This window comes from Chlorocebus sabaeus, chromosome 1 (assembly GCF_047675955.1).
Source record: "Chlorocebus sabaeus isolate Y175 chromosome 1, mChlSab1.0.hap1, whole genome shotgun sequence".
Lineage (NCBI taxonomy): Eukaryota > Metazoa > Chordata > Mammalia > Primates > Cercopithecidae > Chlorocebus > Chlorocebus sabaeus.
In genome coordinates this window covers 16,289,440-16,415,642 of record NC_132904.1, presented here as the reverse complement: position 1 = coordinate 16,415,642, position 126,203 = coordinate 16,289,440, and the positions used below count along the sequence as shown (strand labels likewise).

Here is a 126,203-nt window from a genome sequence, read left to right as displayed (position 1 = left end):
GGAAAGAGTTTTATCTATCATCTGTTTAATTTTATTTTTTACTTAATGAAGTCCATCTATATGTTAGCACTTCCTGTGTTACTGCTTCTATATAACCTCAAGATTTGTGGTGGTTCCAAGGTACATTTCATACCAAATGAGAGTGCCACATGAGAAAATAGATGTATGAGTAAGAATGTTAACTATGGTTGACATGTGCTATTAAGTAACACGGAATATTTAAGGTTAAGTAGATACATACACCACATTATGGTAGAAAAACAAAGTCAACAGCGAAGTTGCATATTAAACTGGAGTTTAAATTCCAAATTCAATAAACTTAAAAATCATGTAGAAATAAAATTACTTACAAAAATCTGTTACAGTGCTCAAAAAATACAGCATTTATGATTTTGCACCTATCTTACAACTCTCTACATTATTTTATAATTCCTCTAAGTTTTTAAAAGCTGTTTTTCTTCATAGCCTCCAATTCATTTGTCTGAGTTTTTTTTTTTTTTTTAAGGTAATCACCATCCCAAAGTCTCACCACCCGTTTAGTCATTTTCATATGTTTGTCTATTTTAGGGGAAATCTAAAATCAATTCCATGTTTCAAACAAAGAGTTCTTTAAAAAGCACTAGTGTTTCTTTCTTCACTTCATCTTCCTAAAGCAAGTTTTGCCTCAAACTTTACTGCACGTTGGAATCATCTAGAACTCTTTACATGCCAATGCCGGGGCATCCAATACCATTTATTCAGAACATCTTAGAGGCACCGAGGCCCAAGTGATTCTAATATACGGCCATGTCTGATAACCAATAATCTAAAGAACAAATTTGATTTTTGGAATGGCAACCAGAGTTCAGATACATTTTCAAAATTTTCAAAAATATTATCTAAAATATTTTTGGAAATATTTTCAAAATTTCTTTTTGGGATTTATTTGCCTAACCTGTGATTTAGTTTGAGTACACCACTCCACCATGCCAGTGAAATCCCAGCTGCACAAAAACAGTCTTAAAGTCAATCTTCTGTTCCTCTATTTGTGTATTTCCCTTTTTCTGAAAATGATTTGACTGAGAAACTACCTGTGCTCTTGGTTCCCTTTTGTCTTCTATTTTCAAAATCATTCCTTCTCCCATGTTATAATACAAGGCATACTTTTCATCCGTCTGGAATCTTATTATGATCTCTTGCCCCCAGGTGTAAAAAATACCCTGGATTCTAAGAGACTTGACAAGCATTTGGATAATCCTTTTTATCAAGACACCATTAATATGACCCCCATCTGATTAATAAGACAACTTTCAACTACAAGTTAAATTTTTATTTAATCATCACTCATCAAAATTAGAAAAATACAGGTTATGCTAATTATTTTATATTAAGATACATTTAATTTTAGGCATTCATTTAAATCTATATTTTAAATGCCAATATTTACAGCATTGAAAAATTATATCTTAGTACCTACTTAAACTATTGGTTGAAAATTTTAGATATTCACTTATCTATGCATGTTGAAAATAAAAACATTGCTTTTTCTAACTATTTTGGTGAGTACCAAAATTAGCAATTGTCTTTTTTAGGCCTTTCTGATAGTTGGCTATTTATTTAAAATTAAGCAGTTTTATTTATTTTGTTCTCTTCAAGTCTCCGTAGGCTGTATTTGCCCATTTAGATTCTCAAAACTCAGTTGCAAAATGAATTAAATCTCTCTCTGAAACACTAATTCTTGAAGGCCTTGCCTTCCTTCTTAAGAATCAGGGACATATATCTGAGGTTTTAAACACTTTGCACCTAATACAACAGCAATGCTTTGCACGGAAAAATATATTCAATAGCGTAAAAGCAAAAGCTTAATGGAGACCTCCTGTTGCCTTTCCACTGCCCTATCAATCAAGACATTTTCTGATGCACAGACTGCCTAGTGCTGTTCAGGTTCTACCTTGTTCTTTATCAGGGTGTTCAGGGATTTTTCAGGTCAAGCATTCTTCGTTCCAGGGCTGCAACAAGCTTGGTTTCTTCACCAGATCTTAGCAACAGGCTGCAGGGACACCCTCTGCGCCACCAGTGTGCTGTAGGTGTTCAGACCTGGGGACATCTTGAGCCATTGGGTGTTCCTTCTATGTAACTTAACGCATGCAAAAACGGCATGATATGGCATGGAAAAAGGTTGGGAAGCACTGGTTTGATATAGATTACATTGGAGCCCTGGTTAAAGCTGAATACTTCACCTGAGAAGAAATATTCGGTAAATGATACGCCAACAGGTTTCTACGTTGTTGTATTATAGGATTCAAAAATGTATAGTGAGTATTCATTCTTATTTAGGAGGGAAAAATTTACCTTATGTTCAGTGTTTGCCAAGGCTAAGGACGGATTATTAAAAAATCTCATTTCCAGAACTTAAGGAGGGCCATTCTTGGTAAATGAACTTCCTAAGAATTTTAGTCAGAAAATCACATCTGCACACATCTCTCTCCTCCATCGTCCATACAGTAACTCTTATTTTGTGGGAACTATTGCAGAAAGCATGGCAAATTCTAAGAGATTCTCTGCTCAACTTATTATGTCATCATTTAAGAAGAGAGAGAGAAGGGATGTGTAAGGAGGACAGAGACAGCACTGAGGATTAATGACGTGTTATTATTATTATTAATTTTTTTTTGAGACGGAGTTTCGCTCTTGTTGCCTATGCTGAAGTGTAATGGTGTGATCTCGGCTCACTGCAACCTCCACCTCCTAGGTTCAAGTGATTCTCCTGCCTCAGCAGGAGAATCCTGAGTAGCTGGGATTACAGGCGCCTGCCACCACACCCAGCTAATTTTTTGTATTTTTAGTAGAGACAGGGTTTCCCCATGTTGGCCAGGCTAGTCTTGAACTCCTGACCTCAGGTGATCCGCCCACCTTGGCCTCCCAAAGTGCTGGGATTACAGGCATGAGCCACCGCACCCGGCTAATGAAATATTATTTTAAATACAAATAGATATCCTTTAGACAGTTCTGGAAAAGCAGACAGCGTGAATGTATGAAACGCAGTTAGGATGCAGTCTGAATCCATTTAACATTAAAGCTCACCAAAGAGAGAGACTTTGGATGAGGATCTGGGGCATGGGTGGAGGGATGCCTGTTGGTTCCATATACAGACTTACCCACTTAGCAGTGATCTTGACTCCCAATGAGCTCATGTGGAAGTTATTCAGATGATTTATTAGTTCTTAGGTCCCATTGGATCAAACTTGAACCTCTAGAGGTATCTGAAAGCTTGATGTTTCCTCCTATGTTTCTCTCAATGTGAGATGAGCTGGAAAAATTACATTGAAAATTTTTTTTTAATCCTTCAAACTACCTGTATTCCTGAGACACTCATACTTCAAAAATACTAATCATATACGTATCCATGAGGGCAATTGTGTGATCTACTACTGGAAATGGTATAATAAGCCATAACACTTAGTTCATTTTTGTTAAGAATCAAATTTTGTGAAATAATAAGATGAGCACTTAAATCCTGAGCAACTTAGGAGATCTTGGGAAAAGGTCTGTGACTTTTTGAGTCTAAACCTCAATTTTAAAATGAGGTAAAATTATACCTTCTCTATAATGTCTTTGAGTGTATCTAATGAATTAATGTATGTGAACAGTTCAGTAAATTGTCAGGTAGGCAGTAAATGTTTGAAGATACTTGTTTTAATAAGTAGGACAGAATCAGAACCACAAATAAAACCAAGATACTCCAAAAGCACAAGAAAACCAAAACCATTACTACCAGTTTCAACCTCTATCTAGGTGAATCTGGAAAATTTATTAAATCTTTCTGGCGTACATTATGCTGTCTTTAATGAAAATGATTACATATTCCTCAAAATTCATTTCGTCATGTATCTCCCACCACCCATGTATATGCACACAGACACATATATGACTCATCATTCTACATTCTGCATCTCATTATCATGTTTTCTCACTGTTTATTCCTTTTTTTTTTTTTGCCACTGAATCTGTTTTCTGATTGATTTGTCTCTCTACGTCTTCTAAAAGCATATTTCAATATAAAGGATTACACCTTTATTTTTAAATTTTGTATCACTTTAGAACATTGGAAGACATTGATTTTGTAGTACATTAAGAGCTTCTGGCTAGGCGAGGTGTAATCCTAGCACTTTGGGAGGCAAGGCAGGCAGATCACAAGGTCAGGAGATCGAGACCATCCTGGCTAACACAGTGAAACCTCATCTCTACTAAAAAATACAAAAAATTAGCCAGGCTTGGTGGCGGGCGCCTGTAGTCCCAGCTTCTTGGGAGGCTGAGGCAGGAGAATGGCGTGAACCCAGGAGGTGGAGCTTGCAGTGAGCAGAGGTCGCGCTACTGCACTCCAGCCTGGGCGACAGAGCGAGACTCCGTCTGGGAGAAAAAAGAACTACTTGCTACCAAAAAGACACATGCACACATATGTTCATGAAACTCTATATACAATCGCAAAGACGTAGAATCAACCTAAGTGTCCATCAATGGTAGACTGAATAAAGGAAATGTGAGACATATGAAAGATAGATGGAGCTGGAGGCCATTATCCTTGGCAAACTAACACGGGGACAAAAAACCAAATACAACCTGTTCTCACTTATAAGTGGGAGCTAAATGGTGAGAACACAGGGACACATAGAGGGAAACAACAGACCCTGGGACCTTCTTAAAGGTGGAGTGTGGGAGGAGGGAGAGGATCAGAAAAATTATCTATTGGGTACTGGGCTTAGTACCTGGGTGACAAAATAATTTCTACAACGAATCACTGTGACACAAGTTTACCTATATAACAAGCCTGCACATATACCCATAAACCTAAAAATTAAATGAAAAAAAGAATGAAAAAAAAGTATACCTGAAAATAAGAAATCCTATTGACTCATTTCATGTTTTTTCTAAATCAATATTGAAAAATATATTATTTGTTATTAATGATGAAATTCAGTTTCTTCTCAAATTACAAACTGAGAAACTATTATATATGTATTAGGTATGTGTATGTAAAACACAACCTGTAGTGCTAGTCAGAATTCTCAAAGAAGTTGTTTATTGCTTCCAATTTTTCATAATCCTTTGCTCTTTCAAATCCAGCTTTCCACTGATCACTGAGGCCAATTCTTTCCCGGTTAACCACTGTCTCACTATTGATATATACAATGGAAAATTGTCCATTCTTAGCTGAATTTCTTCTGAAATTTGGAAATGTTGTACAGCGTCTCACTTCTTGTCTTGTGTGACGCCACCATATTTTCTTCGTTTTTCTCCTACCTCACTAATTGCAGATTTGGCATCCTCTGTTCAGCTGTTAGTTTTTCCCATTCCTTATTTTTGTAGACTGTGTTATCATACCCACAACTTCAATTATCAGTGATTTGTACATTTATTTCTCTCTCTTACCACTTCCTGTAGCTTCGGCGCTCTCTATCGAAATACCTAGTATTGAGTTTAAGTTACATGGCTCAAAAGCAACTAAAATTCTACATTTCCAAGGTCAAGTTCCCAATATCTTGACCTCAGATTTGGTCGTTGTCCTGTGTGCTTTATCCCTATTGTCTATCCTACTAGGCAAGGCATATACTAGTATTCATCCTTCTCTTCTTTGTCTTCCTTACTTCGCCAATTTTATATCTAATTTTTTACCTCTTAGATGTTCACCTTATTCATGCTTTTCCTTCCCTCTCCATTGCCATCCTCCAATCCCAAGTAATCTCATCTTTTCTAAAATGCCTAAAATATCATTCTAATTAGTCTCTAATAAATTTATTGAAACACAAACCGCATTGGATAATCATATTGATTTAAAAAATTTTAATGCCTTCCAAATATTGTTAGAATAAAGATGAAATTTTATGCAATTGTATTCAGGCTTCTGCATGAGCTAAGACTTTCCTCTCCAGCTCTACCTTGCTCTCCCTCAAATTCACTTTCATTCTAGTCACAGTAGCTTTTCTCATTTCTTCTGATGGTTGCAAGTTTCTTGCTGCTTTGAGATTCAGAATATTGTTTTCTTTCTCCTTAAATGTCCCTACTCCCACCCCTTTTGCCAATCCTTTGGTATTCAAATTAAGCATCATTTACCAGGGAAACTTTTGCTGAAAAGTGAACTATTTTGGGTTTCCCCTCCAGTTCGCTCAGAATCATGCATCTCTTCTTGGAAGGAATAATCACAGGTCATAATTATATGCTCCTTTGCGGCCATTTATTTTAAGTCTCTCTCAGTAAATTATAAGATCTGCGAGGTCAGGGACCATGTCCAATTTGCTCACCACTATATTCCTGCATCCTAGCATAGGTCTTACTATAAAAAATGAAAATAAATATTTTAAAATTGACTTACTCAATTTTAAAGGTAGTTTTTTCTGTACAGTATAATCACACACAAACACAACTGAAATCAGATGAGACAAAAAGTGTATTTTAAACCTTTTAATTTCTTAAGGTAGGTCTTACAACTAATTATTTGCATCATTCTCTATCTGGACTTCTAAGATCATCTAATTTAACATGGTCATTTAAACAGATGCGGAAACTCGAGCTCTCACAATTCTCTTAATGTCATCTATGAGTAAAGAATAGGACACCACAGTCTTTCATAGTAATATTCAATCTAATAATAGTATTCACTGTAAATAAGACTATAAACTCATTTATAGTCATTCATATTGCGCCAAGCACTATTCTAAGAGGTCCATATATTAGAATATTTAGTCCTGGCAACCCTATAAGTAGTATTACTATCCCTATTTACAGAGGTGGAAACTGAAGTCTAGGAAGGCCAGGCAGTTTGCTCAAGGCCACACAGCAGCGAACTGGGACTTTGACTAACTCCAGAAACATAACTACTAATTGACACTTTTCTTTCTTGCTCTTCTCTAAGCATGAAGATACTGATTCCCATGGACTACGTCTCTAAGGAATACTTGATGGCTGGATTCAATAGGTTGCAGCCAATTGGAACCTGTAACAGGAGATCAGATGGGATGAGGAGAGAGAGGCCAGGATACATTAGCCCTGCTCTCTCTCTGCTCTTGGACTATGGCTGTCACAGTTCTAAAGGGATGCCTGGCAGTAGAGGCATCCCTGTCCTCACTTCCTTTCAGGCAACCTCTCACTCACACCCTAGCTATCACTGAGCTCCAGATTCCCATTGAGTCCCTTCAGCCACTGAGGTGCTAATAAAATTTCATGGTTAGGTTGTAGGTACTCAGTATCCCATGTTTGTTTACATCTCTTTATTTTAATTACTGGAGGTTGTTTCTTCACAGGAATCTGATCAATAATTCTCTAATTTCCTTGTAATTTAACATTTTTCTTGATAATTAAATGCTTTGGGAATTTTGTTTAGAAATATCACCTCTATGTATTTAGGTGCAGGTGGGTGCATTCTAAGACCTTTGAGAAAAATGAAGCACTTAAGTCAAGACTTGATAAAAATGGACAGAATGGGTTTTCTTGGAAATGAAGTAATACTTCACAAAGTTCCTTGATCTCTACTATCTGCTTAAAATATTAACTCTTCATATTTTATTCACATAATCAAAAATACATATTTGAAGTGAAATATGCACGGGTGTATTGAAGAATAAAGCATCCTCTGACAACTGTCAGCTGGGTCTGATTTGACACCAAATAATTCCACGGAACATCAACATGAGAAAAATTTACTGGGTAACTGTGATTAAACAAGACAAAATCAGGATAACTCAGCAATAATGTTTGAAAATAGACTAACTCAGGAAAACTGTCCAAACCAACAATGGCCTAGCATCCTTCTCACCTGGCTAATATGAGGAACTGCTCCTTTGTTTTTTAACCAACTATAGCCTTAGCCCTTTTGCATTTAACATACACAACCATAGAATTGCTGCCACATTCCTTTTTTTTTTTTTTTGTAGATTTTTTTATTTTTTTAAATTATTATAATACTTTAAATTCTAGGGTACATGTGCATAACGTGTAGGTTTGTTACATATGTATACTTGTGCCATGTTGGTGTGCTGCACCCATCAACTCGTCAGCACCCATCAACTCGTCATTTACATCAGGTATAACTCCCAATGCAATCCCTCCCCCCTCCCCTCTCCCCATGATAGGCCCCGGTGTGTGATGTTCCCCTTCCCGAGTCCAAGTGATCTCATTGTTCAATTCCCACCTATGAGTGAGAACATGCAGTGTTTGGTTTTCTGTTCTTGGCGATAGTTTGCTGAGAATGATGGTTTCCAGCTGCATCCATGTCCCTACAAAGGACACAAACTTATCCTTTTTTATGGCTGCATAGTATTCCACGATGTATAGGTGCCACATTTGCTTAATCCAGTCTGTCACTGATGGACATTTGGGTTGGTTCCAAGTCTTTGCTATTGTGAATAGTGCTGCAATAAACATACGTGTGCATGTGTCTTTATAGCAGCATGATTTATAATCTTTTGGGTATATACCCAATAATGGGATGGCTGCGTCATGTGGTACTTCTAGTTCTAGATCCTTGAGGAATTGCCATACTGTTTTCCATAATGGTTGAACTAGTTTAAGCTGCTGCATTCTAACAACACTCAACACAGAGAGAAACCATGCTTTCTTGAACACTCCCCTAAATAACCCAATACAGGTCCAAATCCTATTGCAAGCTCTTCCATAAACCCTCTTTTGAGATGCTCCTGTTTTACATGGTATATTGTTTCCCTTTTTGAAACAAGCAAGAGTAACACAACTTTGACTACACGTTTGTTCCTGGTGGCCTTTGCCTGGAGAACACAAATATGCAAAATGTCGTAAAACCTGAGATTAATTTAAAAACAACATTGGAGGGTTAGCTGATGAGGTGAAGGGTATAGATGGAACACCTATGACTCTGAACCAAGACATTAAAATTGGGTAATTGTTACAGGGAGATTTCTATAAAAATTCTTCTATGTTTGTTTGAAAATGTACACAAAGAAGTTTTTAAAAGTTTTTTTATATAATAAGTAGTTTATATAACAAAAACATAAAAAGATTAAAATGTTTAAAATAGTTGTATTAGTTTGGGGTTTGGAACATTAGTACATCTCTGTTAAAAGTATTATAGAGGCTGACAAATCAACACGAAGGAAAAATAAGACAGATTTTTTTAAAGAAAAAATAAAAATATGTTTTACAAGTTATGTGATCAGTAAAATCTAAGGAAATCAAGAAATCAGAATGTTGAAATTTTAATAAAAATGAAACCCTTGTGTATTGCAAATAAAAATTGTAAAAATACAGTGGGAAAAAACACTTAGAGTGGGATCTATTAGGTAAAATGCCTGTTGAATTAAACATCAAAAGTATTCAAATAAAAAAGGCCCTAAAGAAATAAAATGCTTTGGCTTGAAAATTTAATTAAAATGATAATATTTTATTATTATAAAGGTTTTTTTTTTTGAATGCCTTTCAAACTGGTCCACTTTTTTCTTAAAGAAAAGAATAACAGAGTCACCATAATAGACACTGGAAGTAAAGAAAAAGATGACTCAGTCAGAATTCCTGTCTTTAGATGGCTCCTAGTATAATAAGGGAGACATATATGGAGAGAATTATAATACAATATGAAAATATAACAGTGATACAAGTCACCGATAAAATTTGTACACTGAGAAATGGTTACTTTTTTTTTCTATTGGAGATCAGGTAAGGAGAAGAGTCAGTGTATATGGTAAAAGATCTTCCAAGAAATTAACTTCTGAGCTTGTACTGGAAGGATGAGAAAACGTTGGGCTTTAAAACATATTTCAGTAACACAGCAAGTGCAAAGACAAGAAATGCAGCCATGGCCAATGAAGGAGAGGAAGTTTTGTGGCAGTCAAGGAGGAAAATGTCAGGGAAAGAAGTTGCAAAGAAAGGACTATGGAGACATAGAGCCTCACAAGTCATACTCCTGAGGGTAGTCTAAGTTCCATAGCAGAGAGAAGCTTATATAAATGCTATATATTAAGTTGGTGCAAACATAATTGTGGTCTTTGCATTGTTGAAATTTGATACTGGAATACATTCTTAAATATATGTGATTATGTTATACATCATTTTAATGTGCATTTCTTGCTTTTTTTGGGCTAATGACAATACTTGCTGTTTATTTTATATTTACTTTAAGCTATGGAAATGATGTTAGACAAAAAACAAATTCGAGTAATTTTCTTATTCAAGTCCAAAATGGGTCATAAAGCAGCAGAGACAACTCACAACATCAACAACACATTTGGCCCAGGAACTGCTAACGAATGTACAGTGCAGTAGTGGTTCAAAAACTTTTGCAAAGGAGAGAAGAGCCTTGAAGATGAGGAGTATAGTGGCCGGCCACTGGAAGTTGACAATGACCAGTTGAGACCAATCATGGATGCTTGTCCTCTTACAACCTCATGAGAAGTTGCCAAAGAACTCAGCGTCCACCATTCTACGGTCCTTCAGCATTTGAAGCAAATTGGAAGGTGAAAAAGCTCAATAAGTGAGTGCCTCATTAGCTGAGTGAAAATTTAAAAAAAAAAAAAATCATCATTTTGAAGTGTCATCTTCCCATTCCACACAACGAACCAATCGGATTGTGATGTGTGATTAAAAGTGGATTTTATATGACAACCGGTGACAACCAGCTCACTGGTTGGACCGAGAAGCTCTACAGCACTTCTCAAAGCCAAACTTGCACACACAAAAAAGTCATGGTCACTGTTCGGTGGTCTGCTGCCGGTCTGATCCACTGCAGCTTTCTGAATCCTGGCAAAACTAGAGATTGAGCTGAGAACTGTGTGCAGTGAATCAATGAGATGCACCGAAAACTACAACACCTGCAGCCGGCATTGGTCAACAGAAAGCGCCCAACTCTTGTCCATGACAATGCTTGACTGCACATCACATAACCAACGCTTCAAAAGTTGAACGAATTGGGTTATGAAACTTTGCCTCATCGGCAATATTCACCTGACCTCTCGCCAATCGAATACCACTTCAAGAATCTCGACAACTTTTTGCAGGGAAAACGCTTCCACAACCAGCAGGATGCAGAAAATACTTTCCCTCCCTCCCTCCCTCCCTTCCTTCCTTCCTCTCTCTCTCTTTCTTCTTTCTTTGAAACGGAGTCTCGCTCTGTTGCGCAGGCTGGAGTGCAGTGGCCCGAACTCGGCTCACTGCAAGCTCCAAGCTCCGCCTCCGGGATTTATGCCAGTCTCCTGTCTCAGCCTCCCTAGTAACTGGGACTACAGGCGCCTGCCACAATGCCCGGCTAATTTTTGTATTTTTGGTAGAGATGGGGTTTCACCGTGTTAGCCAGAATGGTCTCCATCTCCTGACCTCGTCGCCTCCACCTCCCAAAGTGCTGGGATTACAGGCGTGAGCCACCGCGCCGGCCACAGAAAATGCCTTCTAACAGTTCGTCAAATCCCAAAGCATGGATTTTTACATTACAGGAATAAGCAAATTTATGCCTCATTGGCAAAAATGTGTTGATTGTAATTGTTCCTATTTTGATTTTAAAAGATTTGAGTCCAGTTATGATTTAAAATCCACAATGCAAAACTGCAGTTACTTTTGCACCATCCAGATATATAAGACTGATATAATCAGAAGTAGAGTTTTCAAAAAGTCCTTCAGTGGAGTAGGGGGTTAACACAATGAAATACCATGTAGTAACTTTAAAAGAGGCTAATATATAGAAAAATTAAAAAACAGAATAAAATTCAAAATTAAAAAGCACACATTACAGGCTGTGCGTATGAAGCTTAAAAAAATGTGAAAATTTTGATATTTATGTATTTAGTTTACTATTCCCTGGACTGTGTTACTGGGATTCATAGTTAGAAGTCTGATAGTTTTGGCTGAGGAATTTAATAATATATGCATAAGTGTGTGCATGTATTAAAGAAAAAAACAATATCTAATGACACTTGTTAAAGAACAGTAAGAAGGAAATTATTCAGGACCCTGGCATAGATACAGGGATGACTGCAGCGGGGTCTTGCAGCAGGGGAGACAGAGTGAACTCAGCTCTGAATAGAACATGAGCAAGAAGAAATGTGTAGCCAGGGGGCAGAGTGGGGGTCAGTGAGTGGAAAATGACTAAGAGAAAACATAATTGTTAAAGAAGTTTCCGGCTAAACCAACCTTACAGGATTCTTGCAGAAGACAGGCTAGGGTGATCAGACGTCACATAAGGGTTGGTGGAAGATAACGAACCTGATCAGATAATTGAAAACGATCAGGTATCATGGGTGAGGGATTCTTGCTAAACTGACTTAGTGGGGTTATTTGCTAAAATTGAATTTTACAAGCAAGTGCATAAGTGGGCTTAGGAGCAGGCTTAGGAGCCACACAAAGGTTTGATCGTACAAAGAATTTTTGTCATGCGTGTAGGGAGGCATGTATCCATATATCTGTCTCTTATCTATATTTCTAATACAATGTTTATCCTATTATTACAAATAACAAGAGAATGGCAAATTTGTTACAGTTTACTGAGACACAATCATAATGCATGCTTGAGTATCTTAGAATAAATTTTGAAGACATAGAAAGGGAGAAAATAAGCACATAGTAGTCAAAAATATCTAATCTATATTCACATCTGGATTCTAGCTAACACATCAGCTGTAGCTTGAAGCAAAGTATTTAAATTATCTGAGCCTCTTATCCAAAATGTGGGCTCATTTTACCTGTATCTCAGTGTTTTTATGAAGATTGATACAATATATACAAATATTTTAGCACCTTGTGTAGGACACAATAAGCATTGACTAAGTGTTAAACACTGTCTTTATCATTGGTGTTACCATTTTATTCACAATCCATATAATATCATTAATTTCTAGTTTGTTAAATACTTTAATATTCACTACAAGTGTACATTTTAAAATACCCGTCTTCTGTAAGTAGTATTTTTATTTCTTAATTGAGGCTCTGAGTTTATATCATTCCCAAGAGCGCATGAGTAAATAGAAGAGCGTGGATGCAAACCTAGGTCTGGCTCCAAATTCTCTTTTCCAATACCCTGTCTCCCGAAGGAAAATGCTTCAAGGTAGAGGAAATGGCCATCCCTGAGGAAGCAGAAAATTGTCTCAACACTTTCAAACTAAACTACATATTCATTAATCTTAATGAAAAAGTTGAAACTTTGTGTTTATTGAGATTGGTTTCAGTTAATATTTCTCCGTGAAAAAGTTGAGAAACCAATCACTTTAATAAGGCCCTTGGAAACTGATTAGTAAGTAAATCAACTTTTTATAGCAATTATGGTAAGGAGTTGTGTTTGCAATGAAGAATTTTGTAATGAGACCCAGAGAGACAGTTTCATCATCAATGCTTAAGCGAACTCTGACTTCCTTTCTCTTTACCTAATGATCAGTAATTATTTAATGAAAATCAACAGAGGAAGAATGGCAGTTATATAAAATAGCATTTTTCTTAATTTTTCCAGATACTCTGAATTTTTGAAGCCTGGTTAGAAATAGAATTGCTAAACTAACTCCTTTCACACTGGTGCTCTTAAATTCTTTGATGAGATAGCGTATATTAATCTGTATAAAATAATTTGGGAATATAATCACCAATTAATATTTTTTACATTCAATGGCGAACTATAACTTTTATCACAATAAAAATTTGTGACATGTTCTGTGGTAAGAATGCCCTATTAGAATGCATTAAAGGAAACTAAAGGCAGTTTCATTCTTTCTTGAACAAAAAAATCAAAGATGGACAATCAGTTAAAGGCCTACTCACATGTAGATAGGATGTAAATATCAAATGTGGAGACATTCATGCTAATAATATAGAATATGCCACATCTGCACAGTGTGGATGGGGTTGATGGTTTATGAGCTTCATCAGTTGGGCAGATCATTGGTTACTGCATGTTTTGAGAGTATAGAGTAAAAACTGAACTAAGGTAAAATGCTTATGACTATGGTCTAATTATTTTCCAGAACTATACCAGGCCACAAATATCTTTTTGCATAACAAATATTGTATTAAAACATACCAAAATAAATCACTCTAGTTAAATCTACTAAAATAAACTTTCTTGAAGGAAAATCTTAATTTTACAGTTTGAAACATTAGGGCCATACTTGTTTCTGTGTGTGTTTGCTTACAAATGAAGGTATATGCAGAGCATTAGTCATGCACAGTGCTATACACTTTGTAATTAAATAAGAAAGACTCTAGGTACATTAGAAAATAAGTTCCAAAAATTGAGAAAAGAAAAAAAAAAGGCTCAGATAAGTTTCAAATTAGAAATAAAAGAAAACATTAATATGGAAACCTGTATAACAAATGATTAAAAGATTCCTGTGATTGATGTGGGGGAGGTGGTGAGAAAACTATATTCTCTGTTTCAAACTTACACAACTTGTGTGAGCACCTAGTCTTCCTTCTACTGACCTTAATTTATTCACATGTAAATAAGGAGCAGAAAAAATATATTATTAATATTAAAACCTGAAATCGAGGGTTATATAATTTGTGAAAAGTTATTAGAACAGTGCCAATATATTAGCCAAGAACACTGCCTATATATTAGCAATGGTCCACACTAGCAAACATGATTATATTTTCAATAATGCTTATGTATTAGCAGCAGAAAGGATATTGTCAGAGGGAAAAGATGGGCATTAACAATACCATTGACAGGATTTTTCTAGACCACTTTGACATCCAGGGACCTCCACAGCCAGCAATGCCCCCAAATGTGGGCCTGCTTCATCCCTTGGCCTGCTGCTGGAGGTACCCCACCAACTTGACCCACTTGTGCTATAGCGTGTACCTGTGTTCACTGGTTCCCAAGCTCTTGTCCCATGTCCAGGAAGAATGAGTATATGCTGGCAAGTGAAGAGTGAGGATGAGTGAAGAATTTTATTGAGCGGCAGAATGGCTCTCACCAGAGAGGGGACATGGGTGTCAGAGGGTGGTCCTCCACCCCTGAGTTGGGTGGTTTCTCTCAGTGTGGCTGGATCCAAGGCTTTTACGGGCTCAGAATAGGGGAGAGTGTGCTGATTGGTTTGTCAATATACAGCAAAGTTAAAACAAAGGCACAATTCAAAGTTGGGCATGACAGTGTAAGAAAACAATTAGGGAAGGGTAGGTGTATGTAAAATAGGTGATGAGTGGAGATGAATCAGAGAAAAGCATGCCAAATGGGAAGACAGGTTCTTAATCTGGTTCATGGATTTGACTTGTAGCTTGGCTTTCAGGCTTTAAACTGTCTTTGGCTTGGAGGTGGCCTTTCACTGAGAACCCTTCCCTGTCTGCTTAGGCGTTGGTCTGCCTCCTGCTGTTATCATTATCTGATAGAATTAAATGGTAAAAAAAAAAAAATTAACTTTTAAGACACTATATGTATATGCTTGGTATTTTTAAATGTAAAGATTGTTCTAATTACTAATGCGTTTTCATTGTTGAACTTAGTGGTGTGATTCAAAAAATTAATGAGATGAAAGAAATGCATTATTCTCCTAATACATTTTTTTAGAAAGTGTTTGATAAAAATCTCATCATAAATAAAGCTCAAAGGAGAACAGAAATAAGAAAAACATTAACAAAATAATAAAGATGATCTGTCACAAATTAATAGTCACTAACATATTTAATGCAGAAAAAGTAGAAACATCTTAATGAAAATCTCAGGAAATAGATTCCTTTTACTTCCATTAATTTTCTTTTAAAATTATAGCCTAAGAATTTTTGTGAGGGTGGTAGGCAGTAGGAAAAGGAGACGAGAAAGAAAGAAGCCACCCGCAATAAAGAAAGAAACCAAAAGCAATAAAGATAAGAAGACAAATAAAATAAATAATTGTTAGCAAAAAGGAGACAGGTATTCTATTATTCTGGATAATATACAAAAGCCAATACAATGTATATAAATTAACAAAGCTGTTTTAACGGGACCGGTTGCAAAAATATGTGTATATATACACATACATATGCACATATGTATACAAATATACATGTAACAGTTTAATCACGCATCACTGTCAATAAAAAAATAGTTCTGACTATATTAAGGAGAAAATGAGCAGAATATTGTTATAATAAAAAATGATACGACTAATACAAAGACACATTAAAAAGTTTACTGTGGGACAGATAATAAAGAAACATAGCACATTTCATGAAGGAACATACCTAATATCATAAATATTTCAATTCTACCTTCTAGTTAATTTATAAATATGATACTATTATAAAATATGGGTTTGCTTTTAGAAAATAACATTCTAAAATTGTGTGTGTATATACATATACAAATATACATATATGTGGGGGATGTATATACACATTTAGAAAAATATAATGGATATTGACTGTAATTTTTTGAAAAAAACAATATTAGGTGAGAAAATACAATGCCACTTAGTGTGTCATTTTCAATCTATAATAATCTTAAAACTGTGATAGAAGAGTAGGGAAAGAGCTCTGTTAATGGCACAATACAGAAATCAGAGAAGCAAACCAGGTTTGTAGGAGTATTTCAAGTAAGTTTACTATTGCTTTGTGAACTCCTACTCATAATCATACCGCAACAGAATGATACTGACCTCCATTTTAGACCAGACTCTTCTGTTACAAGTTCTCATAGTATAACAAATTTTTTTCATAATTGATTATAGTTTGGGAAAATTTATTTCACTGCGCGTTAATAACCCTTCCCCATCAAAATATGTGGCATGGGTTGTCTCTGTATTTACTTGCTGTTGTGTCTCAAGCATATAATATAGTGTTTGACACACAGTAGGTACTCGCTGTTTTAAATAAACAGGAAAAGATGTATTAAACCCCAAATGAGGCTGTGATCATCAACCAGTTTTGTGGAGAATAAATAGTTAAAATGTGGAATCCTTGATTTATTCCCCATAGTAAAATAAATTATTCATTAGTGAGTAATTTATAGTTATTATAAAAATAATTATGAACTAATTAAAGAGTTAATCAACTTTTAAAAGACATAAAATGCTCCAGATTAACACTGATACAATGTTAGGATGGAGAAACTCCAGCATAACTGAGAGAAAGAAAAAGAGGAAGGGAGGGAGGGAGGGAGGGAAGAGAGAAGAAAGGAAAGAAGGGAAAGAAAGAAGAGTTAAAAGAGGGGAGAGAACAAAGAGCTTAATAGGTATATTTGCATTCATTTAAGCTTCTCTATTTTGAAACTCAACAACAAAAAAATTATGCGCAGGTAACAGTGGGGAGAAGTCTTCAGTAAATGAAAATACATTCAGATATTTAAAAACAACATAGGATTATAAATCAGTGAGTAAATCTGAAAAACAATGTGAAAATACATAGAAGTCAAAATCTCAAATGGAAAAAAGTGAATAAATAACAAACATGAAAATATCAATTATATTAATGATCAAATATATACACATAAAAGAGAAAAGACCATTTTAAAGTAATCAGCTTGGGAAAGTGAGAAATTTATAATGCTTAATAATAGTGCAGGAAGAAAATGGGCATTCTTATAGCAGTTCTGTGAATGAAGTTGTCAAAAGCTTTTGAAGAGATTCCTTTATTTTATCAATTTTATAATGAGTCCATAGTTTGTATCAGGTGCTACGGAAAACATTGAAAAGGAGAACAAAATGCTTGCAGACACAGTAAATATCAAAATGAGGCCAGGTACGGTGGCACACGCCTATAATTCCAGCACTTTGGGAGGCCAAAGAGGGCAGATACCTGAAGTCAGGAGTTCGAGACCAGCCTGGCCAACATGGTGAACCCCTGTCTCTACTAAAAATACAAAAAATAGCTGAGTGTGGTGGTTCACACCTGTAAATCCAGCTACTCAGGAGGCTGAAGTAGGAGAATGACCTGAACCTGGGAGGCAGAGGTTGCAGTGAGCCAAGATCGCACCACTGCACTCCAGCCTGGGAGACAGACCGAGACTCCATCTAAAACAATAAAATAAAATAAAAATAAAAAAGACATCAAATAAGCTAACAATGTAAAAATATTACATAGAGATAAATGTTATGAGAAAAAAGGTATATGGGAAGGAATACAGTGGTAGTACTATCATAATGAATGCTTATAGATTCTAGATCTTCACATAGTTTAACCCAGTCCTCAAAACAGCACTTGAGGCATTGACTGTTACTGTTACTCTTTTAAAGATGATGAAAACAAGACACAGAGATGTTGTGTGACCAAGTTCTTATAGAAGGTAATGGCAGAGCCAGATAGAAGGTAATGGCAGAGCCAGATTTACAGCCAGATAGTCCACCTCCAGGGCTCTCATACTTTGCCACCATGGAAGTGTCAGGAAGTGAGAGAAAGCATAGCAGTATCTGAGAAAGACCTATTATTCCAGAGAGGGGAAGCAAGTACAAAATACTCAGGGCTGAAGAGTGGCCTCTGGAGTGTTTGAGGTCAGAGTGGATAGAAGAATGGTGATTTCAAGGTAGCACTAAGAGATCAAGAATCAGAAAGTTAACAGGGGCCAGATCATGCCAGACTTTACAGACTCTCATAAGGACTTTGAATTTTATGGGTGAAACAGGGCAACCACTGCAGAATTCTGTGCAGAGGCATGAGATCATCTAATTTACTGTTAAAAGGATTATTATGGCTACTGTGTTAAAAAAAATTCTACTGTAGGGGGAAAGGATAGAAACTACAAACCTACTTGGAAAAATATTTGTATTAGAAAAAATGGCAAACAAGAACACAGAACAGTGCAGTTGGTAAAATGTACTTGAATGCTGGAGGCAGAATTCCTACCAGAGTGAATGTGAGATATGAGCAAGAGGAGTCAAGACTTACTCCAAGGATTTTGCCTGATGCAACATGAAGTTTCCATGCACTGAGATAGGAAAAGTTAGAAAGAAGCAGATTTGAGGTGGATTACCAAGAATTCAGATAGGATGATAAATTTGAGATGCTTAGTATGCTTCCAAGTGAAAGTGTCAAATAGGATGTTGAATACAGGAGTGTAGAATTCAGAGGAGTGTGTTGAGGTGAGGAGATAATTCGGAAATTTTATACACACACACACACACAGTCCTCACTTAACTTCAATGATAGGTTCTTCGAAATTGTGACTTGAAGCAAAACAATGTATAATGAGGCCAATTTTACCGTATATTTATTAATTGATGTAAACAAGAGTTAAGCTCCTGTGTCATATTTCTGGTAACAAACATCACCAAATTTCTTTCTTCTTTTTCAAATTCATGTGAATTTGAGGATTGGCTTTTTCATTGCTGCAAAAAAATGAAAAGCAATGGATTTAGATAGAGATTGCATTGAATCTGTAGATCATTTTTTTGTTGCCATCTTAATAACACCGTCTTCCAATCCATGAACACGAGAGGACTTTCCATTTATTTAGGCCTTTATTATAATCTTTCAGCAACATTTTATAATTTTCGTTTCACAAATTTTTGATTTTCTTGGTTAAACATATTCGTAGGCATTTTATTCTTTTGGATACCATTATAAATTGATTTTTTTAACTTTCATTTTAGGTTCAGGTGTGCATGTGAAGGTTTGTTACATAGGTGAACTCATGTCACGGGGGTTTGTTGTACAGATTATTTTATCTGTACCAGATATTAAGTCCAGTATCCAGTAGTTAACTTTCCTGTTCCTCTCCTTCCTTCCACCCTCCATCCCCTAGTTGACCCCAGTGTCTGTTGTACCCTTCTTTGTGTTCATGAGTTCTCATCATTTAGCTTCCACTTACAAGTGAGAACATGCAGTATTTGGTTTTCGGATCCTGTGTTAGTTTGCTAAGGATAATAGCCTCCAGCTCCATCTATGGTCTCACAAAAGACATGATCTCATTCTTTTTTATGGCTACAGAGTATTCCATGGTGTATATGTACCACATTGTCTTATATTCAATCTGTCATTGATAGGCATTTAAGTTGATTCCGTATCTTTGCTATTGTGAATAGTGCTGCAATGAGCATTCACAGGCATATGTTTTTATGGCAGAATAATTTCTAAAATACCAAAACACTTCTAACTAAATATCAAAATAAATGTGAGATAGATAGATAGATAGATTTAAAAAAAATAATAATAACATCAAGTAAGATAATTATTTACCTACTTATTCCAGCTCAGGGTGACAGGTGGCCAGACCCTATCCAGCAGCTCAGAACACAAGACAGGCAGTGATCCTGGACAGGATGTCATTCCATGGCAGGGCGCACTCACACACCTATACTCAGTCTGATACCATGTAGATGTGCTAATTCGCCTAACATGCACATCTTTGGGATGTGGAAACACACAGACTACCCAGAGAAAACTCACATAGACATGAGGGGAGCATGCAAACTTCACACAGACAGTGGCTCTGGTCAGGGATTGATGTTTAATTTTTAGTCAGCTTTATAATAAAATGATGCTGAACAAAAGAATGTTATTCTAGGACCTGGGGTGTGTGTGTGTGTGTGTGTGTGTGTGTGTGTGTGGTGTATAAAGATTGAGTGAAATTAACAAGGAAATAAAGATGTGCAGCTATAAAAAGACAAAATGGCAGAGAAGTGATTGGATCTGTGTCTCTCCAACATTAACAAAAGAAGGCAATGAAGAAGAACCAGCAATAAAACCGAGAAGGAACATCTGGAGAAGGAGGAGAAAATCAGGAGAGCGTAGGGATCCACATGAGGAAAGATAATCGAAGAGTGAACAGCTCTGGCAAATACTGCTGACGGGATAAACAGTGTTTTGTGCAACATAGAGATTGTGATGACCTTGGTAAGATTTTCAGTTGAGTGGTGGAGGAGGGGGATGTAAAAGGCTATGGAAGTTATTTCAAAAAAAAATGAAAGGAGACAAACTGGAAGCAATGTGTAAAGACACAACATTTTAAAGACATTATCAGAAAAAGTTAATTTAGCAATAAGTAAAAAGTTTTACAGTAGCCATATTGTCTTAACGTATGTTTTTTAGTATTTTGTTCTAAAAATGTTGGATTATTTCTAAAAAGTTAAGAATGAAATATTTTATAATAGCATTATTATTTTACTAATTAGAGAAAAATCACAACATGTCAAAATATGTTGTTTATATATATGCATTACAAAATATTATTTGGAAGTCTATTCAATGGCATGTAAAATTCTGATAAATTGATAGTAGAAGATAAATTAGAAGCTGTAAATTGTCACATATTACACAATCTCAAATTAATGAGACATAAAGATCTGAGTAGGGTCTATTTTAGATACTCCATATAAGTGGAATAATGCTATATTTGTTATTCTGTGACTGGTTTATTTCACTGGACATAATATCCCCAAAGTCAATCCATGTTGTCTCATATGGCATAATTTTCTTTTTCTTTTCTTAAGGCTGAGTAATAATGTTCTCTTAAGCAATGTTAAGAAGATAGGTCTCCTGTTAAATGTTCTTAATACAGTTGAAAATTTAAATTAAAACAATATGGTAGGGAATGAAAAATTAATTGTTCCCAAATTTAAAGAGTAGTTACCACCAGTGTATGATTTAAGAATATGTTTTATATTTTTATCCATATAAAATTTTATAAATCAGCATACATATACTTTATGTTCTGAAAATAGATTTTTAACAAAAAGGAGACTATATAAAATGCACTGTACTTATCAAGGTTTCTATAATTCTAGTATTTTAATTATATATAGAATCTAGTTAATTTCATGAAATTGTTTTAATCAATAAAATTACATTTTTAAAAGACTTTGTTAATTATAAATTAAGGAGAAAGATTATTCAATCAGTAATATCAGGTCAACTGGTTAGCTATATGGAACAAATACCACTTAGATCCTAGTCTCAGGCCATACAACAAATAAATCCCATGTGAATTTTAAAAGTAATATGTTAAGAAAAATGAATTGTGCACTCTGTAGGATGTAGATAAAGAGAATTTTTTTTTTTACTATTTTCACTTTCACCATTAGAAAATAAAACAATAAATAAGTCTGCCTGCTTAAAACCTATAATTTCTAGGTATAAAACACACTCAAGAGATGGTTAAACAAATGATTAAGTCAGAATCCCTCTCAGTGAGATCAAGGGAAAGGAAGAATCAAAGGTAAACAAAAGAGGACATTATATTAGAAGGAGTTGTGAATTTTTAATTGTTTGCCATCGACTTTTGCTGTGCTTTGCGTTGGCTATACAAATTGGATTTCACATAAACACAACTGTGAGATAATTCTAATTCAAATATCATGTTGACTTTATCTTCAAACAGTGAATTTTTTTCTGGTTAGAACTTCCCAGTGACAGGTGGGCCCTAGAGGGTCAGTGACTCCAAGGGAATCATGTCTGGAGAATATTAGGAATTAAATCTGAAAGAATGAACAACTTTACTATATAAAAGCATATATGGCACATTCATATACTCTCAGTAACTGAGAGTCATGTGAAAGGAGATCCCTATGGAAACATTCAGGGGAAGATTTATTCCACAACCTGGTAGGATGACAGATTCTGATGAATATTTCTTGTAGGTTCCTCCCCAAGACTTCCACTACTTTCCCCATTAAAAAGGAAACAAATGACCCTGTCTAACTGTGCTTCAAGCGGATAAGGATATACCCTCCCAAAATACAATATCTGCCTCAACTGCTCCCTCAGCTTTTGGTCTCCTTTAGAAGAAGTAAACATTTGTTATCTTTTGATAAAAGCCCAAGAATCAATTTCTGTAAAATAAAGGACTTAATGAGAATGAGTATGGTCTTTCTTTTAGGTAAAAATGTTGATAGTTTTAAAGAAAATGTGTATTAAACCGACATTCATATGCAAGAGTGATACACAAATATGAGAACTTTTTTTAACATTAAGACAGACATTCATATGTGAGAGTAATAAACAAAATAAGGGTATTTTCTTAACATATTACTTTTAAAATTAACATGGGTCTTTTCAAAATGTGAAATTGATGAGGATGTATGGGTTTTCCACTTTTTTCTTTTATTGTGAATGTACAAGGAGAGAAAGCAAGCCTGATTCCAGTGTAGCTTTGAAGAAAAGTAACCCAATACTAAAGCTCCCACGAATTACTTCTTAGATTCCAATGATGTTTATCATGGAAGACTAAAAGTGGCACTAGAGTCAATATGTTCCCATGTCTAAAAGTAGGCAAATACTGGCCAAATCAACACTTTCTTATTTCTCCTTTTATTCTACACCCAAAATAGTTAGCTGTGGTATCACTAGCTGCGATAAGATGCTAGTTCAGGAAGACAAGTCAGTTCAACAGTTTTATCCTAATGCACATTTCTCACCAAATGGGCTCTCCACTGCATGGAATGGTCGAGGGAGAAAATTGATTTTATGCCAGGTTTTATGTATGTGTGCATGTATGTACACATATGTATGTGTGTATGTGTGTGTATATATGTATAGGTGCATAATATTTTTGCAAATATGCTTTATTTTTGGAGAAAACATTAGGTAGCAATTTAAGTATTAAGCTTGAGTCGAGGGGGGAGAAAAGAAAACAAAAAGAACAATTTTTCTGACCTCTCACAACAAACTAAGGAAAAATAAAAGTTTATCTCTGAGCAATTTGTTTGGGAAGAAAAGGGAATTATACTTTCTATTTTACACACTTTAATTTTTTTTTTTTTTTTTTTTTTTTTGGATTTTGATATGGCAAGAATTTTTTATCTTTTCCTTTTCTCCCAAATTTAAATTCAGATTCCTCAGACTCTGAGGTGGGTGGAAAGGGGCGTATAACCCCCAATGGTCACATCACACAGGTTGTGATAACCATGGGAGAATTATGTACAGAAAAGGAAAATAAATTAATTCTGATGCTGAAGAAAGGGAAGGAGGGCACCAAGGGCCAAGGATCTAAGGAGATGTCTTGAAAATGGTGACAGCTGGAGGAGGACATGAATTTGTATGTGCTATAAACACAGAATTCACATAAGGAGAAATGACTTGGTAACCTAAGAAAACTACCCATGCTCTAGCTGGGTCTGGTTTTTCTCTTTCCCCCTCCTAATAGACACCCAGGGGACCCTGCAACTCTATCCAAGTTGCAGACAGTGTGATGGCTTGGACCACAAGCATGGAGCAAGAAGCTAGACTGACTTATTCACAATTATAGATATAAAAGTCATTGCTTTCACAATGATAACTTCCCAAATCATGTAAGACAAGAGGATTTTTTTTGCTGAAAATAATTATTATTTTTCTTGTGAAGGAGATTATCACATTTTAAAAGCAGGAATGTATGCTATTGTTTTTCTAAAAATTAATCGAACATTGTTGAAAACATCTCTGATTTCAAATTTTGCAAAGAAATTAGAATACTACAGTTTACACTAGAGAACTATACTTTTAAAAAATATATATTCTAGCCTTACCTATATATATATTTATTATAATAATAATAATTATTATTATTATTATTATTATTTTGAGACAGAGTCTGACTCTGTCACCCAGGCTGGAGTTCAGTGGCGCAATCTTGGCTCACTGCAACCTTCGCCTCCCAGGTTCAAGCGATTCTCCTGCTTCAGCCTCCCGAGTAGCTGGGATTACAGGCACCTGCCTCTGCACCTGGCTAACTTTTGTATTTTTATTAGAAATGGAGTTTAACTATCTTGGCTAGGTTGGGCTTGATCTTCTGACCTCGTGATCCACCCTTCTCCTCCTCCCAAAATGTTGGGATTACAGGCGTGAGCCACTGTGCCCGACCTTGTTTTATTTTTAGAAAGGCAGTATTTGAAAATCAGTTGTGAATTCAAAATTTGCCTTATTCACAAGCAGAAATGTTAATGGTGTCTCTTTTTCTCCTCATTGAATATGCTGTTAACTTTTCATTTGGCATAATGCATATTTGTTAAAATAAAAAGATGTCTATTCAAAAATGTAACAAATTAGTATGTTAAAGTTTTGCTCCACAAAAAATAAAATAAGGCAACAGGAAACAAAACATTTGTTTTCTTCTCTTAGCCAATACAATTTAATATTACCTAAATCTAAAATACGGAATATCTTTATAAACATATAAGGATTTTTGTTTGCTTATTCTTACTACTCAGGCTTTAATTAATTTATTTTGTATTGTCCCTTAATTTTTGGCCTCATAAGATTACAAATAGCTAGAGAGGAAGAAAGAGAAAAAAGAAAGGACAAGAAAGAAAAGAAAACAGAAAAAACAAAGCTAGAAGTATTACATTACCTGACTTCAAACTATACTGTATAACTACAGTAACCAAAAGAGCATGACTGGTACAGAAACAGACATATACAACATTGAAAAAGAATAGGAAATTCAGAAATAAAGCTGTACACCTACAGCCATCTGACATTTCAGAAAGTCAAAAAAAAATGTGACCATCTGTTCATTAAATGTTGCTAGGATAGCTGGCTATTCATATGCAGAAAAATGAAACCTCACCCCTACTTTTCACCATATACAAAAATTAACTTAAGATAAATTAAAGTTTAAATGTAAGAGCTCAAAAAGTAAGAAGCCTAGAAGAAAACCTAAGAAACATCATTCTGGACATGGGCCTTGGGAAAGAATTTGTGACTAAATGCATCCAGCAATTTAGCAATTGCTAAATGAGCAACTGCAACAAAAACAAAAATTCACAAGTGGGACTTAATTAAATGAAGAGTTTCTGCACAGCCAAAGAAACTATCAACAGAAGAAACAGCCTACAGGATGAAAGAAAATATTCACAAACTATGACAAAGGTCTAATATCCAGAATTTATAAGAAACTTAAATGATTCAAGAAGCAAAACAATAAATAACTCCATTAAAAAGTGATCAAAAGATATGGACACTTTTCTATACAATACATGCAAGTGGCCAAAGAAACATATGAAAAAACACTCAACATCACTAATCATCATAGAAATGTAAATCAAAACCACAATAAGATGCCATCTCACACGAGTCAGAATGGCTATTGTTAAAAAGCAAAAAAAACAACAGATGCTGGCGAGGCTGCCAACAAAAGGTAACATTTATACAATGTTGGTGGGAATGTAAATCAGTTCAGTCACTGCAGAAAGCACTTTGGAGATTTCTCCAAGAACGTGAAACAGAACTACCATCCAACCCAGCAATCCCATTACTGTGTATATATCCAAAAGAAAACAAGTTGTTCTGTTGCGGCTTTCTTTACTCCTGTAGTTTGATGAGCAGGAGGGAGTGGTGCCTAGCAGCTTCTTCACTCCCATAGTTTGACGAGTGAGAGGAAGTGTTATAGCTCTTTCATTCCTGCAGTTCCGTGAGTTCCAAGTTCTTTTCTCAAGACCAGGAGGAATGAGGTACGTGGACACTGGAGAGTATGTAAGGCTCAGTAAAATTTATTGAGTGAAAGAAACACTCTCAACAGTGAGAGGAGACCCAAAAGTGGGTAGGTAGCCTTATGTGAGGCTGAGTCCAGGCTTTTTATGGGCTTAGAATGGGAAATGCATGCTGATTGTTATTGGTGAGCTTGGAAAAGACACTGTTCGATTGGTTAAAAGGCATCATTCAGAAAGAATCAATTGAGAGGGTGGTTAAGCTGGGGATGGGAGTTCTCCCTGTCAGTAGAGTCTATCTGGAACTAGTAGCTTGGTTTTTGGGTTTTAGACTGTCCTGGGCTTGAAGGTGGAGGTTCACCTGGACCCAACCCTGTCAGCCTAGGAATTTGTCTGTCTCCTATTGCTATCAGTTCTACCAAAAGGACACATGCATTTGTAAGTTGAATACAGAGCAATTAACAATAGCAAAGACATGGAATCAAACGAGGCGTCCATCAACAGTGGACTGGATGTGGCAAATATACACTATGTATCACCAAGAAAATGTGGCATATATACTCCATGGAATACTACACAGTCTTAAAAAGGAATGAAATCATATCCTTTGCAGTAACATGAATGCAGCTGAAGGATATAATCCTAGGTAAATTGCTGCTGGAACAAAAACCAAATATCATATATTTTCACTTATAAGTGGGAGCTAAAAATTGTGTACTTGTGGACATATAGATGGGAACAATAGACACTGGAGACTATTAGAGTGGGGAGTAAAGAGTGGGGCAAGGATTGGAAAATTAACTCTTTTGTACCATGCTCACTACCTGGGTGATGAGATCATTTGTATCCTAAGTCTCAGCATCACACAATATATCCATATTACAAACTTAGACATGAGGCCCTCAAATATGATAAAAACTGAAGTTAATTTTTTAAAAAGAAAACATCAGTCCTATAACTGCAAGGAACTAAATTCGAAAAACACATTGAATGAACTGGAAAGAGGACCCCCAGAGTCTCAGATGGAACCACAGACCTGACCAAGAAATTGATTTCTGCCTGGGAAGACCCTGAGCAGCAGGCCCATTTCATCTTTACCTGCACTCGTAACCCATGGCAATTCTGAAATCATACATTTTTGCTGTTTAAGTTGTTAAAAAAAAACACACACACACACACACAAAACCCACACAAATGGAGAATGAGGAAGAGCTCTGCCATAATGATCACACAAATATAAGGCCTTAGAATGTCAGGTTATGATACTGATCTCTGTAAAAGAAGTTGTTGCTTGCATAGCCCTGCATTTTGTGCTTCCTCGTGACTTTTTAGAAGCAAATTTGGGTGGTTTAGAAACATAAACATGGTGGTAACACAATTTTTAATACAAACCGATCATACTTCGCTCTCAGAATGTAAATTTATGAAACAGTATGTATCCCACCTACCTTTACTTAGATCTATTCTAAGTTACTAGGAAAGTGAACCATGGTAAATTGCATGAATAACAATGCTTTCTGTGCTTGAATTAGTCCATCTTCCTAGAAGCATTACCACAACTATATTTTACTTCTCAGAGTCAACTTGTACATACCAATTGAATTGCGCACCCTTCTGGTTAGATCATCACATCCCAAATAAACTCACTCATCAGCAATCACCTTTATCTCCCACTTGCCTTTATGCAATTATCTTAGCAAGAGTCATCAGGGGCAAACAAATTTCCATTGTTGTCTTTAGCAAGAATGTAATGTAGAACAAGTAAGCTATGGAAGCACTAATCTAGACAAACAGTGAGCTTTTAAAGATTTTTAACCAGGGCCAAATGGGATGCAATTTAGAACTCTGTTGATCACATTTGAATGCATGCCCAGTTCAATGGCATTTAGTTGAACAGTGCTTCTTATCTGGTTGATCAACTATAGACATTAAAAGCTTGATTTAAGTTGCTATATACAAAGTCAAAGAATTTAATGTTAGTGAAAAGGAGCTGGAAGCAAAGAAAAGTTTCAAATGAAATTATCAATCAATGGTTTAATGAGACAATATGGGATTGCCAAAGCTCAGACTTTGTGTCAGAAATGTATACTGGCTCATCTTTTCATTATGACAAGGGCAGGAAAATCTTTTGTCAGAGAGAGTTCACCCTACTAACATAAAAAATGTGTAAATGAATACCCATCAAGGAGTAGAGTTAGGGTAAGAAAACAGACCATGGAAACAAAACATTATTAACTATCAAATTATGCAAAATGATGACAAACGGGATTATATTAAGACACTAAAATTCTAAATATAATTGCATTTTCAAAATTTTAAACTCTCTTTCGGTAAACTGTTCATCAATATTCTATGGCCATGAAAAAGAAATGAAGTATTTACTTCTTTCTGAGAATTTACATATTTCACATGAAATCTAGTTTGAGGATTATGTATATGTGTAAAGTACTCTGCAAAATAACATCCAACACTAACTTCCAACTTAAAATATATGTATCTACACTCATTTGTGATTTCCTCCGGTGACTAAACTTAGCCCAATTTTAAGCACATTGTGAATGAACACTGTGTCATCTTTCACAATATGGGTGCATGTGGAGGAGAAAATATGCTTAGTAATTAGAGTCCGTACATGAGGTAAAGCATCACCCTGTTACATTGAACCTCTTAGTTTATGAAAGAGTTACCTTTAGATACTGTTCTCTGAGCTAGGACTTTTACGTGTGACCATTTATAATAGGACCCTATTTATAATAGGGACAACAATATCCACTGCAATTTTACTGCCTCACATATGTCTTGGTGATTGCTTTGTTGGCTGCTTCTTTCACATCCTTATTTCTCAGACTGTAGATCATTGGATTCAACATAGGAATTACTGTGGTGTAAAACACGGCCACCATTTTCCCCCGCTCTATGGATTCCTCAGTGGGTCTCCTGAGATACATGAAGATGAGGGTCCCATAAAACATAGAAACAGCCATCAAGTGGGACCCACAGGTGGAGAATGCCTTCCTCCTGCCATCGGCAGAGCGCATGCGTAGCACAGCTACTACAATGAGAGTATAGGAGATGAGGACCACTGACAGGGAATACGTGAAGTTAATTCCAGCAGTAACAATCATTGTGATTTCTTTGATGTGCACTCCCCCACAGGCAATCTTGATGAGAGGAGGATCTGCACAATAGAAGTGATTGACTTCAAAGTTTCCACAGAAGTACAAGCCATAAGTCCATAGTGTGCATATTAGGCTGACAGAGAATCCATAGACATAAGGCACAGAGATGAGCCGAACACACACAGTCCTGGACATTTTACTGCCATAAAGCAGAGGGTTGCAGATGGCCATGTACCTGTCAAAGGCCATCACAGCCAGGATATAGACCTCCACGTGGACAAGCGCAATGAAAAAGTAGCACTGAACTAAGCATCCCACATAGGAAATGCTTTTTGTCTCTGATAATAAGTTTTCCAGCATTTTGGGGGTAACATTGGAGGAGAAGCACACGTCCACAAAAGACAGATGACTCAGGAAAAAGTACATGGGGCTCTGAAGCTGAGGACTGATGCCAATCAAAATGATCATACCAGTATTTCCAAGCAGAGTGATCATGTAAACCGCTAGGAACACCACAAAAAGGAGAACCTGTAGCTCCTGACGACAGGTCAGCCCCAGGAGGGTAAATTCTGTCACATCCGTGAAATTAGGCATTGCCTTAGTATAGGCCAAGTCTGTGTTGCCTATTGAGAAATTTTTTTTAAAAGAAGGCAAATGGATTTGTTTTATTCTTGAAACTTTGAGTTGCCTTTGTCCTTATTTTAATTCAAATAATTTAAAAACAATGTACACTTTGCAAAATGTACAACACGGGGTTTAAATATACTATATGTAAAATGAACTGAATACATAACATAATAGGCACTTCAGTTTTAGTTCTGAGCTAAGTTCCCTTTGCTATAGATGTCCATGATTGTAGTTTCACTTTTTTGGCTCACCATAAATGTCAAACTAGGTAAAGAGCTGCAGATGCTGTGGTCAGAGATTTTCCTATGTAAAAATGTCTGATCTCTACTGATTTCCTGTCACTAATAGAATTGACTTGGGTTAATGTTACTACTGTATTAAGTATAAAATGTATGAAATAAAGCATCAAGGCATCTAAGAGACATAAACTAACACTACTTCATTTTTTTTCAGTCATTGTGTGATGTACTTTTCTTATTTTACACAAAATCATTAGCGCTTTAGCATTTAGCAAAAGTTATTGCGGGTTTTTCTGTTACTTTCAATGGCAAAAATGCAATTACTTTTGTACCAACCTGATATTAGTTTGTTTTGCTTACCTTAAAACTCCTTAAACTGTCTTGCTAAGTAGTTACATTTAATGGAAATTCAGAAATAGTTATACATGCGATTTCTACATGCCCTGATCTTTAGATTCACTAAACATAATACAATAATCCAGTATAATTAAAACTCTCTAAGAAATATTTTTCTAGAGGCAACAGTCTCAGTCTTGAAATATTTGTAAGAATAGCTATTACTGAATGTTCATAAAAACTCTTCCATGAAAACGTCCTATAAAACAGGTTTTATTTGCGTGCCCATTTTGCAAATGAGGAAACTAAACACTGAGAGATTAAGAAAGTCTCCCTTGGTCAGAGATCTACTAATTAGCAGAACTGGGATGCAAAAAAAATCACTTTTGTGTTGTGTCTTTGACAATATTCCGTTGCTGCATCTTTCATAGCCTCTTCTACCGTTACATTTATTTTCATTTAAAATTCAGTTTGCTCATCCTCCACAATAGGAGGAAGTTATGTCTTTCACAGTTCATCTTCAATGGACTTTTAAGAGCTTTGGTTACCCTAAAGCAGCCTAAACCACTGAGATAGTAAATCACTACAACTCTCTACTGCTCCAAGTTTATCATCCCAGGATCAGATGATAATGATTTCCAGGAGAAAATAAATTTAATACATAAATTTGTATCATCTATCAAAATAATCAAGAAAATTGAATTTGCAATTTACAAATAAAACCCAAAATTCATTTCTATTAACATTTCAGGAGTTTTTAATGAAGAAAAACAGTGAAGGTATAAATTACTGGAGCAATCATGCCCCTATATCCCCAACTCCATTCATACATATATTTAAACAATATTATGAAAGTTAATAGTTTTTGCCTGTAAAGGAGAATGAGAAGATAAAAAATGTGAAATGAAATGAAGAGTTTTGCAAATCTTCATTATAATAAGCTCATTCTTGCAAAGTTTTGAATAAACCAGGGATAGAAATACAAAAAGTTCCCAGTAATATAATTTCATACAAGAAGACACTCTGGTAACAAATAAGTCTGTGAATAAGGTATTAGTTTCCTCTTCAAGACAGAGAGTGAAATTAAAACGTTTGACTACATCAATCTCTGTTGTAATGAGTGAAGAACTTGCAGACCTACCTTCAGCATACAGAGTAGCAAATGATAACTTCTCACTATTTATAATAATGGCTTAAACATTAGGAACACTGGGATCATCTCCCTAAGGGACTATTCAGGTAATTACGAAAAAAATAAATAAATAAGTAAAATTCTAGACACAGCTCAGGTGTAGGAGCAGTTAAGGAGTGTGAATAAGAAGAATTTTTAAATAAAATAGATCAAAATTCTTCATCAACAATGTAATCTTATCTCTCACTTTCACGTGGGTTCCGTGTTCTTTTATTTACACATTGACGATGCATTTCAGCAAGATATTGGTTTGAATCATTTAAAATTCGGTGAGTCCCTTTCTGGCTGGACAACTGTTCTAAAAAGTGCCATCTGTCAGGACAGATGATCATCGGAATGCGTGTCCCATGCATCTCATGGTTATGTTCAGATGTCAGATGCCTCAAAGAATAAATCCTTGGTAAAATGAGTACATGTAGAAGTCATTACTGAAGTCGGTCAGGTCTGGGATTATACCTTTGGTATAACACTTTCACTGTGTTACCTTGGGCGAGCAATGCACTTCTGAGCCTCAGTGTACTCATCTGTAGAATAGGGAAACTATTATCTTACATTTGGTTGAGATGATCTTAGAATAATATAGGGATAACTCTCTTCCCAATGACTGCACACAAAAAGTGTTCATTATTTGTGCAGTTTTACCTCTAAACAGTTCACTAGTATTATCTTACCACTTCTTTAGGATTCTGACTAATATTATCCTTACCTTGAAGAATAACATTATTCCTATGTGAAATAAGTATGATGTGCCTGGCACAGTGGCTTCTGCCTGTAATCCAGCACTTTGGGAGGCCAAGGGGGCTGGATCACCTGGGGTCAGGAGTTCAAGACCAGCCCGGCCAACATGGTGACACCATGTCTCTACAAAAATACAAAAAGTAGCTGGTCATAATGTCAGGTGCTGGTAATCCCAGCTATTTGGGAGGCTGAGGCAGGAGAATTGCTTGAACCTGGGAGGCAGAGGTTGTAGTGGGTCGAGATAGCACCACTGCACTTCAGCCTGGGCGACAGAGCAAAACTCCCTCTCAAGAGAAAAAAAAAATGAGAGAGAGAGATAAGTAAGGTTTACAACCTTAAAAGTAAGTGGATGGGTGACAAAAAGTGACTTGTCCAAGGTCTTCCACAAATGCACTTGAAATTTGGAGACTCAAACCAGAAACATGGTTTGACCATGGACCTTGACTCATCATTCTTTATGTTATCTAAACTAACGCTCCAAAAGAATAAACAGAAATGCATTTTGCCTTTGAAAAAAAGAGGTAACAAAGACGGTTCAAATTTACCTGCCAACATGCTGAAAGTGATCAAATGCTTTCAATACACATTTTGAAATTTATTAATAACAAAAAACTAATTTGGCATATCAAGAGTTCCCCCAAAATGGCAAATAAATGTTTTTATTGCCAAGATAAATTACTTTTAACTTTGGAGTAATCCCAAAAGAATGAGTACCTCAGACATTAAAAGTCTCCAGAGGCTTGACATATTTCAACCAGAGGCACAGTAATACTATAATCAAATCTAAATTAGTAATTTGTTTATGTATGCAAAAGGTTTTAAAATGCTGCCCATTATTTATGTGTACGTATGTGGAAATGAGTTCATTGCACTTAATAGTTTCTCTTGATGTAAATAAAATTCAATCATGGACAAAGAAGAATGCTTTTTTCACACTTCCATCAATAGCAGATAAACGTTTGTTTTTCTTCACAACCTTATGAGCATCTAATTTTTTTGACTTTTTGATAATAGCCATTCTTACTGATGTGAGATGGTATCTCACTGTAGTTTTGATTTCCATTTTGTTAATCATCAGTGATGTTGAGCTTTTTCATGTGATTCTTGGCTTCATGTATCTTAGTTCAACCATTGTGGAAGACAGTGTGGTGATTCCTCAAACACCTCAAAACAGAAATATCTAGCAATTCCATGCCTGGGTATATGCCCAAATGAATATAAATTGTTCTACTATAAAGACACATGCACATGTATATTCATTGCAGCACTATCCACAATAGCAAACACAGGTAATCAACCTAAAAACCCATCAGTGATAGACTAGATAAAGAAAATATACATATACATCATGGAATACTAGGCAACCATAAGAAAAACAATGAGATCTTGTCCTTTGCGAGAACATAGATGGAGCTTGAGACCATTATCTTTAGCAAACTAATGCGGGAACAGGACACCAAATACCTCGTTTTCTCACTTAGAAGTGTGAGCTAAACGTTGAGAGTAAGTACATGGACACATAGAGGGGAGCAACGCACATTGAGGCCTATGAGAGGGTAGAGGTTGGAAGGAGGGGGAGGATCAGGATAAATAATTAATGGGTGCTAGGTTTAATACCTGGGTGATGAAATAATCTGTACCACAACCCTCTATGACACAAGTTTACCTATGGAACAAACCTGCGCACCTACCCTTGAACTTAAAATAAAAGTTAAATCAAAAGAATGCTTTTTTCTCAGATGACGCCAATCTTATTTTATATTCACATCTTTGCAGATAATTCTTAATTTTTAAATTTATAATTTAAAATGTATAAATTACATTTCTTTAGCTGTATATTGTTTGCATCAAAACAGGTGATTATTTATTTATTTGACCTGAGGATGTAGACTTGATGAAATAAGCTAAGTTGTAGCTTCATCCTTATGCTTCATGACATAAGGTTCAAGAGAGATGTCAAATTATGTTCCTATTACATCAGAAAATGTTATTGATAACAACAAATAGTGCATCCTAAATACTGAATTTATTTCAAATGTAAAAGTTAACTAGAATATGTAGGTGCCATGTGTTGGTCACAGGTATACCAAATATCCCACATGAGTGGAATGTAATTCATTCTGTGGAATTTGGAGAGCCATGGTTTTACAATGACAGCTTATTCCACTAATTATCCTCCTACTCTTCAGTCAGAGTGAAGATACTAGCAGGGGCAAACCAGAGTCTGGTGATGGGCAATCGTCGAGTTGAAACACAGCAGTTCCCAGGATCTGTGAAAGAGAGACACTTACCATGTTGTGTTTCTTAACACCAGAAAGTTAAAAAGCATGAAATACAATATTATTTTCCAAGTAGTAGTCTCTGAACAGACCCTACACAACATAATGAAAGATGCATTAAACAATAAATAATCTCATAACAATTAGACCAATATTTTATGTCTTCATATTGAAAAACCAAATTAAATATCATGGGTTTTTTTTTCTGCCCCAAATTTGTTTTTAAGTGGGCAAATAAATATTTCTTAAATTCATGCAACTGTACTTTTCATTAAGAAAAAGTCTTTTGGTTGCAGCTAAGTATTTGAGCAACTTCCCTTAGTACACCTATGAACTTTGGCACACATCACCGTTTCAATTAATTTATTCGTATGTAATTAATCTCCATACATCAACAGAAATGAATCATTCCACCTTACATTTTCTCAATTTGCACCATTTTTGTTTTTCTTTTCAACCCACAGAATATCTTTATCTTAGTGTTCATAGGCACTGGGTAATAACCGTTTTCCAAACAAATAATAGAAGATAAAATTAAATCAAATTTGATTTTATTTTGTTTAACATGATCTACTGATCACTTTTGTCATGGCCTCTTTCACATCCTTGTTCCTCAGACTATAGATCATGGGATTCAACATGGGGATCACTGTGGTATAGAACACAGCCACCATCTTCCCCTGCTCCACTGACTCCTCTGAGGGATGTCTGAGATACATGAAGATCAGAGTACCATAGAATATGATGACAGCTGTCAGATGGGACCCGCATGTGGAAAAGGCCTTCCGCCTTCCTTCTGCTGAGCGCATTCGCAGAATGGCAATGAGGATAAATAAATAAGAGATGATAATTACAGTCAGGGAATATGTGAAGTTAATGCCAGCAAGTATGATCATTGTATATTCTTTTACAAATGTCCCGGCACAGGCCATTTTGATGAGAGGTGGATCTGCACAGTAGAAATGGTTGATCTCAATTTTTCCACAGAAGTACAAGCCATAAGTCCATAATGTTGCTGCCAGACTCGTCAGAAAACCATAAATGTAAGGGAAGGAAATCAGTCGAATACAGACAACCCTTGACATTTTACTGCCATAAAGCAGAGGATTTCCAATCGCCATGTATCTATCAAAGGCCATCACAGCAAGAATAAAAATTTCCACATGGACAAGAGCAATGAAGAAGAAACACTGTACTAAACAGCCAGCATAAGAAATTGTTTTTTTATCTGATAACAGGTTTTCCAACATTTTAGGGGTGACATTGGAAGAAAACCACACATCAACAAATGACAAGTGACTGAGGAAAAAGTACATGGGGCTGTTAAGCTGAGGACTGACCTTGATTATCATGATCATGCCAATATTGCCCACCATGGTGATAATGTAGACCACAAGGAAGACGATGAAGAAGAGAACTTGCCATTCCCGATGGCTGGTTAGCCCCAAAAGAATGAACTCTGTCACATCGGTGAAATTGAGCATTTTCTCAATTCTAAGTCAATATCAGTTACAAAATTTTTGATAACTAAAATAAAATAGACGAAAAAATTAGAATGTTTGTTTATTTATTTGTACCTTTAGATCCTCCCTTTATACAATATCTATAAGCACACTGCATTATTTTCACCAATCTTTTCTCAGTGCCTGTTACGTAATAGGCTCTACAATGAATAAATGTGGACAGTCCCTATTATGTAATAATTATACAAAGTATAATTGTATACGCTGATATTAAGTATTGTGAGTAGTCATATTTCCAAGATTACTTAACTTCTTAAATTTCCCTCATTTCCAATGATGGCATGTTTGGAGTTTTATATTTTAAAGATAGTTACAGGGGATTATAGTTATTTTCATAATAGAACTTAAAAAGTGTACATTTTTACCTAATCTCTTGTTCATTATAAACATATTCTCAATGATTAGAGAAGAAAATCATATTATTAAATAATTCATCAGCCTAAAATGTTATAAAATATTTTTAATCTAATCTCATTTGCATTATTTTCAAGTAAAGAACAAAAAACTGATGATAGTAGCCATCAAAGTCAAGTTAAAGGGTGAATTATTTGTCCATGTTCACACTGTATCAACATGTCCTGGATATGGACTCCCTCCTAACTCTAGTATAAAATTATAATCCACTAGATATTATATACTGTTATGTTCTAGAGATTCAAAGAGATGTACAACATACAGATTAGTGTCAGTACTTATGAAGCTACTAATGTAAATAAATACTTTCTAAAACTTGGATGTATTCTTACAGAGGTATAATAGGGACAGAAATTTAGGAAGTGATTGATTCTCCTTTGAGGGTTCAGTGGAATTCTAGGAAGATTTCTTGTATATTTTGCAAATTTATTTTCAAATATAGGATGTATCATATAGGAAATTTCTTCTAGAAAATATTACTCAAATTATATTTCTAAGAAAACATTAGTGTTTGGCATGATCTTACTAGATATAATAGAGAATAATCCACAAGTTTTTCTCCATCAAATGGGACATCTCTTTGCCCTGTCAAATCTCTTAGTGATTCACGGTCTACCTAGTAAAGTTATTTACTGTACACATCATTCGTTTAATATACAAATTTACACTCACACGCTCCCACACACACCTCTATGTATATACATATGTGTGTTTATATATACACATACACCTATAAGTATGTAAACATACATAAAGCTTATATATATTTCTCTCATATGTATGAGATATTAATTAGATATTTTGTCATTAATTAGATATTTTGTCAATGAGCAGTCACATTCTGCGGAACACAGAGTGTAAATATATCTAATAAGAATCTTGAGACAGCCTTTCAGCAGGAAATATATTTGTTGGAGATGGGATTCTGTAAAACCTTCTAATGGCTATATATTATCTCTACAGCAAACGATTATTCCCAAGACCCTTCTTATAATCTGCAACGTTAAACTGTATTCAATCACAATGTGATGAAATTTATCCATATTATTACTGCTTAGCAGTTACCCAAAAAAATAGCAGTCAGGAAGGTAAATCTCAATGGATAGTGAAAATAAGTGAACGCTTATCCATAGTAATAATCCAAAACTTTTCAACCACAAACTTGGAAAGAACAATTTTCTATGACTAGAGGAGAAAATTACTAACTGAAACAGGTTACATTCTACATGGCTCCAGAGGTTTGATCTAATTAATAAAAATTTGAAGGATTAATTACTGGGTACATTTTTTAAGTGAATAATAAAGTTCTAAAAACTATGTATACTGCCTTAGAATATGTTTATATATAGACTGCAAAATCTGTTAGAGTCGTTAAAATCTCTAAGATCCTTAGATTCATATCCAAACAGAGATTACAGACATATCAACAGATAACTCCAGATTTCTGATTCAACAGTTTATGCCTATGGCTGCCCGAAATGTTCTTGCTGGCAATAGAAGGATTCTTACTTGGAAAGTCATATCTCATTCCATGCTGAAGGGTGATTCAGCACAAACAAGGATGTAGAAGATGCCATTGTCAGTACTCCCCACAAGCTAAATACGAAGAGCCCTGAATGATGGTTATCCAGGTGATGAATAGCATTAGTAAAATTACAGGAAACTAGGGGTTAGATATGATCCTAGGGGGTGCAAGCTGTACAAAGAAATAGAGATTAGGGGACCTCAAGAGTATTTAGAGAATTTCCTCATTACCTAAATTAAAAAATACACACATAACCTTCCCTTATTAAATTACTGTATTTCAAATTAAATTGCCAATAAATATGGATTCTTTTCCAGACCAGGTATGAAGCAATATTAACTATCCTAGTTAAAGAATTCTGTTTCTATCATCAGAGCTTGGTTGGATCCAGGCTCTTTGACTTATTTTATAAAACTGCACTTGTCTTATTGTTTTGTTTTGCTTCTACTTTTTATGTTCCTCAGTAGGACTTAATAATAATATTCATTTCATTGTGTGTTTGTGAATATGAAAAGATATATATTAACACAATACATATGAAAATGATTATCAGATACACTCCTTTATTCATTTGTAATTATCAAATCATATAGCCTTACTGAAAATGTGTCTCTCTTTTATGTATCTCAACACATACACACATAACATAACGTATATAAAATCATGAGTGCATTCCTATAAATTGTAAAAGAAAATAAAATCTCCATTGTAAGCTCCATCTGACAATTCCAGATAGATACATTTTTCACCAACCTGAGAATGAAGAGAAATATTCCCAATGTGGATGCAGAGTTGAAAAGTGCATGCTATATATGGGAATGGCAAACACTTTAAACCTGACGAAAGAGAAACTGGGAAAAGTCCACAGTAGAAGTCTCCCTTGACTGCTTGATTAGAAAGCAAGGAGCAATTAAGATTTTTTTCCCCATAGAAATGGTCCTGTGGAAAAAGTGCATCTCTAAAGAGAAAGCCAACTGTTGAATGTGTGGGTTTTTTTCATTAGAGTTTTCTACAATTTTATTTTCCCCCTAACTCCAGTTATTTCGAATGAGTACTAAAATCAAATACAATTTGGGAGGGGATTTGTATCACACTAAACCTGTTTATGGGGGTAATCCAGACTGTGTATATCCAGTTCATGCTCTATACTTCACATTCTCTGCTGTAGGGTTTTTCAGGGAAGATGAGTCAAGTATTATTGCCTCGTCATTTACATCAGGTATAACTCCCAATGCAATCCCTCCCCACTCTCCCCTCCCCATGATAGGCCCCGGTGTGTGATGTTCCCCTTCCCGAGTCCAAGTGATCTCATTGTTCAGTTCCCACCTATGAGTGAGAACATGCGGTGTTTGGTTTTCTGTTCTTGTGATAGTTTGCTAAGAATGATGGTTTCCAGCTGCATCCATGTCCCTACAAAGGACACAAACTCATCCCTTTTTGTGGCTGCATAGTATTCCATGGTGTATATGTGCCACATTTTCTTAATCCAATCTGTCACTGATGGACATTTGGTTGATTCCAAGTCTTTGCTATTGTGAATAGTGCTGCGATAAACATATGTGTGCGTGTGTCTTTATAGCAGCATAATTTATAACCCTTTGGGTATATACCCAGTAATGGGATGGCTGGGTCATATGGTACATCTAGTTCTAGGTCCTTGAGGAATCACCATACTGTTTTCCATAATGGTTGAACTAGTTTACAATCCCACCAACAGTGTAAAAGTGTTCCTATTTCTCTACATCCTTTCCAGCACCTGTTGTTTCCTGACTTTTTAATGATTGCCATTCTAACTGGTGTGAGATGGTATCTCATTGTGGTTTTGATTTGCATTTCTCTGATGGCCAGTGATGATGAGCATTTTTTCATGTGTCTGTTGGCTGTATGAATGTCTTCTTTTGAGAAATGTCTGTTCATATCCTTTGCCCACTTTTGGATGGGGTTGTTTGTTTTTTTCTTGTAAATTTGTTTGAGTTCTTTGTAGGTTTTGGATATTGGCCCTTTGTCAGATGAGTAGATTGCAAAAATTTTCTCCCATCTGTAGGTTGCCTGTTCACTCTGGTGGTAGTTTCTTTTGCTGTGCAGAAGCTCTTTAGTTTAATGAGATCCCATTTGTCAATTTTGGCTTTTGCTGCCGTTGCTTTTGGTGTTTTAGACATGAAGTCTTTGCCCATGCCTATGTCCTGAATGGTACTACCTATGTTTTCCTCTAGGGTTTTTATGGTATTAGGTCTAACATTTAAGTCTCTAATCCATCTTGAATTAATTTTCATATAAGGAGTAAGGAAAGGATCCAGTTTCAGCTTTCTACTTATGGCTAGCCAATTTTCCCAGTACCATTTATTAAATAGGGAATCCTTTCCCCATTTCTTGTTTCTCTCAGGTTTGTCAAAGATCAGATGGCTGTAGATGTGTGGTATTATTTCTGAGGACTCTGTTCTGTTCCATTGGTCTATATAGTTGATGGGTGGTGACGAGTTGATGGGTGCAGCACAGCAACATGGCACAAGTATACATATGTAACAAACCTGCACGTTATGCACATATACCCTAGAACTTAAAGTATAATAATAAAGGAAAAAAAGAAAAAAAAGAAATCACTTGATCATTAAAAAAAAAAGTATTATTCCCTCTAATTAAAAATATAGCATGTAAAAGCAGAAAAAATACATTTTCTTCAATTCCCTCATTTTATAAATAACAAAACTATTACTCCAAGTAGTAGTAGTAATAATAGCAACAATAATGCATTTTTGAAGTAACACACACCAGATACTGTGCTAATTTAGTTATTGTAACTCAAGCCTGAGGCAATTATTATTATTATTATTTTATAGACAAGAAACTGAGTCTTTCAGAGGTTCAGTGACTTGATCAATGTCACACTTTCAATGAACTAGATTCCTGATTCCAGAATTTGTACCATTAACCCATCTCATCCTTTTGTCCAACAAGTAACCATTACAGGAAAAGAGACCAAATTTCTTATTTCCTAATCCTAAAAGACACTCATTTTTGTTACATGACTGGTATACATGATACATTCTATCATGGTCTTTATGGACTTAAGGTAACACAAATCTGTTTTTGTATAGCCAAACAATTGTGGATTGTTTCAGTGTCAGGTGCAGTTGTCACTTTACTTGGGTGCCTGAAAATTTTCTCCCACAGCTGAAACTTGCTCCCTCTTCTGGCCTCCCCACTGCCCCTGTGTTAACACCAGCCATGTTTATGTTCCTACAAAACAATCTCGATTCTCATTTATTACATTGTGGAGAAAATTGCTGGTTTCTCTACTCATAACTTGTTCCTTTTTCATGGTAATACAATTTTGATAAAAGGGCCCGTGACTGAATTGCCCCAGCCCTGCCCCAGTATTTATAACAGTATTTGGCACATGGTAGTTTCACAAAATATTTGTTAACTGATGAAAATGGTTAAAGTGATCAAATTTTCAATCGTTGATTAGATAGATAGGAGAGGTACACATCTAAGTATTCTTAAATTCTTCTCAGAATAATGTTGAGATGTTTCAGACACAAAATGAAGTTGTAGTTTAACACTGAAGAACTTTGGTTAAGACTGTGCAAGTTAGAGCTCTGAGTGCATCAAGAGAGAATAATTGTTGGCGTGAGAGAATAATTGTGCTACTTATTGTCAGGAGTTTACTATGTATAGAAGTCATGGGCCTCACATTATAAAGGGTAACCTGCAATTCTTTGAACACAGACTGTTTTTCAGTTGCAAATTAAATAATTTTTATCTGTAATAATAATGTGTTAGGTTTAATTTTTAAGGTCATTCTCTACAAGACACTAAATAACTTCATGTGATTTTTTTCTGGATTTTATGATGTAAATGTGCTTATCGGTGACTGTGATAAGCTATGAGAACTACTTATTTAGCACACAGAAATATAGATAAGACTCATTCCACATAGCAAGAAAGTAAGCTTTTCTGATTCTACTCCTAAAGTCCTCTCCATGATAGAAAGAAGGTAACTTAAGAGTTGTTTACTTGAATCGTGCAAATATTGTCTTCTCTTAAACGCTTCTGGAGGTTCCCAAGTAAAATTAATAATCTCTGCTCCTGAATTTTGACAACCCTTAGCTCATATGCTCATATCGTAGCTACCACATTTTATTACAGTTCATTTTAAGTGCATGTTTCATAATGCTAGACTATGAATAGGTTGAAACCAGTCACAGTGTCTTAACCATTGTTGCATCTTTGATTATTACATAATATTAAGTATTTTGCTAGATACTGTAGAAAACACAGTAAAAAGCATAGTATTTCCTGTCCTATTTGTTCACATTGGGACACACACCTCACACACCCAGAGATATACACAGACCACACTGACCCACCAAACTCATCTCATGCCTGTAGCACATACTCCAAGATGCATACATCTGTCTCAGGGTCCAGGACAACTCAGACTTTTTAAATTGATTAACTTTAATCTTTAATTTATGGGTATATAGTAGGTGTATATATTTATAAGATTTTGTAGTTTGACGTTTATCTGTGAATTTTTAAAGAAATTTGAGATTGAATGGCGTATCACTGAAATTAAGCAATGATATTAATAAATTAATTGAATTCTCATATTTCCCTAAATTGTATAAAACCAAGCTGCACCTTTACCACCTTGGGCACATGTTCTCAGGTCCTCCTGAGAGCTGTGTCATGGGCCACAGTCACTCATATTTGGCTCAGAATAAATTACTTCAAATATTTTACAGACTTTGACTCTTTTTGCCTTCCTGGCTGAATCACGTCTTAATGGTCGTACCTCTTGACACCATCACAATGACAATCAAATTTCAACATCAGATTTGGAGTCAACATGCAACCCATAGCACACAACCAAGTAAAGACGAGGCAGAGATTGTTACTATGCTGCCTCAAGCCAAGGAATGCCTGGGGTTACTAGAAACTAAAAGAAGAAACAAAGAATTCTCATCTAGAGTTCAGAAAGGAGGATGGCCTTGCAGAAACCTTGATTTGGGGTTTCTAGCCTCCAGACCTGTGCAAGAACACATTGTTGTTGTCTTAAGCCACTCAGTTTGTGGTACTATGTTATGGCAGCTGAAAAAAACTAATACTTTACTCTTCAATTTGGAACCGTCATTTATATTAGCCTTTATTAGTCTTCTTGTCTAAAGCCCAGGAGGGTAGGCTGTTTTTCCTTCTCCTCTGGGACCTCTTCAAACTGATACAACCTTTCTAAGCCTCAGTAGCTCATTTTAAAATTAAACATTTTTGTAAATTTTGATTGATTTCTGCCTCCTCCTCAGACCATCAGGTAACAGTATCATTCAGTATTCATATCATTTTGTTTGTTCTCCAAGAATAGTATACAGTATCAACAGCATGATAGACATCAAACATGTGAATGAATAAATGAAAAAAGACATTTATTATATTATAGTTGAAGAGTGAAGTAGATTTGGGGTTATGTTGCTTTATAATCACCCCAACATAAAGCTCTGTTCTTGGACTCTGACAGCAACCATACATATCACTTGGTTCTAGGCTACTCTTTCTACCCCACTCTATTGTAAGTTCCTCAAATCCTCAAATTTTCAAAGAATCTTTGAAATATGAAGAAGTATGGCCTTCTACTTCAAATAATCCTGAATCTTGAATTTGCATATGAAATTGAATCTTTTTTTGAATAATATTTTCATTTACAAGTTAGAATGAATAAAAGTAGTCCAGGGGACCAATGGGGAGATGACTGAAACCCCCAGGGCCCAAAATGGAGCAGAAGGAAAAAGGGAAAACAGAGTAGGAAAAAAAAAAAAAAGTCAAGGTAAAAAAAAGCTCCCCCTTCTTCCCTCCCCATGGAGCCTGAGGGGACCACGGCCCACCCTCCCCCCATCCTTACCTAGCTTAAAATAAATTAGAGCAAACAACCTCAAAACAGAGCCCTTAGACTAAGTGAATAGGGCAGCTATGGCCTCAGGTAACTCCAGATCAGTACTTTGCACACTCCCACCCTATACCCCCTTGCCCTGCCCCATCTGCATGGGGGCTCTGTGTCCAAGAGGTCACTCCCCAATGGGGCTGGGAATTCAGTGTTACTTTGTCCATGTCCCTCCTTCAGTAAATGACCCTGCATACCTCCCCCACTGCAGAGCCAGCTCTCCTAGAGGGGGCCAGGGGGATGAGATGAAGAAATGTCACAGCAAAGGGGGAAGGGGCAGGTGGGGCAGGGTGGTCTAGGGGTTCGGTCCTGCGGAGCCTTCCTGCCCCATCTGGCCTGACCCCTTAGCCTGAGTCTGAATCACTGGTGTCTGAAGAAGAGGCTGATGAAGAGGAGGAGTTGGAATCTGAGCTGGAGCTGGAAGCGCTAAGGCGTGACGCTGCTACTTGCTGTGCAGAGGATGACCGTGTTTTCTCACTCGCTTTCTTGGGGGGCTTTTTAGTAGAATTGAGCTGTCCGCTGACATCTTGTAACCGCTTTTCTAATTCCTGCTTTTTCTCCAAAGTCAGTTCCTCCTTTGCCTTTCCCACAGGCTTCTTAATGGTGTAGGGCTTCCGGGGCTGCTTACGCAGGCAGGAGAGGACATAGCGCTCAAGCTGTCTAAGTGTGGATGGCTTGAGTGTTTCAAAATGAATCTCAGTCTCTTCTGGGTTTGAATCACGTAAAGAGGGCTCCCTGGCTTGGATTATATGCACAACTCGGCCCAGCTTCTCCCCAGGTAATTTGTTGATGTACAGGCTCAGCTGCCGCTTCTCATCGTGACTCATGGGCCTGCTCTCTTCCTCCTCCTCTGAATCATAACCTGTAGGCAGGGCAGGTGGGGCTCTCTTTGTGGCCTTTTTGGGGAGCTTGGTGCCACTTCCTCCAGAAGGTCCGAAGCCAGAAGGGTCTAAAGCAGCGCTGCCATCCCCACTGCCACATGCTTTCTTGGACTTCTTGGGCTGAGGTGGGTGGGGTCCCCAAGGCCCCTTGTCATCTTCATCGGCCCCAGCTTGGCCTTGATGCTTCTCCGCCTTCCGTTTCTTCTTTTTCTCTTTTTTCTGTCTTTTCCTTTTGGGCTTGGATGTTGGACCCTAGGACAGAGCAGCCTGTTGTTCATGTACTGCCTGAAGCTTTTCCTGTAGTTCTGCTAAGCGTTGAACCCTTTCTTCCTCTGAGTCTGAGCTTTCACTCTCTTCTTCTTCCTCATCTTTCTCCTCCTCTTCCTCAGAGGAACTCTCACTGCTGCTTTCCTCACTGGAGGACTCTGAAAAATGATTTGGCCAAGCCAGGGGGCATGGCAGTAGAGACTGGTAAAGGCCCTGGTTCTAGTGGTTCATCTGGCATCTTGGTATAACAGAACTCAAAACCATCCTGTAGCTGTCCTGCCATTGCCGCAGTCTCGTGATCTGGGGGACTGTACTGATAGCAGTTGGAGAACATAAGCTGCACATCAGCAGCAAACTCCTGTGCATCCCAGAAATCATGGTTCTCCATCTTCCGCTTGACAGTGCTGAGGTCCATGGGGTGCTTAATGGTGTCATGGTAGTCATGCAGGCCAAGTGCAGAAGCATCCACTGTTTTATAGAAAGGCCAAGCATAGGCAGCATGCTTCTTAGAGAGTAGCTCCTTCAAAATGACACTGCAATGTTTTAATTGTTCTGAAAGCTTTCCTTTCTTAGAGCTCTGCTGTGGTTGCTGAGAGTCAGGCAAGAAATTGACATCTTTTTAAAACGCATGATGATCATGTGTATTGGGGTCCTCCAAGGAAACAGAATAGCCTATTAATATTTATTTACAATATTTATATATATACACACAAACATATACACACATATAAAATATATATACACACATATATACACATATATATGTATAATGTCTACATGATATATAGGAGATATATACACACATTTTTATTACACACACATATATGAGGAGATTCATTATTAAAATTGGTTCATGTGATTATAGGGGCCAAGAAGTCCCATGATATGCTATCTGCAAATTGAAGGACCAGGAAAAATGGTGGTGTAATTCAACTTGAGTCTGAAGGCCTTGTAAGTAGGGCTCCTGATGGTATAGCTTCTAGTCTGAGGCTGTAAGCCTGAGAAGCAAGGTTGCAGGTGTGGGTGCTGGTGTAAATCCCAGAGTCCAAAGGCCCAAAATCCAGGAATTGATGATTGAGGGCGGAAGAAGACAGATGTTCCAGCTTACGCAGGAGAGAATTCACTCTACCTCCACCTTTGTGTGCTGTGTGGGCCCTCAGCAGATTGGTTGATGCCCACCCACATTAATGAGGGTGACCTTCTTTACTGAGACACTGATTCACATGCTCATCTCTTCCAGAAACACTCCCACAGACATGCCCAGAAATAATATTGCACTAGGCATCTGGGGCTCCCTTAACCCAGTGGAGTTGACACCCTAAAATTAACCAACACAATGTGTCATTTCAGAGAGTAACCATTAATAAATCTAGTGGTGATCAGAGGTAAGAAATTATAGCTAACATCTAAGGTACAGTTGAGGAATAATAAATTACATAAAATGACACGGGAATAAAAAAATGCACTTTTTGTCTGTCTCCATTGGTCTTCCAACAATACACTAAACAGGAAATAAAATTGATATAAGCAGCTAAATCTCATTAATAGTTTTATTGAACTTCCAGGTCAATGCCAACAGAGTTATATAATCAAACAGAAGTTAAAAACCTTAATTTACTCTGTTAAAGAGCTAATCTTATTATAGATTTTATGAGCAAAAAACTCGTATCTGATAGTGTAGCACCAAGGATGATTCAGCACAAATAAGAATACAGAAGATAGCATTGTCAATACTTCCCAGAAGCTAAATACAACAAGCCCTGAGTGACGGTTAGCCAGGTGATGAAGAGCAATAGTAAAGTTATAGGAAACTAGTGGTTAGATATGATTCTAGCGGGTGCAAGGTCTACAAAGAAATAAAGAATTGGGGACCTCAAGAGTATCTAGAGGACTTCCTTACTACCTAAATTCAAAAATACACACACAACCTTCCCTTATTGTATCACTCTATTTCAAATTAAATTACCAGTAAATATGGATTCTTTTCCAGATCAGGTATGAAGTGACATTAAGCATCTCAGTTAAAGAGTTTCTATTGTCAGACCATGGTTGAACCCTGGTTCCATGACTTATTTTATAAAACTGGACATGTTTTATTTTTGTTTTGTTTTGTTTTTACTTGTTCTGTTTTTCGGTATGACTTAATAATATCCAATTCATTGTCTGTTTGTGAATATGGAAAGATCTATTAGCTATTAATATTCATTTCATCGTCTGTGATTATGAAAAGAGATATTACTAGTAATCATTTCATTATATGTGAATATCAAAAAGAGATATTATACAATAAGTATGCATAGTAAATGCAAAATAATTGTCAAATACACTCCATTAATCATTTGTAATTATCAAATAATATAATCCTATTAAAATATGTCTCTCTGTTATGTATCTCACAAACTACACACAGCACAACATAGATAAAATCATTAATGCATTCCTATAAACAATAAAAGAAAATAAAATCTACGATGTAAGCTTCATCAGACAATTCCAGATAGATGCATTTTTCACCAACCAGAGAATGAAGAGAAACATTCCCAGAAAAGATGCAGAGTTGAAAAGTGCATGCTATATGTGGGAATAGTAAACACCTTCAACCTGATGAAAGAGAAACTGGGGAAAGTCAACATGAGAAACCTCCCTTAACTGCTTGGCTTACAAGGCAAGGAGAAACTTAAGAATTTTCTCTTAGAAATGATACTATGGGAAGTACATCTATAGAGAAAGAGCCAACTGTTATATGTGTGGGATTTTCTCAAAATTATGTACATATATAATATCCTATTGTATATCATTATATACATATACAAATATATTGTATATATGTATGTACTATATACATATATAATGCCACTGTATATAATTAAATACATGTGTATATTATATGTATATAATTAAATACATGTATATATTATGTGTATATAATTAAATACAGTGGTATATAATTAATACAGTGGTATAACATATATATTATACATATATGTATATAATTATATACAGTAGTGAAATGTATGCATATAATTATATACCATGGTATTCTATGTGTATATGATTATATACATTCTATACATTATACCACCGCATATAAATATATGCATATAATGTATATATAATATACATATGTACAATATAATATACATATATGTGTATTATATATTATATTATGCAGTGGTATATGTAATATGTGGTATAATATAATATATATATCATTGAATATTATATGCCTAATATACTGTGGTTTCATATATGGATATAATTTACATACATAGTTTGTATGCATATACATCTATACATATGTATTATACACATGCATAATACATACACATAATACAGTGTTCTATATACACATATATGCAAATACATATATATGTATATCTAGATACAGATACACATGTTATAAATATATAACATACATTTATCACTGTATATAATATAGATGCATAGTTTATAGGTAATATAGATACAGTTCATATATATTATACCACCATATGTGCTATAGTACAGTTTATTATATATATTATAGATGTATAGTTTATTATATTGTTACATTGTATATATTGCATTATATATAGTAACTTTATGCATACATAATTCATGTATGTATAAAATACACTCATATACATATACCACTGTATATACTTTATAGATGTATAGTATATGTGCTTTATCACAGTAATTATAGGTACATATATGAGAGGCATGTTTGTGTTTTTGTGTGGTTTGTGATTGTGATTACTTGGCGTAGAGTTGTTTTTTGACCGTTAGTCTTCAATTCTGACTTGTGTGCATATGAGACACAGAATCCATAGGCATAAGTCACAGAAATAAGAATGTAATCTATCGGGCATTTTAGAGAAATGCTATAAAAAAAAACCCTAAAAACAGTTAAAAAATGGTATTCGTAACCCTAAAATCAGAAATTGCTACAGAAAACCATAGAGATTGTTAAAACAAAATCAAAGATTTAGTTCTTGAGGATCTGGAATTTGGGCATGTAAGCATATCAGCAAATTACTAGCTAATGTAGTTAAGAAGAATAAGAAAGGATGAAAGCATACAATATCGTGAATTTTATTTCTCCCCCATGAAATTCACAAACAGGTATTCCAGATCATAGTAGGGAGTTCTGTTCCATACTGTCTTTCAGGGTGTTAAGTTGCCGAGCCTACTGTCCTCTACAATATATAGTTTACACGGTCACCTTGAGCATCAATATCCAGCTGTCAGGTGTTGGAGAAAGAATGGGGAAGCCATCTACATTTTTTAAACACGTTAGCCTAGAAGTTTTTCATGTAAAACTCACACATCCATGCCATTTGTGAGAACTAGTCACACTGTAGTAGTGTTGGGAAATGTCATTTTTGACAGCCACTTTCAAGCAAGAACTCTACCTTATGGAGCGATAGATTGACATTGAAAATATATACAAAATCTGAGGACTTTATGGTAAAATAGCAAAGGATAAGGCACCTGCTGCACATAAATTATGATTTGTTAATTTCAAAGTCAGTTACACTGCAAATGAATGCACTAGAACTTCTAAGGGGAACAGTTAGTTTCTTCTACCATCAAACCCAAAAATACAAAACAAAACTCAAAGGAAAAAGAAGTAAATATATCTCTATAAATGTTCAAAATATTCTAAAAGTAATTTACTGAAATATATTTAGAGGAGCACCATCTACATTCCAAAACACCAGTGGGATTGTGTCATCACTTTCTGATTGTCGTTTAAAATGGTAAGATATACATAAGATCTCAAACGGATATCAGAGGATATTAAATAAGTCATTTATAACTGAATTTTATTTAATGTATTAGTATACACTTGAAAATGAAAACTCAGGCAGTATACAATAATTAATGTTGCTTAGACTTTATAATATATTCTACATGATATATTCCATTATCAGGAATGTTGTTTTCCATTTTAACAATGATTAATGGTGAAATCATATTCTACTTAAATATTTTGCAACAGTAACATAATCTTACTTACTCTAGGGGCAAAAAACAAACAAACAAAAACACATAGAGAACACTGCAGTTGTTTTGAAAACATAATTGAAAGAACGGACTTATGAAATTTTAAAGAACCATAAAAACTTCCCCGGTTACAAAATATGAATATGACATTGTGTAGAAAGGAAAAACTGTAGATGGTATTGTCAACACGTTTTCACCATTTCAGATTTTGTGACCCAGAGGGTCTTGTTTTAATATACTTCTCTTATCTGGACACCATTAACCCTTTTTCAGTTATCTATTATTTTGTACTTACTGAAAATATAAATAACACATTTCTACAAAATTGTCTAAAAAGTTTGTTAGTTTCCACCTCTTCTAATGAACTAGAATCTCATAATACATTTTAAGTTCTTATTTATTTAAAAATGCTCTACTCATCGGTTTGCTCATGGCCTCCTTTACGTCTTTATTCCTGAGACTGTAAATCATGGGGTTCAACATAGGAATGACTGTGGTGTAGAAAACAGCCACCATTTTCCCCTGCTCCACAGACTCCTCAGTTGGGCTTCTAAGGTACATAAAGAAGAGTGTTCCATAAAATATGGTGACAGCTGTCAAGTGGGACCCACACGTGGAGAAAGCTTTCTTTCTCCCTTCTGCTGAACGCATCCTTAAGATGGCAATGAGGATGAAAATGTAGGAGATAATAATGACCAATAAGGAGTAAGAAAAGTTGAGACCTGCCAATGTGCGCATAGTGTATTCTTTAATCAAAGTCCCTGCACAGGCCATTTTGATGAGAGCTGGGTCTGCACAGTAGAAGTGGTTGATCTCGATGTTCCCACAGAAGTACAAACCATGGGTCCACAGTGTTGAGATCAAACTGATAAAGAAGCCGTATATGTAAGGGAAAGAAATCAGTCGAATACAGACAGTTCTTGACATTCTGCTGCCATAAAGTAGAGGGTTTCCAATCGCCATGTATCTATCGAAGGCCATCACAGCAAGAATGAAGACTTCTACATGGACAAAAGCAATGAAGAAAAAACACTGCACTATACATCCAGGATAGGAAATTGTTTTGGTCTCAGATACCAAATTTTCCAACATTTTAGGAGTGACGTTAGAGGAGAACCACACATCTGCAAAAGACAGGTGACCAAGGAAAAAGTACATGGGGCTGTTGAGCTGGGGACTGACCCTGATTAATATGATCATGCCAATGTTCCCAACCAGGGTGATAAAGTAGACCAGCAGGAAAATCACAAAGAAAAGCTGCTGTAATTCAGGACGACTAGTTAGTCCCAAAAGAATGAATTCTGTTACATCAGTGAAATTGAGCATTTTCTTAAATCTGATCCAGAGATAGATGCATTTTATCTAATAAAACAAATATAAATAAATAAATACACGGAATATTATTCTACATTTATATTTTCCTGACTCATTTGCTTTCAATATCTTTGCTATTTTTCCTTATATCTCTCTTCTCTTCTTTCTCATACATCTTTTCTCAGCAGTATTTCTGCCATATATATATATATATATATATATATATATATGCACGATTTTTTTTTTTTTTTTTTTTTTTGAGAGGGAGTCGCACTCTGTCTCCCAGGCTGCAGTGCAGTGGCGTGATCTCGGCTCACTGCAGGCTCCGCCTCCTGAGTTCATGCCTTTCTCCTGCCACAGCCACCCGAGTAGCTGGGACTACAGGCGCCCATCACCACGCCAGGCTAATGTTTTCTGTTTTTAGTAGAAATGAGGTTTCACCGTGTTAGCCAGGATGGTCTGGATCTCCTGATCTCGTGATCTGCCCGCCTCGGCCTCCCAAAGTGCTGGGATTACAGGTGTGAACCACCGCGCCCGGCCATATATATGCAAGATTTTACGTCAGAAAGTGGTAAAATAATACAGAAACATAGTGATACAACTTACGATGTCTAGTTTTTGCATGCCTAAAAATAGAGATTTCAGAAGCACCATTTATATTTTTGCCATATTCTGGAAAGACAAAAACCTTTTAACACTGGCCCTAACTTTAAAAAGGGCTAACATTTTACTTATTCACTATATTTGTAGAGCTTAGATGATCTATCACATATTAGAACTTCATTTAAAGCTACATGCCAAAAAAAAAACTATTCCATAATTAGTAAGTTAAATGGTGCCTTCATTTAATCATCCTGCAAAATTTAAATGTTACTTAGAAAAAAACGACTTAATAAAAACTGTATACATGTATTAACATAAACTCATTACACATATCAAAAGAGAATAGTTCTTAATTAGGCAATTATTAATTTTATTTAACTCAACCTTAAAAAATTAAATCATTGCCAGCCATATCCCCGTTGTAAACAAGTCTGATAAACGTGAACTCAAGCATCATTTCTTCTTTAGAATCTTATCCTCTCCTGGCTCTAAAGCACTAACAAATTCTATGCCAGTCTCTTCTTTTCTCTCTGTCTTAGAAGGGTGAGTAAGATAAGATGAATAAAATACTGGGTGAAGAACTACATTATTATTCTCTAAGTATATAAGCTTAATTAATAAAATGTGTAAAATGTACCAGCAAGCTAGAGACATTTGTTAAGACGTTAGGGGAAAGGTGTGTTTGGTTTTTGACTGCATCAGTTTAAGACAGTTAGCCATCTAGATTCTGGATACCTTCTAGCATACTCTTATACTCTAGTTTAAATATCTTGAGCTAATTTACAAGCAGCAATTTTCTACATATGCTACATTTATTCATGGGCCAAGAGTATGCATAACCAGTCATTTTTTTCTATAAAACTATCCTATATGTGCCACCTAAAAGCAAGTTAGAGAAATATGATTATCACTTCCCAGGTGGTCTCCATTGATGTTGAGCTGAGAAAGAGTAAAAAATAATGATTCAGGTGATCCATTTGTTGTTTTAGATATTATATATTAACAAAATTGAAACATTTTATTAGTATCAAAATGGCTAGAGGTTCTTGGGTTTAATTCCAAGCTCTGCTACTCTGCTACCTACTAGGTGTGCATGTGACCTTAGACCTAACCCCTGTGCTTCAGTTTCTTCATGGGGAAATAGGGATAATGAAAGAGTGTGCCTTAAGGAGTTGTTATGACAATTAACAAAGATAATGTACATAAAAGGGTAAACTGAGGAAAATGCCAAGCTGTGTGTTGTAGTTCTTACTCAGTTATATTTTTTTTTAACATTTTTGCTCCGATTTTCTTATTTGTAAAAGTTATCATGTAGGTTAAACCCACTGACTTTCACTAATATTAAGCATTCTATATAAATCTGCTAAAATCCCAATTTTATTTTGCCATTCTCTTTTATGCCTTTAGGAAAAAAAAATAGTTAACACTTTTGTTTTTCCTTAATCATCATGTGACCAAAGAAGAGCCATAAGAAACCTGTTGTGTTTCTCAGAGTTTTTGTGAAGAATATTTCATTTCACTACACGATTTGAGTGTCCAATAATGGTTAAGAAAGTCATGCACTTGTGTGAAGAAGACTCTGAACTTCAAGGGTTAAGAGAGTTACACATAAAAATCTCATATTAGAATTGTGTGTTCCTTGAATTACTATAAACATAATATTCAGGATAATATGAGTAAAAACGTTTAATATGAATCTCAAATGTTCTTGGAAGTTGAATTTTTTTGGTTTGTTTTTTCAAAATGGAAATGACTTCGGTAGAAATACCTAGAAAAAGACTTTGGCTTTTAGTTTCTAACATTCTCTGGCCTTGTTTTTTGAGTACCTTATGTTAGTGTGTCATGTATTCAGAAGGAGAAAATACAAGAAAAAAGTAAATGATATTGGTCTTCAAGCATATAAGTGCTGAGTGTGTCAATAAGTAAAGTCAAGCCAAATGAGTTGAGTCTCCAAGAAGGCTTCAAATCTGAATAGACATTTAATGACAAATTTAAGTTGGGGAACAGAATGAGATTCAAACTGCTGACCCTCTCATAAAATCCATCGAAGTTTACCATCAGTTGTGGTGAGATATAAGTAGGGTGAACAACTGCCACTCAGTTTGTCTCCAAACTTCCTAGTTTAGGAATGTAAGATTTGCATCTTGGTAAACCCCATGATCTTAGGCATACCAAGAAGGTTGGTCACCCTAGGAAGTGTCAGAGCCCGTTTATATAAACTGCAAGGGACTTACAGGCATCGTCAAAGTGCTACCTGTAACAAGGCAGGGAATTATAGGCGATGACACAGAGCTGACTAGTTCTCTCAGGCTGTGTCCATATGAAGCTCCAGCCAGTTATGATGGAGAAAGAAGAATGAAAAAAGGACCTAATGGTTTCTAAGTAATGTAGAATCATTTATTAATGTCTGTGGACAAGAAGGCTTCTATGTCAGTAATTGAGTTTGCAAACATATTGTTGATATTGTATAGATGCTCGTCCTGCATAAAAGTTTGATTCAATGACTCTGTACATGTGTATGAGAGAGAGACAGAGACACAAAGAAATAGAGAAATTGATATCACTTGTATTACCAAGACAATACCTTCAGTAAATGAAACAGAAACCATTATTTTTTGGGTTACCACTTAGTGACACTTGATGAGAAGGATTTCTGTTGTTCAGATAAAGTAATATAGATTTCTTTCACTAATTGAATTGTAGCTCTCGCACTGGGGGCCTCAAGTCCAAACCACCATCCACATCTAACTTCTATTGCCACAGACAAGTCTTTCTAATTCCACTTCCTACGCACCTTCCATAGAATAAGAAACCTTCCCGCTAGGAATGAGGACAGCTTAGAGAATTGACACTTTAGACAGATTTTATAAAAACACATTGATTTTCCCTGTGCATATACCTACCTGTGCATGAGAAAAAAATCATCTTGGAGGCATCCCATCTGCCATGATCAATGAATAATTCAGAAGGATTTATAAGCGTTGGATTAACCACTATGGGGCTTTTTCGGTGGGGAATACAGATAGAACCCTGAAGTAATTAAAATGTCACCTATTGCATCATCTGTAATGTAAAGTGAATCTCAAGAGCAAAATGTCTCTAAACAGAACTAGACCTTTTAAAAACAAGGGCTTGAAAAATTTGAGGTTTTGCTTTCTTCCTGTTTAAAATGTTTTCTATGTATCCTAGGGACTGTATTGCATTTGTTTGGAGGGGAAAAATTGTCTTGTTTTCCCATGTAATAAGAATCATGTCAATATCACATCAGTCACAAAATATATTTGGAATAACTTATACTTCACAATAGGCACACTAGCACTTTTTCTGTATTAATGAAGAAAGTTTCTTCCCTTTTTGAGTAAGAAAGTTAGTAAAAACTGAGAGAATAAAGGAGGATACATTTCCTATGAATAGTCATCGATGAACCCTAAATGGGCTTCTCCTTTCTGAAACGAGAAATATAATTCTCTAAAACCAACTTAATTCCAAGGTTAGGGTTGATCATTTCCCATTGTTGTTTATGTCGTTTTGTTCTTTTTAATATTTAAAAATATATTCCTTGATGTATTGTTTTCATTGATAAAACTGATTTCTAATCGCTATTTTCTTCATGTTTATAGTTTCCACCAATTTAGGAGAGAAAAATAAATTAATGTGCTTAAGAAATATGATTTAAATTTATATTGACAAAGATAATTGTTAGAAAATGTAGTGGATATACTTTCAGTTCACAATCTCTATATCATAAAGCATGCAACTCTGTTTCTCTAATTGAGCTTGATTAATATTTTGAGGTTCTACAAAAAATTAGCTGGGCATGGTGGTGGGCGCCTGTAGTCCCAGCTACTTGGGAGGCTGATGCATGAACCCGGGAGGCAGAGCTTGCAGTAAGCCGAGACTGCGCCACTGCACTCCAGCCTGGGCGACAGAGCAAGACTCTGTCTCAAAACAAAAACAAACAACGGCAACAACAACAACAAAAATATATGTATATGTGTGTATATATATGTGTGTGTGTGTGTGTATACATAGAGAGAGAGAAGGGGGGGGGAGAGAGAGAGAGGTTCTATTTTTCACATTGGTTTCTCTTACTGCTTTCCTCAGGCTGCATCTGAGTGCTAGCAGATGAATATACTCCAAAGCATTGAAAAACAATTGTTAGTTGTCGTGGTGGTGGTGGTGGTGGTGGTGGTGGTTTCTGAGATAGGGTCTTGCTCTGTCACCCAGGCTGAAGTGCAGTGGTACAATCTTGGCTCACTGCAGCCTCAACCTCCTGGGCTCAAGCCATCCTCCCACTTCAGCCTCCCGGTAAGTGGAACTACAAGCTGATGCCACCATGCCCAGCGAATTTTTTTGTACTTTTTGTAGAGATGAGGTCTTGCTATGTTGCCTAGGCTAGTCTCAAACTCTGGGGCTCCTGCCTCAGCCTCCCAAAGTGCTGGTATTACAGGCATGAGTCACTGCACCTGGTGAAAAAACGCAATTCTTGATCTTGATGTCGTCATCTATAGATATCAGTAGTCATTTATTTATTCATTTATGCATTTACTGTGTGCCTGGAAACATAGTTCAAAAACTTGTGTCTATGCTCATGGATCTTATATTCTAGTGATGCATTCTTACTCTTATTTGATCACTGCTGAGTTTTCTGTATTCCGAACTTTGAGACCTCTTAATTTTTCCCAAATTTTATTAATTTATTTTTTATTTTTGGGATGGGGTCTCTCTTTGTTTCCCAGGCTGAAGTGCAGATGCACAATGCAGGCTCACTGTAGCCTCAATCTCTCAGTCTCAAGGAATTCTCCCACCCCAGCCTCCCAGGTAGCTGCAACTACAGACATGTGCCACCACTCCCGACTAGTTTTTTGTTTGTTTGATTTTGTGCAGACAACATCTCACTGTATTGCACAGGCTGATCTCAAACTCCTGAATTCAGCGATCCTCCTGCCTTGGCCTTCCAAAGTGCTAGGATTATAGGGGTGAGTCACCCTGCCTGGCAAATTTTTTTTCCAGTTGTATACTCTATTTTTTATTCAAATAACATAGAGCATTTTGGAGCTATCATGCAATGCTGGATCACAGACTTGCCATCAGTGTCTGAAGTGGCTAGGGGATGTGGGGCGAAGGAATATTGTGGGGTGAGCCTGTGTGATCTGAGGCAAATGCCAGGTAGATAGTGTCAGAATTGAATTGAATTGTAGGAAAAGTTGGTATCCACAGAGAATTGGAGAATTGCTTTGTGGAAAACACACACGCACACACACACACACATAAAAGTGTGTGTGAGTGTGTTGAAGGTAAAACAGTTTAATTTTCTCTCAGATATATATGATCATGGAATATTAACTAACATGGACTCAATAGAATTATGGTCTAGAACACAAGGCTGTGTGGGCCATCAGTCAGTCAGTAAGATTTTAATTAATGCTCACGGGTCTCTGAAGATCATATTCCCTTTTCTCCTAAGCATAACAATTAACACGATAAACTGTACCTCTACTGGCAAAATTATTTTCAATCCAAAGATGTCTTTATTGAACTAATGGTTAGATATTATTGGTTAACATCAATATAACAAAATAATGATAGTCACTGTATTTAAATTACTGCCTTATCCATTCCTTTAAGTTTTAAAGCAGGGTTAGATGTGAGAAGAAACACCATCAGGCTTGGTCAGTACTTAGGATATCAGGCACATCTTTGCTAGGTATTTCTTCTGCTATGCAGTAATTCAGCTTGTGACCCCTAACAGTTTTGTTTCTGTTTCCAGTCTTTAGGTGGCTGGATAATGTGCTTTCATTAGCACCACAGAAGGGGAGTTCTAGGTCCTCAAACTATTCATCAGGCTGAGAAGAATCTTTAGGTGATTGGGTAAACAGCCAAGTAACCTGATTCCAACTCTTTCCTGACACTTGGATTTTATTTTATTTTATTTTTTCAGAGACAGGGTCTTTCTCTGTTGCTCAGGCTGAAGCAAGTGGCTGAGTGGCATAGTCACACCTCACTCCAACCTCGAACTCCTGAGCTCAGGTGATCCTTCCACCTTAGCCTACTAAAGTGCTGGGATACAGGCATAAGCCACTGTGACTGGCTGGATTGGAATTTTTTGACACCATGACTTCACACTTATGAGGAATTCCCTTATGACAATGGTCCATGAAGACCACAAGTCCTCTCTTTTGACACAGATTATAATGTTGTATTTGCCTTTGATGCTAAGACATTTTAAGATGGTCAGGTATGGTGGCTCATGCCTGTAATCCCAAGCACGTTTTGAGGCCAAAGCAGGCACATTGCTTGAGGTCAGAAGTTCAAGAGCAGCCTGGGCAATGTGTTGAAATCCTGTCTCTACCAAAAATACACAAAAATTTGCCAGGTGTGGTGGCATGATCCTGTGGTCTCAGCTACTTGGGAGGTTGAGGGGGAAGGGTTGCTTGAGCCTGGGAGGTGGAGCCTGCAGTGAGCTGAGATCGCATCACTGCACTCCAGCTTGGGTGACAGAGGGAGATCCCACCCATCTCAAAAAAAAAAAAAAGACATCGTAAGATATAGTGTTGATCAATGGAGAAACTAAATAAGAAAATTTTAGCACACACTTGCTGATAGTTGATTTAACATCAGTAATGTTGATCCTTCTCTAACAACCTCTAAAGATGAAGGAATATTGTAATTTGGCTGAGACCATATTAGAATCCTTCATGGTATGATGATAAGTGAAATGGAAGGAAAGTAAAAATATAGTAATTTACTTGCACTGGGGTGAGCTTCCCTGCTCATGTTGACGTTTAAATACAACTAAACCTAAGCATCATGATTTATAAAAATAACTTTAGTGGAATGACTATTATCAAAACAAAATAAGGCAAAAATTCAGTTTTGCATCTTTTTTTTTTTTAGACGGCATCTTGTTCTGTTGCCAGGCTGGAGTGCAGTGGCTCTATCTCGGCTCACTGCAACCTCTGCCTCCCGGGTTCAAGTGATTCTTCTGCCTCTGCCTCCCAAGTAGCTGGGATTACAAGCAACCATCACCACACCCGGCTAATTTTTGTATTTTTAGTAGAGACGGGGCTTTACCCTGTTGACCAGGATGGTCTTGATCTCTTGACCTCGTGATCCGCCCACCTCAGTCTCCCAAAGTGCTGAGAATTACAGGCATGAGCCACTGCGCAAGCCTAAGTGGAATCTTCTGCTCTTCCCATTTCAACCCACTAGTTTCAGGAAGCTTAACTCAGTCAGCTATCTCACAGAAAATCAGAAATGAATTGTGCAAATTGAGCCTAAAATGTGAAATCTAACCCAATGATATTATATCTCATTACTTCACAAATTTTTAACGATAGTTTAGCATTTTTATTCTCCCAATGTTTGTTTTCCTATTGCTTTTTTAAATGCCTGTTTCACATCCTTGTTCCTGAGGCCATAGATCATGGGGTTCAGCATAGGTATCACTGTGGTGTAAAACACAGCCACCATTTTCCCCTGCTCCACGGACTCCTCTGTGGGGCGTCTTAAATGCATGCAGAAGAGGGTTCCATAGAAGATTGTGACAACTGTCAGGTGGGAGCCACATGTGGAAAAAGCTTTTTTCCTTCCCTCTGCAGAACGGCTTCTGAGGATAGTGACAAGGATGAACATGTAGGATGTGAGAATGATGAGAAGGGACTGGACGTTGCTATAGCCAGCTACTATGTACATGGACAGCTCCTTGCTGTATGTGTCAGAGCATGCCAGTTTGATAAGAGGAGGATCAGCACAGTAGAAATGGTTGATTTCATTAGCACCACAGAAGGAGAGGTTGTAGGTCCTTAAGGTTTCCATCACACTGAGAAGAAAACCATAGACATAAGGGACAATGACCAGGCGGACACAAACACCTTGGGACATTTTGCTACTGTAGAGCAATGGATTACAGATGGCCACATAGCGATCATATGCCATGACTGCCAACATGCAGTGCTCTGTAAGGACCACAGCAATGACAACATAGCACTGCACCAAACAACCTGCATAGGAAATAGTCTTCTTCTCCGAAAAGAAATTTTCTAGCATTTTGGGAGTGACATTTGTGGAGAAACACAGATCTAGAATGGACAAACTGGAGAGAAAAAAGTACATGGGAGTGTGAAGTCGAGAATCAACTTTGATTAAAATAATCATCCCCAAGTTTCCTACCACAGTGACTATGTAGACAAAAAGGAACAGTGCAAAGAAGGCAACTCGCAGCTCTGGATGGCTTGTTAGACCCAAGAGAACAAATTCTGTCACTTCAGTATAGTTTCTTCTGGACATTTCTTTGTCTCATACGAGAGGCATTGGTCTGATTATCTAAGGAGAAATAGAAACTTTTTTAAAATCACTAAAACCCTTGTTAAATATCATGCTTTAATTATGTTATCTCAGTAGCAGTTCTGTAACTGAAGATGAACAGTTACACTATGAAGCAAGTCTAAACATTTGCAACAAGTGGCTTCCATTGAGGCTGAATTTGTAATCACAGTGTGCAATGAAGTTGGAGTCTTAATGCAAAATTATAAATGAAAGTATCCCTATACTTTGAGAAATTTCTTTTAAAAATCTAGATAACTTATATGTTAAAGATTAAATTGTAAAAGAGATTTCAAAATGCTCAGAACTTCTATTGACCTGCTTTCATATACATACAAAGCTACATAAGAGGTGGAAAGGACTTTGAGGATAACCCAGGCAAAGTTCTTCATTCTGAAGATTGAGAAACTGAATCCTAGAGAGATGAAGTGACTAATCCCACTCAGATGCTTACCTCATACATCCCCATTCAGTGATCTGCTAATATACTATATATCTCACCAAGTTCGACTTACTGCCTTGAACCTAAAAACATGTATTTATATATTTTGTTATTTTTGGTAGTAGTGCTTTTGGTGGTGATGTGGATGCTGGTTCTTTGTGTTATAAATTAGTTTTTGGGAACTCGTGTAAATAAAGCCTTTCGTTTGAGTCTTAAACATTGATATCATGTGTTTATAAGCATTTTTTCCAATTTGCACACCACAATTTAGCCTGTCTGTTGGGTTAAACAAATGTATTTATGCTCCTTCATCAATATCTCAATTCTATATGAAATTTTATATTTATTATCTTTGAGGTCTCAATCTATCTTTTAATTTGTTCCTATATTTTAATTTCTCACTATTTTACTAAATTCATGCTGCACAGAAACAACATTATAGTCCTCTGCTTGGCTCACATGCTCTTTTATATTGCTGTATAAAGAAGTCCTATATCAATGAATTTCCCATTCCTCCATTATGTTAACCCTGATGTATAGGTTAGTCATTAGGATAAAAGGAATTAACTTAATCACCCTAAGATGATAAAAAAAAAAAAATGTTTTCCAGTTCTCAATCTGTACTTACTCGCTGCTAATATGCCCAGAATAAATTATCTGATCTACTTTGATGCCATTGCCACACAACATTAAAAAGCCTTAAAAATGGGCCGGATGTGGTGGCTTATGCCTGTAATCCCAGCACTTTGGGAGGCCGAGACGTGTTGATCACTTCTGGTCATGAGTTCAAGACCAGCCTGTCCAACATGGTGAAAACCCGTCTCTACTAAAAATACAAAAAATCAGCCAGGTATGGTGATGCGCACCTGTAACCCCAGCTACTCAGGAGGTTGAGGCAGGAGAATCACTTGAACACAGGAGGCAGAGGTTGTAGTGAGCTGAGATCATGCCACTGCACTCCAGTCTGGGTGACAGAGAGAGCTGAGACTTTGAAAGAAGGAAAGAGAGAGAGAGAGAGAGAGAGAGAGAGAGAGAGAAAGAAAGAGAGAGAGAGAGAGAGAGAGAGAAAGAAAGAAAGGGAAGGAAGGAAGGAAGGAAGGAAAGGAAGGAAGGAAGGAAGGAAGGAAGGAAGGAAGGAAGGAAGGAAGGAAGGAAGGAAGGAAGGAAGGAAGGAAGGAAGGAAAAGAAAGAGCCTTAAAAATGGAGAGAGATTCTTTGTTCACTGAGGGAAGGATTCAATAGCGTAAAAAGATCAATCTTTCCTAAATGATCCATAGAGTCAAATTCCAATCAAAATTCAATCACGATTCTTGTGGAATAGCTGATCCTAATATTTATATGGAAGTATAAAATAATAGGAAGAGTCAATATCTCCCAGGACAATAAGCAGTTATGTATTAGATATCAAGATTTACTATAAAACCAGTATTCAGGACAGTGTGTTATTGACATGAAATTGGGGAAAAAAAAAAAACCACACTTTTGTGTTCCAGAATAGCAAGTCCAGGAATGGCTGTATGTATATAGGTGATGTGACATATAACAAAGGTGACGTTTCAGATTGGAGTTGGAAAGATGGATTGTTTTAGTATTTACTGTTGAATTAATGGATTATAGATTATTTAAATGGGAAAATTATTAAGTGGTGTATTTAAACAATGCACAGAAATTACTTATAATTCTAGGGAGTGGTTTAATGTGTATTCATTATATTTTGTAACTTGTAATTTATATAGACATTATGCATTTACTGAATTTATCAAAAATTATTTTAAATATATAAAATATCAAATTAAGTTAAAATATATGTGCTAATCTGTCTCCAAATTTTGATTAACAATTTCAGTATACTAACAATTGCATAAAATGAAATTTACATCTAATTTTTTTTCCATGGGGCAATTCAGACATGAGCAAATGTCATTAATGGAGAACTTGTCAGTGGCTGATAAAACTTATCTCTTCTGAGCAGGTTCAGGAAATTAATAAGAGTAGCACTTTATTTTTCACCTAATCTAAGAATATCAGACAAATATTTTCTGTTAAATTGTATGAGATCTTACAATTGTTAAACTCTTATTAAAGTGAAATTTTATAGTTAAAAAAATACTAATTCACTTTGTAATACATTGTCAACCATGCATTTATGTATGCATGCATGCTTATAGCAAATAATTATTGAGCATTTTTCAAGTTCCAGATCATGGTGCTGGATGCTAGAAGGGGAGCACTGGACAATATAGAGGAAATAAATTTAGTTAGGTGAGTAACCAGGCTCAGAAAATTTGACATTCTGGTTCCAGCTTACAACTCATAAGCAGAAAAATCAGAAGAGGAATCATATAATTCTCAGAGTGGTGCTCTCCTATAATATTTTACTTTCCCAGGAAAGTCTATCTCTTCCTTCAGTTCCATTGACTGGTTGAGTAATGACGGATATTGTTTCCAAAATATTAAAATTCAATGTATCTAATATTATTGTCTCCTTATTCTGCCCCAGGAAACGTATATGAATAAATAAGGATCTTGAGTTAGAGTTTTCTTTGAGTTACAGATGATAGTGACAGGCACTCTAACAAAAGTAAGAGATGGATGAGGAAATAGAAAGCCAGCCAACCAAGGTATCAGTGCCCTAACTGTAAAGAATATGAAAAAATCTGGGCCAAGAATCTAGAATAATGCCTATGAATTGTAACCTAATTGGCAAGAAGGAAGGCACAAGGGCTTCTTTTAACTCTCAGGTGATGAGCAACTTCTTCAGTACAAGATCTTGGTTTTAGTCCTGACTAGGAAGCTTTGCAAATTTGCTCAGATCTCACTGGTCATCTGTACACACACTTTTAGCAGAGACCGTTATCATTAACCATATTTTAATTCTAGCATTGTAGAGACAGTGGCAATCAGAGCTAACTAATAGACTAATATATAATAACTAATATACAGATATAGAGCCCATGAGAAATCTTTCCACTGGTACTGAGAGGCAAGAAACACTCAAAACAAACATTCAAATGCAGACAGTAACTTTGATGATGATGAATTTGATAATGCATGATTCTGTGACTATTTGTGCAGCCTAAAAAAATAGGCGTGAGAATTTCATTCATCAACTTACTGTTTAAGGTCCTTGACACAAGTTAGTTATTTGATTATGATCAGACTGATTTGATTATAATCCAGCTGATTTATGTTTCAAGTATTTTGTTGAAAAAAATAAAATAATAGTCTGAAAACTAAAGTCTCACTGAGGTACAAGTATTGCTTGTAAAATCTAGGTCTCTAGACAAAAATAGGGCATTGGAAAAGAACCCAGGATCTTATAAATTAAGAGAACCCAAGAGGATGTAATATCTACTCACCCAATTTTGTGAGCTTCACATACTGAAGCTAATGGACCACTTTCACATAGGTTTAATGGACACAACAAAAAGTCTGAGCATTTATTTTACTTAGACATCAGAAAAATTTTATGTGATTAATTAAGCTATGTAGACCTAAATTATTTTCAATTTGCCTTTTTCTTGTGGAGATTGGTGACAGTAGGCACCAAGACATTAGGCAAATGGAAAACACAAAAATAATCCTAGTTTCAAGTAATAACAGTGAAAACATCTGCTGAAATAGTCATACTATGAAATTCTACCAGGATGTTTCCATAACACTGGGACTATAAAAAAAGTGAAAGACGAAGCTAAGTAAGCTCCCTACAGATTTTCTTTCATGGAAAATGCATTGTCTGTGCAAATTTGCCTCAAAACTGCCTATTTAAACACATTGCTGTCTAAAATGTACACAATTTAACAAAGTGAATGCAGACATTATTAGATACTGAAAAATAATATGCAAAAACATTTCCTTTCTTACCTGTAAAAACAAGGGTGTCTTTTTCATGACCCCAAAGGTCAAATTCTGGCCAGTGCTGGAAGTTATATACCCACATCACTGGTATCAGCACGTATCTCAGGAGAATCCCCACATGAGTAAGAAGAGGTAATTAGAAGTGAAATCACAGTGGAGAACATTCTTAAGGGAAGAAATACTCATTGGTTGTACTATGTTATCTTGAATCAAGATGTTAGAAAAAAAATCTATATTTTATACTTCAGTAGAGCTCAAAGCAATCACCTGTTATCCAACTAGGGTAACACTTTATACAAAACTGAAAAACAAATTTAAAATAGTCTGAGGATACTTAACTTCTCATGAAACCTGAATTCAGGTAATTGTCCTTCCCATCTCAAGAGCACTACTGAATTTCCTCCACTGTTTGCCCTTTATCAAGTTCACACAAGAATATGTACTAAGTACAAACTTCGATATTGTTTAATCTAAATAATAAAAATATTTTAAAAGTATTTCTTTGATAAAGGGATTTGCATTTTGATAGGATGCCTAAGACATGTAAACAAATAATACTAGGTACAAATAATTTCTGGAAAAAAACATGAAATGTTTTAGAAATAGATAGATGAAACAATGAAACAGTAAGAGACTGATGAAGAAACAAACAGGTAGAAGAGACTGGTGACTGCCAATGAGGAAAGTGCCTGACAGGGATAATAATCATATGTTAAATAAGTAAAAAACTAACATATTTAACTTATTGTTTCTATCATGTTTCCCATGTTAAAAAAACTTTCATGGAATTGAGTCCACACTGGAACTCAGCATATTTGCCTCAAAATGCAATTGAGGAAAATGTACATTAAAAATAATATTTGATATTCACAATAACTCCATGAAATGGAATTTTGCATTTGAATAAACTGATATGGAGAGGGAACTTCTCTAAGTTTACCCAGCTAACAAAACAGTAATAAAACTAGAATTCAGGCTCAGTTCTGAATAATTACAAGGCCAAATATTTTTCCACAGCAGCATTCTGTTTCAACTTGAAGAGAATGTTTTATTATCAGCTTATTAGGTGGCATAAATCTTGGGACAGCTGGCTGTGGAAAAACTGATGCACAAGAATGTGCTTTTTCAAGGATTGGACATTTCCGTTGTCTCATGCAGCGAGAGTCTAGGTGTCCCAGTTCTCATAAGAGTACATGCTTCTATCATGATAATAATAGTTATGCACACACTAAAATATCAAGGATCGTTTTCTTTAGATCAACATAATGATAAATTTTGTCATGCTGTCAGCCTACCCACATGTAGGCACAACCTACTAGTATATAAAAAATACTTAAAGAGGGTGCATTCCTCCACTTGCTTTCTGAGAACACCTTACTCTGTAATGCAGTAGCCTTTAATAAACTATCTCTTCTCACTGCACTTTGCAGCTTATCTTGAAATCTTTGCTCTGTAGATCCAAGAACCCCCTCCTGGGGTCTAGATCAAGACCCTTTTTTCCAGTAACAAAGTCATTTATGCATATGCAAATATCAATTGATAGACCCTATTGACTGCAACTAAATTATTCCTAAGTCAGAGGTACTGCACTGGAAAACATACGTGGAATGCAATTGAAGTATTCTGATGATAGAAATGGATCCATACATTTGAAAACTCAAAAAAAAAAAAAAGTGTTGAGAGTTGATTTTTCAGAATCGAGGACCATAACCGGTATTACCACATGAACTAAAAAGAAGCTTCTCAAGATGTTTACAGTGTGGGTTTTGAGAATACTAACAGAAAATTTAACATATAGGTGATTCATATATTTACATTTTTTGCACAGTGATTACAATAGGTTCACAGGTTTCAGAGCTATTGTTCAAGACACCACATGGAAGTAGAAATAATTTCTTTCTTTTTATTTATTTATTTTTTTCTTTTTTTAACTTTTGGAGATGGAGTTTCGCTCTTGTCGCCCAAGTGGAATGGAATGGCGTAATCTTGACTCACCACAACCTCCTCCTCCAGGGTTCAAGCTATTCTCCTGCCTCAGACTCCCGAGTAGCTGGGATTACAGTATGTGCCACCACACCTGGCTAATTTTGTAATTTTAGTAGAGACAGGGTTTCACCATGTTAGCCAGGCTGGTCTCAAACTCCTGACCTCAGGTGATCCACCCGCCTTGGGCTCCCAAATTGCTAGGATTACAGATGTGAGCCTCCACACCCGGCATCATTTTTTAAAAAATATAAAATCATCCACCCTATCTTGAACCTCACTATGGCTCTGTGGACAGTAATACTCAAAGGGTTTGGATTTTCAGAGCTTCTCTCAGGCTGTTGGTTAAAAATTTACCCCCAAGTAAGTAAACACAGTATTTTCATACAGAATTATTAGATACCAAACAATTTATATTCATAGAATCTCTGACAAAACATTTTTAATTTCAACATTAAGGCTTTTATTTTTAAAAACTAAATCTTCAAAGTGTTAATTTTGAGAATAAACTAAAGTGGTTACTAACAGCCCATAATGTTAAATCATGACTACACTAGGTTTTCCCATTTCAGTTTGTTACCCCACAGGCACTTAGGGATTACAAATAAACACAGGCCTAACCTGCAACTTTACGAAAGGATTTTCCCCTAATCATTTGTTGTATGGCAAGAATTACATCTTTGTTCCTTAGGCTATAGATCAATGGGTTCAGCATTGGGCTCAAAAAACTATAAAAGACTGCAATTATTTTGGACTCCTCTACAGACTTCTCTGATGGAGGCCTTATGTACATGCAGAAAAGGGTTCCATAAAACAAAGTAACTATCGTCAGGTGGGAAGCACATGTAGAAAAGGCTTTGTGCCTGCCTTCAGCAGAACGGATCCTCAAGATCGCTGTAAAAATGAAAAGATAGGACAGAAGAATGATGAATAGAGAGCTTGAGAGAGTAAAGCCTGCAACTACAAACATTGCCATCTTTTTGACATGGGTGTCAGAGCAGGCCAGCATTATAAGAGGAGGATCAGCGCAGTAGAAATGATTGATTTCAAGGGAGCCACAGAAGGATAAGTGAAAGGTCAGCAGTGTCTGAGAGAACCCACTCAGAAACCCATACATGTAAGGGACAGTGACCAGAGAGATGCAAATGTTCTTGGACATCCTGGAACTGTAATGTAAAGGGCTGCAAATGGCTACATAGCGATCCAATGCCATTGAAGCAAGGATGTAAAACTCAGTGATCACCAGGGCGATGAAGAGAAGACACTGTGTGAAGCATCCAGCATAGGAGATGGTCTTCTGTTCTGAGAGGAAATTGTGCAGCATATTTGGAGTAACATTGGAAGAATAACAAATGTCTACAAAGGAGAGGTGGCCAAGGAAGAAATACATGGGGATTTGCAGGTGGGAATTGGTCCTGATCAGCAGGATCATACACAGGTTGCCTGCCAGCGTGATTAGGTAAATGACCAGGAACACCCCAAACAGGATCTTCTCTAGCACTGGGTCATCTGTCAGTCCCAAGAGAATGAATTCTGTCACTGTAGTGTGGTTTTTGGAGAACATCTTGTCTCTTGAAACTGAAAGTGACAAAGAATGTGAGGATTTCTTTCTGACTCAGATTTGGCATTTGTTTCATCCATGTATCATTCACTCGTTCATCTATTCATCTAGGCTCCAAATACTTTTTTCAATAAACACATCAGAATTCTTGCATAATATTTTCTCTTTATATGTGTGTGTTTTTTATCTCTTTTTGTATCTCAAACCCACACACTTATAGACACATTCTCTATTTCTCTCTCCCTTATATATACATATATAAATTCATACATTAATACATTTATACTTGTCTTCTTGGTGAATTCTACATTGGGTAGTTCTTTTCAAATTTTTTGAGGAAACAAAAAAAAACAATGAAATGAAGATCAGATATTAATTAGTAGCATTTAAATAAATAAATGTAGGAAGTCCAATCTCCAGTTTCTCTCCATGTCTGATATCTTCTTATTTCAGATACAAAACAGAAGAAAAAAATTGGGGTAGCATTTTCACTTAAAACGTATGATTGTCAGTGAATATTAAAGTAGTTAAACTTATTGCTTGATATATGGCTAAGAATATACAAAGCCAAGAACATTTTGAAATTCTGTCTGCCTATTTATTCATGTACACTGCATAGCTTGATTTTTTGTGTGTGTATTACAATTCCTGGGGTTATTGGAGTGAACAAATTTTCCAAGTCCATGAAACTCACATTATAATATGAGAAATAACAATTAAATCCACAAAGATACATAATTTCAAGTAAAAGCTGGTTAGATGAAGAACAATGAATGTGAGCTTCTTTTAGATGACCATTCAAAGAAGTATTTTCTGAGAATACAACATTTGAACAGTAAATAAACAGTTATAGCACCTGAGGAAGAGTGTGAAATTTTTTTGGTCCCCATTTATATGCCACTAAACTACTCATTAAAATATTGTTAGGAAATCACAGAAAATGGTTAAAAGCAGTTTTTGCTTCCAACTCAAACCATTCTCTCTCAGTTCTTAGTGAAAATATGCTATGATTGTAAAAATTATTGCTCAAAATTTTGAATCCTAAAGCCATTGTTTATCTCGCTCTCATATATACATCAGTGGAGCTTGCGTATGATTGATTTAGAGTCAATGAAATGTTAACATATGAATAGCAAATTCCAGTGAAACTGTTGAAAATGTTTCCTCTATTGATTGGATACTACTCTCCACACATAGAAAAGTTATATTTTTAGTGAACAAGTGTAGAAGATGACCTACCTGTTAATGTTAACTCACCATATTTTATAAAAGCAAGGTGGCAAGATATATATTTCTTAGCTATACTCCTTGGAGTATTTTTAAACTCATTCTAAAGAACCAGTTATAATATCCTTTGTTCCTCAAGGGCATAACATTAATTTGATGCCTTGAGCAACTAGATTCACCTTTGAGGATGAAATCCCTATGTAACATTTATGTACAGTTTTGGTACATGTGTTCATTAGAGCTTTAGCACAAACAGAGAAACTAGCCATCACTTTCAATAATATGGAAGAAGGAAAATACAGGTAGATAAGTTTTGCAATTTTAGTGTAATAAAAACAAGAAGATTCCCATCAGCACTCTTTGGCTTTTGTCTATAAACACTGGATTGAGGTCATCTACTGAGGGTGAGGGGTAGAAAGTTGTGGCAGGTAAAAGACTTGAGAAAAGAAAGGATTTGTAAGGATGTGGAGAGCAGAAGAGTGACAACATAATTGGTAGAAGGAAGCAGAAGTATTGGTCAAGGCCCAGGTCCTTTGGAGGATGAACGTTATGCATTTATGCTAGAACAGGTCTGCCCTATTGAAAGTCATTAATAAGCTAAGAATCAAAGACAGGTTTGAGACCAGGACCATTTATAAAATTGATGATTCATAAAATTGTTGATTTAGGAATAGGGCTGAAAATGGAAGAATATTTAAAAATTGTTTACATGGCATTTGTTAGATGACAAGAGAAGTTAGAGATGTCTCATTAGTCTGTATTTTCCAGTGCACTGATAGTTCCAGGTTAGCACAAATGAATCAAAATAGGCTCTGACCAAGACAGAATAGGCATCCCTAATTCTCTTACATCATAAGTGGTGGTTAGTCTTTGAGAAATCAGTCAACACAATATAGCTACATATCAAAATCAAAATGTAGATTTGTTACATCCCATGAAATGTGAGCGATTTGAGCATAGTATATTTTTTTCCTCAGGTTGAGTTTAAAGCCTTATCTCAGTTTTTATCTGTATGGTTTTGATTCCTTACACTAATTTAAAAATAAAATGGTATTTCTTAAATATTTCTATAGAATGAAGGGTCGTATAGGACTATAATACTGGTGTCTCTCATTTCCTCATCCCTTAATGCATAAAACTAATTGACAATTTGACTCTTAGGCAGAATGGCAGCTTTCAATCTGAAGGCAATATGCCCTACAGTACATGTGTATGTATATATGTATTCATTTATTTGTTTTCTTACACATGTTAATATACAATAACATTTCAATAAAACATAAGATTTACAAAATGACTTTTTTGATAACAAATAAGTCTAGCTCAATAATAACTGAATGGATAGACAAAAAGTAATGGATTGGTTATTTCTGATGAGGAAAAGCAAAGTCTCCAAAAATTTAATATGGGATCACATGATCAGATGTCCACACATTAGAAGGCAATATTAATTTACTTATAGATTTGATTAGAGAATATAGATTTAGCTATATATGTTATACTAACTCAAAAATGAGTCTTACACATGCTTATTTTATGTTTTATAGAAACCTTTCAGAAGGTTCTATCTATATTACGGAACACATTAATTTCTTTAGTTGATGTCACTTTGCTTCTGCTGGAATGCCCAATTGATGTATGTCTGCTAGTAGAACACCTAATGGATTTAGCTACACAAATGACACAATGTTCAGACAATGGGATATATCCTATTGGCCCTTAAGATTTTTACTTGTGTGTTTGTGATTATTCAATTGGCTATTTTTTATTTAAAAGTTGTAGTAGGTTCAATATGGTTCTGAAAGTCATACCTACTAAATAAAAAGTATACAAATTGAAAAGAAACAAATAAATTTATGTTATTCACAGATGACATGATGCTTTATTATAAAAGTTCTTTTAAAATATACAAACGGGAAATTAAGTGTGTATTTTGGAAGATGATATGATTACAATTACAAATTCAATACACAAAAAACACTCATGCAGGCCGGGTGCGACGGCTCACAACTGTAATCTCAGCACTTTTGGAGCCTAAGGTTGGCAGATTATTTGAGGTCTGGAGTTTGAGACCAGCCTAGCCAACATAGTGAAACCCCATTTCTACTAAAAATACAAAAATCAGCCAAGTGTAGTGCATGTGCCTGTAGCCCCAGCTACTCGGGAGGCAGAGGCAGTGGAATCCCTTGAATCCAGGAGGCAGATGCTTCATTAAGCCAAGATTGCACCACTTGACTCCAGTCTGAGTGACAGAGCAGGATTCTGTCTCAAAACAGACTAGCTAACAGAAACATCAAAAACACTCATGCAGTTATGTAAAAGCAATATACAGTAGAATATGAAAATTAAAAGTATCACAGTAACTTAAAAGCATAAGCTACTCAGAAACAAATATAATAAAATGTGTGCAAAAGATACTGAAAAGCGCAAACATCTGCAGAGAGAAATTAAAGAAGATCTAAATTATAAAGACATACATCTCACTTGTGCATTGGAATATTCAATATAGTCAGTGTTTTAATTCTTCCTAAATCTATCATTAATTTTAATGCCACTTCTATCAGATTTCAGCAGGCTGCTATTTGGAAAACTTGACGATCTGTTTGTAAAATAAATGCTGTTATAAAAAATAAAAAACCCCTTTGGAAAGTGAACAAATATTGTTGCATAATTTGCACTACTTAAATGTACATGGCCAGTACGATGTGTCCAATTATCTGACCATTGTAGTATTAACATAACTAATTAATTAGGTGCACTTCTAGCAGATATCAATCGATTGATCATTGCAATTGAAGTAAAATCATGCTAATTAAACATTTAATGTCTTCAAACACAAGTTGAACAGGGGTTTCTGAAGTCTTTCTTGAAAAAATAAAGTATGCGAAGAACTCTCAAGTTAATATTATCCACCTAAGAGTTACTAAGAAGTATAGCATTCAAAGCAATGTGTGAATCTAAGGATGATAAAGAGGTTAGGTGTACAGAATAGAGAGATCACAAATAGATCCACTCGTATATGTAGCCAATGGATTTTTGAACAAAGGTACAAAGGTATTTTAATGGAGATTGTGACTGGAAAATGTGGATATGTTAATCAAAATATTTAACTTAAACTCCTATAACACACCCCATGCCAACACTCAAAATAAGTTGGTGGAAATAAAAATTCTAAATGTAAATGCTAAATCTATAAGTCCTCCAGGAAAAAAAAAGTAGAAGAATAGCTTTGTGATCTTGAGGAAATCAAAGATTTTTTAGGAAGAAAAGAAAAGCACTAATTGTGAAGAAAAAAATATAGAGAGAGTGTGTGTGTGTCATCAAATTTTAAAACATGCATTCTCAAAATAATGCTAAGATAATGAAAAGGCAAACCATAGACTAGGAAGACTATTCACAGTAAGTGATTCTGACAAGTGATTGGTATTAAGAACATATAACTATCTCCCATAATTAACTGGTCCAAATATAAACAGTTCAATTTAAAAAAAAAAAAAGAAAGTCTAAGTTGTGAGCAGACACTTCATAAAAGAAGATACATGAACAGCAAATGATCACATGAAAAGAAATTCAACATCTGTATTTCTCAAGAAAATGTAAATTATGCCTATAATGAAACACCATGTAACAAAGATTTCCTCCTGGACCAAACTCTAGAAAGAACCCTCTGAGCACTTTCTTGACTAGGCCTCAACCTTGGCCTAAAAAGACTTGAACAAAACACAAACACAGTGGCTAACAGCTCAAGGTCATATCCCTAGGATGAATGTAATCCTCCTTGAAGTACCTGCCTGAGAAAACTCAAGGCTGCCAACAAAATGTACTGTCTCTTTCAGTCAACATCTGGAGAAAGAGCTCTTGTCTACCACCTCCCAAGGGAGGGTAGGAGCCAGCTGGCAAACCTAGGTGGGTTTCACATGGACCAACACTCCTTTCACACTTTTTGTAATTTTTTACTTCTCTGACTCTTGAGCCCTGCTCATGTCCCTTCATATTCTACCTTTAGAATACACAGTTACCCCTGGGCAAACCAAATTAGAGTTCAGTTTATAATGAACCTTTCTGTCCATAGCAATAGTATATTACTGATGAAAATCCATCCTTACTAGTTTAACTGGTAGCTGGTTTTGTTTATCTTTGTAACATTTCACACTCACTTCAAAGGGAGGAATAAAAAATATTGACAGTGCAAAGATTAACAATGACAGCGTGAAACAACTGAAACACTCAGAATACATACCATGATAGAATGCAAAATAATTCAATGGTTGTAAAAAACTGGTCGTCCTTTATAAAATTTGTATAAATTTATAGTTCACCATAAAACTGTGGCACAGCAATTTTGCTCTTCAGTATTTATCCAAGGGAAAAGAAGACATATCCATAAAGAGTCTCAAACATGTATCAGCAGATGCATAGATGAGCCAATTATAGTATATCCCTATAATGAGATACTACTCTCAGAAATAAAAATGAACAAAATGTTGATACAATCTTGATTAATCTATCATCGATCTATCTATCGATCTATCTATCTGGGAATCAACTTTCTGAATGACAGAGTAATGACCTTCCCAAAACTGTCCCTCCATAAAAACCATGAGAACACTAAAAATAAGTCAAAGTCAACTGTTTCTGGACACTAAAAAGTAGTCAAAAGCTTGCAACAATTCTGTGAGTGAGTATTTAAAAATTTCTGAATCTTGGTAAGAACAGTGAGTTTTGTGGCATCTTTACTTGCCCTATTCTCAAAGTCACATCCCAGCTGCACAGTATCCTTGAAAATTGGAATTGTGATTGCATGGCTGTACACGTTTGTCAAACTTTACTGAACAGCACACTTAAAATTTCTACATTTAATGTAAGTGAATTTACCCCATAAATTTAACAAAAAGGAAATTTTTCCTTTCCTTAGAATTAAGCAAGTCAAATTACTTGTTAGATGTTTAACATCCAGAGAGTCGTTAAAAACAAAATCAAATAGAAAACAGAGCCACAATGTCACCACAACTCTTTCCATACCCAGAATTACAACAGGTCAAAAGCTTAAGCATTGAAAACTAAGGCATTCCTCAAACCCATTTTCCCCTAGATTTTTTTAACAAATAATTTAAGTTGACAGTCCAGAAAGTCACTTGTTCATCTCTTGTCTCTTCTCTTTTTGGTCCCAGTATCAAGGAAGCCTGGTTAAAAGAAGAAAAAAAAAAAGGATAAGAATGAGAGAAGAAGAAGAGAAACTTAGATGTTAGATGAAGAGTTTTCAGTAGTAAATAGGGTGTGGTCAAGGCAAATGGTTATTGACTTTCTCTATGGAGATAGGAATCCAAAGACTATCCATGCAGGCTGATGAGACCAATGACTTTTCGAATTCCTTTCCACTACCCAAATTACATTTTCCTTGAGAAGTAGGTACACTGAATGATAAGCATAAGTAACGATGATGTGTCTATGTTAGGCAGTATAACAGAAACAGAAAAGAGAAAACACATGAAGCCTTCACATCTAAGAATCCTCAAAAAAGAGAAGGAAAACAGTTACATTTTTAAGGTTTTAGTCTCAAAGCTATATGTTTTCTGTCATATCTTATCTGATTTTGTTCTGATCCTCATAAGGATGGTCAAACTGCTAATTTAGTCCGAACAATTATGTGTGACTGTCACGTACTATTAAGAAGTTTCTGATTGTTTTAAAAAATAATGTTAGAGCAAATAGTCAGCAAGCAAAATAAATTAATATAGTGATCTAATATGGCAAGTTGTGGGGAAAATGACTATACATAAATCAATCTCAAATCATGTGCTTTCAATATATAGCAATATTAGCATAGCAAACCAGTGCTAAAATGTCTGGACAAACTTGTTTTTCCACCAGCAGAATTCTATGCATAATAGGCAGTGCTGTAAATATGTTTGCAAAAAGGGACATAGGAACTGCACATGGGAGAGTGTCTAAGCTGTCTCCTAATAGAGACTAGTTTTAACTAGTTTTAACATTATTTCTGACATCTGAACAGGATAAACTATCACTAACAAACTCTTAGTTAATAACACCTTCTTATCTAACTAGGAGTTTATTAACAAACAGAGCAGTGGGTAAGAAAAAAATTGTACTACAAAAAGTACAATAAATGGTAGTAGCTATTGTAGAGCAAAAATCATTCTCGTTGTATGATTGTACCTCCACTGGCACCATACCTGAACATACACGACACATACACACCAACAAACACACATACACCTGCTGGGTAATTGAGCCATTTCAGGCAAGAGGAGTCATTTCCAAAAATAAGCAACAGCCTTCTCTGTACTGAAATTGTTCTGAAAGTATGTAAGGCTGAGGCCATCATGTGAAGAGTCTGTAAAACACAACAAGCTAAACCAAAATATGAACTAGGAATTGAGAGAAAGATAGAAAGTGATACAGAGAAGGAAACAGAGAGAGAAAGAGACAGAGACAAGAAAAGAGACCTCACAACACTGAAAATATGTCCAAAGAACAAGGACAGCTTACTTTAAGAAGAATAAAACATTATCCAACAGATCACCCAACCATATATAAAAGAAGTTTTCATTTCTAATACTGACTTTTAAAGATTGTGAGTATTAAATTTTTAGCTCCGTATGTCAGAATCAACAGTTTTTCTTTCATCACCATGTGCCTTCAGTTGTAATTATCCTTTCTCAATTTAGAAACCTGTATTGATGACTTGCTGTGAAAACAAGGAGATAGATATAATAGGTTTCATTTCTCACAGAACTCTTAGAATATATTAGGAAACATGACATTGTATTATTATGATTAATTTTTTTGTGTGTAACTAAGAGAGCCAAATAGAGTTGCAATATCTACACAATCACAAGAATGGGTATGTGCAACTGTTTGCTCATGAAAGAACAAGGGAGATGCCTTAAAATATGAAGGTCTCTCCAGAATAAGGATAAAATCATTGGTTAAGAAAAAGAATGCATTTTTAATATGCAATGTCTGAACAACAGAAAAAAGGAGAATAAAATTAAAAGATTAGAGTTGAATTTCTCACAAAAAAGCATAAGCTGTAACTGAAATCAGAATTATTCTGTTGGCATTCTTATTATATTTTATTATTATTTATTTATTTATTTTTGAGATGGAGTCTTGCTCTGTCACCCAGGCTAGAGTGCAATGGCACCATCTCGGCTCACTGCAAACCCTGCCTGCCGGGTTCAATCGATTCTCCTGCCTCAACCTCCCAAGTAGCTGGAATTACAGGCGCCCACCACTGCACTCAGCTAATTTTTGTATTTTTAGTAAAGACGGGGTTTCACCATCTTGGCCAGGCTGGTCTCGAACTCCTGACCTCGTGATCCACCCGCCTCGGCCTCCCAAAGTGCTGGGATTACAGACAAGAACCACTGCACCCGGCCTATTTTATTATTTTTTTAAGACAGGATCTTACAGTGTCACCCAGGCTGGAGTGCACTGGCATGATCTTGGCTCACTGCAACCTTTGCCTCCCAGGATGAAGCCATCCTCCCACATCAGCCTCCTAAGTAGCTTGGACTGCAGGCGTTTGCCACCAGACCTAGCTAATTTTTGTGTTTTTGCAGAGCCACTGTGCTCAGCCTGTTGGCTCTTTTAAATGTTAATTTTCTATTTGGGTAATAACCAGTATTTCAATGGCTAAGCAGTATACTAGGATCATACTTCATATAATTTATCCAATCCCAATCAGTAGGAAACACTTTATGCTCACATTTGAATATTCACTATGTGAAAAAAAAATCCAATCCTACTGGGAAAATATCTATTACAAAAATCTTGTCAAATGAGCTGAAATTCCAAACTTGTACTAATCAAATTATAGCTACCAGAAAAGTGGATACCTATGGCTATTTGCTGAGGCATTCAAGAGATAATGTTCATCTGTTCATCTCACCCTAGGTTTTTGGGGGTTTGTTTTATTGAGACAGGATCTTTCTCTGTCATCCAGGCTTGAGTGCTGTGGTGAGAACATGGCTTACTGAAGTCTCTGCCTCCCAGGCTCAAATGATCCTCCTGCCTCAGTTTACCATGTAACTGGGACCACAGGGATATGCTACTATGCCTGGCTAATTTTTTATTTTTTATTTTTTTGTAAAGAGGGAGTCTATCTTGTGCAGTTTGGCCTAAAACTCCTGGGCTCAAGCAATCCTCCTGCCTCACCCTCCCAAAGTGCTGGGATTACAAGCGTGAGCCACAGTGCCTGGCATTATTACCCTAGGTTTTTAAGGTTAAATGGCCTATAACACCAAAAGATTTGTTTGTAGCATTTGGTACATAAGGAACTATTATAAATGTATGAAGTAAAGATAAAACACCCTACCTGAAAAGTTAACAAAGTATATGGACATACAAGTGAAAGAGAAATATGAGATTGGCATCAATGTACTTAAAAATATTGAGTTTCACTTGTAATAACAATTCAACATTAAACACGAAATGAGAATTCATTGTTTACCCATCGGATTAGAAAACATTTAGTCTGACAACACCTAGTTTTGGCAAGAATAAAGTGATGTAAAGGTAACACAAACTGTTCTTAGAAATATAAGTCGGTAAAACAATTGGCAATAAATAGTAAATTTAAAGTTATTTATATCTTATGACCAAGAAATTACCAACCCACCTGAGAGGAACTCCTTACGTGGTACACATTCATAATTATACACAAAACACTTATTACTGGATTTTCATATTATCAAGAAACTGGAAAATGTAACTGTTCATCAGTAGTAGAATAAATATACTTTGGGAGGCTGAGGTGGGCAGATCACCTGAGGTTGGGAGTTCAAGACAAGCCTGACCAACATGGAGAAACCCCGTCTCTACTAAAAATACAAAGTTAGCCGGGCGTAGTGGCAGGTGCCTGTAACCCCAGCTACTAGGGAGGGTAGACAGGAGAGTTGCTTGAACCTGGGAGACGGAGGTTGCAGTGAGCTGAGATCATGCCATTGCTGCTGTATGATTTATCACAGATACATCTAACAATATTTAGTGCAAGATAAAATAAATTGCAGAAAGATACATAGAGTGGGTGCATTTATTTCAAGTTTTAAATGTAGCAAATCAGTACTACATATTTCTGTGAATATATAAACACCTATCCAATGATGTAACTCTACGGAAGGATAAGAAACATTAAATTCATGAAGAGTTTACAGCAAGAAATGGGACGAGAGACAGAATCAGTCAGGAAAGACGTATCTTAATAAGTTTTAAATTTCTAAAATAACTGAAACAAGGCATTCTGTGAAGATTTAATAGTGATTAGTTGTATTTACAAAGGAGTCTTTATAGTATTTTCTATTTTGGCTGTATATTAAAAATAGCTCATAAGAAATTCCATAGGTTTCCATAGGTTTTAGGGGAAAAGGTGGTATTTGGTTGCATGAGTAAGTTCTTTAGTGATTTGTGAGATTTTGGTGCACCCATCATCAGAACAGTATATAATTAACCCAATTTGTAGCCTTTTATCCCTCACCTCCTCCACCGTTTCCCTTGAGTCCCCAAGTCCTTTGTGTCATTCTTATGACTTTGCATCCTGACAGCTTAATTTCCATTTATGAGTGAGAACATACTATGTTTGTTTTTTTATTTCTGAATTAGTTCACTTAGAATATTAGTCTCCAAACCCATCCAGGTTGCTGTGAATTATATATATCAGATATATATACATATACATATGCATCATATATATGTGTATATCCACCAAAGAACAAGTGGATAAAGAAATTGTGGTATATTATATATTATATCACAATTATATAACATATGTATAATATGATGTATAATATACCACAGCCTTTATTTGCTTGTTTGATGGTACATTTAATTGCCGAATAGGCAAATACTCTTTTGGTGCTGGATTTCTTGTGTGTGTGTGTGTGTGTGATGGAGTTTCACTCTTGTCACCCAGGCTGGAGTGCAATGGCGCGATTTCAGCTCACTGCAACCTCCATCTCCCAGGTTCAAGCAATTCTCCTGCCTCAACCTCTGGAGTAGCTGGGATTACAGGTGCCTGTCACCACACCCAGCTAAATTTTTTGTATTTTTAGTAGAAATGGAGTTTCACTATGTTGGCAGACTGGTCTTGAACTCCTGACCTCAAGCAATTCACCTGCTTCAGCCTCCCAAAGTGCTGGGATTACAGTTGCCAACCACCACGCCCTGTATGATTACATTTTTAATAGGCTTTTTAAAATTGAAATATTAATTACCTTTCAAAATAACTTCTCAATTCATCTGTTCTTTTATGAGTCTCTTTTTTTCTATTGGAAATTGAAGTAATGCAAGCAATAAACAGTCCAAATAATTTAACTGAGAATTTTATGGAAATAGTCTTTCTTCTAAAACACAAGAACACAGTATCCTACTGCTTTGAGCAAAGAAATCTCAGGGAGAAGCTTTTGCAATTGGACAGAAATGGCTTTGGAGGCATCTGAGCCTTTGCTCTCCTGACATGTGTCCTACACTGAGACATTCCCTTGTGAATGCTTGCTTCTACTATTCTGTCCTACAAAGAGTCTAGAAGGTTGGTCTTCGACTTTAACAAGAGTGGTATCTCCTTGGCAAGTGGTCTTGGTTCAATTTGGAGTGGAAAAAGAAATCTAAAGAAGGCACCTTCACAAAATATATTTTTTATTATTTTTAAGTAATATAGGCTATAAACCTAAAAGTAGCCCATTCTTTATGAAAGGGCTATAAAATATTACATGATACAGCTCTTATAATAGTAAAGAGTGGCATTATTAACACAAAATGAATCAGAAGGATGATTTAATACCAGATCTTGATTGTTCTAAATTAAGTGTAAACAGTAAGCATAGTTTACTATTGAAAACCAGCAGAGTGGGACAGTTACTGGGAGTTTGCAGTCACAATTCCTGGGCGAAAAACCCAGTGCCTCTAGTTCCTACCTGTGTGGCCTGGGGCAAGTTATTAATTTCTGTGTGCCTCAGTTTTCTTATCCATAAAATTTGATTAATAGGCATTCTTTCTAGATGAGAAAATTAACTCAGTAAAAGTTTTTAAAATATATCTGTCATGTAGTACATACTTAACAAATTGTGGCTACTAGTATTATTTGGTGAATGATCCAGTTCTAGTCTAGAGCAAAACTCAACATCAAAGCATGAGCTCCTTTAGGGTCAAGGACTTTATCTGATCTAGTTGTAGACTCAGAAGCACCTAGATTCGTGCCTGCTGAATTGCAGGCAGTCAATAATTATTGATGAAATAAGTATTTTCTTTGGTCTATTTTCATTTCATTATGTAAACACTCTGTAAACACCAGTACTCTGAAAGGAATAGCAACACTTTAATAAAAACATTTTCTAATTCATCAGAATATGTTTCAGCTCAATTTATTTCTATCAATTAAAATATTTATTGCTGGATTTTAAACTTTTTAAAAAATATATGTAATCCTACCTGAGAAAGAAGAGTGATTTCACGATGACAGAATGGGTATTGAGAACCTGTAGAGTTTGTAATGGAATTACCACGTGGAGACCAAATCCCTGCAGGTCAATTATTTCTAGCAAAAAATCGTTCAAATTATGAACAACCACAGTATTTTGATTCTTCTGAAAATCCTAAGCTCATGGAGCACATGAGTTTTGCCAACTCCTCTCTGTCTTCAGGGCATTGCATCCCCCAAGAGTGATGTAGGAATGGGATTCATTATTTGTTTTACTTTACTCCCAAATGACTTCATATGTTAGACTTTGGGAAATATTAAGTTCCTGCTTACAGCAAGTCTAGTGGATAGTATCTGGAGAAGGTTTCAGAGTCTGAAACACCTTCAGAATATAAACTAACTTTTGTTGAACTTGAACTAGTGATATATTGATTTTGAGTTTTGTACCTTTATATTTTTAATAGGGATAGTAATGCATAATTATGGAACATTGTGTATTTATAGATAATACAGGTGTGGTGGTGATTCTCCTTTTCCACCCCATTCCCATTCACATCTATTGCTTTCTCTTCTGTGCCTTGCATTGTTCACCTGGAATTGGGCTCCTATGGACCTGATCAATAGAGCACCTATGGTGTCTGGTTTCCAGCTGACCTTGACTGATGAGAAGACTCACCGGGACGTCAGAAGTGGGAAGGATAGGGAATTATCTCAATTTCTTTATCATTCCCTTCCTGCTTCATTATGAATGTGCTAAAAGGGTTGCACTCCTCCCTGCAGAATGTCTTGGGATGTGTCTCTGGGGAAGATGTTTGCAAGGGATTTCTTCCTGGCTCCAGCTCTCAATGAGCTCTGTGACAGAAGCCACCGTCCTTGGTCCTTCAGAACTAAAGATGGAAATGGTTTTCTACAGTTAGCCTTGACTTTTTTAACTCCCTTGGCTGATTTCTTTAACTTTACCTTTTTATTCTCTATCTTTTCATTAAATTCCCTTTAGCTAAAATGTATGAGTAGAATTGTGGACATCTCTCACCCAGGCCAGAGCAGCATATAGTAGTTATTCAGTAAGTCTTGCAGTGAGGTAGTAGCAGTAATAATAACTATTATAATAAATATTATTTTAGCTAAAAATTTGGAATACATCTACATTCATCATTGTCAGAGCTTAAAGGAGCCATTGAACTGCCCTCCTTTTGGATCCTGACTCACAGGAGTCAGATATGAAAATTACTAGCATTATTGCAGGTAAATTTGGATTTGAGAATGTGTTTTAGACAGGCTTCTCTGTTCCTTTCCTCTGAGGTGAAGTCACTCAGATACAGTAGAGCAATGGGATAACTCTCCTCTTTCCTTCCCTTTCCACAGCCATGAACAGCTTCAGCATCCTTACCAATCACATAGACAAGAAAAGGATGTTTTGGACTAACAGCCAGGGCACCTTTTTATTGATTATAAAGAGCAATTTTTATTGATTATAAAAAGCAATAACTCTTTTTATAATCTCACTAATACATTCACCTCCCTGAGATAAGTTGATGGAAGGTGTAGGAAGAACACCTCAAAGTGTCCTTCAAAATCTTTTCTTCAGTCATTCAATCCTCTGCCTCCTTTTTATCGTGCTTGGTACTCCTTTGGAACAATGGATGTGTTTCAGGAATCTCAGCCCTTTTTAATTTCCTCCTCCCATTTCGGACCCTTTCCATGGCCAAATATTATCTCTATGACTTTTAAATATCTCAAAAATCAATTTTTTCTACAATGAAAATAAGAATAAAGAAATTGATACAATTGCTAGGAACTTTTAAAAAAGTTGTAACGATGCTTTGAAAATATCGGGAGATCCTTTATCTTAAAATCTTACAGAGTTTTATTAATTTATTCCCTTAACAAAACTTACAACTTTGAAGAAATGCTGTCAATGGAAAGTGCATGACACCAGGAAAGTAAGTCATGGCCCTGACTATTTTTTATCTCATCAACCACTATTAACCTAGTATCCAACTCCATTCTTTTCACCCAGACACTGAGTGTTCCTCTTGTGTCTTCTTCATATGAAATATGAATATATATGCATTACATATATATCTTTTTCATATATATTTTATATCTGTAAAATTTTTAAACTGTCTGAAACATAATTACCCATAAAAATAATTACCCAGTTAAACATCTTAATAAACCTATGTGGCTTGGGGTGTTTTTAGAGTCAGCACAGAAATATCTAAGAGAATAACATTTTAATTGAAACCCTAGCTCTTGCTGTGTTCCTGGAAAACATTATTTCGTTCTTCTGAGCTTCAGGGTTTTCATCCATACCAAATAAGGGATAATATTTGTATCACAAAGATACTGCACATGTTAAATAAACTTTGTTCATCATTGGCAGTGAATGTGGCTATCCATTTGTAAATTCTTTGCACACCTGCAGCTGTTATCTAATAAACACTCAGAAGTGATAGTAGTTTTCAGGGTAAGAGTTGCAATGTATGTGCTGTGCCATCAGATAAGGTAAAGAAAATGTAAAAAAAAAAAAAATGGAGCTTTTACAATTCTGTGTAAAATTCTATGTAATTGCCTTGTTCTTTCACAGGAGCTCCATCCAGCTGAGCAGGCATGTGGTAAAACAAGTTTCCAAAATATGTTTTCTATAGTGAGTGCGCTATAAATCTAATTAATTCTGTTTCTCCAACTTGAATTTAGGAAAACCCAGAGATAATTTAAAACACCGAAAACATGTGTATGGAGTATATAATGTTGAAGATGAGTCTCACACATAATTGTAAAGTAATTCATATTCAGTCAATTTTTGTAAGTTTGAGCATTCACTTTCAAAGTTCTATAATGAACACAATTTATCTTCTTAAGTGAAGAAACATAATTTCTTCACCAAATGTTACAAAATGTTACAAAAAGTGTTACAAAATTCAAAAATGACACTACAGTAGAGCTTTCACCTATTTCAATAAACCACCTACACAGAAATACATTTTTAAGAATGACAAAGTACAGAGTATATGCAGATTTTTAACTGTAGCAGCATTTTTGTCCACCTTGACAAGTGCTTTTGTTTTTGCTTTGCCTGTTTGTGTAAGCTGGTAGGTAAATCATTTGCATATTTCTCTCTTTTTTTAGAAAAAAAAATATGGTGACCAAATACCTTTAATTATTGCATTACCTAGTTTTGTAAGTCAAGACATAATTACATATTACATGGAGTGGTTAAATATGGCTTCCTTTTAAAGAGTAGCTTTGGACTCAGAAGAGCCAAATATTTAAATAACCTATTTTGGTTGGTCGTCGTCTTTAGCAAATACACATTCAGATTTTAGTCCCTTTTCTCCTTCCAAGATCTGGTACTAGTTGGTGTAAGCCAAAAGTCTACAAGGTGTGCCACACCCTAAAAACGTTGCTTGAGTTTTCTAATTTATATAGGCAGAATTCTGGAGAACAGGTGTAAGAATGGATATTAAGGGTGTGGGATAATGGTGAGAGGAATATAAAGTTGGATCAGGCTGAATTTATTCATATGGGCCCACTAAACAGAGATACTGCACTCAATGTTACAAATCAGGGAGTTAAAAAAGGTTCTAATAGTTTATTAACTGAAACATGGATCAAAGGATGGCCTACTGTGAGCGACCTTGAAATGCCAGATCTTCCCTGGTTTAATGTAGAGGAAGGGATCCAAAAGCTTAGGGAGATTAGAATTCTAGAGTGGATTAGTCACATTAGACACTTCCTCTGGATACAGGTTTGCCTATCCTGCAGGCAGTGCTTCTGCCAAGACTACCATTCGTGGACTACCAGAATGCCTTATTCACTGTCATGGTATTCCACACACCATTGCCTCTGACCAAGGCACTCACTTTACAGCTAAAGAATAAGACAGTGGGCTCATGCTTATGGAATATACTTATCTTACCATGTTTCTCATTATCCTAAAGCAGATGGATTGATAGAAAGGCGGGATGGCCTTTTGAAGTAACAGTTACAATAACAACTAGTTGATACTACATTACAGGGGCTGGGCATGGTGCCTGATGCCTGTAACCCCAGCACTTTGGGAGGCTGAGGTGGGTGGATCACTTAAGGTCAGAGGTTTGAGACCAACCTAGTCAACATGGTGAAATCTTGTCTCTACTAAAAATACAAAAATTAGCTGGGCATGGTGGCACATGCCTGTAATCCCAGCTATTCTGGAGGCTGAGACAGGAGAATTGCATGAACCTGAGAGGCAGAGGTTGCAGTGAGCTGAGATTGTGCCACTGCACTCTAGTCTGGCAGACACATCACACACACATACACACACACACACACACACACACACACACACACACAGACACACACACATTGCAGGGCTTTATATGCTCTGAGTAGGCATCCAATATGTGGTACTGTTTCTCCCATAGCCAGGATCCACGAAGGCAGGAATCAAGGGGTAGAAGTGGAAGTGGCACCACTTACCATCACCTCTACTGACCCACTAGCAAAATTTTCCTTCCTGTTTCTGCGACGTTATGTTCTACGGGCCTAGAGGTCTTCGTTCCAGAAGGAGGAACGCTGCCACCAGAAGACAGAAAGACGATTCGATCAAACTGGAAATGGACGATTCGATCAAAGTGCCACCTGGCCACTTTGAGCTCCTCCTGCAAGTCAACAGGCTAAGAAGGGAGGTACAGTGTTGGCTGGGGTGACTGACCCAGACTATCAAGATGAAATCAAACTACTACTCCACAATGGAGGTTAACGAAGATTATTTGTGGAATACAGGTGATCTCATAGGGCGTCACAGTATTACCATGCCCTGTGATTAAGGTCAATGAGAAACTACAACAACCCAATCCAGGCAAAACTACAAATGGCCCAGATCCATCAGGAATGAAGATTTGTGCTACTCCACCAGGTAAAAACCCACGACCTGCTGAGGTGCTTGCTGAAGGCAAATGGGTACCATTCTACTACTACTACTTCTACCATTCTACAGAATGGGTAGTAGAAGAAGGTAGTTATGAACTGACCATAGGGGATCAAGCCCTGCCAATTCCTTCATTATTCCCCACAAGATTAGACAGAGCTAGGCCTCTTGGGAAGTGCCCTGGAACATAGGGAAGCTGATGTCTGCCGTGGGCTCTCTTTTCTCCACTGGAGAACACAGCCCCAAGAAATTCCTTTCAATGTGACACTGTGTTTGGCCGGGAAAAAAGCAACACAGTCAAAGTGGAACTGCTCTTCTTACACTTCTAATGTGACATTTCCCAGTTTTTATGCTCCAAGACTGTGTCCCACCTTTCCCTAGGGTTATGGAATTTTCACAGGCATTCTTACCTGTGAGAAGTTGCTAACTGGTCATTTTGTGCTGGAAACCAGAACCGAGCACCTCTTCTTCTGCCATCATGCTCTACAACAGGTTTCTAACTCCTTGCTTTTACCTGCTTTTATTTTCAGATTTTACTGTTAATAAATAAGTATCCTGTAGTTATATATTCTGTGATCTGAACTAAACTGAACATATGAGGTTTTTGTTAGCTTATTTTCTCACATGTGATAGCAACGATTGCTTATCATGGAAAATTTGGATATAGCTATTAATAAGTTTTATTTCTCTTTATCCCTAATATTTTACAAGATATCTGTATACAGCATTGGATATATCTTTGTAACTAATGTATTACACAAAATGATTTACCTTTTCCTTAACTAGGAACATCCTCACTTTAATGACTGTATAACATTCTAAGAAAAAAAAAAGTTCACCTGTACTTTATACTTTCCTTCATGATCAAGGCTGATGACATTCTAGTTATTTAGAAACAGCTTCTACCCCATCTGGTAGATGCCTGTGCTTTTCCAGTTACCAAATGCAGGCAGTCCTCACTTTGAGATTTTGTAGTATCTAAGTAAGAACCATGCAAACTGAGACACATTTCCCATATAGAAAGTTTTCTGTTACATGGTATGGTCTAAGTGGGAGCTACTTGTATTTCCTTTTTTTTTTTTTTTTTTTTATTATTATACTTTAAGTTCTAGGGTACATGTGCATAACGTGCAGGTTTGTTATATATGGATACTTGTGCCATGTTGGCGTGCTGCACCCATCAACTCGTCAGCACCCATCAACTCGTCATTTACATCAGGTACCACTCCCAATGCAATCCCTCTCCCCTCCCCCCTCCCCATCATAGGCCCCGGTGTATGATGTTCCCCTTCCCGAGTCCAAGTGATCTCATTGTTCAGTTCCCACCTATGAGTGAGAACATGCGGTGTTTGGTTTTCTGTTCTTGCGATAGCTTGCTGAGAATGATGGTTTCCAGCTGCATCCATGTCCCTACAAAGGACACAAACTCATCCTTTTTTATGGCTGCATAGTATTCCATGGTGTATAGGTGCCACATTTTCTTAATCCAGTCTGTCACTGATGGACATTTGGTTGATTCCAAACTTTGCTATTGTGAATAGTGCCGCAGTAAACATATGTGTGCATGTGTCTTTATAGCAGCATGGTTTATCATCCTTTGGGTATATACCCAGTAATGGGATGGCTGGGTTATATGGTACTTCTAGTTCTAGATCCTTGAGGAATCGCCATACTATTTTCCATAATGGTTGAACTAGTTTACAATCCCACCAACAGTGTAAAAGTGTTCCTATTTCTCCACATCCTCTCCAACACCTATTGTTTCCTGACTTTTTAATGATTGCCATTCTAACTGGTGTGAGATGGTATCTCATTGTGGTTTTGATTTGCATTTCTCTGATGGCCAGTGATGATGAGCATTTTTTCATGTGTCTGTTGGCTGTATGAATGTCTTCTTTTGAGAACTGTCTGTTCATATCCTTTGCCCACTTTTTGATGGGGTTGTTTTTTTCTTGTAAATTTGTTTGAGTTCTTTGTAGGTTCTGGATATTAGCCCTTTGTCAGATGAGTAGATTGCAAAAATTTTCTCCCATTCTGTAGGTTGCCTGGTCACTCTGATGGTAGTTTCTTTTGCTGTGCAGAAGCTCTTTAGTTTAATGAGATCCCATTTGTCAATTTTGGCTTTTGTTGCCATTGCTTTTGGTGTTTTAGACATGAAGTCCCATCATTTGTTTCCTTTTTCTTGATTATAAAATGAACATCACCATGAAACTCTTCACACAAGTTTCTAATTATGCCTTCAGTAGATTCTTAAATTTGGAATAGCTGAATAAAATTGTAGAAACATTTTGACCCCTTAAAATATTAATAATATTGTATTTATTTCTAGAAAAATTTTATACCATTAATCAATCAATGTATGAAATTACTAGACTTTTTCAGCTCTCTTAAATATAGACACGTAAACAGTATTGTATTTCGTGTTTTTAGTTGCCACTATTTTCTGCATTAATTTTAGCATTTTGTATTTTAATCTATTTTCTACATATAGTCTTCAACATTTATTTATATAGTCATGTTTTAGTGCTTCAAATGATATATACTAATGTAACATATTTCAATAATTTTGCCACTTTGTCTTATTTGTGGCAAATACGTTGCCAGACTGTAGGGTGGCTCTTATTTTGAAATAGTTTTACTGTAAATTAAAGCAACTATATTACTGTGAATTATTCCCACAGTTAAAAAGCACAGAGTAATTTTTCTCTAATTAATTAATGTTTAATATTTATTTTATTTAATTAATATTTATTTTTATTCTAATTAATAGATTTTTTTAAGTCTTCGAAATAACTCAAAGCAGAAGAATATATTTGGGCATGTCAGTTCTTTTATGGGGAGTTGCTGGCAAAAAGTCAGCCTACTTAGAGAAAAGAATCTGTATTTAGAGATATTTGTTGAAAAAAATGTTTTATTATGAACACTGGCATGGTGTAAAAATAAATGTTTGTATAAAGGTGTTAATAATTGATAGAATTAATAGACCAAGGTTAAATGTTTCCTCCTCACTCATAGGCCAAGAAGCATTTTCCTGCCTTTCTGGAAAACAAACTTAACCATAGCAGTTTTCCTATGGTCTCCATAGAGAGGAAAATAGTTTTCATTGTTTTTCAAATAATTTACAATGTGTATTTCATGTATAGCCACATTGAAATATATATTTGCATATATAAAGTAGGCATATAGTTTCTAAATTGAATAATAGTATGCATAATTTGTGTCATCATCAGATGATTTGCAGTCTCCTAAGAGAAAATTGAAGATAAAATTTTTCCACCGGAAATTAAAGCATATTTTAAGTGTACATTAATCATATGAATTTAGTTTAAAATATATGTATATTCTGGCCAAAGATAAAGAGGAAATAGGCAGAAATAGATTCACTTATGGTATAATAAAGGTGACATCACAAATCAGTTGAAAAACAAAGCATTGCTTAATAAATAGTGGGAGGAAATTGGTTAAAGATATGAGGGGAAAAATAATTTATAATATTACAACATAGTACAAGAATACATCTAAAACAATTCATGATATCACTATCAAATTATCAAATATTGCAATGAAAAGCCAATAACTCCATATAAGTGCTTGTTTATTCAATTTTAGGATGAGGAAAAGTTACATTACAACAATAAACAAAAGGTAACATTTTTCCAAATAGAAATACTAATATTATTCATGCAAGAAATTATTAGCAATAGCATGAAGAGAAATTATCAATCTTATGTATAGCCTTTATTTGTTAAATATATGCTTCAATTTTTATTCTGTGCGTATTGGAACAGAATTATTTTCTAAGACTTCCCTTGAGACATCAAAGAAGCAAATAGCCATAAACAAGAGCTCCTACTACTGATAGAGTTATAATGAAATTATCATTCTCAAATATTACTAGTACAGGTTTAAGTTGCTAGAAGCTTTCCGGAGAAAAATTTAGCAGGAGTTTCAAAAGCGTTCAAAACATTTAATTCAGCAATCCCACCTCTGGGAACATATACAAAAGGAACAATTAGAGATGCACAGATACATCAGTCATAAACATACTAAGGTACATTGATATGATGGAATCATGGTTTGCAAGATAATCAAATGGAATAAAACAAGTGAATGCTGAGTTCAGCTCTCTTCAGGTAGGTGATTATAAGTAAATGTTGCTTCTATGTCTTATGTATGTTAATATGGTTCAGTCAGTTTTCTACGATTGATATGTATTATTTTGTATTAAGGTCATATGATCTAACTATTATATGACATTCAACATGATGTTTATCAGAAATATTTAATCTATATAAAGTTGCATACATTATATTATCAAGTGAAAATCAGTGTTCAAATTTGTATATGATAAATGATTTCACATTTGCTTGATGCATTTTAGTAACATATGTAAGCATATAAACTTATTGAGAAGAAATGTAACAAAATACAAAGAAAATGTATCCCTTGTCTTAGGACAGGTCCCTCATAAATTTTACTTCCTCATATTTTTCTGTACCTGGCAATTAATTAATATGAATATGTATGTTTTTATAAATGGGAAAATATATTAATAAAATGCAACCTAAATAGCATATATGTCTTCTATATATCAAAATTTTCTCCCTTCACATGGACATTAAGATAATTTTAATTATAGTGTCTATAAATTATGTTCACTGGAATTTTCAAGAGAAATTCCCATTAGCTATTCTTAGGATACATATAACTATCATATAATAACCACTATTTCATCTATAGCAATAATCTCATCAATTCATAATCTCCAACATTCCACAAGCATTTGAAGTGTGTTGAGAATTTCTCTAATAACAACTACAGTATGAATTAGAAAGAGAACTTGAAACCAAGAAATCTGCTTTTGTCCTACTGAGTGACCAATGAATTTGGGCAAGAAATTTAATCTCTCCGTGCCTCAGGCTCCAATGTTGTCAATGGAGATAATAATTCTCTCAGTATTTCATTTATGAAGATTAAAAAAAAGTGATCTTAAAATTAGCGCTACACTGTGATTGCAACTCTTATAATTACTTTTATTCATGTCGATTTATGTTCTATCGTATCTCCGAAGAATTTCTGAGGTGACTTTTACCCGAAGACATGCAGAAGGAAAAAATTAAATCACAAGTAGAAATAAAAAGAGTATTTTCTAAAAAATCAATTAGAAACAGGTCAATCGTTTGGAGTAAAAGGATGTCAAAGTTTAAAAATGGTTGCTGCAAGCCAGAGCAATTCTCATAACTAGAAAATAAATGGAATCACACAGTTATTCAGGCCAAATATATAATTTTTTTGCACTCATTCTAAAATCCAATTTTCAAATAGGGTTGTAAATCTGGATATCAGACCATTCTGCTTGCTAGAAATGAAATACAATGCTTTGCCTAACAGATGGAAATTTCTCATAAGGTAAAGAAGTACTCCACAGATGAAATGACGCTGGTCCTCAAAATGGAAGTGTGGATGCTGTGTCACTCAATTCCCAGCTTTTCTGATTCGTTGTTGTCTCTGAAGATCACCTTCCTCTGCTGTCCCACCATCATTGCCAAAACCAAGCAAATACAAAAACAAATAGTGCTAAAATGTAAATATTAAATCCTTGTCACCGAAATTTGCCTTCCTTCTTTTTCAGATACAGTTTCTGAAAGAGGATTTGGCTAGAACCAGACTTAATCAGATGATACTCAAGAATATACCTCCATTTTACAAAACTTCCAAGTCGTCTGATTAATATTCTGGAAAACCATTTGAACACGTTATAGTAGATATAGTAGTTGATATCATACATTTTCTGTAACATATTCTGTATGGTGTTAGTTAATATCAGAGTGCAAAATGTTAAAATGCCAAACACATGAGGCAATTTATTAGGGCTGAATACGTATGTATCAATATGCAGTCATCAATATGCAGTTGACGAATAATGCATAGATTAATGTGTCTCCTTAGGTAGCCTCTCCGAGATTGATTTTCTCTATAGCAGCTTCAAGGACTACTAGGACACCCTTATTTTAAAAATAATGGGCCACAGAAAGCTTTATGAAGCAAAATAAGCATCGCGTATTTCCTCCAGAAAGAGATATACACCCCTATTTATTTGTATACTGTTTCAAGACACTTATGGGTATGCAGAGTGCAGTTAATAGACCCTATTGACTCCTACTGAATTAGTCCTAAGTCAGAGGTATGGCACTGGAAAACATACCCAGAATGCAATTAAAGTAGTTTGATGATAGAATTGGATCTATACACTTGGAAACTCATAAAAAGGTGTTGAGAGTTGATTTTCAGAATCAAGGACGATAATCAGTATTACCACATGAACAAAAAAGAAGCTTCTCTAGATATTTACGAGATGGGTTTGGGGGAACACTTACAGAAAATTTAACATATCAGTGACCCATATATTTATATTTTTGCACATTGATTACAATAAGTTACAAAGGTGACTGAGCTATTGTTCAAGACACCATACTGAAGTAGAAATAATTTCATTTTTTTAAAAGTGTAAAATTATCCACCCTATCTTGAACCTCACTATGGCTCTGTGGTCCATCATATTCAAAGGAGATGAATTTCCAGAATTTCTCTCAGGCTAAGTTAGTTAAAAATTTACCCCCCAAGTAAGTAAACATAGTATTTTCATATAGAATTGTTAGGTACTAAACAATCTATTTCCATAGAAAATAAATGTTACCCCACAAGCAGTTCATGAATGCAAATAAACACAGGCCTAAACTGCAATTTTATGAAAGGATTCTCCTCTAATCATTTGTTGCATGGCAAGGATTACATCTTTGTTCCTTAGGCTATAGATCAATGGGTTCAGCATTGGGCTCAAAAAACTATAAAAGACTGCAATTATTTTGGACTCCTCTACAGACTTCTCTGATGGAGGCCTTATGTACATGCAGAAAAGGGTTCCATAAAACAAAGTAACTGTCGTCAGGTGGGAAGCACATGTAGAAAAGGCTTTGTGCCTGCCTTCAGCAGAACGGATCCTCAAGATCGCTGCAAAAATGAAAAGATAGGACAGAAGAATGATGAATAGAGAGCTTGAGAGATTAAAGCCTGCAGCTACAAACATTGCCATCTTTTTGACTTGGGTGTCAGAGCAGGCCAGCATTATAAGAGGAGGATCAGCGCAGTAGAAATGATTGATTTCAAAGGAGCCACAGAAAGATAAGTGAAAGGTCAACAGTGACTGAGAGAACCCACTCAGAAACCCATACATGTAAGGGACAATGACCAGACAGATACAGATGTTCTTGGACATCCTGGAACTGTAATGTAAAGGGCTGCAAATGGCTACATAGCGATCCAATGCCATTGAAGCAAGGATGTAAAACTCAGTGATCACCAGGGCGATGAAGAGAAGACACTGTGTGAAGCATCCAGCATAGGAGATGGTCTTCTGTTCTGAGAGGAAATTGTGCAGCATATTTGGAGTAACATTGGAAGAATAACAAATGTCTACAAAGGAGAGGTGGCCAAGGAAGAAATACATGGGGGTTTGCAGGTGGGAATTGGTCCTGATCAGCAGGATCATGCACAGGTTGCCTGCCAGCGTGATTAGGTAGATGACCAGGAACACCCCAAACAGGATCTTCTCTAGCACTGGGTCATCTGTCAGTCCCGAGAGAATGAATTCTGTCAGTATTGTGTGGTTTGAGGAGAACATCTTCTTATCTCCTGAAAACTTAAAGTGACAAAGAATGTGAGGATTTCTGTCTGATTCAGATTTGGCATTTGTTTCATCCATTTATCATTCACTGATTCATCTATTTAGGTGACAAGTTACTTCTTTTGTTTCAATAATCACATCAGAGATTTTACATAACATTTTCTTCCTATATGTCTTTTTTAATCTGTGTCTTTCTATACATCAAACCCACATACTTACACAAACATACATATTCTCTATTTCTCTCTGCCATACATACGTAATTTTCTTCATTCATACATTTATACCTGTCTTCTTGGTGGACTCCATATTTAGTAATTTTATTCAAACTTTGTCAGGAAACAAAAAGCCCAAAGGAATGAAAATTAAATATGACAACGGTAGGTTATTTGCAATTGGATAAATAAAGGAAGTCTGATCTTTGGTATCCCTTCAGCTCTGATACTGTATTGTTTCAGACACAAAATGAAGAAAGAAAAGCAAAGAATTTTCAATTCAAACTTATAGCTGTGTGCCTTACCTTTATTCAGGAACCATTAGATTAGAGAAATGAATTGCTATCTGATATATGGCTAAGAGGGTACAAAAAGAAGACTTGTTTTTTCCACTTTGTAATGTCAGCTGCCTGTTTACTCATGTATACTGTATAGCTTAATTTCTTTCTGTTCCAGTCCCTTGGGTTACTACAGTAAATAAGTATTTCAGCTCATGGAGCACACATTATAATAGAGGGAGCAGATATTAAACACACAGGAAAAGGTACATATAATTTCAGGCAATACCATTTTATGTGAAGAAAAAATGAATGTGGGATGCTTTTGGATGACCATTCAGAGAAGATCTTCCTAAGAATGCAGCATTTGAACCGTAGATATACAACTCTACTGTTTGGGAAAAGTGTGGATATTTTTTGGGTTCCCATTTTTGTACCACTAACCCACTCATGATAATATTGTTTAGGTATGCACAGATAATGTATAAAAGCAGTCTTAACTTCCAACTCGAGCCACTCTCTCTCAGTTCTCTTTGAAAGTAACATAGGATTGTAAAAATTTCCACTCCAAAAACTGCACCTTAAAGCCATTGTTTATTTCGTTCTCACATACACATCAGAAGAGCTTGCGTACAATTTATTTGAGAGAATCAATGCAATTCTAACATGGATAGAAAAGTCAAGCGAAACTGGAAAAAATACTTGTTTTCCCCATTGATGGAATACTTATCTCTACACACACACACATTGTATTTTTAGTGAACAAATTTAAAAAATGACCTACCTGTTAATGTTAACAGACCATATCTTATGAAAACAAGGTAGCAAGATTTACAACATATTTATTAGGCATCTTCCCTAGAGTATTTTTAAACTAATTCTAAAGAGTCAATTAAAATATGCTTTGTTCCTCAAGAGCATAACCTTAATTCGATGCTTCCTGGAGCTAGACTCTCCTGTGAGGATGAAATCCCTTATGTTACATTTATGTAAAGTTTCAGTACAAGTGTGTATGAGATCCTTAGCACAAATAGAGAAATTAGCCATCCCTTTCAATAACATGGAAGAGGAAAACATGGGTAGATAACTTTTGCCTTTTTAGTATAATGAAAACAAGGAGATGCTCGTCAGAACTCTTCAGCTTTTGCCTATAAACACTGCAGTGACGTCATCTAAAGAGAGTAAGGGGTAGGAAGTTGAGACAGGTGAGACATTTGAGGAGAGGAAAGATTTGAAAGACTGTGAGAGCAGAAGAGTGGCATAATCAGTAGGAGGCAGAAGTATTGGTCAGGGCCCAGGATCCTTTGGAGAATGGATGTTATGGATTTATGTTGGAACTAGTCTGCCCCATCGAGGTTAATATTAACATGCTAACAATCAAAGGTCTTAGAATCAGGACTATTTATAAAATTTATGATGCATAAAATTGTTTATTTAGAAAGGGAGTTGAAATAGAATGGAGAATATTTGAAAATTGTATAGCACTGTATTTGTTAGAGGACAAAGGGACTAGAGATGCATTTATTAGTCTGTATCTTCCAGTGCACACATAGTTCCAGGTTAGTACAAATGGATCAAAGTGCACTCTGATCGAGACAGGAGAAGCATCCCTAATTTTCTTAGCGTTGCGGGTGGTAGGTTATACTCTGAGAAATCATTTAATAAAACATAGCTATGTATCAAAATCAAAATGTAGATTTATTACATCCCATGAAATTTGAGAATATAGAGCTTTGCTATATGTTTATTTCAAATTGATGTGTAAAGTCTTCTCTATCTCAATTATTCTGTGTTTCATTTTGGTTCCTTGCATTACTAACATTGTAAAATACAATAATATTGCTTAAATATTGTGGAGACTGGGCACGGTGGCTCTGTAATCCCAGCACTTTGGGAGGCCAAGGCCACTGGATCACCTGAGGTCAGGAGTTTGAGACCAGCCTGGCCAACATGGCGAAACCCCGTCTCTACTAAAAATACAAAACTTAGCCAGGTGTGGTGGTGTGTGCCTGTAATCCCAGCTGCTCAGGAAGCTGAGGCAGGAAGAATTGCTTGAACCCACAAGGCAGAGGTTGCAATGAACCAAGATTATACCACTGTACCTCAGCCTGGGTGACAGAGTGAGACTTCATCTAAAAAAAAAAAAAAAATATGATGGAATATAAGGTATTATAAGATTATAAAACTAGTGTCCCTCATTTCCTCCTCCCTTAATGTAGAGGTACCTTGTTTTGCATAAAAATGTTGAAGATTTGGCTCATTTTTAGGTAGAAAGCTTTCACTTTGAAGAAAAAAATGCCCTCATGTATGTGTGTATGTATGTATGTATTTTCTTTTATATGTTGGTATACAATGGCTATGTAATAAAACATAAGATTTACAAAGTGAATTTTCTGACAGAAATAAAACTGGCTCTATAATAACTGAATGGTTAGATGAAAAGTAATGAATGGGTTATTTTCATTTAGAAAGAGCAAAGTATTTACAATTTTTTTTTTTTTTTTTTTTTTTTTTTTGAGACGGAGTCTTGCTCTGTGCCCCAGGCTGGAGTGCGGTGGTGCTATCTCGGCTCACTGCAAGCTCCGCCCCCCGGGTTCACGCTATTCTCCTGCCTCAGCCTCCCGAGTAGCCGGGACTACAGGCGCCGCCACCTCGCCCGGCTGGTTTTTCGTATTTTTTAGTAGAGACGGGGTTTCACGGTGTTAGCCAGGATGGTCTCGATCTCCTGACCTTGTGATCCGCCCGCCTCGGCCTCCCAAAGTGCTGGGATTACAGGCTTGAGCCACCGCGCCCGGCCAAGTATTTACAATTTTAAGTGTGGAATCACATAATCAGATGTCCACACAAAAGAAGGCAATGTTAATTTATTTATACAGCAATGAATAGAAAATACAAAATTTAGCTATGTGTATGATACTTACTCAAAGAAGAGTTTTACACATACTTATATTATTTTTCATAGAAAACCTTCAGAAGGCTCTGTTTATATTACTCAAAGGCATTAATTCCTTAGTTCATGTCATTTTTCTTCCACTGCAATAACTAGTATGTGTGCCTGCTAGAGGGACAGCTAATGGATTTAGCTGCACAAATGATACAATGGTCAGGCAGCTAAATACATCCTACTAGCCCTTTAGACTGTTACTTGTTTGTGATTATTCAGTTTACTATTTTTATTCAAAAGTTATAGCATGCTATTATCAAAATCCTAGCTAAGAAATGTTCTATAATGGTGTCATGCCCACTAGACACTATGTCACTGATGTTGTATTATTATTTGTATAAATAGTACTCTAACCATAATAAATTCTACCCATTTACTATTGTTTTGAAGCCAAATGCTCTTAATTATGTTTACTATCAAACTGATATTATGTAAAATGCATCAAACTGTCTACAATCAGGTAGGCAGTATAATCCTGAAAAGGAATGCATGAAATCCATAATTCATTAAGTAGGATGCAGCACATTAAGAGAAAACCGTCTCCTTGGGACAGATTTCTTTTTTTAAATTTTATTTTGGGTGTCCATGTGCAGCTTTGATATAAAGGTAAATTGAGTGTCACAGGGTTTTGGTATACAGGTTATTTCATCACCCAGTTGATAAACATAGTACCCGACAGGCAGAGAGTTTCAATTCTTACCCTCCTCCCACCCTTCACCCTCAAGTAGGCCCTAGTGTCTGTTGTTCCCTTTTTTGTGTCCATGTGTATTCAATGTTTAGCTTCCACATGTAAGTGAGAACATGCAGTATATGGTTTCCTGTTCCTGCATTGGTTTGCTTTGGATATTGTCTTCCAGCTTCTTCCGTGTTGCTACAAAGGACATAATCTCATTTTTTTTTTTACAGCTGCATAGCATTCCATAAGATACATGTACCACATTTTTTTTGTATCTGATCTACTGTTGAAGGGCATTGAGGTTGATTACATGTCTTTGCTATTGTGAATACTGTTGTGATGAACACACACATGCATGTGTCTTTATGGTAGAATGATTTATATTCCTTTGTGTATATACCCAGTAATGGGATTGCTGGGTCAAAAGGTAGTTCTGTTTTAAATATGTGCCATTATCCCAAAATTCACACCATCCTGCTGAAGAGCCATATATCCCTGAATCACAAATGTGTCTAAATGCTGCTGCACTGATTCATCTGCCTAAGCATGTGTTTCTGTGAAGGATAAAAGACTAATACATCTGATCGTTCTGGAGAAATGGAGGCCCATGCGAAGCTTCATGAAAACGTTAAGACTATAAACACCCAAATTACTGTGTAATCCCACATGGGACACTTCCCATGTTCCCCCAATGAGAACATAAAAATCAGTTTATTAAGACACACTTGAAAGTATCTGCTTCAATGGCAAGAATAAGAATGGTAATGACAGAGTGGAGAAGTGAGGTCACATACTGATGTGAATGCCTCCTGGCAATGCAAACAAACAAATTTATAAAGCCTACTAAAGGAAATTTGGCATTGCTTCAAAGGCTTTATGAAAAAAGATTTCATTGGCTCAAAATATAAGACTGTATCTTAAAGTAGTATTCTGAGATATACTTCAGTGTCTTTATTGTCACATTATCCATATAAAAGAAAGGAGAAAACCTCATATACTATGTTTGAAAGGTGTCTCGAAGATAGTTTGGAAGTTATTAAGTACTATAAAAATGTAATGACTGTCATTTCCTTAGCATTCTCTCTTTTATCGTTTGCTACCAGAATGAGTACTAAATAAGGAATCACTGCTCTTTGTTGACTTTTACAAGCCGTAACAGTCTTCTATTTAAATTTCTATGATTTTTTCTTAAATTCACTGAGATGGCACTATCAACTCTAGCTAATAATTTGGCATACATTTTCAATTCCCATGTGCAAATTACAAAAGACAAAAAACAATCAATGACAGAAAGTGATTTGTTAGTTTATAATGCTCATTCATTGGTAAGATACGAATGTATTATATAACCTGTAACTAAAATATCTGCCTTACTTGGCAAACAGTTTCTTTTGGATAACTTCCCTTATTATTCTTTTAACATCTTTATTCCTCAGGCTGTAGATCAATGGGTTTAACATAGGACTCATAAAGATATAAAAAACAGCTACAATTTTCCCCTGTTCTACACATGCCTCAGAAGGGGGCCTTAGGCACATGCAAAACAGCATTCCATAAAAGACAGTGACAGCAGTCACATGGGACCTGCAGGTGAAGAAGGCATTGTGCCTTCTCTCAGCAGTGTGGATACGCAGAATGTCTGTGAAGATGAAAGTGTACGAAATGAAGATGAGAGTGGGAGGGCAGATGAGGTTGGAACCAGCCACCACGAACATGGCAGTTTCTTTGACATAGTATCCAAGCAGACAAGGACTAAGAGGGGTGGGTCTGCACAATAAAAGTGGTTGATCTCCAGTTTTACATCAAACTCAGCCCTGGGAGATACTTCATACTAAGAAAATCATCACGACCGTATATGCCATAATAAGAATATGGAAACTTGGAACAATGGGTTCCTTTCTCCCATTGTATATACTTTCTGAGTCATATTCTCTCCATTAATGTAATATGTATTTCTCCCTTCCTCTCCATCCCTCCACTCAAAAATTTATAGTGGAATTAAATGTGCATATAATGTACTTTCTCCAAAAAAAAAAAAAAAAAAAAAAAGTGGTTGATCTCATTGGGTTCTGTTGCGGGAAGTCAGGGACCCCCAACGGAGGGACTGGCTGAAACCGCGGCAAAAGAACATAAATTGTGAAGATTTCATGGACATTTATTAGTTCCCCAAATTAATACTTTTATAATTTCTTACGCCTGTCTTTACTGCAGTCTCTGAAACTAAACTATGAAGATTTCGTGGCCATTTACCATTTCCCCAATCAATACTCTTATAATTTCCTAAGCCTGTCTTTAATCTCTTTATCCCGTCATCGTTGTAAGCTGAGGATGAATGTCGCCTCAGGACCCTGTGATGATTGCATTAACTGCACAAATTGTTTGTAGAGCATGTGTATTTGAACAATATGAAATCTGGGCGCCTTAAGAATAGGGTAACAGCGATTTTCAGGGAAAAAGGGAGATAATTTTAAAGTCTACTGTCTGTGGGCCAAGTGGAACAGAGCCATATTTCTCTTACTACTGAAAAACGGGTAAGATAAATATCGCTGAATTCATTCCCCAGTAAGAAATATTAATAATTAACAGCCCTGGGAAAAGAATGCATTCCTAGGGCGGGGCCTCTAAAATGGCCACCCTGGGAGTGTCTGCCTTTATGCAGATATAGATAAGGATGAAACATGCCCTAGTCTCCTGCAGTGTCCCCAGGCTTGCTAGGATTAGGAAATTCCAGCCTGGGGAATTCTAGTCAGACCAATTCTCTCCTCTTGAACCCTGACAATGCGTGCACAGCGGGACATGGGAGTTCATTAGTGATTCTAGTTTTGCCCTGACCTTCTGCCTCGTGATCTTTGTCGCCCTTAAAGCACACGATCTCTGTAACCCATACCGTATTCATGCACTCCCTCCCCTTTTGAAAATCACTAATAAAAACGTGCTGGTTTTATGGCTCGGGGGCATCATGGAACCGGCCAACATGTGATGTCTCCCCCAGACGCCCAGCTTTAAAATTTCTCTCTTTTATACTTTTTCCCTTTATTTCTCAGACAAGTCAACATTTCGGGAAATAGAAAAGAACCCCTGTGAAATATTGGGGGCCGAATTTCACCCAATAGGTTCATAGAAGGACAGACAAAGCATCAGGAAGACCTGTACCTGACCATTTGCAGAGCCATAAATATAGGGAGCAGCAGCGAAACACAGGCAGACACACCTGGACATTTTGCTTCCATATAATGAAGGCTTGCAGATGGCCAGGTAGCGGTCATACAGCATCACTATGAGCATAAGATAATCTGTGATCACCAGTGCAATGAAAAGGTGAAATTGGATAAAGCAACCAATAAAGGAAATGGTTTTTCTTTTGGAAGAAAAAATTAACCAGCCTCTGAGGAGTGACGTTGGTGGCATAACAGAGATCTACAAAGGAGAGATGACTGAGGAAAACGTACATTGGAGTGCATAGTATCGAATCGTTTCTGATTAAGAAGATCATGCTCACACACATGGACGCAGAGAGGGGAATGTCACACACCAGGGCCTGTCAAGGTGGGGAGGGGCTAGGGAAGGATAGAATTAGGAGAAATACCTAATGTAGATGACAAGCTAATGGGTGCAGCAAACCACCATGGCACGCATATACCTATGTAACAAACCTGCATGTTCTGCAAATGTATCCCAGAACTTAAAGTGTAATAAAATAAATAAATAAATCAAATTGAAAAGGTGCTCAACATCACTAATCATCAGGAAGTGCATATGAAACAAAAGCATGATATCACATCACATTTGTTATGATGGCTGTTATTTTATTTAAAAAAATACAAAAGACCACAAATATTGGTGACATATGAAGAAACTGGAACCCTTGTACACCATTGGTGGGAATATGAAATTGTGCAGCCACTATAAAAAACAGTATGATGAGTTTTCAAAAAATTAAAAATGGAATTATCATATAAACCAGCAATCTCACTTCTGGGCATATATCCAGAAGAACTTAAATCAAGATCTTGAAGAGACATAGGTACTCTTATGCTCATTGCACCATTATTTACCATAGTCTACATATAGAAACAATCTAAATGTCCATTGAAGGATGAAGAAAATGCAGTATATACATATAACGGAATGTTATTCTTCATTAAGAAACTGAAATCCTGTCATATGCAACAACATGGATGAACCTGGAGGACATTATGTTAAGTGAAATAAGCCAGGCACAGAAGGACAAATACTGCATGAATAAATTTATACAAGGAATCTAAAACAGTCAAACTCATAGAAACAGAGAGTAGAAGGTGGTTGCAGGGGCTGGAGGAGAGGGAGAAATGGGGCTTTGCTGTTCAGCAGATATAAAGTTATAGTTATGCAAGAATAAATTCTAGAGATATGCCGTGTAACATTGTGCCTATAGGTAACAATAGCTATATTGTTAACAATTAAAAATATTGTGCACTTAAAAAAAAAAGAAGATCATGCTCACATTGTGATTACTGTGATAAGGTAGATGACTAAGAATACCACAAAAAGAAGGGGTTGCAGCTCGGCTCAATCTGTCAGTCCCAGGAGAACAAACTCAATCATGGATTTATAGTTTTGTTGGTTTGTTTATTTTTTTTTTAACATTATGTTTGCTTGGCTTCAAATGAGGTCTAAAGAAAAGGAAATTAAAATTAATTTAGGTTTGTCATTTATGCATTAATCCAGTGGTGTCATCTGATATTTCTTCCTCTTCTCTCAAATTTTTAAATACATATGTCATTGAGAAATAGCCTAGTGAGCATGAGATTGATGTTTTAACATCTAAAATGATGTAGAATTTCTTATATACAAAGGCAGTTATATTTACAATGGTTTTCTGTAGTTCTTTTCTGCAAGTCTTTTGATAGATAAAGAGCATTATCTTTTATATTTTTGCAAGTCTTTATTATATGTGTTTAGACTTTTCTTGAACCCACGGGTGTAAACATTGCCTTTCTTTGAACCTATAATTTCTTTGTTTAACAACACACCTTCGAGTGTGGCATGTAATGTATCAGCCCTTGAAACTCATCTATTTTTATCATAACTGAATGTGCTTAGGAAAGTGGAACTGCTCCATGGTACCTATCTCTATAGAACTAGGATCTCTTTGCCTAGCTGTCTGACTCTGGAGCCCAGGCTGTTGCTTCCCAGTCTGGTGGTGAATCCTCCATAATCTAGTGAGTGTAAATATCTTTTTCCTTCCCCCCTTCCTGCTGCAATTTGCTTATTATATCAATCTGCTTATTATATAAATCTGCTTGTTATATCATTTTCTTGCTATTATATCATTTGCTTATTACATCTGCATTGCCACTTACATGGGATAAAGGTTGTTTACCCTTAAAGGTATTGTGTGTGTCTTTTCTCTCCCCTCACGCGTTCCCTGCACAGAACATTTTTGGCAGCACGAACAGGATCCAAAAGCAAAAGCATGCCATTTTTTCCCGCAAGGACCAGGCTGGAAGCTCAGGGACTTCCCATATCCTGGGATGGGAACGCTCTCAGTTTTTCTCCTTGGTGATTGAATGGTCCAGGATAACTGGCCTTTGTGAGAATTGGGAACCCAATTAGTGCATTTTAACCCGTTGGCTGTGCATGAACTTTTAAAGTTCTTTACTGAGCACAATTTATCACCTTAAGCGACGAAACATAATTTTTTTCCCAAACACTAAAACATAATTTTTTCTAAAATGTTTAATCAAGATTTGAGAGTAGCTTGGACTAAGTGTTACAAAATGTAAAAAATAACATTACATTAGAGCTTTCACCCATTTCAATAAGCCAAGTAGAGCTATGTTTTGCAGAATCGCAAAGTAGAGTATATGCAGGATTTTATAACTCTAGCAGGAAATGTGTTCACCTTGAAAAGTGTTTTGTTTATTCTTTGCATGTTCATGGAAACTGGTATGTAAATAATTTGCGTATTTCTCTCTCTTTTCCAAAAAGACTTATAATGAACAAACCTTTAATTGTTGCAAATTCTTGTGTCTATATATCAGGACACAATCACATGTTACATGGACTTGTGATCTATGGCTTTCTTTTAAAGAGTAGCGTTGGATTTAAAATGGTCAGTGATTGAAATAACTCTTTTGGCTTGTCTTCCTCTTTAGATAAATACCCAGTCATTAAAATTTTAATCCCTTTTTCCCTTCTGTGACTTGTGAGGCCTCTGTCAGTAAGGAAGGGAGGCCTAGAAATGAATCTGGTGCTGCTCTCTGGTCTTTCTTGACCTCTAATCCACCTGGTGACAGTTTGCTCTGCTGTCATCCACCATGACAAATGTACCTCAGAGTCATTTCTCTCTCTCGGCTGGACATAGCCATAGCCTTCTTATCTTCCCTGGAGACCCAGTTGCACCTCGGTTTTCACAGGAGTTACAGACCTCCCTGAGGTCTGCCACTTACTATCTATTCAGAAATGGCCTGGGAAGTCAGCTATGTAGGACCCAGCTTCACTTGTGCAACACATCCCGTTCATCAAATCTTAGCTATTTGCATGTTCCCCTATTAGGGACATGCTGGAAGTTTGGAAATTTAAGTACTGTCTATGCCACATGGAAACTGAAGAAACTGTGGAAATAGCTGTGATCATAGCTGCTCAAATAAGCTAATCCCAACGTTGACTTTGCTTTAGCTACTCAACAAGTTGATTCAGAGCCTAAGCCTAGGCAAGAGAGATTGAGACAGCCTGTCTCAGAAAGATCGTCTAACTTTTTTGTTGCTCCTCTCCACTCATTAGTGTGCCCATGCTGAAGAGCTAGGCCTTAGGTTTTTATTTTCTCTTGTCATAATCTACATTTTTAATGTTAATAATTACTAGTGAATAGAGTACGTGAGAGAAAGATTGTTTTAGCCCAATGAAAGATATAATACTTTTATATTATTTTATTTTTATTTATAATAGGATTATTATGAATCTGACCTGAAGTAGTAGGACTTTACTTTGATTTCAAATGTTGATGTACTTGAGACCCAAAGATTAAACATTACATGAATTAGCATATCTCTGTAGTCATAAATTACACATACCTTTGTATAAGTGGCCCATGGCAGTAAGTGTACTTGAACTAATTTTGTTTAAACTAATTACCAGTGTTCGGTTATTTATTCAATAAACTCTTCACTAAATATTAACTGTACACCCAAAATGTTGTGCAGATCTCCATAGGGAATATCAAGATGAAACTGATGTTAGCTTTATCCTCAGAGCATTTCCAATCCGTAGAAGTAATAGAATAAAAGAAAGCAAATATTGCAAGAAAGGCAGAGAAAATCAACAAAGGTTTTCAGAAAAGCAAAAGACTATTTTAACTGAGGATATAATGTGCAGTGTCACACGCAAAGGTCTTTTGATTACCAAGAATGGAAGACCTTTCTATCTGCTCTAGAATGAATCCCAATATAAAAATCTGTACCTAAAGTGTTTTTGCATTTACTGAAAGACACTATGTACATCTCAATTAGGGTTCTATCCATTATGATGTGACTTTTGTAAACACCTCCAGAGGGAGCCCTAATGATATGCTGTGTGGTTTCTTATCTAATGCTTCAGGAATGAGTCTCCAAAGATTAGTCATTCAGGTATAAATCCTCCCACACCGGGGACTTTTGAGTAGGATAAGAAATTACTATTCCTTCACAGGTAAGTCTGACAGTTCTGAAAATCAAGAACTCATAAGAAATTTCTGTGATTTCTTATTTCCTCTTTTGAACATAAAATGAAATTAGTAGTGGCCGTAAGAGTTGTCATGGTAAAACAAAATCATAGGCAGACAGGCCTCAGACTCTCTGATGAAGACAACAGGTAACTAGTGATATACAAGGAGGTCAAGCAGACTCTGCAAATACCCCTGACATTAGTTACAGATCCATTATTCATGACACAGCTGAGACTTAAGAGTAGGCTTACAAGTTGAGCTTTAGTCAAATCTTGGAATTCAAAAACATACATTTCTCCACTAACTTGTTTACCTTCTCCAAAACTAGAGCCTTAGAATTTGACACAATAAAACATACTCTTCTATGTCTTTAATTACTTAATACAATTATTACTAAGAGGAGAGTGTCAAGAGAATTGGATAAAAATGAGGGTAAGTTTAACGGTGAGAAGGAAAAAAAAACAGTGAACACCTTTCCATTGTCATTTCTAGGGGCTTTTCTCAGGGTTTTTCAGTTCGGTTTTGCATTGGAATATGATGGCAATGCTGTGTCCCGGCTGGCTGGGCATGGTGGTTCACACCTGTAATCCCAGCACTTTGTGAGGCCAAGGTGGGTGGATAGCCTGAGGTCAGGAGTTTGAGACCAGCCTGGCCAATATAGTGAAACCCTGTCTGTACTAAAAATACAAAAAGTTAGCTGGGCATGGTGGTGGGTGCCTGTAATCCCAGCTACTTGGTAGACTGAGGCAGGAGAATCACTTGAACCCAGGAGGCAGAGGTTGCAGTGAGCCAAGATGGTACCACTGCATTCCAGCCTAGGCAACAAGAAAAAAACTCCATCTAAGAAAAACACAAAACAAACAAACAAACAAAAACATGTTTGTATTGTCTTGTTCAAAGGGAATACATTTTTCTCTGTTGTGTTTGCCAAAGCTGCTATGGATTTACGGAGCTTTCACCTGACGTTCCCACTTGGCAGAATTTTTCAGAAAATACTCTACGTGGCTTGAAGTTGTGTTTTTTCCTCCTACATTGTACACAGAGCTTTAACTCTTCCCTGTCCTAAGCATAGTTTGGTTTCTTTCCAATAGTTCCATTATTTAAAATAGAATAATTTTATATATTTAATGATTATTCTCCTCATTCTTCCCATTTTCTTACTCATCTCCATCTTGACGTGAGAGAACACCACTGAATGAAAGGTGAAAGCTGTTGGAATTTTCAACAATATGAGATATATCCACCTGGTGTTGGCCCATGTTTTTGTGGGTTATGGTATATGATGTGTGACTGAAAAATTCTTAGACGTCATTCACCACAAACCATCTGCAACGGCATTTTTAAAAGTGTGAACATGTTGGTGGGAATTATATTCCTTTTTTCCCACTCCCCTCATTAGCTCATAACTTGAAACATAACCGTGTCAAGGTCTACTTTCACAACTGGTGATATATAGAACACACTCTTTTCATATGTATCCCATAAATCAAACCCTGAGCTATATGTAGTCAACAGTTGGATGGTGTGACCTTCTGTGATCTCATCCTTTGCCCTCTGTTTCTTGGGTGCAAGAAGACTTGAGATAGGATCATGAAGGCTCTCAGAAAGGTTTTCTTTTTTTAAGCTTTCCAGCACCAACAGAATACTGTAAGAGCTAATATCAGAAAATGGAATACTTTATTCCAAACCAATGGAGGAAAGTTTTATATGCATTAATGATGGCAAGTTCTATATTTGGGGGCTGGAAAAAGACTTCGTGCGACAATATCTCAGAATCTACTATAAGGGGAAGGTGTAAGCTATCAGGATAAAACCATGTGCAAAAAATACTTATTTAATACAAATAGGCCATTTCAGTTGTCTAGTTCAGTGCTTTCAATGTTGTCTGTGCATTACAATAGTATGAACGTTTGTTTAAAATATCATATGATATTTAGGTGCAGCAAACCGCCCTGGCACACGTTTACCTATGTAACAAACATGTATATCCTGCACATATATCTCGGAACTTAAAATATTATGTGTGTGTGTGTGTGTGTGTGTGTTTGTGTGTGTTCCACCTGGGTTGGCCTACAGCCTAGGCATCAGTGTTTTTAAAAACTCTAACTTGATTCTCATGTTATCAACCAGGGCTGATAACCACTGAACCAATGTCAGATTTGTGAATATGTGATACATAAACTAACTAAAGCAATATAGTTTTTCTTTAAAAGGTATGAACATTCTGTGTCCTCTCACCCTTGCAAAATTTTCTATGGTAAATAAGGACAACTCGTTTTTGTAGCCCTGAGTCAACTCCCACCTAATTTCCAACAGTGCAAACTGAACGTTTTAGCTATCAATAGGTTAAATTTTAGCTCTGGCACCATTATCACTAGCTTTGTTACTAAAACAAGCCCCTAATGATCTCTCTACCTCAAATTGCACTTCCTTCCATACATTCTTCACATGGTGGCTGAAATTTTTTGTAGTAACTTGGTCTCTACTGATAACATCTGAAAGGTAAGAGATCTGCATACCATGAAATGCCAGCTGATGTGAGTTGGCAAAGTAACATCATCAATTCATACACTAATGGTTACTGTGCAGCTACTGTGATTCAAACATTTGTCCAGGTTCTGGGGATACGGCATAAATAATGTTCCTGTGTTCATATAGCTGTTCCCTCCCATTCTCATTGTCTGTTAAACTGTGGTAGTTGGTTATTTTTGAGATTTAGGTTATGTAGAATAAGTGGGATTTACATACAGTGGCCATAGTCTCCAGGAAGCTTGGAACAGTTAGTCCAACTAACTATTGGGAAAAAGCCTCATGGCAGAATGAAATAGAGTTAGGGTAAATGGAAGTAGATTTGGTCATTTGTAAGTTTCCTTAGAGTCCTGACATCTCATGGTTTGATGATTCTAAGCAGAGACATAAGGAGACTGTTCTAAAAATTTTACTTAAAGAAGCTTTGACTTCCTTGTTTCTCAAACTGTAGATGAGAGGATTCAACATAGGGATGACTACTGTGTAAAAGACAGACAGCACTTTGTCTTGATCCATTGAGTAGCTGGAACTGGGATGCAGATACATGAACAGGATTGTCCCAAAGAAGATGGTGACCACCGTCAAGTGGGAAGCACAGGTGGAGAGGGCCTTGTGCATCCCTTCTGCAGAGTAGATCCTCAAGATAGCAGCAAGGATGTAGAGACAGGAAACAAGAATCAGTAGGAGACAGCTCAATTCATTAAAACTGGCAAAGGCAAAAATGACAACCTCATTGCCATGTTAGCCCATGCTATTCAGGCCTTTCCCTCCATCACTCCCTGGAAATTGCTTTTGTTCAAGACATCATTGGTCTTGATTGCTAAATCTAATGGTGAATTCTCAGGCCTCATTTTTCTAAATGTATCAATAACATTAACATAATTAATTACCTACCACTCTAAAACGCTTCTTTCTCTACTCTTCCAGAACATCAAGCTCTCTGTTTTTTCTTCCTGCTACATGGCTTGCTCCTTCTGTCTCCGTTCCTTATTCCTCCTCTTCTCCCTCTTTGTGTGGGAGTGTCTCAGAGCCTCCTCCTCCTCTATTTCCACTATACCCAGCTGCTCTTATTGTCTGATGGTTTTAAATATTGTCTATGTACTTGTACCTTCTGAGCCACATCTCTAGTCCTGTCCTCTTTCCCAAACTCCAGGCTTATAATTTAACTGCTTACATCTCCATATGGCTATGAAATGGCAACTTAACATGACCAAAACTGAATTCCTCATATCCTCCTCTAATTTCCTCCAAACATAGCACTCCCCATCTCAAGTCAATGACAGCTCCATGCTTTCATTTGCACAGATAAAATTAATAGACAAAAATGTTGGCTAAATGATATTTTCTCTTTCTTACATGCTGGATAGCCAATCAATCAGATTATCCCATTGGATTTTCCTTTAAAAGATTTGTATCCTAAGCCAGCTACCTCTGCCACTTTCATTGCCACTAAATACCAAGCCGTCTTTTACTTACATTGTTACAGTAGTCTTTTAAACTGATTCTCCTATCTCTAAAATAGCTAACATTCTATTCTATAACCTCTTAAAAAGTTGCAGCCATTCTTTAAGTCTCTTATTTTTGCATAAATATATATGTACATACATATGATCAATCACATTATATATGTAATAAATGTATAAGGTGATGTAAAAGCTATATTTTCTCTGATATATATGGTCCTCTGAGTGTATGGGTATGTTATGTGTGTGTGGACATATTTATATATATATGTGTATAAACACACACACATATAAATATATATGAGGGAAGAAACTTGTTTAGCTTTTGTAACTGTTTTCTCACCATGTGTACATAATTTAGATTCATATTTAGAAAAATGTATGTGGAGTGGCTTACAGTCCATTTATTACAAAAGAGCATTGGATATATCATCCCTCATGGACATATGGATTGCAACAAACTTAATCAAGATAGAATTATCCTTGTATTAAACATAAATTTGAACTAAGGAATATTAACTTGTTTGATGTCACAGAGCAAGCGCAACTAAAATTCAAGAAAAATTTTACTTTCTGTCCTTAAGTAATATTCACTGAAAATAGTGGTTCTTATTAATTTACTTTTGTTTTGTAGGAATACAGGTTTTCTGTTTCCAACAGTCAGATTTATGGCTTTTAAAAACTGTGCAAGTGACATAAGGGAATCAGCTATGGCAGAATTCAGCAGTGCATTTTATCCTTTAATTCAACAAAGGATAAAATGCACTGCTTTTGAATCCAAGGCCCAAGATCAAGTCTTATTAAGACTGTGATCATTCTCTGGAGATTAGTCTCTGTTAAACACTAAAAAGTCTAAAGTCTGAAATATGCCAATCCATAATTAAAAAGTGAATTCATTTTTCACTGAGGTAATTGAACTAATTTTTCCCCAGTGCATCATTTATACCTGAAAGAGTATCTTAGGAATTTAGAGAAGAACAAAAAGTATTTCATGATCCAGAGGCTCCACTGAACACAGCATTGAATTAAATCTATAGGATTGATCAGATCCTGCCTCCAACCCTCAGAATTCCACTTAAAATACAATTCTTATTCATTTCTACTAGAATATGGCTTTCATTTCATAAACTTTATTCACTCAGAAAATATTAATAAGTTTGTTTCATGAAGCAGACACCACCCTTGGTACTACTAAAATAGCCAAGAAAATTAATCTTGCCCATTCCCTCTTGCATCTTACCATGTGGCATTGGTGGGAGACAACTATTACAAAGTAATTTGAAAAACTAAAACACAAAACCTCTTTATGAGCTACTATGCCTTATGTGATCTGCCTTCCTTTCTCAGAATCTTCCTGATTGTTGTTCTTTACCTCCTTTAGTTTTCTCTCTTTGGTTCACATATATTTGTATATTTGTCTCTTTGCAATTCTTTTGACAAACCAAAAAGGATCTTCCCTTGGAGCCTTTGTGTTTAATGCATGTGTACACAGAAAGCTGTTCCACAGACATTCATATGGTATCATCCCTATCCAGGCATTGCTCAGATGTTCTTCAACAGAGAGCTGTTTTCTCACTCCATTTTATTGCCCGCTTTGTTTTTCTTCAAAACGCCATTTATGTTTATGTGAAGTGCACACACACATTCACACATGCATAATACATTTGACAGAGACAATACAATCTCACTTAAATATAAGTTTATTGAGATAAGAAACTTGGTTTTCTTACCTGTTATATCTCCAGTATAAGTTACATGCAAGTTATTCAACAAATATTTAATGGATTATGAGTAAAGGTATAAAAGTTGCCAATTTTCTTGCTCCAGCACAAACTAAAGAAATATAATAGTAAGTTGGTACAAAAATATTACGGTTTTTGCTATTTTTTTAAGTATTGCAAAAAACTGCAACTACTTTTGCAGCAACCTAATAGAAAATACAATCTGTGACTTAATATTGAGATAATTTTAAGTCCAAAGACATAAGTATGATTTGCAGGTATAGTCTTGTCTAGTAGTACAAAAGGTGGGATTGTTTTATATATGTCTGACTATCATAACCAAGAAGAGAAAACTAATTTCTTAATCCTTTAATGTATCCAAAGTCCCTACATGCCAGGTTGTTAATACATGAATTCAGAACTTGGGTGAGAGATCAAGGCTAGAGATACAGGTTTTGGAATCATGGCACAGTTCTTAGGTCACCCAAGAATTAAGTGCAGGCTGAGAACCAAACGTCAAAACTATGACTTTTGCTCCAAGATACAAAGGTCAGCATGAGATGGAGGAAAAAAGACAAATGCTTACTGGGAAGAGGTAGGAGTGAAAGAAGGAAAAACAGAAGAGTGAGGTGATATAGAAACCTATATAGGGGTATATCAAGGCAGGTGGAGGAATTAATTGCCACAAATCCTGAGATATCAAGTAAAAGTGAGACAGAGAAGTGATCTTCGGATAAAGTAGCATTGAGTTGTCATGTGTCTTCGATAAGATTAGGCTCAATGGATATATGTTACAGAAATACAACTGGACCATGATATAGTGTTAATAAGATAGGAGGAAGTCAGGGCAATGAGTAGAGGTAGTTCTTTTGGAAAGATTAATTATAGAAGGGAGTAGGGATAAATTAATAAGTTGGTGACTGGATGGGACTTACTGTCAAGGACACTGTGAAGAAGGTGGCACTAGAAAATATTTGTATATAAATGAGGATATTATGATAGAGTTTGAGATACTAATGCTTGGGGAGAGTAGAGGTATAATTTCAGAAGTAAGTTCCGTGGAAAAGTCCAAAGACATGAAAGAGCTGGTCTTAGGTAGAAGCAGAGATACATTATCCATAATGACATGAGGGGAGAAAGAGAGCATTTATAAAGATTTAGAGGTGGTAAGGTGAGGATGATCATATCTTCCCCCACTCCGCCCTCCGCCCACAGGACGAAGTATGAGGAAAGTTCAGTAACACAGAGTAAAGTGATGATGAATTCTCTCTAATTGTATTAAGCAGTTTAAATGGGGGACACATAGAAGAAACAACTAAATTTAATTAAATGGGTATTTAGACAGATGAGCAAAGTGGAGGGAGGGTGGAACCATGGAATTGAACATAACTGATAGCGCATCATTATGTGATAGACCGTGGAATCTCAACTGGGCAATGAGTGAAATGCAGACATAAGACAGTGATGAATAATGATAAAGTACAAATGTCCTTAGAGCAGTGATTTAAGAGAAAAATTAAGGGATAAATATGATAGCAGATGAACCAGAATAAAAATAAATATGAAGGAGAATGCAAGTTCTGATACAGTTTCGGATGTGTTTGAGAGAAGCCTTAGTTAACAATTGAAAGTGGAAGTTATTGGGATATGACATGAGAGGGCTCTTCAGGTGGTTAGGAGGAAATAGTTCTTCCTTTGTGGTCTCTAACGAATATTTTATTTATTTATTTATTTATTTATTTTTGAGATGGAGTCTCTCTGTGTGTGTGTGTGTGTGTGTGTGTGTGTGTGTGTGTGTATGATACTAGGGTATTAAAAAGTATACTTCATCTTAAATTATCTACTTTAACACAGAGAAACAGCTTAAACAATCAGAGAATACAATTAACATGAAAATGTGTTTTCTTCTTCATAACAAATGATGCGTGACATGGCTTTATAAGATGTGTTTCTGTAAGATCTTCTTTAGGGCGTTTTTTACATCCTTATTTTTTAAACTATAGATGAGGGGATTTACCATAGGGATTATTACTGTATAAAAGACAGAGACAACCTTGTCCTGCTCCATTGAGTAGCTAGATGTAGGACGCAAGTACATGAAGAGGATTGTTCCAAAGAATATGGTGACAGCCATGAGGTGAGAGGCACAGGTGGAGAAGGCTTTGTGCCTGCCCTCTAACGAAGGCATCTTCAAGATGGCAATGAAGATACACAGGTAGGAAATGAGGACAATCATAACACAGCAGATGACATTAAAACTTGAGAAAGCCATGATCACAATGCCATTGACCATGGGTATCAGAGCAAGAGAGTTTGAGCAGCAGTGGGGTATCACAGTAGAAATGGTTGATCCTATTAGAGTCACAAAAGGACAATCTAAAAGTCATCCCTGTGTGTATGGCTGCATTTCCAAAACCTGCTAGGAAGGAGGTAGCTATTAGCCAAAAGCAAATTCTCCCAGACATGAGTACTGGGTAGAGCAGGGGATTCCAAATGGCTGCGTAGCGGTCGTATGCCATCATCGCCAACAGGAAGCACTCAGTCTCCAGGAAGGAGCCAAAGAAGTAGAACTGGGCAGCACATTCATTAAAAGAAATGGCCTTATTTTCAGCCATGAGGTTCACCAGCATCTTGGGAGTGACGGAAGAAGAGTAAGAGGCATCCACATCTCCAAGACAATCCTAAGTCAAAAGAACAAAGCTGGAGGCATCACGCTACCTGACTTCAAACTATACTACAAGGCTACAGTAACCAAAACAGCATGGTACTGGTACCAAAACAGAGATATAGACCAATGGAACAGAACAGAGTCCTCAGAAATAATACCACATATCTACAGCCATCTGATCTTTGACAAACCTGAGAGAAACAAGAAATGGGGAAAGGATTCCCTATTTAATAAATGGTGCTGGGAAAATCGGCTAGCCATAAGTAGAAAGCTGAAACTGGATCCTTTCCTTACTCCTTATACGAAAATTAATTCAAGATGGATTAGAGACTTAAATGTTAGACCTAATACCATAAAAATCCTAGAGGAAAACCTAGGTAGTACCATTCAGGACATAGGCATGGGCAAAGACTTCATGTCTAAAACACCAAAAGCAACGGCAGCAAAAGCCAAAATTGACAAATGGGATCTCATTAAACTAAAGAGCTTCTGCACAGCAAAAGAAACTACCATCAGAGTGAACAGGCAACCTACAGAATGGGAGAAAATTTTTGCAATCTACTCATCTGACAAAGGGCTAATATCCACAACCTACAAAGAACTCAAACAAATTTACAAGAAAAAACAACCCCATCAAAAAGTGGGCAAAGGATATGAACAGACAGTTCTCAAAAGAAGACATTCATACAGCCAACAGACACATGAAAAAATGCTCATCATCACTGGCCATCAGAGAAATGCAAATCAAAACCACAATGAGATACCATCTCACACCAGTTAGAATGGCGATCATTAAAAAGTCAGGAAACAACAGGTGCTGGAGAGGATGTGGAGAAATAGGAACACTTTTACACTGTTGGTGGGATTGTAAACTAGTTCAACCATTATGGAAAACAGTATGGCGATTCCTTAAGGATCTAGAACTAGATGTACCATATGACCCAGCCATCCCATTACTGGGTATATACCCAAAGGATTATAAATTATGCTGCTATAAAGACACATGCACACGTATGTTTATTGCAGCACTATTCACAATAGCAAAGACTTGGAATCAACCTAAATGTCCATCAGTGACAGACTGGATTAAGAAAATGTGGCACATATACACCATGGAATACTATGCAGCCATAAAAAAGGATGAGTTTGTGTCCTTTGTAGGGACATGGATGCAGCTGGAAACCACCATTCTTAGCAAACTATCACAAGAACAGAAAACCAAACACCGCATGTTCTCACTCATAGGCGGGAACTGAACAATGAGATCACTTGGACTCGGGAAGGGGAACATCACACACCGGGGCCTATCATGGGGAGGGGGGAGGGGGGAGGGATTGCATTGGGAGTTATACCTGATGTAAATGACGAGTTGATGGGTGCAGCACACCAACATGGCACAGGTATACATATGTAGCAAACCTGCACGTTGTGCACATGTACCCTACAACTTAAAGTTTAATAATAATAAATAAATTTAAAAAAAAAAAAAAAAAAAAGCATCCACAAAAGAGAGGCTACTGAGAAAGAAGTACATGGGAGTGTGGAGACAGACATCAATCTTAATCAATACAATCATCCCCAAATTGCCCACCATGGTTGCCATATAGATTAACAGAAATAATGCAAAGAGGACCCCTTGTAGATCTGGATTGTCAGAAAGTCCTAAGAGGAGAAATTCTGTCACTTCTGTTTGATTTCTGCCTCGAACCTCTTTCATAAGTCTCATCCTTTGAGCTGCAATAAGAAAGAAGATCCAAAGTGGAATTTAGTCAGATAAATACATGATGGAGCTATAATATATTTTTAGTGAAACATAAATTCCAACAGAAAAGCAAAAAGTAATAGTAAAAGGTATGTTGGATTTGATGTCAAATCAAAAGACTTGTAGCTTAGTACTAGGTATGCTGCCTACTAACAAATGACTGAAGCGAGTGGTTTAGTATCTATTAACTACAGTCATTCCTAGATTTAACTATTTATTGAATAATTAAAATAACTTAAGATGTTATTGCCATAATTACTTGTGATAAATATATTAATTTATATATTGACATACCCTCCAGACAGAACTACTGGAGAAGGATAATAGAATGAATTCAGGCCACTGACAATTCCTCCTCAGTACTAATAGAATGAAGAAAAATATTGAAAGTTAACAAAATTAATCAATAGTGCCAGACAAGAAAAATAGTTGGGCTGGTCATGGTGGCTCACACCTGTAATCTCAGCACTTTGAGAGACAAAAGCAAGGCTGATCACTTGAGCTCAGAAGTTCAAGACCAGCCTGAGCAATGTGGCAAAATCTCATCTCTACAAAAAAAAATTTTTTAAATAGCTGTGGGTGGTGGCTCATGCTTGTGGTCTCAGCTACTCAGGAGGCTGAGGTGAGAGGATTGCTTGACCCTGGGAGTTCGAGACTGCAGTGAGCTGGGTTTGTGCCACTACACCACTCCAGCCTGTGCAACAGAATGAGACCGTGTCAAAAAAAAAGAAAAAGAAAAAGAGAAAGAAAGAAAGAGAGGGAGAGAAAGAAAGAAGGAAAGAGAGGGAGAGAAAGAAAGAGAAAGAAAGAAAGAAAAAGGAAGGAAGAAAGAAAGAAAAGAAAAGAGACGGAAGGAGGGAAGGAAGGAAGGAAGGATAAAAATAACTCTTAGGATACAGGAAGAACTTTAAAAATGTCTGGCCAAAGAAGAAAACAAATAGAGAATATTCCCACACAGCCAGTACAGTTCAAACCCCCCTCTGATTTCCCAGGATAAACATCTACAGAGAACAGAAGATGGTCAGTTAACTAGTAATTTTCCATAATTCACTCCAATGTTTAGAGAATCCGATTATAAGAATGAGTAGGCATCCCTGAAAAAAATGACAGAAGTAGCCAAGGCAGTGAAAATCTCTAATACTCAGAGTCACAAGTTCTCAAGAGAACCACAAAACATCAGAAGTAGCACATGCAATTTTTCAGCCACCATACTGAATCAGGGGAATAATTTAATACCAAGTAATCAAAATGGAGATAAGTGTCACCCTTTGCAAGGTGTAATGAAGACAAATATAGGACATGACAAGTAAAAGAAAGAAAAAAGAAAATTCAGAATAGATGCCTAGATCTTCCAAATCAAAGTTTAAATACCACCAGTGGAATTATTCTCCACTTTAACTCAAATCCCCACCCCTTCCATGATCTCAGATTATTGAACAAAAGTTTAAACTTTACCGGGCTAATGGTTAAAATCTATCTCAGAAGGTAAGACAGAGGTAAATCTTTTACTACTCACAGAAAGAGGTTATTTGATACTGCCTAAATGAAAAACATGGGGTCAAAGTGACCCAGTACCCTTGCTTAGCATTGAAGATAAAGAAGTTTCTGAAAACAGTGAGGGAAAGAGCGGGAAGGAACTGGTTCTATTATCACAGACAGTGCCATAAACAGAAGCACCTATTTATGCTGGGCTCCACCTAATTGTCATTGATACAGAGGCTCAATACCCTAATCAATAATTAAAATTGACATTTTGAAAGAATTCCATAACAATTTCAAAAAGTGTCATTGCACCCACTATCTTATATAAGCCTTACCACAAATCAGTGAAATAAATTATCAGGTAATATCCCAAGAGTATACATAATATCGTCTTTTGTTAGATGAGACCAGCAAAGTGTGGGGGTTTCTGAGCCAATCAGTGGTAAATCCTGAGCTAGAACATAGGTCTCTTGACGCTAAATTATTTGCTGTTCTTCAGCACCAAGTTGCCTCCATCTGTATTTCACTGGGATAGATACACCACCTAGGTCCTCTTTCTTGAAGTAAACTTGCTGTTTGAACTTCAAAGAACAGCATCTTTAAAAGAAATGAAAAACAAACAAACAAAAAGGAACAGATCTTCTGTCCTTCTCAAACAGAAAGTTTCTCTGAGAGCATTAACAGAAATATTGCACAGAATAAAATGTCTTAGATGTGCTAAACATACGACGTAAGTAATGATGAGTAAAATGTGAGTATTGACATGTGTGAAAATCTGTTGATGATTTCTTATGCTCTACAAGCAGTTTATTAACTGTTTTGATTGTTTATTTAAATTATATGTAAAAGGCATTTATCATCCCCCTTTTGTAGATAGGAAATGTAAGGTATGAAAGGTTAACTTACCCGAAGTCTCTCGGGACTCTCAAAGTTAGCCTAACAACGTCTAAATGTATGTCTAGCCAATGTACCTTTCATTCTCTTAACATTTGAGGTCGTTTAGAAAAGCTCTGTCAATAACAGATATGAGCACTGATAGACAAAGAGTTTGATATTGTGATTCTCAGAGATTTATTAATACTTTAAAATACATTTGGTTAAATAAAAATGTTGTATATCCTAAAGAGAAAATATAATTACAGTTGATGAAAATTGTCTTTCTTAGGATTCACATATATTAATCAGCAAGATAGGAAAATATTATTTGTTTTCCATCTGATGGTATAAATAACACGCTTCTGTCTCCCCCTCTATTCTGATAAATATTTTTCCTGCTTCAGTGTAGGATTTCCCCAGGCTCTGCTGAGATTTTTCAGTCAATTCTTTAGCCCAGAGATTCCTTAGCCAGAGATCTGGGCTCTCAATTTCTAAGAGTTTCTAAAAATAATACTAAAGTTTCATGATATATTTCTTTTATTTAAAAGAGCTTTAAAATAATAATATTTATTGCTGCTTGTATTTTTCCTAATGGCTATATATTTTGCAATAAAATAACACATACAACATTTATTTAACATTCTTTTCTTAGCGACTCAATGCTCTTGGAACTTTGTGTTGATAAGCGATTGAGGAAATTAACAGGATTGTGAATTTTTCTTCAGGATAGTAAGTTAAATAGACAGAACCCTTTATATCTCTCGTCTTACCTTTAATAACTGATTTCTACTTGATCCCTTTGCTTGCTCCTGTCCAATGCTTAAATTCACTGAAAAGAAAGCAGAAAAAAAAAAAAAAAAAGAAATCTTTCTTCTTAGAGGAAGCATTCACGCTAATTCTCCTAGGGTAAGCAGGAGATATAGCTGGAACAGATTCTGTAGAACACCTGTAAAAGAAGTAGGACAACTGAAACTGTTTACCCCTTCCTTGTGATGTTACTCTGCATTCAGCAGAGATTGAGTCTTTTGTTCCTTTACTTTTCTTTAATGATAATATCGCAATTTTTTATATCACAGTAAAATACATTTCAGTATACAGAGTGTATCACGCAGTGCAGCTGTCATATCAATTGCAGTTAATTTCAGTTGTGGAGTCTCCAGAGTTGACTCTCAAATAAACATCCTAACTTAAGTAAAATATATTTCTCGTTAGTTGGTCTCCAGGGACTGTGTCTCTCATGTCACCTCATCGTAATCTGCTTATTTGTCACCTCTGAAATTAAGAAAATCACAAGTCTTTTTCATTTTCTCTACTTTACTCTTGGGACACCTGGGCCCAGCAGAGAATGAATTTGAGCCCCATATTCCTAACCACCATGAACCATCCTTCTTCTGTCTCCCCTGATAGCTGGAGGTTTGCCCTTGGGAGAATCAAAAGAATCCACAAAAGAGCAGATTAGCTCTACCTGGGGCCCCATCTTCTATAAGTGTACATGTTAGCAGTTAGGCTACCTGGATAGTGGTGATGGAGGTAGAGAAAAGAGGAAGGTCTTGGCTTGGAAATCTGATTGTATGACTCTGGGCGTTTCACTAAATCTTAATGTGTCTTAGCTTTTTCCTTTCTAATATCTACCTTATAGGGTGACTCTGGAGAGAAAATAATTTAACAAATGTGAATTGCTGCATCCAATACATATAATAATTAATAAATGAGTTTCCCTTACCCTTACATTCTTCCCCACTCTCCAGAGTAAGAAATAGTTATCAGTAGCCAGGCACAGTGGCTTATGTCTGTAATCCCAACACTTTGGGAGGCCAAGGCTGGTGGATCACCTGAGGTCAGGAGTTCAAGACCAGCCTGGCCAATATGGCAAAACCCTGTCTCTACTAAAAATACAAAATTAGCCTGGCGTAGTGGTGTGCATCTGTAATCCCAGCTACTTGGGAGGCTGAGGCAGGAGAATCACTTGAACTCGGGAGGCAGACATTGCACTGAGCCGAGATGCTGCCCCTGCACTCCAGCCTGAGCGACAGAGCGAGACTATGTTAAAAAAAAAAAAATAGAAAACAAAAGCCAACAACAAAGGAAATAAATAGTTATCAGCCTATGTAGCCTAGATTGAGACATATGGGGTGCCCTATTGTCCAAAGATATCTTCCATATAAAAGACATAGAATCTGAAACAAATTCATCAATATCTAATCATCATTCACATTATTTATGCTACTATGAGAAGGCACTTTAATTAATCCATCTCTCTGTATTATTTAGTCAATGCAATTTGCATGAATTGCTGAGAGACATAAAGACTTTAAAACTGTTTTGTTTTATGTCAAGCAATTCAGACAAGAAATATTTGCATTACTTTGATTAAGTCTTGGCCTTCTTGCTTTTTAAATTAATACCTTGAAGGAAAAATGCAGTAGGGTTCCTGTCAATTCACAGCCTCAAACAGAACTAGTGAATGATACTCTTTATTCAATAAATAAGTAAATAATCTCAATAAGTGTAAATTAGTTGCTACATGAGAACAAAGTGTGATGATTTAAGTGAGATTAAGGTTTGCACAATTGGAGTATGGATGGAGGTGGGAAGAAAGATCGTATGGCACAAGGAGGTCAGTGGTAAGGGATATAGAATATCAAGATTTCAGGTAATAATGGAGTGGTGGAATGAGACTTGTAGGCATGAGGGAGTAATTAGGACCTGGACAGGATAGGTTGTAGGACCTAATCAGCCCCAGGCTATAAAGAGCTTCAAAACAAGAAGAGAACTCAACAAGTGTCATTAAGGAGGCACCAGATGATGGCATGTCTCCCTGCCACTAGGATGTGAACCGATCAGAAGTCAGGATGAAATGAAATCTCCATGAAGAATTTGGAGAATTCACACTGGTGACAGAATTTTGAGCTCAGTACTGTAAAGAATGAAATCACTGACAGTTAAGTTGCAATGAATATTTTATAAAGAACCAAGGGATCCCCACAGGCCAATAACCAAGCAACAGGCATTTATTGGGCAACTAATAGAAGAAATCATGACCAATAAAGATGTGACCTCCACTCCAGAGAGCTTACACATTAATGCATATCATGAATAATGGTGAGAACCTGTTCAGCCAGACCTTTCCTTAGTCATAGGATAAAAGACTGGGCCAAGTGATAATAGCAGCTAACATTTCCTGGGCATGTACTGCTTGCCAAGTGCCCCCTTAAATACATGTGTTTTCTGATGCATGCATCCTCCATCACAGATAAGTTGGATCTTCAAAAGGAACCTGTTAATTCAGATCAGAAATGGGATTCAAACAGTTTTTTTCATACTCCAGAATGTGTATTGCTAGCCATTTTGTGTTTCTGCAGTTCAAAAGTAGCAAAGAGTGTGGAAAAAAAAATCCTTCTGTTTTAAATATGGATAACACATAAACTACAATAATGACTAATGGCTTATTTTATGTGCTCTGGGCAGTATTGGAAACCTCTGGAGTAGTGTCTTGATGACAGTAGTTGCTGAGAGAAAGAGTGAATTATAGGTATTAGGAGTGGAAAGGTGGAGGGGCTAAATTTCTAACAGTGAATTTTATCAACCCTTAGTTAAGAATTACTTTAATATCAGATGCCTACAACTTAAAGGCAATCTCAGTGGAGGTGATTTTTTTTTTTCTTTTTGAGACATTATGGAAATTTTTGGCTGTCATAGTGACAGAGGGATATACTGTAGAATCTAGTGAGTGGGAGGCAAAAATACAGAAAGCCTGCAAGCTATAAGACAGTCCCAAACAACAAAAATTGCCCATTCCCTCTGGAATTTTTAAGTATCCTGCTAGTTATAATGCACTTGATAGAATTGTCTAAGCCTTTTAGATAGATCTACCTCCATTTTACATGTAAATACATTTTACATATAAATATGAATATTGCTGCATGGTTTTTTATGTAACAAATTTGCCATAAATGTATCTATTAAGTAACTCTAGGGGAAAAATGGTTTGGAGCTTTACCAAGAGCTGTTCATCATTTCAGAAATTTATGTCCTCAGTTATAAGGTAGCAAAACTGCTTGAGGTGCTTATAGGACAAACCTGTACCAGCCTGCATTTATAGTCACGTTTATGGAGATTACATATACATACAAGCATCTGCCTTTGCATTATGTAGTTATGCCTGACCAATTAGTAACTAAAATAAGCATTAAATTGTTTATTATCAATTACTTTCCTTTTATTTTTCCTCTTTAGGCATGTAGGGAAATAATAGTCTCTGGGAATGTCACAGCTCTCTTTCAGGAGCACGGAAGGGGCAAGCTAAAATACTTGCTATAAAAAGATGTCACTGGGTCAAAAAGGGTATAGAATCACTGTTGCAGAGGAAGTTTATGTGCCAGTCACCAACCATTAACAGGGTTTCATCCATATAGATTTTATATCACCTGGCCAAACCAAGAAGAGGAATTCCCTTCTTAGGCCTTATAAATGTATTTTATCTTAAAGAAAGCTTTATTTGTCTTATATAAAGTATGGCTATATTCCACTATGCAGCCATAAAAAAGAATGAGTTAATGCCCTTTGCAGGGACGTGGATGAAGCTGGAAACTGTCATTCTCAGCAAACTAGCAAAGAACAGAAAACCAAACACCGCATGTTCCAACTCATAAGTGGGAGTTGAACAATGAGAACACATGGACACAGGGAGGGGAATATCACACACCGGGGCCTGTTGGGGGCCTGGGGGCAAGGGGAGGGAGAACATTAGGACAAATATCTAATGCATGCAGGGCTTAAAACCCAGATGACAGGTTGATAGGTGCAGCAAACCAACATGGCACATGTATACCTATGTAACAAAACTGCACGTTCTGTACATGTACCCCGGAACTTAAAGTAAAATCTTAAAAAAAAAAAAAGTATGACTATATTCCAACACGCCAAACATTAAATACTACTACTGCTACTGCCACTACTACTACAAGAGAAAGGGTTTAGTAAATTAGCAAAATGTGAAATTGATGTAATAGCCTTCATATAAGCCAGCAAATTTCCAATTAGAAAATTTAAATGGAAGAGAAGGTTCCCACTTACGATTTTCAAACATAAAATACCTAACGATTAACTAAATAAGAAATGTGCAAAAACATCTGTGAGAAAAACTGTAAAACTCCAGAAAGATACAAAAGTAGACTTGAGCACATATGAAGACATATGTGCTCTTAGATAGCAAGATTGGAGTGCATAAAGGTGGCAGTTGTCCAAAAGTTAATTCATAAATTTTGCATTGTTCCAATCAGAATACCTTCCTTAAATATGTTGACTATAAAGTTTATATGGAAGGTTTTTTTAAAAATTCTAATATAGCAATGAAAACCCTTGAAAAAGAGAACAAATGAAAATGGGGTTAGACCTACCTACTGGTATAAAATACATCAGGAAGGTTGTATAATTAAAACCATGTATTACTGATAAATGATTTGGGTAGACATAGCAAATAAACGGAAAATAGGGAAAATAAAGATAAAGACCCAATGAGATGAAAGTAAAATTCAAGATGTAATAACACCACCTCCGAAACATTAAAGGAAAAGTAAATTTTTAAATAAATGCCATTTAGGCAATTGGATAGCCTTATGGAGAAATATAAATTTCTTTTACCATACACTATCAAAATATTAACAAATCAAATTATAGATACAGAAAAATGAAGCCATACTAGCACTAAAATAAACATGATGATTATTTAATAATTGATGTGAATTTGAATATAAATAGGACTCAAAATCCAGATATGATAAAATTAAAAATTGATAAATTTGGTAACATGAAGGAAACAGAAAGGAAGGAAAGGAAAAAGACCTGTTGTATGGTAATAAATATCTTAACCAAAATCAGAAGATAAATGATAAAGTGGAGAAAAGGTATACCTTATACACCAGGCCAAATAAATGTCTCCAATATATAAAGAATACCTAAAAGCTATGAAGAGAAAGATTAATAAAGACATCCAAAAGACAGAAGAAATGTGCACTGATAAAATTAGACACACAAAAATAGAAATGCAAATAAATTACACTTTAATATTTTCAAAAGTTCAGTCTTTCTAACAGCCAGAATCCAGTCAGGAAACAGAAAACCACATGGTAATTCTAACAGACAAAATTTAATATAGAGAATTATCACCTGGTAACAGTAAATTATCAAGTGATTGAGAAAAGTCTAAAGTAAACAGGAAGAATAGACACAGAGCAACCACTGCCTCTAGAGCTGAGGGGAGCATCCACAGCAGGAAAAAATAAAATAAAAGACCCCCACCCCTCCTCTATGGCTCCTTTTGATATGGTTGTACTGGGTGCTGCTGCGTTCTGCTACATGGCAGGGACATTCCCTGGCCAGGCCTAGCAAGCAAGAAACCACCCAGTAGGATTAATTTACCATGTCCAGGTGCCGTAGGACCAAAGCGGGGCAAAGATGGGTAAGTTTGGTGTTGAGAGACACAAAAAGTTAGGAGTGGAACAATATTTATTCCTAACAAGAGAAAATGCAAATCACAACTAGCTTATAAGAACATTTTCCACCTTTAAGATCAGCAAAAACAGAGATAGAGGATAGACAGACAGATAGATATGTGAGAGAGAGAGAGAGAGAGAGAGAAATGATAGAGGTAAATTTAGATGGGAAATACAAACCTAGACAATAAACTTTATTGGAAATACCAGGGGAAAGAAGCACACATGCATTGCTTCAGAAGATTTGGCAACATTTAGCAAAACTGCCTATTACAGTTTCCTTTCACCCAACAATTCCTCTTCTCAGAAACCAACCCAGTGATATACTGGACAAAGTAGGGAAAAGCATATCCAGTTAGCTATTTATCACTACATTTTTTCCTAATAGCAAGATCTCAAAACTAACTCAAATGTCTATGAACAGATACCTGATAGACAATGGTATATCCACACAATGGATTATTATGAAGCTGGATAAATGAAAGAATAATCTGTATATGCTGACATAAAGTTATAGAATATGTGAAAAATTTAAAAATCAGTGTGCAATATGGTATAAATGACAACATGTATATAAGAAGTGGAAAATACAAATATATATATGCATTACTTATACTTCAGAAGTAAATAATACATACATGAATAGAAAAAGATGAAATGGCTACCCATAGACTGAGAGAAGTTATGGAGTAAAGAAAACAGGGATATAAATAAGACTTCTCTATGTGTCACTATTGTAAAATTTTGACTTGGAAAACATGTAAACATTTACTTTACTTAAAAAGTAAAAAACAAAAAGACCCAAAAGTTGATTTGAAAACTAATATCTAAAAATATGTGATTATGTCAATGTTATTAGGAATTAAGTATTTATCAGAAAAAAATATTCAGGAATGAAAACAAAAACTAATAAACAACTTTGTAGGTTTAAAATTTGTGTTTAGCCGGGCGCGGTGGCTCACGCCTGTAATTCCAGCACTTTGGGAGGCCGAGGTGGGCAGATCACTAGGTCAGGAAATCGAGACCATCCTGGCTAAAACGGTGAAACCCCGTCTCTACTAAAAAATACAAAAAAAAAAAAAAAAAAAAAAAAAAAAAACTAGCCGGGCAAGGTGGCGGGCGCCTGTAGTCCCTGCTACTCGGAGGCTGAGGCAGGAGAATGGCGTGAACCCGGGAGGCGGAGCTTGCAGTGAGCGGAGATCCGGCCACTGCACTTCAGCCTGGGCGACACAGCGAGACTCTGTCTCAAAAAACAAAAATTTAAAAAATTTTTAAAAATGTGTTTAGAAACAACAGTATGAACCCCTGTGCCACATACATGTGTCATTCATGTGTGTATGTATATGCACATCATGCACACACATACACATGTAAGTATTCCCTACCTCTGTCCACTGAAAAGGTCTGTTCCATTTTCTTTCACTCTAATCTAGACTGTCATTCACTTGAAATAGTGAAATTCAATAATTGAAGTGTTTTTCCTTTATGTCTGTAAGTGTACGTTGAAGGATCTTATGAGGGAAAAACAAAACTAAGCAAACTCTTGATTGTATTTTCTCTAGGAAATTAATTGAGGATATTTTTCACAACACGACACAGTAAACTCTATATGAGGACCGTAGAAGAAATGCCTCTCAGGTCCAATAGCATTTCCTAAGTGGTTTTCAATTGTACAGGCAGTGAGAATCTTAAAACTGCCCTTTATTCTAGTGTTTTTGTTCTTTTGTGTTTGTTTGCTTCACAGTGGAAATCTGGAACAAATTTGTATGT

The 126,203-nt window shown here is 36.1% G+C and overlaps 7 protein-coding genes and 2 pseudogenes across 7 annotated transcripts; all 9 read right to left on the bottom strand.

Annotated features, from left to right (window-relative positions):
* Nucleotides 1-29,002: 29,002 nt before the first annotated feature.
* Nucleotides 29,003-29,941, bottom strand: OR5M9 (olfactory receptor family 5 subfamily M member 9). Its single transcript, XM_037997612.2, has one exon. It carries the CDS (start codon nucleotides 29,939-29,941, stop codon nucleotides 29,009-29,011), a length of 933 nt encoding a protein of 310 aa, XP_037853540.2. The 3' UTR covers nucleotides 29,003-29,008.
* Nucleotides 29,942-35,018: 5,077 nt separating this feature from the next.
* LOC103235634 (olfactory receptor 5M3) lies at nucleotides 35,019-39,105 on the bottom strand. The gene is made up of 2 exons (XM_037997611.2): nucleotides 38,974-39,105; nucleotides 35,019-36,285 (listed from the first exon to the last, which is right to left on the bottom strand). The coding sequence occupies exon 2, from the start codon at nucleotides 36,240-36,242 to the stop codon at nucleotides 35,319-35,321; it is 924 nt and encodes a 307-aa protein (XP_037853539.2). The 5' UTR covers nucleotides 36,243-36,285; nucleotides 38,974-39,105; the 3' UTR covers nucleotides 35,019-35,318.
* A 5,291-nt stretch (nucleotides 39,106-44,396) lies between these two features.
* On the bottom strand, nucleotides 44,397-49,622 carry LOC103242018 (bromodomain-containing protein 2 pseudogene; annotated as a pseudogene).
* A 1,063-nt stretch (nucleotides 49,623-50,685) lies between these two features.
* LOC103235621 (olfactory receptor 5M3-like) lies at nucleotides 50,686-51,618 on the bottom strand. The gene has a single exon (XM_007998601.3). It carries the CDS (start codon nucleotides 51,616-51,618, stop codon nucleotides 50,686-50,688), a length of 933 nt encoding a protein of 310 aa, XP_007996792.2.
* A 7,941-nt stretch (nucleotides 51,619-59,559) lies between these two features.
* LOC103235613 (olfactory receptor 5M5-like) lies at nucleotides 59,560-60,510 on the bottom strand. Its single transcript, XM_037997359.2, has one exon. It carries the CDS (start codon nucleotides 60,496-60,498, stop codon nucleotides 59,560-59,562), a length of 939 nt encoding a protein of 312 aa, XP_037853287.1. The 5' UTR covers nucleotides 60,499-60,510.
* Nucleotides 60,511-67,433: 6,923 nt separating this feature from the next.
* On the bottom strand, nucleotides 67,434-68,381 carry LOC103235606 (olfactory receptor 5M1-like). Its single transcript, XM_037997610.2, has one exon. The coding sequence runs from the start codon at nucleotides 68,379-68,381 to the stop codon at nucleotides 67,434-67,436; it is 948 nt and encodes a 315-aa protein (XP_037853538.2).
* Nucleotides 68,382-92,690: 24,309 nt separating this feature from the next.
* Nucleotides 92,691-93,638, bottom strand: LOC103235593 (olfactory receptor 5M1). The gene has a single exon (XM_037997608.2). It carries the CDS (start codon nucleotides 93,636-93,638, stop codon nucleotides 92,691-92,693), a length of 948 nt encoding a protein of 315 aa, XP_037853536.2.
* A 5,486-nt stretch (nucleotides 93,639-99,124) lies between these two features.
* Nucleotides 99,125-102,344, bottom strand: LOC140713319 (olfactory receptor 5M5-like; annotated as a pseudogene).
* Nucleotides 102,345-113,087: 10,743 nt separating this feature from the next.
* OR5AP2 (olfactory receptor family 5 subfamily AP member 2) lies at nucleotides 113,088-115,545 on the bottom strand. The gene is given in 3 exon segments (XM_073022940.1): nucleotides 113,088-113,441; nucleotides 113,443-113,832; nucleotides 115,324-115,545. Coding segments are annotated over 3 exon segments (966 nt in total).
* Between the last annotated feature and the right edge of the window lie 10,658 nt (nucleotides 115,546-126,203).

Bases quoted from the DNA above. Each gene is read 5' to 3' on its own strand.
- OR5M9 (XM_037997612.2), bottom strand. From the start codon at position 29,941: ATGCCTAATTTCACGGATGTGACAGAATTTACCCTCCTGGGGCTGACC.
- LOC103235634 (XM_037997611.2), bottom strand. From the start codon at position 36,242: ATGCTCAATTTCACCGATGTGACAGAGTTCATTCTTTTGGGGCTAACC.
- LOC103235621 (XM_007998601.3), bottom strand. From the start codon at position 51,618: ATGCTCAATTTCACTGATGTAACAGAATTCATTCTTTTGGGACTAACT.
- LOC103235613 (XM_037997359.2), bottom strand. From the start codon at position 60,498: ATGTCCAGAAGAAACTATACTGAAGTGACAGAATTTGTTCTCTTGGGT.
- LOC103235606 (XM_037997610.2), bottom strand. From the start codon at position 68,381: ATGTTCTCCAAAAACCACACTACAGTGACAGAATTCATTCTCTTGGGA.
- LOC103235593 (XM_037997608.2), bottom strand. From the start codon at position 93,638: ATGTTCTCCTCAAACCACACAATACTGACAGAATTCATTCTCTCGGGA.